Below are 144,179 nucleotides of genomic sequence, written 5' to 3'. Positions count from 1 at the left end.
CAAATTCAGCAAATGGTCTGACGTCCCCTATGTTCAGGCCCTTATGGCTCTCTCCCAAAATTTGGAGCTTCACAAAAATTGCTGCATGTGTCTGTCCTGATTCCTGGGGACAATGCCACACTCCAGTCCTCCAGCGCCCAGGGATCAACCAGATATTCTAGATGAACTCCTTCTCTCTCGGGCTCCTAACAGCAATAAGATCCCTTCTCTGTCCCCTTCATTGCCTCAACAATTAGGAAAAAATTTCAAGGGCTAAATGGGAGAAAAGAGATAAGAAAAAAGACAAAAGGCAAGCCAGATATATGGCCACTGCCACTGCTCATTCTGTGCCAAGACCAGAGGTGTGGCTCCAGAAATAATCCAAAGCCCACCAACCCTTTCACCACTGCCAAAACCTCCCCTACTTACCTTAAGAGACTTGTATCTTAAAAAACAAAACAAAACAAACAAACAAAAACCATTTTTCTGGCCTTTAAGTCATTCTAAGAGGAACTTACCTTTGAGATGCAAATGTTCTACCTAATATTCTCCAGGAACCCTTATCTCACCATCTTTTTAAAATGCAGATTTTGAGAAAGGGAGCAAGGCGCAGCCAACAAGAAGTGTCCTGCCCTTGGGGATTATTACAAAATTTAATATTCAATTACTACTAAAACACTCTAGCTTTGTTTCTAAAACTCAGAAATCTAAATATATTTCACAATCTTATGCAGAGTTAAAGTTGGTCAACTCCCTGTATCCAGTGCTTCTGGATTACCTTAGTGGATTTCTGCACTCTAAGGGTCTAATTGGTAAGCCTTTGGAAATTTATTGTAGAAAACAGAAATTATAGTTCAGGCCCCTACTGATACTACTAGGTGAGATCCCCTCACCTGGCCAATTAACACCTGCTCTAACCCTGGCCATAAACAGGAATTTTTCCCTAAAATTACTGAAGCTCAATCAGAGCAACAAGTTGTAACTTGAAGCAGTTAACCAGATATAGTTCTGTAGGAGAATTGTGATTATAATGTAACTCTAGAAATGGGAAGAAGCAGCAAGAGGGGATATTTTCCTGGACCATAACAGACTAGTCAGACAGGTGGTCCAGAGGACTTTTTGCTACTGTTAATATGGCCTAGTCCCATAATAACACATCGAGTGGCCTATCAACAAATCCTTACTTGACCTAGGAATGAGCATTCCTAGCACCATGGGATGAAATAGTCATGAAATGTCTTCTAAGCCATGGTCAAATTTATGATCAGAGGGCACTTGCCATCTGCCTCTACAAGGATTAAGTCACAAGCCACTCAAATCGCTGTCCTTCAGCACAGCCTGAAAGGAGCTCAGGGCAGAAATCAGGAATGAGGCACATGCTCTGGGGAAACTGGCGAAACAGGCCTTCAGGTATTTACATATTTTCAGGAGATTTTATGAACCCAAATTCTTGCATCTCCTCATATCTAGAAAAGCACTAAGCTCATTAATGGTAACACCTACTTTGGCCATTAAGGAAAGCTGTCTTATAAAACCACATGGCTTTGAACATCCCACCCAAGGGGACCCCTTCACAGTTATATGTACTGAGTGCTGCACTGACATCCCCAATGAGTCAGACATGTCGACGCTTACAGAAAAGTAGTCACTAAACAGGTCTCCGCCTGGTTCTCCAATGCCTTTCCCTAGATCCCTGAAGGGATAAGTTTCTTCTTTTCAGACATTCTCAAATGTCTTGTTTTTACTGGGTTTAACTCTTTGTCTTGGTATCCACCTACTTTGGGGTTGTATTCTTCTCTTACAAAACATGACTGTCTCTCTTTGAAGTTCAAGATCCGTGAACTTAGGAACAAATACACCCCTCCTACCAAGACTGCCACCATGAACCAAGCCAACACCCTGGTGATGCAGCCCTTGGACGCTGCTGGGGTCTCCCTCTGCTCCCACCTTTAAGGCTTCTGGGATGTCTGGGCCCCATAGCCCTGAACAGATTGGCACCATAGGCAGGGACAGAGTGACGCCCACAGTTCAGCAGAAAGTAGATATGGAAGATGAAACCTTTGCCCCTATTCCAAAGATTTGTCACTGCCAATCTGTTGTGGGGAATTGGGGGCCAAATGATGTCCTTACAAGTCCACTGACCCCCATTTCTGGTCTTTCAGGTATCTGCCTATGATCCTTCCACAGATAAAGTACATTCTTTACTGGGCATGTTTGCCCTAACAAACTAAAAGCTCTAGGTAATGCCTAATCTCACAATAGCTCAGGCTGGCTTGCTTGAGCCTACCTTATCAGAGTCATAAACCCCACTGCCCTTCACAGACCCTAAACCTCTTACCTCACCTACAACCAATCAGAGACTTCACACATGATCAGGCATCTTGTGACCCGACCTTATAAAAGGCCCTAACAACTGGCCCTGGGTGCTCACACAGGCACCTCTCATCTGTATGGCCCATACCCTAGTAAACTCCTTTTCAATTCTAAAACAAACAAACAAACAAACAAACAAAAAATCAGTCTGATCTAACAAAGATTGGCTTAAATACATTTTCAAAGGTAACATTATCAACATGGAACTTTTGCCTTTTGCCATGACATGAAATCTAGCTCTGCCTTAAGACACAAAGTGCTGACCACAGGTAGTAAAAATTAATCATAGCCTGTGACAGGTAACCTACCACATAGACAATAATTTTCCATATCAATGCTGTTTCATAACACTAACTTTATACAGACATCTTAAGCAACAATTAAGGATATATATTTCATTTATAAAGCAATGGCTTATGTGATCCTGATACAAATAACTCAAATGAACTGACAATTCTATAAACATACAATACCTACACGGCTAAGTTTGCACAAGTGCAGACAATAACAGCTACAAAATAACTCAGTCCTCTGCCTTCTGGGAGCAACTTTCTTTTGACATCAATTCAAAGCACTGAATCTCAATTTTAGAAACAAACATAAAAAACATATTACAGTCAAGAAAAATATGTAAATATATTGGGGAGTTATTTAATTAATGGCAAATTGTTCATTTTATAAAATCAGTCATTTATAAGGAATGTTTTATTTTTATTAGAAATTCTTGGAATAAAGAACTCTTTGAGGAAGTTTTTTAAGTGTATGCCTGAACCAAGAAAACACACAGGTAGAAATGTTGAAGTGGTACGGGTAAGTAGCACTTACAGAATGTTGCCTTAACACACTGGAAGTCAGCCTTAGTTAGCCACATTTCCATTACAATCACTGTCCTAATAGCTTTAGATGTCCAGGTACATTGCAGCTGGGGTCTCTGCTCAGGGTCTAACACGGATGCAACCAAGATATTGGCCTAGGCTGCATTCCCATCTGGGGCTCAGGGTCCTCTTCCAACTTCATTCAGGTTGTTGGCAGAACTTAGTCTCTTGCAGCTGTAGAACTGAAGTCCCCAAGGACTGATCTCAGCTTCTAGAGGCAGCCCTCAGGTTCTAGCCATGTGGCCCTGTCACAATAGGCAGCTTCTTTAAAGCCAGTAGGAGGCTCTCCCTCCAGTCTATTAGGAGAGTCTTATACAGCACAACCTACTTAAGGGGGTAACAGCCCATCATATTCACAGGTCCTGTCCACTCTCCAGGTGAGGGAGTCATGCAGGTCATGTACCCAAACGGGAGGAAATCTGGGGGCCGCCTTGAAATTCTGCCTACCCTACAATGGTTACAGGTTACAGGGATATTTTTAATACAATGTCAAATGCATGGCCTATTGCCCTTTGTGTATCACATGAATGCATAGAAGACAAGGCTTCTGACCTGAAGAACAGGAATTGAGTCTTTAATGAAAAGAAATATGAAGCAACTCAGGAAAAATAAACTAAGGCATAAAGCAGTTTAAACTAAAATTTAGCTGCAATATAAAAGCAGCTAAATATAAAAGGATAGATATTTTTTCTTGAAGTCAAGAGTTAGTGTTAAGATTTTTTTCTTAAAATCACTGTTTAAACAGTTGTGACAATATTTTTGAAGAAAAATTGCAATGTTATTTATTTTAAATATGCTGCACGACAATACAATAAACAGTCAATGTGGCATGCTATGTGACCCACCAGACGGGTAATCCAATCCAGACCATCTCCCCAGCTTCAGTTTCTTGTCTTCCAAAAAGACCTAAAACTGGTTGAAATGATCCGCAGGACTGCTGTTTTGACCTAAGCTGAAAAGTGCAATGCTAACACTTAATCCACTAACAACAGCTCAACTATCTTGAGTTAAATAACTTAATGTACCCGGTTAAATAATATTAAATAATTGTTCTACAAGTCTGATTTGTTTACTCTGTTCTACCTACTTCTTATTTTAAGGTGAAATATCAAAGGTTGTTACCCTCTTTCCTATATAAGCATAAAATATTTTTAATAAAAGCCTAAAGGTTAAAGATCATCTTGTCTAGTAAACAACACGGTAATCCCCTTCTGAATTACACAATCTTCTTAATGATCCAAATACTTTCTGGATAATTATGAATTTTCAATATTTAAAGGGTCTTTTTTTTCCTAAATTCTAGCTATGTGAGTGTTTTAAAGCATGATTTTCTTTAGCTGTCTTTTCCCATTTACTCTATTTTCTTAAACTATATTACCAAAATAGTTTTAAAGGCTTAAAGAAAGTCCGTATATGTAACAGTGTAGTGTTAGTGTATCAAACAGCTCCTGCTTTTATTGCAAAGAAAATTAAGACATCAAAATACAGAGTAATATAAAAACTTTAAAAACTGAACATCTGCACAAAACTTCCACTAGAAAGGATATAAAACAAAATATTAAATCTGTATGTATAATATAATGTGTTATGCTTCAGTTTCCATAGCAACTTCCTTTCATGGATGTTCACTATTCTACATGTATCACTCTATCAAGGTTACAGATGATTTTCACATTGCAAACCAGTAACACATTTTAGGCTTTATGTGATGTCACTTACCATCATTTGTCATGGTTGACCATTCACTAGAGCTTGAAACCCTTTCTTTGCTTGTCTGCCTGGACACTGGTAGAACAAATTGTTTTTCGTTTTGTTTTTCAACAGATTATTTAGCACCCTGGACAAAATCCTCTAAATGTTTTCCATGTCATTCAGAATAAAAGAATGAACCTACCAGCCCTCCATGGTCTGTGCCGCCCTCTTTCTCATCCCCCACTGCCTCCCCTCACTCACTCCCCTTCAGCCATGCACCTTGCTCCATATCAAGACCTTTGAAGTGGCTGTTTTCTCTGCCAAGATCTCTTCCCTCAGCTATCTCAATGACGTATGTTTAAAATTATTGCCAAATAGACATCGATGTATGTCTTTCTCTGAACAGTACCATGCATCATATTATTATGGCCACATGGCAACAATGACACTCTTATCAGAACAAAATACTTATTGTATCTTATAAATACTAATCCTAGAAAATTACTGGCATCAAAGACATATTTGGATACTCATCTGTTTAAAAGAAAATTCAGTGAGTTGCTAACAAGTCAAAACTGGAGAAGAAAACTTGCAGAGCTTTTAAATTTTATTTTACAAAATAAAAAAATCATGGGAATAGACCTTAAACAAAGACAGGAGAACATGTCTTTATATCATGCTGACTGCATGGTGCACTAAGCAAAGACTCTGGAGCAAATTTGACACCTAGAGCCACTTAGATCCAGCTGATTGACTGAAACATGAGTTCTGTGATGGCTTGTGCTAAATACAGTTGAGTTGATTAAAAGTCCTTAGTATAAAACAGAAGGTAACCCAAGGACTTTGGGAGATGAGACTATCAGGATAGAACTATAAAACAAACATATAGGAAGATCAGGAAAATAAATAGCTACAAAGGAGACTAAGAAGAAACAAAGTGACAGTGGCTGAAATCCATGATAACATGGTATCAAGGAAACCAAACTGGGAATTCTTTGAAAAGGAAGAAGTTTCAACTGTGTCGAATGAGATAAGAAATCATGTGGAATAACAACTGAAAAGTGATGCTAGACTTTCAAATTAGTAGGCCATTATGGCCTCAGCAGAAACAGTTTTGATGTGGATAAAGGCAAAGCAAAATTGATTGAAGACTTGCTGGGGTAAAAGTAGAGTAAAGTGGATAATGCTTTCAAACAGTTCCCATGAAGGAAAAAAAAAAAACAACTTTATTTAGGATTTAAAAAAATATTTTATGTATGTCTAAGTTAAATGTTTAAACATAGCCTGGATAAGTACTTTACATTAAATTTAACACATTCCCTAAATAGATAATATTTTATATGACACAGAGCCATAATAAATGTTTTAAAAAACGTTCTTGTATACAGAATTGTATTATGCATAATCCTTGACTTATGACAGACTCTTGCCACTGATCCATTCAGAATCTACTTTTAATTAGTCTGTTAGCTGGTTATTTTTAATAAAGTAATAAGCATCTATAAAGCCACAATTCAATACAAAAACTCAGATCTTGACAACAATTGACATCTACCCATATATACTCATCCAAATATAATCATCATCAAACATTTGGGTTCATAGTTCCTTTAATTTTCATATATGTATGTGTATGAATATATGTATATAATTTTATATGTAATATACATATATGCATTCCTTAAAAGTATGTATCTCTACATAATATATTTTTTAAACTTATTACTTTTCACTTTGCAAATAGAATGTTATACTCTGTAATGCTTTAGAAATTACTTAAATATTTTATTTGATATCTGAGTTATGGTTCATTCTTATTATTGAGTATAGCTTAATTCCTTAATTTTGCTGCTGTCTTAAAATATTTCATCTGTGACTACACCCCATCTTTTTATCCATTCTCGCATTGATGAACATGTGGGTTGTTTCCAAGTTTTATATAAGAGATGCTGTGTTTTCCGCATCCTCTTCAATGTTTGACATTCTCAGACTTTTTGATTTTTGCCAGCTAAGTGAATGTAAATCATGTGTTGGGCTTGATTTTACTAATTGCTAATAATGTTGGACAACTGTTAGATTTACTGATCTCATGTGTTTCCACTTCTTAGAAATATTTCTCATACCTTTCACTTTTCTTTTCTTATTAGTTTGTAAGAGTTCTTAATATATTCTTGATAATTTCTCTATTATATATATTGCAACCTACAGACATGCCAGTTTGTGTCTTGTATTTTCCCTTTTCAAGGGGTTTTTTTTTTTGATGGACAAAAGTTTTAAATTATTAACATATGATCAAAATTACCAGTTTTCTAATGTACTCAATAGTTTTTATGTCTTATTTAAATATTTTTCTATCACCAACTTTATGACTTTGATCTGTATGTATTGGTATAAGGTTCATAGTTTTGAGATTACTGCGTCTGTGATTATTTTGTATCCTGCAATTTTGCTGAATTCATCTATTAGTTCTTCATGTTTTTGCAGATTGTAGATTTCTTTGTTGTTGTTGTTGCTTTACTTAGACAACCATATCATCTGCAAATCTACAAGAACAAATATGCAAAATACAGTTCTATTTATTCTTTCCCTACCTGTGCTTTTTTTTCCCTTTTGTACTGCCTATTTCACTGGCTAGAACTTCTACTACTATGTTGAATAAAAGTGGTTTAAACAGACATCCTTGTCTTGTTCCAAGTTTTAAATGTTTGATAGAATTCTCCAGTGGGACTGGCTTGATCTGGAGATTTCTTTTTGGGGAGCTTTAAATTATGATTGAGTATATTTAATGGCTGCAGGACTATTCACATTGTCTGCTTCACCTTGGCTAGGCTTTGATAGCTTATATTTTTCAGGGAATTGGTCCTTTTCCTCTAAGTTCTTGAATTTATGAGTGTATTCCCTTATTATCATCTAATGGCTGCAGGATCTATAGTAATAACCCCCATGTCATTTCTGACCTACTTTATTTGCATCTTCTCTCTTTTTATCTTTGTCAGTCTTCCTCGAGGTTTATTGAATTTGTTGCTTTTCTCAGAGTCTGCTTTCTGTTTCATTGGTTTTTCTCTTTTGTTTTTCTATATTCAGTGTCAGTGATTTCTGCTCTTTTTAAAATTAGTTCCTTCCTTCTGCTTTCTTTGGTTTTGTTTTGCTCTTCTTTTTCTACTCTCTTTGGGTAAGAATCCAGATTATTGATGAGGCCTTTCTTCTTTTCTAACTTAACTCTTTAGTGCTATAAATTTTCCTCTCCATACAGCTTTAGCTCTATATTACATTTTTATTATATTTCATTTTCATCCAGTTCTATGTGCTTCTTATAATCTCCTTTGAGACTTCCTCTTGACCCAGTAAATATTTGGAAAAGTGTTATTTCATTTCCAACTCTACAGATATTTACCCATGGTCTTTTTGCTACGTATTTCTGCTTTAATTCCAATGTGGTCAGAGAATAAATCTGTGCTTTTTAACTTCCTACAACTTTTTGAGTCTTAAATTATCACAAATTGCAAGATTTCCTTCTTTTTAATGGCTGAATAATGTTTCATCGTATACACCACATTTTCTTTATCCATCCATCATTGATAAGCAGTTAGGTTGTTCATTAGTTAATTAGTTCTATGAACATGTTTGTAGATTCTTTCAGATTTACTACATAGACAATTATATCAACTGAGAATAGTGACAAGATTACCTCTTCCTTTCCAATCTGAATGTTTCTTTTTTTCTTAACTGAATGCACTGGCTATAACCTCCAATACAGTGTTGAATAGAAGTAGTAAGAACAGACAAACTTTGTTTATTCCTTATCTTTGCCAGAAATGATTCAATATTTTACCATTAAGTATAATGTTAGCTGTAAGTTTTTCATAATCTTTATCAGACTGAAGAAGTTCTGTTCAATTCCAAATTTTTATGTGCTTTACCAGGAATAGATGTTAAACTTCATCAAATACTTTTTCTGCATCTCTTGATACGATCATTTTTTTCCTCTTTTAGTCTGTTAATGTGGTGAATTACTTTAGCACAAACTAATCAAAACCTCAGGCTTGTCCTCAAACTGGAGTATTCCTTTTAGAGTCTTCAAAATTAAAAGTTATATAACTTTAGATTAAGATCTCCTTTCTCTGTACCATTTCCTCAGAGTTTAGAAACTTTTTTATAAGGTTTTTATTATACAAATAAAATACATATATGTATATATGTGTGTGTATGTATGTGTGTATATATATATATAGAGAGAGAGAGAGAAGCTTCTACTCCTTACTTTGGCCAACATAGATGATAATATCAACCCTGGTGTATTCCTGAGACACAAACATGACACTAATATTAATACTAACTGGGATGACAAGAACAAAAATTGTATCCGATCTCATAAAATTCAACTTCCCAAATGTAGGCTTTCCAAAGCACAAAAATGACAAGACGGGAAAAACAAGCTTATTCAAGCTTGAAACTCTACATTGGTTTTCATGTTGATGTCTTTGACATATATCACAAAAATATTAATTCATTTCATATTCATATAATTTGCTGCATTCTATTTTATTATTAAATGGTTATAATAGTGCTGGTTATGTCATTTGACCAGAACTTCTAGAAGTTTGATGTCTTTAATTCATATAAAGTAAGGAACTAGTGATTACTTAAATAAGGATTGGTAGACAAGAACTTCAAACACATATAGTTCAATAGTCACAGATTGGTCAGATATAATTGATTAAAATTTGAGTCATTGCTGTTAAAAATAAAGAAACCATAATTCATACTCTGATAATATAGATATCATTGATATTGCCCTAATTTGTTATATAAATGCTACTGCATCCTATAGCCTAGTTGGCAAAATCTTTATCTAGGTCTTGGTATTTTCATACCTAAACTTTTTTCATACTTAAACCTTCCTTGACTCTGTATATGGATGCATGTGCACACACACACACACACACACACACACACACACACACACACACATGCACATACTACATTTTGGGGTATTTCTCTTCAATTTCATATCTGATATATAACTCTATCTAATTACCACATTGATACATAACCCTGCTTAGGTATTTACATCCCTCATGCAACTTTATGCTGCTTATCTTTATGTTTCCAGTGTCTACCTTAGTGTCTGGTACACAACACTGAACAAATTCTTAGAGAATGAGAGAATCTTTCCCTTTTAAATTTTGTTTTTGTCTTTTTTAAATAACTGATGATCTCACCACCAGCAACTTACCACCTTGATGCAAAATGAATGCCTACTCTGACCCCTGAAAACTGCAGATCTTTTAGTCTTTTTTCACCCTATTCATATTAGCAAATACACTTTTTAGGTTAACAGTACTAACCACCACCTAGTGGCTAGGATAGGGAACTATATAATTCGATATATGTTACCCAGCACCTTTAAGGAATGTGGGAGGTCCAAATAATTGGAAATAGAGGTTTATCAATGACAGCAGGAGCGCCAAATAAACCCCAGCAGAATCTGATCTTGGTTCTGGATAGTCCTGGGTTTAGATCATTTAATCCTCTTTTAAGATGTTTGCTTACAACTGCAAGGGACCCAATAACCAGACGTTCCAGATTCAAGTCTCTTATCTCCCATTTACACTCTGAATGATCTTAGACAAATTATTTAACTTCCCTATGTCATAGTTTTGTCATCTATAAAACAGATAATAGTATCACTATATGAAGGTACTATCCACACCGAGGTTCTTGTGAGAAATAACTACAATAACTCATGTGAAGAAATTAGCACAGTATCTGGCACTTAAGTAGAACTCAGTAACTGAGTATGTTTCTATACTGACCTAGTTCATCTTCCTGGCTGGGTTTGAAACCACCTCTGATTATACTCATTATAGTCATGCAATTTTTCTCCAGTTCAGGTACTGGTTTCCATTTTCTTCCTTTGTCTGCACTGGTATCTGCTTCTGACCTACCCTGGCCCTGGTCCTTTGTAAGTCCAACTCATCATCTCTTCCCCACAGTCTACTTCTTTGCTGAGAAGATTTGTGTCTGCACTGATGTTCCTGTATTTTCATTTCTATGACAATAGAAATTATTTCATCTTGGATAATTTTCCCTTGACTATGAATAAACCACCTTGACCACTTTACCCCTTATTATAGATCTCTCATTGCATGCACTGTTTCTTCAGAAACAAAAAATCATCATCTCTTTCTCCCACTCTTTTTTTCTATTGTATTATCATGACTGATAATGTGGGTGAGGGTCTGTGGAACACTACAAGGAAAGAGAAAGTTTAAAAGTTTTAAAATAAGATTAAGCCTAAATTATGCGAATGCTATTAATCTTTGGAGACCTGGAAAATGCCCATAAATCCACCTAAAAACCTGCACAAACTTGCCATTTTCAAACTTTGCATCTGATTGAAGTATACTTTTCTTCAAGCACCAACCTATGAAGAAATATTTTTAAATGTTTCTTGTATAATTTTTTGTGAAAAGCTGAAAACATTTTCTGTAAACATTTATACTTCAAGCATATGTTTTATTTTATAAACTGGATATTTTTACCAATCCTGGAAACTTAACCAGCACCATAAATATTGTTATCATAGGATAATGTAGGCCAAATAAACTTATGGTACTTGATTCATTTCTAAGTTAGGAACTGAATACAAGAAGAACGAACATGATATCCAAGCTGAATTATTCTGCTTGGCATGTCCTCCTGTTATCTAAGTTATTGAGTAATTTGATCTTGGTTGGTTTCTTCCCCCGTCCCTGGTGAAACAACTATGCTTTGAAATTTAGAATAATCAGAACAGTACAACCAAATACTTTTCACTCCAATTCCACCAAATATATTCTAAATATATTATTTAGTGATGACAGTCTTTTGTTCCGCGGGCTGTTCGCAGTATGTTGGGCACTGGCAACACCACTCTTGGTGATACTATATGTGTCAGCAACAAGTCAGACTTGGGACTTTCCTGGTTTGTGACCCTCACTCAGGTAAGATAATTTGTTCTCAAACATTTGGACATAGGTGCAATGTCTCTCTTTTGATAACTGCAGCTATACAGATACAACATCTCCTTTAGTTGGTTCCATTCTCAAACTGGACCTTCTTCTACAAATCAGGTAAAAAGGTGAAAGAACAGATGCCAGTCCTATTTCCTTCTGATTTCGGTCTGTTGTGGTTTCCTGTCTTCCCTTGGATCTCTCAGAAAGTACTGACAAGTGATCCCAGAGAAGGCACAGAGCGATCAGCCAGAGGTCAGCTCAAACCTTCATGGATAAAACCTACCTACCTACAGTGCAGTCTTCTCAGCTTGTGGCTCTTACTTTTGAATAAAATTAGGAGTTTGAAATTTTTTATTTTGTGATTTTAGTTTGTGATTTCTTTTGTGACTTAGGTTGATTTATCCTGTGATTCTAGGTAAATCATTAAAATCATAAAAGGAAAGAAAATCTTCAATGCTGGAACTTGAATCCTTGCGTTATATACGATGGCTACTAGAAATGAGTTTAGTCACAAGATTTTGGGGATGTTAGATATTTTTTAAGTGTCAGAATTTTGCACCCAAGGTCTTATACTGTAGAAATGAAAGAAGGAAACTGACACTTTAATGACACCTCTGTTAACATCTATGGCAGGAGGTCTCTTCTGAGGTGCTTGTACTGAGTCCTTCAGGTTCTCCCAGGCTCTACTAATTCACTGCCTAGAATCTGAGGATTTTCTTTAACTGTTCTTCTTTCCTAAAATTATGAAAGGAAATGAGTTCATTTACCTGGAGAGCTCTCATTACTCTTGGAAAAAAAATTCCCATTAAATTTACACCTGCTTTAGAAATATTCAAATTCATGCTCTCATGACACACATGCATTCATTCAAAGCACTTTTCTTCTAAATGTCTGTCAAACTATCCAAGTTTTAAAAGTAGGCTGAGTCTCACTCACAAGGACGGAAATAACACAAAAACATGTGGTAGAACCAGACAACAATTATAAATCAACACAGATGTAAGAATAAGATAATATAAAACAGTGATCTGAACAGAATATTCCTTTTCAGAAAACAAACTATAGAAGAACAGTTAAGGGATATCCAGGTGAACATTGCACCATGTGAGAATTTAAGGACTCTGGAAAAGGAAATCTAAGAAAAAGAGGTCATGAATTGCATGACAGTGCAACTAGGGAGTGAAATACAAGACCAACATGTTATATGCAAGAAAAGAATGAAAAGTAGTTCAGGTAAGATTCCATTAACTAATATGGAATTCTTCAAAATCGAGTTCTTTAGAATAATTACCATTGGTTTCAGAGTAATTAGAGATGACTTCATTATAAATCAAGGGAGAAAATATTTCATTACTTGGAATGCTGTAGGCTACTCCGTACAATACCACATATAAAGAAATTTTAATCTGTTGACTGTTCTGAAAGGTTTTGGTAGGTGAGGGCTCTCTACTATGTTAAATCTAGTATCAAAAAATCCACTTAGACATGAATATATAATCCCGCAGATTAAATATTAAGACATGAAACTAAATGTAAGAGAAATATGTTAGGACATTGCGAAAGTTAAGGAAAGAAATAAGGCTTTTGGCCAATAAAGAGCAATAATCAATCAAACAAACAGAACTCCTACCAAGGTGGAGCACACTGCTATGACTTTTATGAGTGTGGTAATATTAATTGACTAACCTGACAAGAAATTTCTTCTAAACAATTGATGGAAAAATTACTTGGGATTCAAAAAGTTTTCCAGAACAGAAGCCATTAAAAACTGTTTCAGTAGGAAGTGATATAAACATCCGGAGGAGATAGTCTCCTTAGAGCTCAGGGAAAGGCAACATGTCATAGGAAGGGTCCCTAATTCTGGCTTTGATCCTTTGGATTTAAAGTGCCACTATTTAAAATAATAATTTCTCAAAGAAAGTTGTTACTCTCATGTTCCTTTTTGTAGAAGGCTTCTTTGAGGACACTCCATCCCCATCACGCCAACACCCTCACCACCCCAACACCTTAAAGAATCATTACTTCATCCTTGCTCCACCTTGAATCTATCTCTGCATAACATTGTTATACATTCTTACATATTAACAACTAACAAATAACACTTGGGGCCAATGTTTATTATATCCCTATTGCCTCACACAGTGCCTGACATCTAGTACGGATGTAAAAAAACTGTTAATAAAGAAAAGTAGAAGTTTAAAGTTTCCTTAGAAATTAATGTTCGCAGTTTCGATACAGTTTTTTATATTCTTTTGTAACATTTTGAACTTTTCCTTCTTATATGAAATAATTACCAATGGAAATAATTTTTATAGTTGCCTTTCCCACATATTAGTCTGCATGAGAGCCGTGATGCTATCTGTCTTGTTCATTGTGGTGAATCTCTAGTTACTAGGACAACTTAGTAGAAGCACAATAAATGAGTGAATGTATGAATAAAGGAATGAGTTAAAAGATGAACTCATATAATTTTCAACTACCTGCTAGTTTCTCTTAATTGATTCTGATATGTGTGTGTGTGTGTGTGTGTGTGTGTGTTTGTGCGTATGTATGTGTATGTAATAAATTATGTAGCTTGGGCTAATCACATAATTTGTAGAGCTCCACATAAAATGTAAATGTGAAGTCCTTTGTTCATAAAGCAGGAAAAATTCCATAAAATTAATAAACTATAAAGCTTTGTACTTTCTTTTGAGGTTTCTCTCTTAAAATTGTCATGGGGTTTTTATTTCCTCTTTAATGTCACTGCAAGAAAATTTTTAAATTAATTTATTATCATAAATGTTACTGTTAATTTTCTATTGTGCAATGCCAGTTTTAAAGGCAAATATAAAAAAATCTGACTCATGCAGAATTCTTGAAATTACAGTTTCTGTTTTGTAGCTTTTATACTCATACATACCTTGTTGTTGCTAGCACAAAGGATATTCTGCATAAAATCAACTCAACTTTTATTTCACTTCTTGATATGCACACTCTACCCACACTCTCTATTTGTGGCTTACTCATTAATAAGGAAGGACCGAAAGGAAAAGGAACTATAGGTTTCCTTATCTCTCCTTGTGCTTCTATAACACAGCAGCTTCCATAACATGCTCATCTTGTGTTTGCTTTGAGTCTTTCTGAACTCCAACATATTGTGAATCCAATGGAATTCTGCATAGATGGTACATCACAGAGGCTACAGGTAAATGGGATGGCAAGGAACAGTGGACACACTTATTACTCATCTTCTCTGCTTATGTGCATGCTCTATTAGCCCATCAAACTCCACTTATAAACACAAAGTTTTAAGATAAACTTAGTAAGAACTGAAGATGTGCAACAGAGCATTAAACCAAACACAGGGCATTTCTGAAGGCAAAGCTTCCAGTGACCTGCACAGGTCAAATATCCATGGAGCCAATCCTGGCTGGGACCCCGTGTCCTTTAGACAGCAACAACCCAACCATAAGAATAACTTAAGCGGTCAGATGCAGTTGGGCTATAAATGTCACTAGCATCAGAAGACAAGTGAGTTGAGTTTTGCTCTAAGTCAGAACTTAAAAATTTTGATGGTTGATTAGTTTGCGTCAAAAAATAATGTCATCTTTTAGACTGTGGAGAGGGGGTGTTAATAATCTCATAAATTTTAAACTTATACAGACGCCATTTGTGGGAATACAATCAGATAGAAGACTCTGTTACAGAGATATCTGAAGTAAAAAGTAGTTTTCAAGCTATGGGATGGTGCTCCATTAGTGGATCTTGAAATCAAATAACTGAGCTATAACCAGTATTTCTTAAAATAATGAAATAGACTAGACAAGAGTAGAAAAAGATCAGACAACTGCACATTTGGTAAATATATATATATATATATATATATATATGTATAATTTTATGAAACTTTTCATATATACATGTAATACATACATATACATGGATAAAAGTAACAGGGTGAAAAATAAGATGTATTTCTTACTGCAAGCCACCTTTAAAAAGCCATCGTCCTAAAAATCTCTGTACTTGGATGAAGTCTATGGTTTTTAAACTTGGGAATTATCTTTCCACGTTATTACAAAGTTGATTTCAGAAAAGGAAGAGCAAGTTCATATAAGACATCCTGAAAATGACTTTCTACAAAATGTTGCCATTCTAAGCTTAGATTTTGTAGATGATTATGTTCTCTAGGATTTGTAGAATAATATACCCAGCAATTCTAGCATTTGCAACATCCACCAAAGACTGGGCATTCGGAAGCAAAGAGAGAAAAAAAAAAAAAAAAACACATTTATTCACTTCCATTGTGTGATGTAATTCTCATAGTAATCTCTAAAATGAATATTGCCACCCTGTTTTATAAGTGAGGAAGATGAAACTCTGAGAATTTTAATAATTTTCCCAGTTATATAAATTATTAGAGGCAAAATGGGACTTGGAATCTAGGCTGTCTGCATCAAAGTCCAGCATTTAAGTCTCCTGAGGTGCTATAATCTTATAAAAAATATTGAAAAATTAAAATTAAAAAGGGAAATAATAAAACTTAGGCACAAAAATCAAGGTTTGATTGTGTTACAGTCTAGTGAAATATAATTTAATTTTGGACTCCATTTTCCCACTGAACCATACTGTAACTAATAGGTAATATTCTTTTGTGAATCAGAGCCTCAGCATTTGCGTTTTCTTGTGGTTACATTATAAGAAATAATGTGCAATGTTTTGATTTCTTTGTACCCACAATCTAAGCCATTCAAAAACAACAAAATTCCACAAAGGAGAAGGAAAAAATAAATCTTAGAGAATTTTGGAAAGAGCAGTGTCAACTTTTTATAGCAATCATAAGAAAATCATCTACATTCGTATCAAATATCAGGTTTCCAGCACAGGAAAAGAGAACTGCAGTACCTGCCATTTTAAATTACTCCCTGTCATGTTTTTATTCCTCCTCCTCCCCTGGGATGTTAACGTCTTGAAGAAATATGTGTGCACTCTGAAAATATTTCCTGAAGTCAGTGGATTCCATATGTTCCTAGGGAAACAAATTATTCACTCCGTGGGTCATTCCTGGTGACATTTAGATCTTCTAATCAGTACATTTAGGCCCTGTCTACTTTGTATGTTCAGTGCTCCCTTATGTAGACCTACATAGAACTCAAGAAATATTTTTGACTCAAACCTTCCCTTAACCTTAAAGAACACACATGAACATACAATGCAGTCTTTCATACATACTTCCACACACAAACACATATACAAAGATACACAAATATATATACTTTATCATTTCTATTCAATATTGGTTTATGAAAATTAAAACAGCTATTTCAAACTAAGTAAGTGATAGTCCCAAATGCAAAGGAAAAATTAGAAATGTGCAAGAAAATGTACTCAATACCTTTAGTTCATAAACAGAATTGATCATTGAGAGGAAGGCAAAAATAATACGTTATAAGAGATTATTTTTTGTTTCATTTGTGGGGGTTTTTGTTTTTTGGGTTCTTTTACAAAATAAAAATAAAAAATTGGAGTGTGACTTTTGCTTTCCTTTAAACCAAAAAAAAAAAAAAAAAGTGTTGTTCTTAAAATATTTTCCTTATTTGGTTTCAGGGCACTGCTGTCTTCCTGTTCTTGAAAGTGTATAATGATTCTTCTGTTTTCTGACTCTGCTTTGGAGCTTCCCCAAATTATTTCATTGCTCCTCTTCTTGGTTGCCCTTAGAAATTTCAATACTATCTCAGGCTTCAAGTGTCATCAATATGCTATAAACTCCCAAATATATATATCTTAGTCATCTAATATACATTTATTTGTTGATCACTTATCTGTCCCAGGAAATTGTGTTATTCAGTTGGGACAAAAACGTCATCACCATCTTGCAGCTTAAAGTCAAGTCTTGGAGCCATTTATTAATCTATAAATACCCCCTCCCCAAATAACAATATCAGGAAGGAAAAAAACAGGACAAAAAGTAAGAGAATAAAGTAGGCGAAGGGAAAGTCACTGAGGAAGTCACATTTAAGCTCAGACCTAAAGAATAAGAAATAGCCAGTCTAGCAAAGATCAAGGAGGAAATTTTCCGAGAGTTTCTGGCATGGAACCGCTCATATCCTGCTTTCTCCCTGAGCTCTGAACAAATGTTTCTTGTATATGAATGGATGATTCAATCAGTCAACCAATGAGTGGAAATCTCTGAGCTTCTGCCTAGTGATGAGAAATTTTTAAATGCCACCACTAAATTCATCTTAATAAAAATAGTACACACTTCTTCTTCATTTAGAATGTGTACTCTGCCTTTCAAAGGAGCTCTGAAGCTCCTTTTTGTTGAATACATCACATTGCAAAACTTGCCACTGGTTTCACTCAGTCTAAAACCAGTTCTTGATAAAGGGGATTTGGTAGAGGCCACATTTTTATATTAGGAAGTGTTGTTCTTGGGGAAGAGCATCAGAAAAGGAGAAAATAATACTCATCTTTCCTCCTCTTTACCTATTTATATAAACAGCCCACAGATTTATATTTCTGCCCATGCCTCTTCCCTGAAATACTCATCCATAGACTTATAAATCCAATTGCCTACTCAGTATTTCCACTTAGATGTCCAATTAACTTCCTGGACATACATACCCAAAATGAACCCCTGATATTCTCCCTTAAACCCTATTCCTCCTACAATCTTTATTATCTACGTTAATAATGACTCCATCCTTCCAGTAGCTCAAGACAGAAACTTTCTTGACCCTTCGTTCTTAACCTTTCTCTTTTCCTTATGTCCTACAGCCAATCTTCCAGAAAATCTTGTTGGCTCTGCCTTCCAAATAGATCTAGAATCTATTGTCCTAAATCAACATTGTCTGTCTCAGATTATTCCAAAATGTTCCTAAGGGGTTTCTGCTTTTACACTTGCTCCCCTTCAGTCCTTTCTCAAAAGAGTGGTCAGAGGAGTACTTTTTGCTCAACACTCTTCAATGGCACCATCTCACCTGGAGTTAAATCTGCTAATAAGCCCGATGTGACATACCCAGTTCCTGCTCATCTCTGATATTTACTCATCTCTGAGGACTTCCTCTCCACGCTCTCTCTTCTTACCACACCAACCTTTCCCATTGTTTCCTCAGCACTCTCATCAATGCTTTTAGAGTTGCTATTCCCAGAGCCTGGAAAAAATGTCCCCAGCTCCTCCCTTTTCCACCCTACCCCATGGTTAGCCCTTCATCTCCTTAATTAGTCCTCTTCTGATGATTCTGCTTAAAACTACAAACCCCTCCCTGCCTTACACTCCCTCGTCCCCCTACAATGCTTTATCACCAGAGCACTTTCCATGTTTAAAATGTTACATAATTAATTTTTTTTTTATTGTCTTCTCCACTAAATGTCAATTCTTTGAAGGAGAATTTTTTTCTGCCTTCACTGCTTTTCTACCAGTGACACACAGTAACATAAAAAACAAAAATATGAATGAACAAAATAAAAGGACAAATGAATACATGGAAAATGAATACTTATATGTTGAGAATTGGGCTGGAATAAAGGTGAGAGATCGGGTCAAAATTTGCAGATTAAAAAGAAACCCAACATCCTTTATGAACACTCAGAGAAAAGATGTCTGCTTCTAAAGGAACGGAATTGGAGATAAATAAGTTTAAATTGTGGATGTTGTGGGAGGAGAGAAGTGGGAGGCAAGATAAAGATGGTCTTTACTGTGGATGGGGTAAATAAAGGGGAAAGTGTATATTGTGTCTAATCTAGATATTTGATCTTTTGGAAATTGAGGGGTTTGCACTAAATTATTTCCAAACCCCTGGCCTAGAGTCCTAAGACTCTATAAAGAAAATAGGCAGATACTGCCAAGCATGGGGATAAAGATGCTTATTAAAAATCTGATACTGACAATGTCTCCAAATGTCCTGCTGCTACGGCACAAAGCAAATATGTTGAGTTAAATGGATGCTTGTTCATTTGTTTGTTTTGCTAAGGAAAGTGGGCAATTCACTCCACAAAGACAAATTTTGTCTCACAACTAAACTAATGAGAATTGGCTACATAGGTTTTTCTAATGAGGATCTATGGATAAGAGAGTAACATCTTAAACCATAATTTAATTGTATATATGTATACATATATACATATTTATAGAAATGTATACATACATACATTTCTATAAAATTGATTATTCTTTTATGGGCTCTCTCCAAATGCAAAGGGCACAAAATTACATGAATATATATTGTGCCCCACAGGATATATAGTAATATACCTTGCATGTCTCCTTTAAAACCAATCAAATCTTCAGGTTTTTCTACTCCATTACATCCCTACTTTAGCAACAAGATATTATGGCTTATCATCTTGACCATCTTAAACAAATACATCAGTCACAAGATTACCAAAAAGAAGAGTGGAGGTGAGCCACAAATTGATATTGCTTTCGGAGGGTTGAGATTCTGTCACAACTCTTTAAACATTTTTTCTTTTGAGCATTAAAATTAAATGCCCAGAAACCCAGCCTTTTCAGAAGTCACGTTTCTAAATTGATCATTACTTTTGCCTTCATCAACTAGAAGTGATTGCATTGTGTTCTTTTGTTCAGATTACTGACAACTGCTACATGTGAAAGCTCTCAACTACAAGACTTTTAATCTTTTTTTTTCAACTCTATTGAGAGAATAACTGACAAATAGAATTGTATGTATTTAAGGTGTAAAACAAGATAATTTAATATACATGTACACTGAGTAACGATCACCAATATCAATTTAATTAACACATGCATCACCTCACATAGTTAACTCTTTACATGTGGTGAGAATGCTTAGGATCTACTTTCAGCAAATTTCAAGTACACGATACTGTATTAACTATAATCAGCAGGCTATAAATTAAATCTCAGAACTTATTCATCTTATAATTGAAAGTTTGTACCCTTTGACCTACATCTCCATATATTTCCTCCTTTTCCAGACCCTGGCAACTACCATTCTACTCTTGGTTTTTATGAGATGGGCTTTTCTTTTCTTTATCCCACATTTAAATGATATCACACAGCATTTGTCCTTCTCTGTCTGGATTATTTCACTCAGCATAGTGCCCTGCAGTTTCATCCATGTTGTCGCAGACAGCAGGATTTCCTTGTTTTTTATGACAGATAATAATTCCATTGTATATATTTACATCACATTTGTTTTATTAATTCATCTTTGAGAGACACTTAGGTTGTCTACAAACCTTAGCTACTGTGAATAATGCTGTAATGAATGTAGGGGTATAGACATCTCTTCAAGATACTGATTTCATTTCCTTTGGATATATACTCAGGAGTAGAATTGCTGGATCATATAATACTTCTATTTTTAACTTTTTTAGGAGCTTACATACTGTTTTCCATAATAGCTGCACCGATTTATATTCCAACCAATAGCGCACATCATTGCCAACACTTATCTCTTGATTTCTTGATAATAGCCATTCTAATAGATATGAGATGATATCTCATGGTGGTTTTGATTTGAATTTCCCTGATAATTAGTGATGTTGAGCACCTTTTTATGTACCTAATGGCCATTTGAATGCCTTCTTTGAAAAAAATGTCTATTTAAGTCCTTTGTTCATTTTTCATTGATTTATTTGTTGTTTGTTTTGAGGTTTTGTGTTTGTTTGGTTTTTGCTATTGAATTATATGAGTTCCTTATATATTTTGGATATCAACCCCTTATCAGATATATAGTTTGCAAATACTTTTTCCCATTCCATAGATTTTCTTTTTATTTTATTGATTGTTTCCTTTGCTGTGCAGAAGCTTTTTAGTTGGTGTCATTCCACTAATATATATTTAGCTTTTGTTGCCTGTGCTTTTGACATCATATACAAAAAGATCATTTCCCAAGACCAATGTCAAGGAGCTTTTCCCCTATGTTTTCTCCTAGGAGGTTGGCAGTTTCAGGTCTTACATTTAAGTCTTTAATCCATTTCAAGTTCATTTTTGTGAGTGGTGGAAAATAGGTGCTCAGTTTCATTCTTCGTGGGGATATCAAGTTTTCCCAGCACTGTTTATTGAAGAACTATCCTTTCTCCATTGTGTGTTCATGGCACCCCTGGCAAAAATTAGCTGACTGTGTATATGCATGGATTTATTTCTGATTCTCTATTTTATTCCACTGGTCTATGTGTCTATTGTTATACTGATACCATACTGTCTTGGTTACTATAGCTTTGTAATATAGTTCGAGGTCAGGAAGTGATGCCTCCAGCTTTATTATTCTTTCTCAAAATTGTTGTAGTTATCTGGAATCTTCTGTGGCTCCATTTGAATTTTAGAATAGTTTTTTTTTTATGTTTCTGTAAAAAATGCCATTAGAATTTTGACAAGAATTGCACTGATTTTGTAGATTGATTTGTGTAGTATAAAACCTTTGATTTTCAGCAACCTAAATGTCCATTGACAGATGACTGGATAAAAAAGTTGTAATGTATATATATCACTTACACATAAAAAAGGATAAAATAATATCATTTGTAGCAACATGGATGGACCTGGAGATTGTCATACTAAGTGAAGTAAGCCAGAAAGAGAAAGAAAAATACCATATGAGATCACTTATATATGGAATCTACAAAAAAAAAAGAACAAATGAACTTATTTACAAAACAGAGATAGACTCACAGACTTAGAAAAGAAACCTAAGATTACTGGGGGGAAGGAAGGTAGAGAGGGATAAACCGGGAGTTCGAGATCTGCAGATACTAATTAGTGTATATAAAATGATAAACAACAAGTTTATACTGTACAGCAGAAGTGACTATATTCAATACCTTGTAAAGGCCTATAATGAAAAAATATAAAATGATATATATATATATATAGAGAGAGAGAGAGAGAGAGAGAGAGTCATATATATATGACTCTCTAAGCTGTACACCAGAAATTAATACATTGTAAACTGACTATGCTTCAATAAAAAAATAAATAAATTTTTAAAAAACCTTCAATCCTCTAATATAGTACATGTTAATTATTCACAGACTGTGTTTGTAAATTGTCCTACTCACTAACATTTATATATAATCCCAAAATCAATATCTGCATTGCTTTCCCTGTCATTCACAGATATGTACAGAGCAGTGAAAAATTTGAGTCCCTGGCTGGCACGTCTCCAGCTGAGGTTGGACAAGAATATGCTCTGCCTTCTGGTTTCAGCTCTCTTAGTGTAAGCAAGTGTCTATTTCGCCATCTATTTAATACCAAATTTTTTGCATTTTGTCTGTTTGGTTGGTGATTTTGCTATTGAAAATGTCCACTAAATGTAGTGTTGACATACCGTGTAGTCTTCCTAAGTGCGAGAAACTGATGTGCATTACAAATAAAATATGTACCCTGAATAAGCTGCATTCAGGCATGAGTTATCATGAGTTTAAGTGCCGTTGGCCTTGAATTCAATGTTATTCATCAATAACATATAATAAATAAGATATCTTTAAACAAGAAACAGGCACAAAACAGGGTTGTAGGAGCAATTTTCAGTATTCACTAATTCAGTGTTTGCAGTGACTTTCTAGGACATAACTACAACAAATAATTAGAATCATCTGTATAGAGTCAAAGTACGCAATACAAGCTTTGGAAGAGACTTTTGAATGTAAATCTTATACTCTTCCACTAGAGCTGGCTTGCTAAATATGGTCTATCTAAAAGATCACATAAAATAGCTACATGTCTCCATGCTTCTAATCATGGATGTTTCTAAAGAACCAAGTAGAACATGTATGGAACTCCTCCTTTGCTTTTGGACACTCCCCTCTATTGGACAGCATGACAGAGGGGCGATCTTTCTAAGCAAAAGTTGCAACCCTCTTTGGAAATTATGTCTTTAATTGAGAATAACAGTACCAAGCCACTGGTGAAAATATGTTACATTGAATTCTGCAGTCATTAGAGCTGCTAGTATAACCAAATTTTTGAAGAATTTTTTCAATTTGTTTTTATTGTCAGGGATTTTGGAAAGGGACCATGACTTGAATTCAGAAGACGTTTGACATCCTTCCTCTGCCACTTTCTAGCTGTAATTATTCTATGAATCTGAATTTCCTCATGCAAGATGGAGAAATATCTTCTTTCAGAGACCCTTATTAACATAAGAGGAAATTACGTGGAGAGCAATCTGCGATCTGTAAGGGTTATACAATCATGCCATATTTGATCTAATCTAATCTAATGAAATATATCATAGTTAATTGCAAAGGTCTTTCCTTTGTCTCCATCATTTTTAATTTGGCTGAAACATTTTACTCTGTTAATTAACTTCTTCCTGAAATGACCTTCCCTTGTTTTTTAAAAGACTGCATCATCTCATTTCTATTCCTTTCTTTCATCATGGTACTGTCTTGGTTTCCTCTGGAAGGATCATGATTTGAGGGAGGAGACAGGGGGAGAAGGGGAAGGAAGAAGGGAAGAAAAAGTTTCTGAGTCAGAAAACTCACTTTCAAATAAGGTTCCCCTGCTTGGTACAGGGACCTCCAGAAGTTATTTCTAACTTTCTTCAACTGTATATTTAAACTAAAAATATGTATCTTCTAGGATCCTTGTGAGTGTTAAATAGGCAGTAGAACTGATTATCCACATCCCCTATGAGATGTCTATGTTGAATGCCACTATGCCCTACATTCTGGTTTAACTCAGTCACCACTGGCAGGCCAGCCTCCCTGTGCATCAACAAGACATACCCCTGTTTGGATCTGTACATCATTTAATATAAGTCAAGCTTCCACATCTTGCCAACACTCAATTCTTGCACGGTGCCCCCTGTAACTCATGGTTTGTTGTCATCAATAAATCCAGTATCCTCAACTTCTTCTCCACCAGTTATCTTCATCATCAGATTCAGTGTACCTTGCATGTTCCTCGGTTGATGGCTTTTTCTTCCACTCACAGAGATGAGGCAGATATTCTCTCCACCCTTTATTGCCACTTCCAACTTCCAGAAGAAAGTTCTAGCTACTTCCAACTATCTGCTATCAGACTCTGATATGTGATAACTTCTCCTTATTGTAGATACCTATCATCCTCCAGGTTGTTCCCTCTCATTCACCGAATATTTTATCATCTTCATCACCTTTCTCTTCACTATAACCTTTGTATCATGTTACGTGATTTCAATACCTAGCCAACACTTGGTGACTTGGTTCATTGACCTCCTATTCATTCTATGCTGTTCCTGTACCATAATCTTGAATCAAGCTTAGCTATGCAAGGTTTCCCAAGTATGCCTCATGTTTTCCAGTCTCAGAATATTTATGTAAGCCCTTTTTTCTATTATGGAGCATCATCCTTTTTCATTTCTATCTAGCAAATTTCTACTCATCATTCATTGCCTACCCTTAATGACATTTTCCTCATGCAGCTTTTCTTGATCATTAAAGTTGGTTATGAATTCTCTTTTCTTAAATTCTTATGTCATCCTTATTAAAGTTACTAAAGTTAGTTTTTAATTATACTCTTTATCTCCCTATGTCTTATACAGATGTTTGTTTTATGGTAAGCCCTTAGAGGGCAGGAGATCCTTATTACCCACGATGGCATTACTTGGTGAATCTAAGACAGCCATTTTCCTAAGTATATGTTAAAGAACCTTTGTTTAATTGAAGAATTATAGCTTCTTCATGATAGTTAATAATTAAAATGTTTTTCATCTCAATAGACTGCTGGTTTCCATAAAGAATATAGAGTCAGGCAAAGGGCCAGAGTAGCATCTTTTTTGGATTCTAAATGCCTACAATAGTGTTTTTAAATTCAAGCAACTTTTGTGGAATGAATGAATTCTGTTCTGCTTTTGTAAGTCAGCATTTTCCTTATCCAAGGAAACAAGACAAATTCATGCAAGAGGCAAACAACTTGCAAACATCTTACAAGAAAGCAGTAAATGGTGGCAGTTCTCTAAAATGTAATTCAAAAACTTGCCCAGTCCTAAGAATCACTTGCAGAATATTGTGAAAAATAGAAATGCCAAAGCCTCATCCCAGACATCCTAATTAAAATCTCTGCAAGTGAAACCAACCATCCAAATAACTTACAATCTGGGGATGAGGCAATTTTAAAAGTCCCTCTTGTAGGAAACAAGGCTGAGAGCTGGTTCCATTTCTTATCAGTAGATATAACCTCCATATGCCATTCAAAGTAATTATATATTATATAGTTTAAAAAATCTGAGTGTTTGTAATCTATATATTGAATAAGCATTTAGGAAATATAATTGAGGCAAAATAATTGAATGAATCTGCTGGTCAGTGATAATTACAGGTAAATACTTTAAAGGTAGGTTATCTAATGTGGCTCTACTGCATTTAAAATAGATTTACACAATATTTATAAAAAAGACTTTGAGATATGAAAAAAAAATTTTCAACTTAGTGTTTTTCTGGAGATTTGTTGAATACAAAAAGACTAGGAAATGTTTGTATGCATTTGATATTGTCTGTTCTTGGCTTGTCATGTACAATTGTGTCATATGAGCAGATCCAAGCCAAGCAGAGATAATTTAGCAATGTAAAAGTAGCATGACAGCTAAGGAAGATTATTTAAGGTCACATAAGATAGCCAATTGGAATTTCTGTTTGTCATTCGTGGGGTTAATCACAGTGAATAACACTAGCTTTTATTTGGCTAATCCACATCTCCTCTATTTTCAGAGAAAACTGAGCACCACACCTTGTTCTCAGAAAAGATTTAATAACTGAGAACTAAAGTGAGATTGAAATGTCAAGTTGTATTTCACATATTAAAATTAAGATCATTAGATGAAGGGAAAAACACTGGACACTGAGCTAAGTTCTTGTGCTAATTCTATCACTGAATTGCTGTGGGGAAAATGGAAGTTGCTTTACATTCTGACAGTGTATTTTAATTTAAATAATAATTAATAATGATAATAAAGACAAGGGCAAAATCTTGCTTGTGTTAGACAGAGGAAACTCTGACCTTCAAAGACAGAAGTCATTCATTAAACAAAAATAATTTGAGCATCAAACCATCATAGTAGACACTCAGAATCCAAAAAAAAAAAAAAAAAAAAACCAAACTGCCATTCTAGCCCTTTGGGTTCATGGTCTAACAGAGAAGCCAGAGATATTAAGAGATAAATAATGAGTATATTTATTAAACATCTGTTGTGTAGTCATCTAATATAAGATGAGTTCTCCATGGGCTTTTGTACCCAAAAGAAACTTAAAGGAAGAGAGAAAACTTACCTGGGCTTGAGTAATAAATAGAAAGACAATGAGGCATCAGAAAGCATCTTAAGTAGTGTTCTGGAGTAATAAACACCGTATTTGCAATCACAAGACTTTGGGTCTATTGAGAGTCATGTGATTTTTGAATAAGCCTTTCTGAAACCCAGGTTTCTCATTTGAAAAATGGAGAAAATAATAATACCTACCTACCTCTTATGACAATAGGGCAGAGCAAATAAAATACTGCCTGCAGAAATGCTCTTGAAAATCAAAGAGCCATGAATATGCTTCAGGTGATTTTAGTTGGGAAAAAGATGTGAGTGGAAGACCCAGAGACCCCGTGAGCCTGGTGTATGGAAGAAGGAATGCTGACAGTAACTTGGTTGGAGTGGAAGACATTTATTGGGAGTAATATTAAGTCAAGTTAGATATAATTAGAGTCAAATAACCTTGCTTGCAATCTTGAAAAGCTGTTTGGAGTTATTTTAGTAGGCAATGTAAAAAAGCAGTCTCAGCTCTTATAGTTGAGGGGAAAGGGGGAAAATCAAAGCTGAATTTTTTTTTTGCCAAATCTATGCAGATGGATCAAAAGAGGAAGAACAGATCAAATGGTGAAAAATTGCAGCGTTTTAGAAATGATCTGATAGCAATCTGTGCAAGAATATTGTCTATGATAATGAAAAGGAAGGGCTGTGATGACAAAATTAACTTGGCAGAGCAGCTGACTTGTTGCTAAAGTGAGATATTCCAAAAGGATACCCAAGATTTTGCCTTGTTGTTAGGCCATGAATAGAAATGGAATATAGGAAAATAGAATTACTTTAAAAGTTTAAGGGAATAGGGGAATAGAGTGCTGAAGAGGCAGGGAACTGGCAAAATAATAGTTTGTTTTAATCACATTGAGATACTTTTTGAAAAATGAATGTAAAATTTGGGTAAAATAGAAATATTGAAGTTACGAGTATAAAGTTGATAATGGAAATGCTAAGAAATTTTATTTATATGTATGAGAGAGAAGGGGGCATAGGAGATGCCTATATAAAAGAAAGTCGGAGGATTCTTAAGAAATAAAGAATGATAAGGGACAATAAGTAAAGACTATGACTCAGTTATTTTAGCAATTAAAATTTTTTAATATTAAAATTATTAGAATATCAAAGATTAATAAAAAAGAGGTCTTTGAGTGCATCTTTAAAGGTATTGGGACAACAAATTGTAATGTTCAGTGTGTCTGCAGACAAAGGGGAAACAGGAAATTAAAGAAAGTTCCCAAGAGAGACTGAGAGATGAGATCAATTTTTTTGTTTAGAAATATAAACATTTCCTATTCCTTTTTCTCTTTCCTACTAAGTAATGCTCATTTTTTCACAGTGGGAGGGGGCACTGGAGGAAGAAAAACAACAGGCATTTAGCAGATTGGGGCAAATTTCCAATAGGCTTGAGGAGCATTGCTGATTGTGGAGGTCAGAAGACACAGGGAGCTGGGCAAGGTGGAACTCGGGACTCTTCCACAGAGGATCAGTATTTAAGTGGGAAGAGAACTAATATAGAAAGCTTATTAGACACCCAATATCATTCTAGCTGCTTTACGTATGTTTTAGTGAGCTAGAAAGTGCTATTCTCATTTTTTGAATAGCCTCACAGAAGTTCATTTGCCAAAAGTCAAATATCTAGTAAGCAGCAAATACAGGGATTTAAATGAGGATACGTCTGACTCCAAAGCCTATGATCTTTCTCTGTTCCACTCTTTATTTAACTATAAAATAAAATAAAATTATGAGGATAGATAATCTCTAAGACCCCTTCCAACTCTGTCTCTGCATCCCCATTGTAGAACCACTTCACTAGACAGCTAACTTTACTCTTTCACTGCTGGTAAAGCGGGATTTTAAAATGAGCCCTTTTGACTGATACTACAAGGATCTTCCTCAACTTGCATTTCTTTCATTGAAAAATGTATCCTTAATTTATTAAATAGGTCATAGTTAATTCTGAAAAAAAAAAACCTCCCTGTCAATTTTTGCCTATTCTTTGAAAAGTACTAGAGAAGTTAGATATTAAATGAGAAATGATACAGATGGTGATGAATATATGTTGGGAAATTTGGATGATGTCTTTTCCCCTTTTATTTACTCCAGAGGTGTAGCATAACCAAAGTATGCTTTAAGAATTCTGTATTCTGCAACAAAATTTAAAAAATGAATTATATCTACAAAATGATGGAGTTCAGATAAAATTGATAAGACTCAACCTTAATCCTTTCATTCTATAGATGACATAACCAAGGTAGAGAAACAGTAAGGCAAGAGAGTGTTCAGTAAATACATGGGTTTTGGAATAAGACTGGCAAGTCTGAATCTTGGTTTTTAACAGCAATGATTCCTAGGTCTGATCCTCGGTCTGATTCTCGGTCTGATTCTCTAATTCTCAATCAACTCATTTGTAAAATGAGAATAATTATAGTACCTAGCTGGTAGAATAGTTGAAATGATTAAATAATTTAATGTTTGTGAAGCACTTACCATAGTGTCTCACCCAGAGCAACCACTGAGTAAAAATCATTGTTATCACTCCTGTCATCTTCATCATCAGCAATGTTGACAGCAGCAGCAGCCTTGCTATTCAGGGCTAATCAGAGGCAAAACTTGAACCCAGATCTCATGAGTCTTATCTCACTATTCTTTCAATTTAATTGCAAGATAGTCCACAGAATTTTAAGTAAATAATATTGAACAGGATTGATAAAAAAAAAAATCTTCCTCTTGAGTACATCTCTTAACACTGGAAATTCTGTTTCAGCAAACATCTCCATCCATGTACCTTCCACAGCCCTACCCTTGCCACACTCAATTAGGATAACTGTCCTGATTTAAAAAAGCAATAATAACTCCTCATCACAAATGCAAATAGCAGTACCACAGAGCTGAGACAATGAGATACACAATCAGTTGAGGACAAATTGAAGTTGACATTTTTCATCAGTCTGTCTGTCTGTGGCACAACTATTTTCTAATCCTCCTACATTTTTCAGATGCTAATAATAGTAACTCCCATTTGCATAGTGTTATACAGGTTTTTTTAGCAAATTTCCTCACTCAGATCTTCCCATTTGATTCTCATGCATTGCTCTGCAGTAGAAAGAAAAGGTATTATTACCTCATTTAATAGGAGAGGGCAGTGAAGCTAAGGAGTGACTTGCTTAAGGCAACCCAGTTGATAAGCAGCTAAGCCCACACTCAAACTCAGAAATTCTAACCCCAATACATGCTTCCTGATACAAAAAGCACTCTCCCTTGAACTTGATTTCTTAGGTATACAGACAATTATTTACAGGACTGTCAAAAAGTGACTTTTATTTTCAGACCAGGTTCAAATACAAAAGAGTTACCAAGTAAAGTCTTAGAGTAACTGAAAGGCACTAGCATCTTATGAAGTAAGTTAGTCTTAATCAGACAGAAATATCAGTCTGCCTTTCTGAAGAATTAGTAGTTGTACTGCTGCCAGAGAGAATTAGAAACCTGTGGAGATAGAGACTGAGAATCTTTCTTTAAGGCCTGGAAGCACACACAGTAAACTTTCCAGTGAAAAAAAGAAACCCAACAGAGCAAGCAAGCAAGCAATGGTCATCTTTCTAAGTTGTTATCAAGACTCCTGTGCAACATCTGATTCTGCAATCTGTCATTGCCCAAAGCCAAGAAATAAGGAGACAGTGGGAGTCAAGTCCTTGGTAGAAAGCAGTGGAGTTGTTGGGGGCTTTGTTCCCTTTCTTCTGCCAAATGGGAAGGGACTCTGGCAGCAACACTTTGAATAAATCATGAAAACAGTTATAAGGGCCAAGAAATTACTTCATGAGGGAGAGGGAGGGAGCAAAGAGGAGGAGGCACTGGATCCCTGGAGCAATCAATTGGTGCTGTGGCATGAGATTTGATTACCTTTATCTGATTTTTAGAACTTCAAATGCTATTGGTCACAAAATATCCTGCATTTTTAAGATCTCCAACTCACTTTTTAACCTGGTGACCTCTCTCTACATACTGGTTGTGAGTTCAGTTTCTTCTAAGTAATTCGGTATGCATTACCTCCACAATCCTGAGAGTATTATCTTGTCTTTTGTTAAGTAGCATTGGCTTTCATTTTTTATTCTTCAATTCTAATTCATTTTTCAATAGCAAGTTAAAATAATCACAGCGGGTTATAGAGGAAAAATGTTGAGTTTAATACAGGGAGACTTGAACTGAGATCCTGGCTTTGTCATTAATTGTATGATTGTATCAAGCTTAATTGTAGCAAGCTATTTTTACCCTCTAGGAGCTGTTTCCGCTTTCATTGAGAAAAAAATGTTTATTTCTAATTTCTAAGGCTTTACTATATTCTATAATTCTATAAATTTCCAACTTCCAAACAATCCACAGGAATCCCCATGTCACCAAACTCCGAGGTAGTGTTTCTAAGTACAATACACTCTCCTCTCACTCTGATAGGAGGGTAAAAAATCTAGCCTACAGCACATGTAGCTAAGGCATGTTTTATTCCAAAATATTTGCAGCCAGGTAAATTAAATAAACAGACACGAAGCAGTTAAAATTTTATGTATTTGTTCATATCTTGTTTTAATTCACAACCCAAAATATATACATATATAAAAAACATAAAAAATTAAAACATCAAAAAATTAAAACAAGGAAATTGCATATCGAATAGAAGACCATAAGAGTAGGTAGAACAAAGACGTGTATAGATTGATAAGGTCCTCTGCTGTTATTAACATCTTCACTTCGGTCCTCACATTATGTTTTCTGCATGCCTAATGATCATAAACTTTTGTATAGGGTAGTGTATTTATACTTATTGTTTTCAAAGTCACTTATTTTCAAATGTTTGTGATCTTTTCTTACAAAATATCTATCTCATTCAGGAAAAGCCCTGTCACATACTGTCTTTCTTAGGTCCAAGATCATATTTGAAGCACTCAGGACTGGGCAGTTGTACATGTCTACTTAAATAGGTTTTAAATCCAAGGTCTGGATCTTTACTGAAATGGTTTTCAAGCTGTGCCATCCAGGTACATACAGCTATTTGATTATTTTGACTGCACCGTCCACCCAGAAGATACAAATTAAGTAAAAGCTTGATGGCCATCTGGTGGGAATCTTATAGAGAATGTTCATGTTTGGGGCAGAATCTGGCTTCCTTTCATCAAAGCTGGTGAAAACTGGGTATGGACTTCAACCCTGTGGACCAGTTCTCAGGAATGAGACAGAATCCAGGAGGCCTGGCTGGATCAGATTTGTTTTGCAGAGCACTGGACAGCAGATACAAGCCAAGGAGCAAGCACTAGCATTATCACAGGGATTACCAGTCACTATCAGAGGAATATTATTAAACAGAAGATCCAAGAAACACATATAAAGACACAGACAGGAAGTTAAGGAAGAACCCAGGAGCTAAAGAGATCATGAGCAAGTCAGAAATCAGAGTGGATGGTGGCATGTAGTGAAATGTTTATGATATTGCTATCTTGGCCATGGATAAATGAAGTCAGGCTGCCAGGACCTTTTTTCTTTTTTCTTTTCTTTTTTTGATATTGAATGAATGCAGATTAGTCAGCTTAAAGGAGCATCAGACTGAATGTATACCACCACAGCTATCCAGGAGAGAAGACAAAAATGTCAGACCCTCTTTAGAAGTTCTAGACCCTCTGAGGCCACCTTAACACCATTGCTTTGGTGAGTAAACATAATACGCTTCTCAGGTAACTCAGTAATTTAAGCGTAGGATATCCAGAGGAGTGGCACATTTTTGTCAAATTTTGTTTTAGGAGACGATTCTTCAAGGGCCTCTTCCATTTTTCCACATCTTGTGAGCAGAGGCACTTTCTATCATCCTATCTTTTCAAAGATGTTTGTAAAATAATGAGCCTTGGAAGATAAAGACAGCGTTACACACAAAGCAAAGGGCAGATTTGACTAGTGTTTTGTATAATAAAAAAGTATATTCATTTTCAGAGTAAAGGGCAGGAATGGTTACTGTCCATTGTAAAAAATTCAGGTTTCCTAATTTCAAGACCCCCTCTTTTTTAATACAAGCCACTGCATGGATGGGCATTACCTAATCTTTGCATTGTCTTATGAGAGCTGAGGAATAGGGGAACAGCCCAAGAAAATACTAATACTCTGGCAATTGCTATTACTGATAATAAGGTCCTTTGTTTCTGAAGCAGGACTCTTGTATCTTCTGCCAATATCTTTGAAACTGTGGCAGGCTGACTTGTTAGCTGGCAAATTGAATAAAGATTATTTTAAAATAACTTACTTGTATGTGGAACCTCAAAAGCCCCAGAATTGCCAAAGCAATTTTGAGGAAAAAGAACAAAGCTGGAGGCATAAACCTTTCAGACTTCAGGCATTATTACAAAGTTACACTAATCAAAACAATGGGGTGTTGCCACTAAAACAGACATGGAAAAGAACAGAGAGCCCAGAAATAAACCCACACACCTCCAGTCAATTAATCTTCAACAAGGGAAGCAAGAATACACAAGAAGAAAAGACAATTTCTTCAGCAAGTGGTATTGGGAAAGCTGGACAGTCACATGAAAACCAATGAAGTTAGAACACTCCCTCACACCATACACAAAACATAAGCCCAAATGCATTAAATATAAGAATGACCCATAAAACTAGAAGAGAACATAGGCAAAATATTCTCTGACATAAATCATAGTAATTTTGTCTTAGATCAGTCTCCCAAGCCTAAAGAAATAAAAGCAAAAATAAATGAATAAGACCTAATCAAACTTATAAGCTTTTGCACAGCAAAGGAAACCATAAACAAAATAAACAGACAACATATAGACTAGGAGAAAATGTTTGCAAATGATGTGACTGACAAGGACTTAATTTTCAAAATATACAGAAAGTCCATACAACTCAATATCAAAAAAACAAAACAAAACAAAACAAACAACTCAATCAAAAAATGGCCAGAAGATTAAATAAATATTTCTCTGAAGAAGAAGACATACAGATGGTCAACAGACACACGAAAAGATGCTCCACATCTCTAACTATCAGAGAAATGCAAATCAAAACTACAACGAGGCATCACCTCACACTGTTCAGAATGACTGTCATCAAAAATGTACAAATAATAAGTGCTGGAGAGGGTGTGGAGAGAAGGGAACCCTCCTACACTGTTGGTAAGAATGTAAATTAGTGCAGTCACTATAGAAAACAGTATGGAGATTCCTTAAAAAACTAAAAATAGAGTTGCCATATGATCCAGCAATCCCACTCCTGGGCATATATTCGGAAAAGATGAAAACTCTCATTCAAAAAGATACATGCACATCAGTGTTCATAACAGCACTATTTACAATAACCAGAACCTGGAAGCAACCTAAAAGTCCACTGACAGACGAATGGATAAAGAAAATTCTGTGTATAAAGCATCGAAAATATCAGTTTTGTATAACTTTACTTCAGAAGCCTATGCATACCCAGTAAAACTAAACCCATTCGAACCTAAAGATACATTGAGGACATTATCTCTACCCTAGACAAGATTCCTGCTTAGGTGATGAAACTTAGATTTAGAAATTCAGTGAATTTTCTCCTTTGATGTTGAATTTTACCTCAGTCATCCTTGATCTCTACTCCTCTTTGTACTGAGTTGTGTCTGTAGAGTCTGCAGCACGTTCGCAAGTCTCAAGTGGTAATCCTTCAGAACGGAATTGTATCAACCCACTGCTTTTCAGTTACCACATCTGCATTTATTTGTCCAGGCCAGTACTGTTAAGTTCTTCATTAAAACCTCAAGAAAATGTGAACCATGTATACATGGTCCTCTTTACAGAGGGCCCTGGGAATTTTTTTTTAATTCATTTTTTAATATTATCATCATTATATCTAGACTGGGGTAGTCATTCTGGAATATAGTTTGAGAAAGATGCAAACAGAGAGGATAAACAGTCATAATATAAAAATATGAAGAAAAAAAAATACAACTTGAGGTCCTGCAATGACTGTCAGGCAAAAAGGTCAGTCAATTAGAGAAAAGTCCATAATGGGAGGAAACAGATAAAGGAACAGAGGTGACGGAGCTCGTGTTAGCCTGAGGCAAACACGATAGTGTAACCCAAGCTTAGATTATTCTGTTTTATCAATTTATTGCCCCGAACTATCCCATCAATACACATGCACCACCCTATTCACTTCAGCAAATCTTGCCAGCACCCAGTAAGTTTCAGTTTAAAAACATTACAAAAATGTTTACATTCAGCAGAGAAATCTGAGAATTTTCATCAGGATATACAAAAATTGAGTCTAGAAGTCTGTGGTCTAACAAATCCTACTCAAAAGCAAAGGCATTATCGCTAAAAAGGCTGTTGACTAAAAGACAAAAGGGCTGAGAAAGTTTCCAAGACGCTGGGAAATTTTGCACCCACCCCATCTAATCTGTGCTAAGAATCAAGTTATCTGTCTGGCCACATCAAATTGGCCAAGACCAAATTTATGTGATTCCTCGACTTGATGTCATAAAAAAGAGGACTTGTTTACCTCAATTACTGCACATTGGAATTCATGGTTTTGAGTTTTTTTCAGGAATGCATGATAGAGCCTTGAGTAAGCAGGATTCTTATTTCTATCAATGGAAGTTTGAATATATATATTTTAAACTGTAATTTTCCTTTTAGGTTATGATTTTTCACTCTCTGCTATTTAAGAATAAAAGTCATTGATCACCTACTGTATTTAAAGCATTTCACTCAGCACAAAGTACCAAACGATGAATAAAACAAAATCCTCTCCCTAAAGGAACTTAAAGTGGGCAGTTATCTTTGGAAACAGACCATCATAGAAACAAACACATACTGCATGCCAACAAAAATATTTAGGTTGTTAGTTGGTTTAACTTGCCATGTTTATTAAGTGATTTCACCTATCAGAATAAAAAACATTTTATAAATATATATATATATATAATTGTTATATACTTTAGCAAAGTTGAAAGAGAAGCAAAATTATAAATGGCTAGGCTCGTTCTTGTCATTCATTTAAATTAAATTGTAAGGTACTAGAAATAGAAAAACTACCCTGGATTTTAAAAATAACAACAATAATACCTTGTGGTTCTTCTATAACCACTGTCGTCCCCATCCTCCAGTCAAGCATGCAGCACTTCAACTTGGTCACTCTTTCCTTCCCGCATAAAGGAGCAGCTAAGTCATTCTTACCTTACTGTGAATTCATTCACCATCATGAGGTTTGCATTTTTTAAAAGACGAGTCCAGGACACAAATGAACTTATTTACAAAACAATGACAGACTCACAGACAAAAAAAACAAACTTATGGTTACCAGAGGGAAAGGGGATGGGAAGGATAACTTGGGAGTTGGGAATTTGCAGATACTAACTATGTATAAAACAGATAAACAACAAGGTCCTACTGTATGGCATGGGGAACTATATCCAATACCTTATAATGGCCTATAATAAAAAAGAATATGAAAAAGAATATATATTATATATATTTATGTATAAATGAATCACTATGCTATACACCAGAAATTAACACTATGCTTCAATTTGTTTAAAAAAAAATGAAATCAAGGAAAGTTCAGACAGCATGGCCAGGATAGAGACGATATAGGTATTGAAGACCCATCATACAGCCATCAAACATCTGATTTATTTATTGTTGGGGTTTATCCTTTCAACAGCCACCTCTGCTGTTGGACACAGGATAATTATTACATTGACATGTCAGGCTATAGACAAACTGCAACTGAGGAATCTGTATCAGATTTGTATAGGAGATATGGACAAAAATTGGAAGGTCATATCCTAGAATGTAGCATTATCCTCTTGCCTTTTTCTGCAGACAGTAAAGCCACCTTACGTGTATTCATACACACAATGCACTTAGTATCTAGAGCAGCCCTAGAGGAGAAGAGAATAAGTAAAAGAAATCCAAATACAAGCATCTAATTTTCACCATTCAATGCAACTCTTACCTACTCTAAACTTACTTTACAAAAGACACCCAATTTCAACCAAATTCAGGTCTCTGGGCCCTTTGCTTATCTTTTCTCTCCTAGAATATTAACTACCTCTCTCCTTACCTCCAACATACATTGTTTCAGTTGCTTCTGGACACAGCCCATACGCCCATAGCCTCACACTTTTGTTATGTTTTCGCCTGTTCACAGTCCCTGGTCCTTTCGTGACACTTATCTAGAACAATTCCAAACTTGTATCAAGGCAATAAATTCACCTACTTACTTCTTAACACCTAGGAAATAAGGGGGAAAAATCACTTATTGTGAAAATTGCGGCCTCTACAATTTCTGATCTCTGGCCTCAGCAGGGCTACGATGTTTCACTTAACCCTGGTCTTTGCCCCTCCCTCCTGGTTGCTCAAGTTAGCCATTCCAAATTTTCACGTCTTTCCTTAGCCTCTATGTTCTGTCCCACTTGCCACAGCACAAGCAAATGATTTCTTCCTAACTGCCTCCCTACCTTGTTCTTAATTGCACTTTCACAGTGAGCTTCCTGAAATTTGACCCTTCCCTCCGTTTGCTTTGTTACTGTTCTGAGGAAATCAGTGAGCATTTCTTCCCTGGACTATTACAACTTTCTAAATGCTCTCCTGCCACAGTCCTGCTTCCTCAATCATCTTCCCCATCTCGTACAACATATCTTCACTCTAGTAACTCCCAAACCCATATCTCCTCTCCTACTGACCTCCTAAAGTGCAGATCCGTAGTTACAACCACTTTTGAGTATCTCCAAGTGGACGTTCAGCAGACTTCATATGCCTAACATGTCCAAAACCAAAATTGTTAATTCCTGTCCTGCAACCTACTCTCCCCTGCACGAAAGTATTGAATTAATAGTGCCTGTTACTCATTGTAAGGCCTCTCCTTTTATTCACCACTCTCCCCCAGACATCGCATATAACCAACTGCTAAGCATTGTTATTGTACCTCTCAAATATCTCTTGACTCTATCTTCTTCTTCGTAATCCTTTTACTAATGTTCAAGTCTTTGTCAGTTTGGATTAGAATCATGAATGTATCCTACTAACTATTCTTGCTTCCTCAACCTCTCTCCCCATCAATGCATCTGCTATGGTGATACCAAAGGAATATTTCTAAAATATATAGGTAACTCAGTATGAAAAGGCTGGAAGTCTCTGATAAATCATCTCAGTGTTCACTATCTAAAAGAAATGAAAAGATGACCTACACTTTCATTAAGAGTATTAAGACTGACAGTGAACAAACACCAGAATTTAGGACCTACCATCTGTCGAGTCATCTAGTAGGTGCTTTAGATAGGAAGCTTGTTCTTCATAACTCATTGGATCAGAAATGCCCTGTCCAGTGGGAATACCTACATATCCCTAGTGGCAAGTGCAGGTTTTTGAAGCAGGCAGGGGGCTTCTTCCCACTTTTACTTCCCAACCCACCACTGGGACTTCCTTTTCTACATCTGGTCTAATCCTGCAAACTCTAGGAAACTGAGTAAGGAATAGTGTGGGCACAGTAGTAATGGCACATTTATTTCTAGAATGTATACTTCTTACAAGTGAGTCATCACAGATACAGGTAGAGACAAGATTTGTGGAAGCAAAGTATGTTGAAGATTGTAGTTTTTAATGAACTTCTGTGCTCAAAATGACACATAGCAGCAGTGGACTGTAAAAGTAGATCAAATCTTAGACAGTAACACTAGATAAACAGTTGCAGAGAGAAGAACTGGGAAAGAACTCTCTGTACCAACCAGCCATTATGGTCAGAAGTCTGAGAAGTAGAGTTAACTATCACTAAAGTAAACAGATTCTGAAGCCAAAGGGCAATGCACACACTCAGTGTGTTGGCAAACACCAAGAGTAAATAAATAGAAAAATAAAACAAAAATAAAGAAAGAAAGCTGGACTTCTGAAACAAAAATTTTAAAGTAATGGCAACTTGAGAGAAGTTACATCAAATTTAAGGTCCAATGAAAGAAAGAAAACTTCAAAAGAATAAATTCAAATGTATATATTTGGTATTTTTTAAAATTTTGTTTACTTTTAATTTTTTTATTTATTGTTAAATTTTATTTTGGGGGGAGGTAAGTAGGTTTATTTATTTACTATTTTCATTTTTAATGGAGGTACTGAGGATTGAACCCAAGACCCTGTGCATGCTAGGCACACACTCTACCACAGAGTTATACCCTTCCCCCTTGGTATTTTAATTAAGACACAAGAAGTTAGAACATTTATGAAATGGAAGAGAAAGCCCTAAGAGTGAGATGAAAAACCAGCAGAATCACAGAAACAAGGATATATGTAAGATAAGAAGGGACTGCTTTCTTAAGCTAAAATGCAATAACGGAATTAAAATCCACTCTGGAATATATAAGTGATGGTATTAACACTGGGAATCAAATCAGTGATGTAGTGGACATGCTTGGAGTATTCTCACAAAATACTGTGAAAAAAGAAAAAGCTAAATGGGGGATATGTAGGCACAATAACTAACATCTAAATATGCAGCAATAGCTAACACAGAGAACATTTCAAAGCACTTTACATGCATTCCACCGACTCAATTCTCTCTACAATCCATCCCCATACTTAGAGATTTAGAAATAAAGGGGGAAAAAATAACTAGCCCAAAGTCACACATCACAAAGTTAGTAGGGAGAGACTTACAACTGAGGCCATTCAACGTCAAAGTCTGCTGTCTATTAGTCAGTATGCTATCATATCCCTCAAAAAGAATGTCTAGGAAAAAAACAGTCACATAAAAAAGAGAACTTAACTGACAAGGGATTTGAAAAGCTACATTATGAATTTATTATCCATAAAGATAAACATAACCTAAACAAAACATTTACATGATGACTATGAAGAAATTGAATAGCTGACATAAATTTTTTTCTATAATAATACTTGAAAAATAAGATTGAGAGAAAACTTTTTGTCCCAATAATTTAATATTCAGCCAAATTAGTATTCATCTGGGAAGGCAACTGAAGATATTCAAAGACTCACAAACATACCTCCCTTGCAACACTTATGAAAAAACATAGACATGCTCAAGAAACGTTTGCATTATACAGTTAAGTGGAAAAAGCAGATATAAAACAACAGGTATTATTTAAGTCATTTTTTGAAAATAAGTATATCTTTACAAATATATTCATTGAAAATGTTTTAAAAGTTATATAGCAAAATGTTAACATGTATGAAAGGATTTTGGGTTTTTTTTTTTTTCTCATGTGAATTTCCGCATTTGTAGTATGTAATTGCTTGCATCATAGAAGAATAATAAAAGTTAAAATAAAAATGTTTCTGGGAACTAAGAAATGAATCAAAATTAGGAACTTCATAGGCAATCATAATACTTAAAAAGATGGTAAGTACTAAACTCTATTAAGCAAGAAATAAAATTGAAATACTCACTAGATAATAAAACCTAATGAGAAACCACAAAAAAGTATTTGCTAACAATAATCTTATATAAAAGTCAATATTAAAAAAAAATACTCACTACCTCAATAACAGGAAGCTGCTGAAGAGAGTAAAATATTCCCATAGCTCATAGCACTTGTGGACCCAAAAGCTATCATAAAAAAAAGAATAAAAACAACCACTTTTAGAAGAAGAAATTTTAGTGGCTGGGAAACATGGAAAGCTATTTGTCTTCTTTAATTAAGGAAATATAAATTAAAACAACAATGAAATTTTTTTTCACATATGGGCTTGGTGTAAAGATTTATATTACCCAGTGTTGTTGAGTTTGAAAATTGGTGGAATTGATCACAGTAAAAATGTGTGCAGATGATGGGAGACCCCAGATTTTGGAGTTACTAGTAAAATTTACAATGTGCATAACATTCATCCCCAGCAAGCTCACTCAATACTTCTGTAACCCAGAGAAATATTTCAACATGGGCACACAGCACATAGAAGCACCTGCAAAATATTTATTATAGCATTATTTGTAACAGCAAAAAATTGGAATCATGTAAACCTAAGTCAAAAGGGAATGGGTTAAATCTTTATAGTACATTCATACTATGGAATACTGTGTTTAAAAGAAAGATACAGAACACTATGTCCTGGCAGAAAACAATGTCCAAAATTCATAGTTTCATGAAGAAATCAAATCTCAGGATACCATATACAAGATTATTCCATTTATTACAAAACACCACAGAACAAAAAATATATATACTACCATCTGTCCTAAATATATGAAAATGTCTATTAAAAATCTGGAAAACTGGAGAAAGAAGGGGAATTCTTTTTTAATTCCTATATTTTTATAATTCTATATGGGATTTATTTTAAAATAATTATGTCTGTCAAAACCAAGGTTTCCTCAAAAACAGAGGTTAAGTTAAAGGTTAAATCTTAATGCCTCACTTGGGGGAACAGTGCAATCAATGGCTGCAAGGATGAATGAGAGACACCAGAAAATGAGGCAGGGAAGCAAGGAATCAAAAACAACATGGGGCCCAGAAACTGACATATTGTAACTGACTATACTTCAGTTAAAAAAAAAAAAGAAAAGTGGGGCCATAATGGAGTGGGCTCAGCTTCATAGGAAACCATAGCCAGGGACATATCCTGGCAGGCCACAGAGAACATCCATCTGCATGTTGGAACAGTTGGGGATGGGACAGGGACTGAAATGGAGAATCAACTCTCTCTCATCTCCTAGTCCTCACTGGTCAACTTTTCCCTCACAAGTTAACTCCCCTGTACTTTGGCTTGCATTGGTCATCACATCTGAATATCCTTGGGTGGGAAAGGCATATCTTGTGCCCAACGTTCAGTGCTCATCTGAATGCAGAACCACTGGGAAGAGACAAAACTGTCATGTACTTAGTTGAGCTGAGCCTGGTTTCGATGCTGCTGTAGATCTCCCTTCATCAGGTGCAATAAAACCAGACATCTTGCCAAGGGAATCTGAGCCAGCAAGTATATTTGGGAATGAAGTGACTCCATGGTTATGGTGGCCAAAGATCTCCACTGAGCAAATGGCCAAGATCCCAAGAAGTAGATGGCACTAAATGAATGTAGAAAGATGTGTGACTGTTTAGTTCTAGCACAGGTTTAGTAAGTTATGTAAATATACCAATTATAGAATTAAAAATGAATAACTATCACAGTGGCACTATTTACAATAGCCAAGACATGAAAGCAACCTGAACATCTATTAACAGATGACTGGATAAAGAAGTTATATATATTAAATGTGTATATATATATATATATATATATATATATATATATATATATATATATATATATACACACACACACACACACATACATACACACAATGGAATACTACTCAGCCATAAAAAGAATGAAATAATGCCATGAATGGACCTGGAGATTATTATCCTAAGTGAAGTAAGTCAAAAAGAGAAAAATACCATATGATATCACTTATATGTGGAATCTAAAAAAATGACACAGATGAACTTGTTTACAAAACAGGAACAGACTCACAGACATAGAGAACAAACTTATGGTTACCAGAAGGGAAAAGGGGTGGGGAGGGATAAATTGGGAGTTCAGGATTTGCAGATACAAACTACTATATATAAAAATAAACAACCAGTTTCTATTGTATAGAACAGGGAACTATATTCAATGTCTTACAGTAACCTCAATGAAAAAAATATGAAAAGGAATATATGTATGTATATTTATCACTGAATTATTAAATGCTGTACACCAGAAATTGACACAACATTGTAAATTGGCTATACTTTGGTTAAAAATGGTTAATAAAAAATGAATGACTAAACAAAAGTTATTAATATATTTTTAACTTAAACATAAGGGAAACTAAGAAATTAAGGTTTTGTGTTTTTTTTAAACTAAGGTGTTTTTGAAAGTGTTTTAATTCTTCTAGTTAACCAGTAGTGGAATTAAAAATGGGATGCTTTATATATACATTCATTTGTTTTCATATTCTTTTTCATTAAAGCTTATTATAAGATACTGAATATATTAAAAAAAAAAAGTGGGATGCTTACTTTACAAATTCCTAGACAAATAAAAACCAAGATACTATTCATCAATAGTTAAAGGAGACTCCAAGGAAACACAAAAATCAGAAAGCATTAAACAAAATACTAAAAAGGAAAGATCATGCATTTAAAGTATGTTATTAGAAGACAAGGGTATATAGTATTATAGCAAACAAACAAGTCAATATCCAAATATTTATTGGCAAAACACTCCTTATCAGTTCTGAGACCTCTCAGTGCACAAACTAAGATATTAACTCCATTTAATGTAAACATCTCCAGCTGTCAAAAGAAAATGAGCCCATAAAAGCATAGATGAATATAGATGAATATTCTTAAGAGTCTGTGCATACAATCTAATGGCCAGAGCTGAGTGATTTGGAAGTTTGACTCTAAAAGCTTCATTTAATCATTTTTAATGGAATTTACCTCATCCATAGCAGTCAAAAATATGGCTCTATTTCCTTGTTTTCTAATATGAAAAATAAGCTACCATTTTTTTTTAAATCATGGAAATTACAGTGACATTGAGATTTTTTGGTAGGGTGAGGAGAGGAAATGTGAAGGAAGAGTATGAATCCTTATGCTTAAGGAGAAGTTCTTTTGAGAGATTTACTTCTCTATGTGTTTTGCATTTTTTAAAAAATCTTGGCACAAAACTGAACAAAAGTATAAAGGCAACAAGATAAATCCACTAGTAATAATTCAGATAAGACTTTTGAGAGTTTATTATGATTAAGACAAGTTCCTTATTCCTGTGCCTCTGCCCCAGTGTAGCTTTTTTTCTACAAACTTTTATACATTTTTCTGCATTATTGTACATAAAACTTAATCTTTTATTCGTCTCTAGTTTAAAGATCTTTAGTGGATTTTTCAAAGCCATATCTAAATGTTTGAGATAATTATTGCACTACAGAAATTTACATATGCCTTCAAAGTCTTTATCATTTATCCTTTAGAAGTTTTGCAGTTAAAAGGTATTTATTTAATATTTTTCTGTTCCATTATTTTTATTCTCGATAAACTGTACCCGGAAACATATAAAACATGAAGAATAAAACCACACATCCAGGATAAAGGCAGCAAAGGTTGCCAGAAAACTTTTCATGACTATTAGTTGCACACAGGTTACTATGAAGACTCCTTTTCTGGTACTAATTTTTTTTTTTCCCCAAGGAATGATCTTGGCACTGGCTTCATATATCTTTGTAGATAAATGCATTAGCTATAATGTGTTCAGTCCTAGATTCTAAACATTTTTATGGCATGTGTCTTTATTCCAAGATATTCAAGCACTAACTTTATCAGTTATTCATTTTAGGAGCTTTGAAAAGGATCTGACTTCAGTACACATAAACACACATAAACACACCAGTGTGTCAGTGAAACCATACTTTCCAGCCATTAAAAGAAAAAGAAACAAAGAAAGAAGAAAAAAAGGAAGGAAGGAAGGAAAGAAGGAAGGAAGGAAAAAAGGAAGGAAGGGAGGTGATGACACAGTCCAAAATCCCGAAATATTGAGAGTAGGTCACTTCTATGATAATAGCATAAAATTTATGCCCACTTTATTAATTTTGGCAATATATATAGATATATCTATATTAAACTTTACCACCACACATATCAATACCAATAGCATAAGGTGCCAGCCGGAAATCCAAGTCAGCTCTGAAGCCAAAAGAAAAGAATGGTATTAATCACATTATGTGGGCAGACAGCCACCTGCTCCTTAGTAGAGTCACAATGGCTTTAATTCTCAAAATATTCCTCTATCATTTAAAGGCATGCCTCAGAGGAATCATCAAAGAAGATACAAAAACTAAGACTAAAATCACAGATATTTGTTATCTCTGTAATGAAATTCTGTTCAGAGTTTTAATGTAAGAGATCAAAATGTTTTGTTTTGTCATATCAATAGTTTATTTTATATGAAAACATCTTCATTCTACAATGAAGACCTAGAAATTAAGCTGGAAGGTAAGTTATTAGAAAGCCTCTGTAGTCTATGTTAGATATTACACACTCCCCACTGCTCGGCTTTATGGAACTCCAAAAAAAAGAAAAGAAAGAAAGAAAGGAAAGAAAGAAAGAAAGGAAAGAAAGAAAGAGAGAAAGAAAGAAAGAGAGAAAGAAAGAGAGAAAGAAAGAAAGAGAGAAAGAAAGAGAGAAAGAGAAAGAAAGAAAGAAAGAAAGAAAGAAAGAAAGAAAGAAAGAAAGAAAGAAAGAAAGAAAGAAAGAAAGAAAGAAAGAAAGAAAGAAAGAAAGAAAGAAAGAAAGAAGGAAAGAAAGAAAGGAAGGAAGGAAGGAAGGAAGGAAGGAAGGAAGGAAGGAAGGGAGGAAGGAAGGAAGGAAGGAAAGAAGGAAGGAAGGAAAGAAGGAAGAAAGGAAGGAAGGAAGAAAGGAAGGAAGGAAGAAAGGAAGGAAGGAAGGAAGAAACAGCTGAACCAAACATAAATCTAAGGGACAGAACTAAAATACAGACTGCCATGAACTCCTACCAGAGCTCACGCTTGCAAACGCTTTATTCCTAAACTGGCTTTCTATCAGGTCTTTAACAATCTTTTTGACATTTCCAACTCTGTGATTGGTCAATGACCCTACTCTATACATTACCATTAAGGTAAGATACAATTTTCAGATGTATTTTTAAATGGAGATAACGTTTCCTTACTCCAGTCATCACATCAGTCCAAAGGAGCCACAAAGGGTGCGGTGGGTGGAATTAAGCAGCCTAGATAAGAGGTCTGCCTTCGGCTGAGTTGAGAGCTGAGGAGGCCACACCTAAGTGGGAGAGATTCAACAACAGGCAGAAGGAAGGACACTCTGCCCACACCCACTGGTAAAGCCATATACATTCAGGGCATGATAATATGAAGGACACGATGCTGTACCAGGCCCTCCTGTTCAAAAATCTCAACCCTGCCACTTAACACTTTATCATCAGGGACTTATGCCTTTGCAATTACTGAGGGAGGGGATCCCACAGTGTAAGCTGATATCCAAGAGGGATGAAATGGCAGCCACTTGAAGAAAGAACTACAGAAAAGCTAAAATAAAGGATGAAAAGTTTGTGATGTAAAAGGCCACTGAGAGGGTGGGTAATTGTAAGTTAAAAAAAAAAAATTCCACGTATGTTACTCTTTTCCCTGGATAAAAATTCCATACCGTGGTTGAGGAAAGGGAGCAGTAAGAATCAAAGCAAATAAAATACATATGAAGCACCTAGCATATAAATGCCTTGTTGTAGCTGCAGGCTGTAAGAAACAAAATGTAGAAATCAAAGTAAGAAGATAAGCAGGAGGCATAATAACAGAAATCAAAGTTACAGTAATTTGCAACTGTGATGCAAAATCTTAATATACATTTTGTACTAAATGTGAGCATTTCTAATTCCACGTCTGGCTCTATATGGAGATTCGACTATGTTGTGACATGGAAATAAACTGGTACTTGATGAGGAAGATGCTGGCCACTTCTTATCACCAAGGGCTCCATCTACAGTAAATTAACTGTGTGAAAATGTTATGCAGATCTCAGAAAACATTCACTCAAACTCTGCTTTGAGTAGATACCAACTTACAGTTGCCAGAGAATAAATGTATGATTTCTTCTAAATAAATACATAAAATACATAAAAGAAAAATAAATACAAAATAATTTTTCCTCCCCCAATTCCTAAAGAGAAAGTTTCCTAAAACTATTTCCTCACAAATACAGGAGGTGTCTCAGCATTCAAGTATGAAAAAAGTCTAAAGAATTGCAATTAGGGATACTAAAACAGACTCCATGTCTTCTTAAATAAGGTTTCAAAAACTAGGTGTTCTTTTTGCAATAGCATCCTTTTACTCATTCTGTCATCAAAAGTTTGTTGAGCATCTCCAAATGAGCAAGCCACATTGCATAAAATGAAAATGTAAGCAGATCACTTGATCCCTACATTTAAGGAGTTTGAGGATTTGTTGAAGAGATTAACACGGGTCCAAAAGATAACTATAAGGCAAGGCAGAAAATAAAAATGCTGAAAGAAAAATGAAAGCAAAGTGCCAGGAAAGTTCAGAGGAAGCAGAAATCATTCCCATAATGCTGGGAGATATTTTTCATGGGGAACATACCAGCTGAGTAGGGCCCTGAAGAACATGTAGGATTTTTACAATTGCAGATAGCGGCTGAAGGAATTCCAAATGAAAGAAATAGTGTGAAAAAGAAGCAAATATGAAAAAGTCCAAGAAGTGTTTGGGGGAAGAACACATAGTCCAGTTGTGTATGTTTAGTAATGGTATAAATATATCAAGAACAAAATGCTAGTCCTGCACAATTTTTCTAGAGGCTCCTGGCTCATACGCAGATTTGCAAGGCATGCTCTTACACAAACAATGAACTGTCTTCTGTTGAAATAATATCATAAAATTTAGATCTGGGCCTTTCTAACTCAACCTTCTGTTTTAGCAGAATTGAAAATCTGAGTTTCAAAGAAGATAAATGGCATTTCCAAGTTCATACAACTAATTAATGGCAGTTTGGAGACCCATAGTGGAGTTTATTATTCTGGTCTGGAAGGAAGGATTTTCCCTGTACATAAATACTCTCTTCCTCCACACCTCATTTCCCCACTGATGCCAAGATAGGCATTGTTTCACAGGCTGACCCATGCAGTCTATGACCAAGGGACAGGGTTTTTTTCTCTGTAAGATGCTAATTGAGTCATACAATGAGCCAAACTCTACCTTGGCCTCATTGGCTCCAGGTTCTCACTAACTCCTGGACTGGACTCTTATTAACTAAGAGGGTCAGACAACCTTGTCACCAAGAAAAGGAATTTCTAAAAAAGAACCAATAGCTGTTGAAATACATGAAACATAACTTTCTTAGTTTTGACTCCCTCTAGAGTATGTTGGAGGAAAAGACTTGATCCAGTGAATTCTTTTTCAATACACATTTTAAAACATGGAAAGTTCTTGATACAGTTCTTAGGGGAAATCCCCTCCCCCACAAAATCTACACGCTTTCTTAAAAAAAAAAAAAAAGCCAAAACAATTCAGTCATCTCTAATGGATAGAACTAAAATGATTCTGGCTGAGTAAACTACTGATTTATATCTCTAACTCATTCACCTGCTGGTACCAGGACTAGAGATCTCCAAAGTCATCATTAAATACTGGCTCTATGATTTAAAGTATGAAAATTCCAAATTCACAGTAATTGCTTTCGTGTGAGGCAGCTAGTGTTTTGTTTTGTTTTTTAATGAGCTAGCATTTAATAAATGCTGTCAAATAAACCTATCATGAAGCCTTTATTTCTACAGCTTAAAGTTCACTAACCAAATTCAAATGAGATTCAGCTTTTTCACATGTGTAACGAACATACATTCATTTGTAAATGTGCAAATGTTAAGGGTTCCTTTATGACAAAATATACATGTATCAGTTCCATGTTGCAAAAAGGGAAATCAGGGACTTGCTTAATTCTCCAAAAATCTTAACACTTGAATACATTTAAGAGACTTCTTTCACCTGTTTTGTATTTTCAGTCTCAGGTAGGCTTATTCAAAATATAAATTTTGTCAAGGTCACTGAAATATTATCGTACATCAATAACAAAAGAAATATTTATGAAAACCCTCAAAGGACTAATTCCCATGCTAGGATAATCAAATTACACCTAATCATTTTTATTCTTTCTGGCAGGAAATCTACATAAAGTGCATGTATATATACTTTATAAATATATATGTATAGAGATATAGTTATGAGTATAGATATACATTTTAGTGAGTTCTGTTTAATGAGTTTCTGCTATTCTAGGTTCGTAGACCCTATTAAAGTGTTATGTTACTATCCACCACCCCAACATTTAAATAGTGTATTTAAAGAGACCTGAAAACAGTATGAGAGAAGAAACCACAAAATCTTAATTTGAAAATACCTTAACCCTCATCCGAATTTATGCAGGAATTCTGCTCTGCAGGAAAACACATTCCATCTTGGGCAGCTCTCATGGTCCAAAATGACCCTTGATGTCATTCCCTCTCAAAAATGCTCCTCCCAATAACGAAATCTCTCATTAGGCCTCGGGTCCCCAGCTATTAGTTGATTAGTAAAGTACTTTGGCGTGTCTACTCATATTAATAATTAACTTGATTGATTCATATACATTAAAGGGGCAGAGGAAAGTCATGCTGGTGAGAACCTGTAACAGGTTGGTTATTTATTTGAACACTACGGTATGTTAAGAGTTCATTTTGACTTCCTTGAATACTACATAGCAAGATAATTGCTCACTTTCTGCAGAATTGAGGAAAAAACTCATTTTTCACAAGTTGCAAAATGTAGTGACTAATCCTTATTATATTGTATTACACAGTTGTGTGATGGCTCCTGATGTCAACAGACCACTTCCCATTCCACAGACTGGACTCACTTGACTTTCTGTTTATTTAAGTGACACTTTTGTTTGAAACTCTGGGTGCTTCTTATCCCTTTGAGTCACACACTGCGTCTGGGAGCCTCTGCTCTGACACTTTTAGCACCTCATTAATTACTAACTGTAGCAAAGTCCTGCTGTTTTGCAACTCCTCTGCCTTTGTTGGGAAATCACAACCCCTTGCTAGAATGAGAAGGTAGACAATAGGTATTTGCCAAATGTCCAGTTTGGAAGCATCTTACAAAGGCTAATTATCTTAAGGTCTTGTGATTTCCCTAGATATTCAAACTAGGTAAGATAACTCATTGTGTCTCTGAAGTACCTTTAAACTTAAATCCAGGAAGTATTTGCATTCAAATAACTAATATTAAGAGAAGTTAAACGATTGTTAAAGCTGTAAGTGAGAAAAAGTCTCTCGTTCCCAGAGGCACCTTTTAGCACAGTGCCCACAGGCATAGCCGCACTCCCCCCTTCTTTAGCACTTACATCTGAATCTCCCATTTGGCTTTCAGTATGTGCTCTGCTTCATTGTTATTTATTTTTATGCATAGAAGTTCTGACCCCACTCCCTCAAAAAACTTTAAGCCCTTCAGAGGCAAGGATTGTATCTTTCTAATACTTTGTAATATTCTGTAGCACCTAGCAGAGCACTCCACACATTTCTCTCTGTAGATATTTAAAATAGACAATATTTTCCTACTACAAAATACAACAAATAAAAATCTCAATTATTCTACAAATCAATGCAAAGTCTTAAAGACCAGGTCTTGAATGATAACTAACAGTTTTATGGAGAATTAATCTGTCAAGATGCCTGAACAGACGCAATAAGAGTCATCCACGGTAGTTATTAGAAATGTGTTGTTGCCCTTTGTGTCACATTTACCAACAAAAAGACTACACGTCCTTGAAATCAGTATTCTCAGTTCGGGGTGTTAAGTAAAAGAAATCCAAAGGACAGTTTCCCAAGGTCCTGAAGAATATCTACTCGTTTCCTTCATAATGAACCATAAGACTCTCAGTCATGTTAACCACTCTGGTTTGCTCTCTCTCTTCCCCTAAATACTATGGTTATCTTCTCTGAAATGTGCCCTTTCAGCACCACCCCTTTCCCAAACAAAGAGATTTAGAGTTGTTGAAAATCATTCACTGACCTGGATGCAGCAATGGCTGTTGATACAGATAAGGGGGTGCAGGCTGATTTGAGCCCCTCTCACCTCCTGCTTAGATCTTATCAGATATTTTGGAACATACATCTCATCCCACATTCTCTACTTTCCATGTTACCTCCCTGCTTTGTGAGTCTATTCCCTCTCGTCATCCGGTAAAAGGATATAGAGGCACTGACTAGAACCTCCTGGGAATTGTTTAAATCATACAGATGCCCAGTTGCCAGTGATTCTGGTTTACCTGTGTTGAAATAGAGGCCAGTCATCAGTGCTTTTAAAAAACTCTCTCACGTGATTATATTGTTAAGCACCTTCTCAAACTTTAATGTGCAAGTAAATCACCCAGGAAAATGGTTGAAATGACTCAGTAGATCAGTTCAGGGTGGGGCCTGAGATTCTGCATTTCTAAGAAGGTCATCTCTGGAGTGCTGCTTTGTGGACCACATGTGAGTAGCAAGGCCTGTTAAACTGACAGGTTTGGGAATGGAGCCAGAGCTAGAGCTAGCACTCCCCCACCCGCCTTCCCTTTTCCTCTCCAGCTACCCGCCCCCCCCCCACATTACTTATATATTTTAGATTCCAGTGCTGAGTAAGACTAATAGCCTAGAGGAAGAAATTGAAGAAAACCTGCCAACCCGCCTCGATGGAAGAACAATTAGGTCAGTGAATGCAAAAGCATACTCTATGGTGCCTTGTGTGGACTCTGGAATCACCTGTGCATCCGCTCCTTCAGAACCTGAACGTTCTGAAGGAGCAGACGCACAGAGTGGGCCCTTCAATAAGTCTCCAGGGAGAGAGGGGAAGGTTTGAGCCTAAGTCTTTCCTTTGAACAGTAAGACCGTCAACACCTCAGCTGCCCTTTCCCTGTGTCTTCATCAGACTAGCTTCAAAATCTGGTTTAACACCCACGTATTCAAAGATAGATATTTTCACTGAACTGACCTAGTTCTGCTGACTTCTCTGTAGTGTAAAGAGTAACCTTTTTCTAAGGATAAGGATGTATATATAGCATAACATTTTCATTGCTGATATATTTCTTTATGTCTTCTTCATAACTAAAGTATGAGCTCCTAGAGATCTGTGTCCGTCATTTCTTTGGTGTAAGTCTCACAACAGTTAATAAATTTATGCTTATTGCCCACATGGTGGACATTCAACATTCTCACTAATCAGCAGTCTGGAAGCAGGATCCAAGTAATTTTTATACATTAAAGTAATTTGAAAATAAATGAATAAACTTCAGCAGTACAAGTATAGAGTAATATATGGAATAAACACATTGGCTTTAATTGAAGAGGTTACAATTGTTTTCCTTATGTACAATTAAATTGAAAATCAGGCCACTCACGTAGCAAATTCATATTGGAATTCTCTATTATAAAAATAAATATGGGCTTCGGTTAAGAAGTAAATACAGAAATACTAGCTCTTCCTTCTATTATATTCAGAATTCACCTGACCCTAGACTTTGCAAATACAAGTAAATGAAAGTCTATGAAGAATTATTAAAAGGACCAGAATTAAAGTGTTGAACCCAAGGAAATGGATAAATTCATAATTAGTTTAAACTGTATGAAGAGTTCATGCTTTGTAAATGGTAATGAGGATCAAGGACAATGCCCAAAGAAGGTAGTAAAAGAATGTTGAATGAATGTGAGTGGATGAAAGAAGGAACTAGTGAATGAATGTGCTGTTCTCAGATGCCATTGATGTGAAACAAAAGGGTATGGATTTCCAAAGTAGCATGAGTGATGAAACAGTGATGTCAGAAATATCCTAGTAATGAGAGGGACTGGGCTGTAGTCTCAGCTTTCTAATATGACCTTGGGTAGGTCGTGTAATCTTTCAGGTCTCAGCTTCCTCATATACAAAATAAAATATGTACTAGGTGATCTCTAAGAGTCCTTTCAGTTCTAGAATCCCATGAATCTATCAAGTGAAATTAAACTAAAGCTTTCATTAAGAATCAGAAGATTTTTACCAGTTTCTAGACAAAGATTCTAGTTTGCTTTTGAAATTTCAATTCAGTATAGAAAATTTATGTTGGCATACCTTGCGTTAGAGGGAAATAAAATTTGTTCTGTACTTTTTAAAACTTGCAAAGAAGGTTGAAAATTCCTCCCCCGAAGGTCCTTAAAAACAGTACAGAATTTTGTGTCTCATGGATGCTTTAAATGTTCTCTTATCTCAGGTTCAAGTGGCAAACAGGTTCCCCTGTGGTATTCCAGCTCCCATCACAGCATAGAGCTCTGTATGTAAAGCATCCTGAAGCCCATTAGGACTAGGTGTTCCAAAGTGCCACAATCACATCAATAACGTGCCCTTCAGAGGCAGGGAACTGTAGCGCCAGACTGAAACATATGCCAAGTATGAAAAATTAGATTAACTTCCTAACCCTTCAAGTTCTTTAAAATATTTACATTTCAACTTAATATTAAAAGTAATCATTCTTGAATGATGGATGTAATGAAATAAAAGAATTCATTCTTGTATTTAACTTTTAAATACCAATTAATTCAGCAATAACAAAAATATCTTATTCCAGGGGATTTTGTTGTACTATCTTTCAGTCAGTCTTGCCCATTATGAGTAAGAACCTATTGACTCTTACCCTGTAAATTATCCATTATTACTATTTTGATGGAAATTGTCTACTTTCATTCTCTTTTTTACTCCCCTTCTGCATACGTATCTTGATTTACATATGCTAGGACCTATGCTGACCGAAGGAATCAGAATCTGACTTAAGGGAAATCTCGGTAGCACAATAACTAAAAAGTTGTGTTTCTCCCTCATGCTATATGCCCAACATAGTCATCAGGGGGTAGGCAGTGAGAGAGGGCTGTTCACCGTAGTCCCATGGGGCCCTAGTCTGATGAAGGCTTCATTTCGTCACGTGCTTTCATGATCATTACAGCACTAGAAAGAGAGTATGGTAAACCTGACCCTGGCTTTTACAGCTTTTAGTGACTCAGTGTCACTTCTGCTCTCATTTCTTTCAAATTATACATGCTATGCCTAATTTTAAAGGGAATTTGTAGAACAGGAATATGAAATTTCTACCTGTGTCCAGAGAGCATAGCAAAGACAGACTATTTGCTGAACAATCTCAAGGTGACCACATGAAGCCATGCCTGGGCTGGCATTAACAGGGAAACCAACTTTGGTCACTTTGAACCCATAGCTGAGTACTGTACAAGACGTCTCCAGTCCCCAGGTAGCCCTGCCCTTGAACTATTATACTCAGTCCCATGAGCATAGACAGGCATTCTAGCTCATCCTCTGACCTTTGATTATAAATTCCTTACGGACATTTTACACAAGGCCCTAGAGATCCGTAACAATTCTACCCCTCCTATATGAAAAGGGACATGAATGGATGCCTCTCAAGAGGAGAGTAGACTACAGCTTCTCTGTCCTTCTCTTCCACTGCCTTTCCTCCAGTTCCAGAAGGGCTCTCCACATCCTCTTCCTTTTGACAAGGAAATCTTTAGTGATGATACTATGACTTTCAGTAAAACTCTATATTTGAATCTCCAACTTTGCTTGTATATAAATATATAGGAAAGTTTTAAAGTTTAGAAATCTCTTGTCTCTCAAAAATTCCATGGTGAGATGAATATTACTGGGGATCCAAGAAAGGGGACATTGAGACTCAAAGCAGAACAATGTAACTGTGGTCTAGGTGACATCTGCCCTTACCCACAAATAACAAGTGGCCTTGATTCAACAGTAGCTGTAGGGCAATATAACTTTCAGAGAATGAGAGATTCATCTGATTAAAGCTTTTTCAAAACTGTTATCTTCAAATTAAGCTATGTAGAATATTAAACTTCAGGGCAATAAATTAAAATGTTTTTCATTAGCTGGGGGAGTCTTTATGAAAAACGTAATATGAGTTCTCATATACAATTAGATATATCTATGCTGTCACTGATGTTTCCCCAGGTGAAGCATTTAGCAGTCAGTCATATCAGGTCATATCTTTCATACATTTCTCACTAACAAGCTTCAGTTTGATAACTATTAATTTTTAAAAGAAAATGGGTAAAGAGTAAAAATGGCATAATACATTTTGCCTCACTTTTTTGTGTTCAAGAGCATATATTCATCTACTTTCAATCTTCAGTGTACTTTCTGGATAATTTTTCTTCTTTATTATGTCATAGGACATGCCCACTTTCAGATAAAGCTATGTCAGGGAATTTCAAATTATTTTCAGAACAATCCATTGTGTAATCTCTGCCAGAATCTCCTCCTATGTTAAGGGGGTTGCAATAAGCTGCCTAATTTAAATTTTTATTAATGCTTCATCAAGTCATCCATAGAAAATTCAGTTCATTCTTGAAACACTCACACCTCCCTTTCTGCTGCTGCTTTTTCTTGCAGCTTTTGTTTCTGCCCTTACTTTTGTACTCCCCATAGTCACTGATTGGATACAATTCTCTCACATACTCACATTTCATAATGCCCTTGAGAGTTTGGACATTCTCCATTTGCCACGAGTTAGAGGTCTGTTAAGGAAAAAAAAAAATCTAATTAAAATAATTTACTCATTCTTAACTTTCTTGGGGGTATCTACATTTAAAATAAATTTTTAACTATGATGAGTTCAAGTAGTATAACAATGATGTGAACAATTTCAGCAATGAGAATAGGCAGATGAAAAAAATACAGTCACATACACACATAGAGAAAAAAGTAAAGCAAGTTATACATATAAATATAATGACTTGGGGGACACATCATCAAGTTATTATTTATCTATTGGAAGCCAAGCTGGCCTTGAATTTCTAACTGTTGTATTGTGCATCTTTAATAAAAACATGAAATACACCACATTTTACACAATTTACAATGTTACCCCCAAAACGTATTAATTCTTATGGCTACAAACAGTGAAAATTCACCACAAAGTCATGCAAAATCAATGAGCCATTGTTAAGAAAGTCAGAGAATCAATGAACACTGAGGGAGTAAATCCATTAGTTTACTTGCCTTCTTTCCGAAATGCTGAAGGTAAATCTATTTGGTAGGACAAAATGGTTGTATCTATTAACTCTTAGAATTATGGAATTTAATAAGAGAGTGGTTCACCTGATTATATTCCTTAGTGTTTTTATGCACTAAAATGATAAGTCCTTCTCTCCATCTTAGTAGGCAAAAGGAAGGCCTCCCAGGAACAAGGCATGTACAGAGTGGCCCTTTTTAATGAGGAGCCCTCTATGTTGTAGTCACAAATCTTAAGTAATGCTTATCTTAGCCTTGAGACAAGAGAGAACAGAAGGAAAATAACAGGCTGAAGTTACCTCTCTCTAAGGGAAAGCCTATGACTTCCCCTAAGACTAGAAAGCCCCAACATTTTTTCTCTGTGAGTTCAAAACAATAATAGCTCTCTACTTATGGACTTAAATTTGTCCCCAAAGTGTCCTGGAACTTTGTACTGGTTTGATATTCTGAGGCTTCAAGTCTAGAATTTAAACTCAGTCCACAGCAAGAACCAAACCAGAACCAGAATACCCTTTACAGACTGAGTACATGGTAAACCTCAGTTTTGCTTTCCTGTTTCAACTCAGTGTCAGTTTCTGACCCCCCAAAGGGTTCAAAAGCTTGACTTTAGACAGAGGCCAATAACAGTTCCTTAGCTCTGCAATGGATTAAAATCAGCCAATGATGCTTTGTAGCTCCTCATATCAAAAGAGGGAGTCCACTGGGTAAACCTTGACCTACAGAAGGTAGTGGAAATGACACTGGAGGACTTCCAGAGGGCCTTACAGCTTCCCGTTTCACGCATCTAGAATCCAGAGTGCTTCATGAGCTTTTCAGAGGATGAAAAATTACCCAGGAAGAGAGGCCTAACTTCTCTGCTGTCTCGGTTGAGCCCAGGCCCAGTGAGCTGAAAGCTGAATATAGCACATGAGTGAGGCATACGAGTATATGAGGGAGACCAGCAGGAGACCCAGTCAACCCACAAAATTATGGGAAGCCATATGTAGTTGACATTTTAAACCACTGAGTTTAGGGGTGGTTTGTTATACAGAAATATGTAACAAAAGCAAGCTCCCTGGGAGGAAAATCTTTTCTTTCCCTCCATCGTCTTGCAGACGACTTCTCACTAAGACCTATAAATATAGAATACCACCTGCAAACTGGAAAAAGTCAAAGGCAGGCCAGCCTCCAACTGTCAGAACCACCACAAAGCCAGAAACTTTTCTATTCCTCGTACTGGCTTGAAATTCCCTACCTCTGAGGCTTTCCCCAAAGGCCAATGTAAAGTCAAAATATGTTTCTAGAAAGAAAGATTTACATGGGGGAAGAGAATGAGGATTGTGTGGAGAAGAGGGGAGCTTGGCAGTGGGCAGGAGAATGAGAGCAGCCAGACACCTTTGAGGGCGGACCTTCCTTTCTTCGCTGGTTACTCTAAATATACTCAAACACCTGTAAGAAACTGGAGGAATGAAATGTCATTTTTCTCACAGAAGAGGAATTCATCCACCCACAGTGTAGCTACAGTAAACCGGTCAAATCATTAACCTACAAAGACCCCCACATAGGTATCAGCCATTAACAACACTCCCACATAGTCAGTATGGAGCCACGCTGAATTGCTGGAGGAGGAGGAGGCCTGATACCACTCCAGGAGTATGGCTACCTCCCCAGCAAGCAGGCAGCCAACCTTGACCACCGACCTTCACAAAATGAGATAGGAGAACAGCTTATCCTTCCACCTCTGAGTTAGGGCCAGTCTAAGCAAGAGAAGGAATCCTTCCTTATCTGCATTAAGACTCATCATTAGTCCTTTAAATGCTGCACATCTTGGATGCAAAGTTTATCGACCCCGACCCTTCCCTAAAGCATTGTTCCCCTTTCCTCTTCCCACAGCAGACCCCCAGCCCTTATCACCAGCGTGTGTCTCCTGGAAGCTTTAATGGCTTATGTGGCTGTCTCCCTCACTGAGGGTGTGCCACTTGAGGGCAAGACTCTAGTCTTCATGGTTTTGTGTTTCTAGAGCCTAGCATGGTGTTTGCCACATGCTCAGTGAATGCTGAAATAAGGGGTCACGAGCTGACCAAAAGTAGCTACCCAAATGCATCAGCAGTAACATACGTAAACCATGGCTGGTAGGTAAATATCCAGATGGAGAGAAGTTGTTTTTGTTTTGGTTTGGTTCGGCTTGGTTTGCTTTTTTAATAGAGCTTCTCTGATAAGACGTTTCCTTAAAGCTTGCTGTGGAACAGGCCCTTACGTGCATCTACGTGCCATTTTATTTCTGTCATGAACCATAACATTGTTTTTAGCACGAGCACCTATACAACCTATAAAGTCATCCTTTCCATGTTCCTGTCGTAAAGGTTGTGCATAAACCCCTGCTTCTTTGTCTCGCCTGAAGTCACTCATAGTAGGCGCCATCAACATACATCTGTGGGATGAACGGATGACTGATTTACCTCAGCTGCCACCCTTCCCTACCCTTTCCAATAAAGTTCCCTTGCTCCCTTATGGATTGTGCAAGACTGGTTTTAAACCTAGCAGGAAAAACAAGTAAATAAAAAGTGACTTATACACATCAGTCTTAAAACCAATATTATCCTTTGCTGCTGCTGTATCCTGACTGCCTTGCTCCTTCTCTTCCTGCTCATCACCTGGTTTCTGATACCTGGCTATGATTTTGAACACAAACTTTGCTTTGCTCCTTGCCATTCTGATTCCAGTTTTTCACTCTGGTTGAGCCCACGACCTTTCTCTGAGGGCCACTGTGTGCCTGCTTCTGTACTTGAGAAGACTTCCTGGCTTGTAAGCCTGCAGTCTTTCCTGATTCTCTCCCCTTCACCCAACTCAGTTTTAATCTGAGTGCATTCTTCTGGAAAGGCCAGGTGACATGGTAGAGAAAGCACTAGCTTTAAATCAGACAATCTGGTTTCAAGTCCCAGCTCTGACACTTATGTGTCACTTAGGGACCCCACAAGAACTTTTGGAAGGTACTTTTACAAAAGGGCTATTTATAGTTAGCACAAAGTGAAGTGAAGCAATAGGAGATGTTAAGGCCCCCCAGGAACTAGCCATTCCCACTCCTAGGTAAAGAGGCAGGGAGAGTAAACGGTGTTACTGAAAACTGGTTGAGAGCCAGAGCCATAGAAAAGAGGCTGCTTGACAGAGCTCTGGCCACCCCTAGGGATGCAGCCACTTCCAGAAGGAGGCCGAAGCAAGGAGGGAGCAGAATCACTCCTTCCTCCCAAGCTCCGATCTCCTGCTGGTGCCCCCACTGACTGAACTCAAACAGGAACCAGAGTAAGAAAGCTCTGGTGATTAGTCCATAGAAATCAACATCCTGAAAGTCAGGGAGGGCAGAGAAAATAGATGTTTGGGTCATATAAAATATTACCAGATTTAACATAAATATAATATAAAACAACTAGAATAGTTTCTATATAAATTTAGGCCAGTGACTTTATCTTTCTGGCTTACGTGGTTTTATCTATGAAACAATGTGTTTTGAGGCTATTTCAAGATAACACCTGATAGAGCAACTGCAAAAAATTTGCTCATCAAAACTATCCCTCATGTAGCCTTGCCCACGACATCTTGTAGGACTTGCATGGCTTTGGTAGTAATCCCTCAACAGAAAGCTGTGACCTCAGCCACTCAAGCTTCACTGCTGACTTTCTGAAGAGTCTCCTGGGACAAAAGACACAGATATCAGTCGTCATCCAAAGATAGGAGTAGGGAAAAGAAAGGAGTAACACAGAATAAAAAGGACAGTCCGCACTCAGTGAAATCCATGTTCTTTCCTCATCTATGATTCGTAAAAACAAAGGGAGAGTGAGTCTAATCTCCATAGGTGCAAAAGCTCCTTTTCCCTAATCTCTCTGGGCATCTGTCCAGAATCCGAGATTTAAAATTTGTCCTCCTTGTCCCCAGGTCTAGAGACATCTAAATAGATTAAACTAGTCCCGGATCTATTTTGCTAGGCCAGCATCATCTAGGATTCTTGTAAGAGTCTAGGCATTTCCAGAAAATCAACGAGTTTGCAGGCAGATTTCTAAATCTGGACCTATTCAGTTAAACACAATTCCGTTAAGTGAAAGCTGTGATGTCACAAAACTAGAAATAGCTTTGACATTTGCAATTACAAGTCTGTCTTTCTTTTTTGGATATATTGCCATTATTTTCTGAGCTAAAAGGGGCTTTAGAAATGATTTAGTTGAATTCCCTCATTTTTCAGATAAAGAAACCTGAAATACACATCAAACTGAGAACAAGGACACACCTTGATCCCAAGATTTCTAGTCTCCTTCTTACCACGACACACAGCCTCTTTATATCTAAGCTCTATAATCAAACAAAATTTTCTGAGGTAGTGAATTATTTATGTTAGGTACAACTGGATATTCACTTTTTAAATGAGCCCCGCAAGGAACTGATTTGTGAAAGAGAGGAAATTTTAAAAATAGGCACACCAGACAGTGCTCACCACAATTTTACAAGTGTCCCATAACTTCATCTGGGAGGAAGAACATTCTTTCTTGTTGACAGAAAGTCATTAATCATGGGTCTTGATTTTCTCATTTTCTTAATGCTATATAACCAGTAAATCACTTTTAAATGGTTATAATAATTATATCTCCTTTATTTCTCTCTCTAAAAATAGAAGTTTCCTTCATCTACTCATTTTAATGACTTTTAAAGGCTCCTGTCTGTTCCCTATTTCAGGGATGACTTCTAGCTGCATCAGTTACACAGACCCCGCCCGCAGTACCCTGCTCGACTTACTCACTCAGATGCCTCCAGATCTGAGTAACTGGAGAGCTGAGCATTTTCAGGATCTGCATGTTAGCTCTGTGGTATAATGACTGATGTCAGCCCGAACTCTGCCAAACATCTCTCATCACTGCTAGTTATGTCCCATTCCAAACTATGGGGCTTGCTCTCTCTTTCTGGAGCACACCCCCTTTCACATATTTGCAGTATGGATTCAACAATATGACAATCATTTTCTTTCCTTAAAGTGCCACTGTTGCAAGGGACAAAAATAACTTGTTACTGTTGTCACTGCCTGGTGTGGGAAGCAGAAAAGGAGAGATGAGAAGTTGCAGTAACCAGTCTGGATGTGTTTAATCCTCTATCTTTGTCCAAAACTATTCTATTCTCCTGGCCCAGCTCTCTTAAACTCCTGGTTATCTAAATTCCCTGGGACTTTAATGTTTTCTGGAGGGAAAATAGCAAGCAAATGTTGACTTCTATACTGAGCTTTAGGCCTGGGCCCTGGAATCCATTGGCAGCCACAGGCTTCTGTGAGTGTTGTTTTCTTAATTAAAAAAAGAAAGAAAAGAGAAGAAAAGGTACTATGTTGCACAAAATAGGCCATGGCAACCTTTCCATAAGCTGCTAGGGTAGTTGAGGGGACATAAGACTCAGCCAAGCAAGTAAGCACACATTTAATAGTCTGGTAACATGGATCAGGAAAAAGTTATTCTAAAGCACAGCGTCAAGAGAGAAAGAATACCCTGGCCGTTTATTTAATGTTTTCCTTATGTTTCCTCCAAGCAGCACTTACTCCTTGATGAGACTTTCCTGCCCACTGCATCTAGTACTTCTTTTCTGGGATGGCCCAAGAACTGCAGCTTCTCACTGTGTTTGTTTATTTATTTACACGGCCATTCCTGTTCTCATCCAAACTAACATATGTCTGCACGACACACAGTGAAAAGTAAATGTCTTTCTTCGTGTTTATTTCCCTGAACTTGTTCACCAAATTGCTTTTTTTACATCCCCTTTTGCAATCTCATCCCATCCGGCTCAAGTATCTCGGATTAGAAAGGCCGTCTCTGGAGTCCTTTTCAAAGGGAGCCTCCCACAGCCTTTAAATCCCCCACGTTTTATGGTGCAGATATTCAGGATCTGAGGTATTAAGTAAGAAGGAAAGCAAAGCTGACTGAGACGGGCACAGAAAAATAGAGTAGCCTCTTTTTTGGATAATCATTATTGGAATTGTCCTGTTATCTGCAAGTTTTCTGGTTCAAAGTAATAAACTCAGTCATTTGCAACTGGACATTATGCAACAGATACAGGAAGGGTGTGTGTGTGTGATGCACGGAAAATACAGTTCCACCACAGAAAGAGACATGTTGCAAATGGGAATTTTTAAATAAGCCCCAAATCATAAGCTTGATGGATTGTTGTCTTCCCCATAATATAAAATCTTAAAAAAAAAAAAAAACAACTATTCCTACCTTCAAAATTCCAATACATGTATGCAAACTAATAAACAATATTTAATCAAGGATTCATGGAAAGGCTAGTCTCTCAGATTCTAATTTTTAACACTTTAGAAGAATGCCTATTTCATGTTCCTTTTCTTTTGCTTCCAGGTCATTTCATCTCCTCAACCTCACTTCTGAGCTCTATAACAACTACCCCCATCTACGTCTTCACAGACACACAACAGTTTGAAGCTTTGCAAGCCTATAAAATGGGATGGATAGAAGCAATAACCTTTTTTCCCCTCCTCTCATTTATCAACATACAAATGGAAGGCAATCCAGTAATAGGGATGACAAATGGATGCAAGAGAGAGAAGCACAAACCTTACTTGTTTTCCTGCAATGCTTTATTTAGCCCATTTTCTAAACTTAAATTATTTGAGCATAAGAATTAGCAAAGTGTCTTTGAATTAGGGACTTTTTCAAAGTGACATCTTAGAAGTTTGGGGTTGTGTAAAACTGTAATGCTACAAAGTCCTTGAGACAGTCTGTTAAACACAACACATAGGACAGATTTACATTCAAATCATTTGGGGAGCTTGTGACTTCCAACTAAATATTTCTCCAGTAACTGCTGGAAGCTCTTAGACTTGTGCTACTGGAAAGAGGGGTGTGAAGCTTACCACTGACTAATAACAGCCCCAGTGTACACCGCTCAGGAGTGCCGGCCCTCGACTTTCCCACCCTTGGGTGGGCCTATGAACCTTCTGTTCCGCTGTCACGGACCCCTACCTGCCCTGGGGACAGAAGGCAGTAGTGGACCCTCTCTCTCTCCCCCAGGACCGAGGGAAATCTTTCCAAACGTTCCCAGTCCTCCAGATGAGAAACCAAATTGCACAACAGATCTTCTGGAGAAGATTGAGAGAGAGAGTGAGAGAGAGCTGCGCCCGAGCGCGGGCAAGCTGACTGTGGAGGGAACTGGGGGGAGGAGGAATCTTCCAGAGCCTCAGCAAAGACTCGGTTTGGAAGAAAGTCGCAGCACAACTGAATATCCAAAAGTACTGTCCTGAGCGCACACACCTCTTCTGAGTCCAGCCTCCTTAGGGCAGATAACCGGCTGCCGAGTTGACCACCAGCGCCCACTGAACTTCGTCCGGACCACCAGCCCGGCGACAAACTGTAGCTACTTTTATTGGAAAAAAAGAAAGAAAAGGGGGAAAGCAACAGTATAAGGGGTCAAGGAAACTAGGAAGGTGTCCACAGCCAGAAACTCTCCAGCCTTCTGCCAAGGGGGCGAGGAGCGAGCTGCCTTGGGGCCAGTGTTTGCGCCCCAGCGCTGGGAGTGGAAGCGCGAGGGACCGAGGACGCGCAGCCCCCGGGAGCCGAGTGCATCCAGCGTGCGGAGGCTGAGACTGCCGGACAAGGAGGTGGGGAGGGGTCTCGCGCCCGCTGGACCTTCGACCTCAACACTCCCAGTGGGAGCGCTCCCACCTCTCCCCGCGAGAGCTACCCTTCTGAGGAACTCTTCTGGGCAAGCATTGCCTCCCTCCCTCCTCCCCCCACCCCACCCCCCGGCTCCTGTTCTCCCGCCTTCTTCGCAGTGTCCAGAGATGCTCCGCCGCAGACCCGGGACCCCTTAGGCGCCTCTTCCCGTCCCTCTGCCAAATCGCAACGCCTGTACTTTTCCAGCTCCCTCTTTCTCTCTTGAAATTGAAAGTTATTGAGGTCGCTCAGGGTTGTTGCTCCAGCAGTTTCCTTCCCCGCCCCCGAGCTCCCCCCGCCCCCCGCAGCTACCCCCTCCCCCTCCCTCGCCCCGTCCCTCCCTCCCTCCCTCCCTCCACCACTGGAGCGACTCCTGCTCGTGAACAGCAGAAGCAGCTCGGGGTCTCTCCGCCGCCCCTTGGCCATGGCCGCAGTGCCGACGGCGCCCGCTCCCCTCCGCTCCCGGGGCCCCCTCCGCTGCCGCCGCAGCCGCCGCAACCTCTAAGCCCAAGGGGCCGCCGCCGTCGCCACCGCCCGCCTGGATCCCGCCCGCGGCCGCCGCCGCCGCGCACCATGCTACCTGCGGCCGCCCTGGCGAGGCCGCTGGCTGCTGCTGAAACCCTCACTTGCGGCATTGACAGCTACCCTGCCGGAGCTCAGGGCTCGGACAATTTGAAAGTACAATAATTGATTTCCCTGACCATCCGACCCGCTTCGTTTGCCATCCCAGCACGCTATCGGATCTGAGTGGAGAAGTTGTCCGCTGCTTGGGTTTTTCTCTTGCTCTCTCTATACGCCTAACACCTACGTATATTTCTAAAACATTCAATATTAATTAACAATCAAAAGAAAAAAGGAGAAAAAGAAGGGAAACATTACTGGGTTACTATGCACTTGCGACTGATTTCTTGGTTTTTTATCATTTTGAACTTTATGGAATACATCGGCAGCCAAAACGCCTCCCGGGGAAGGCGCCAGCGAAGAAGTAAGTGCAGGGTTTTTTACGCGTTTGCTCCCTCCCGCCGCGTTCACCTGTCGGGTCGCTTTGCCTGTAGTGAGTCGGCTCCCAGCGGCAGCGGTCCTCCCGCCCAGCTCCCCACGCCTCCGAGAGGAGGTAACAGTTTAGGCTCTGGTGTTGACTGAGTCTTTCACGCCTTCCTCTCCGCGCCCCTCTCTTCCCCCGTATCCTCATGGGTGCCAGAGTCCCGCGGACCAGACGCTGATGTGTCCCCCCGTCTCCTCATAACTTCAGGTTCTCTGGAAAGTTCGGTCCTTCATTAGACTAGCTCTGGGGATTTATGCTCTCCTTCTGAGACCTGGACGGGGGTCTCGGAGCCCCAGGCATCCCAGACGCCCGGCCAGCAGGATACCCCTAACCACTGAGTTATCGCTGGGGTAGGCGCGGCAGCGGCGCGGTCTCACCTTGAGTCGCCGCCTCGCGTGGGGAGACCTTGTTGGGTCCTCCCGGCGCTCGGGTCGCGAAGAGCTCTCCCGCCACTCGGGAAGAGCCGGCGAGCGCCTGCGCAGCCGCTGCCCCCAGCCACGAGCGGAACAGCAGGGTACGCGGGGCCCCCGGGGTTCGCGTGCCTGCGCGCTGGCGGAGCCGCTCGCCGTCCCACTCCGGGGGGTGTGAGGGCTGCGAACCCGCCGCTGGGAGCCGGAGGTGCCGGGTTTCCAGTTACAATGTTGCCTGTTACGCGTGAGCGCTTTTACCGTCTCAGGCCCCTTCAAGTGAGTCCCCTGAGGCAGACATACTGAGGGTGGGGTTCCCCTAAAGACTCAGGCTCTCCTCCTCGCTGCCCTTTATCCTGACTCCAGTTGGAAGGTTGGCTTGTGAAGGCTTCTTAAGACAGCGCCCTGGCTGGGATGAAAAAGGAAACCCCAGGGCACCCTCAACCAGGGTCGGTCTGTTTCAAGGCGGCGTGTTCCAGAAATGTGAAGACAGACGCGAGAAAAGCACCGCTCCTTGCTCCCAGGTAGCCCCGCGGGCTGGCCACCCTGGCTTCTGTACCCGCGCTGGGGAGTCGCTTCACAAATAGAGCGGGAGAGGGGGCGACCCTGGCTCCAGCGTGGGGCGCGCTTGCTGGTGGGGACTGCGCGGGAGAAATCTTCCCAGGGCACAGAAAGCGATACTATTGCCTTGGCTACTTTGGCCCTCTGCTACCCGGGATCCAATGACACTTGGCGGCACCTGGTCCCGCAAGCAGAGCAGGCTCCGAGCGCTGGCCCGCGAAGTCACTCTGGGAGAGCACAGGTACAACGCGGAGGACAGCACAGGCTTGTGTGAGATGCAGATTTAGTAATCGCTTCTGCGCCGCTGTCTGTGCCCTGTCCCTGGACGTGAGGGTCCCCTGAAAGCTTCCTTTGTGCCGCTCGCCTCGGGCAAACAAGGTTTGATTCACCTGAAAATTGCTTTTAAAAAACATAGCTGGGCCAAAGCGCCAGGGGCTCCCGCCCAGCTTCAACGCCTAGGATCGCGTAGCAGGGGGCAAGAGGGCCTAATCTAAACACGTCAGGGCATCCGATTTATAATTCTTGACCTCTGAATGGTTGTATTCTTTCTGCCTCTTCTACCCAACCTTTCACTCTAGCCTTGCGGCTGCCTCACACAATAAGCAGCCTGGGGTTCGAGCCTTGCTCTGGTTCCTGGCTGTCCCCACCTTCTCTCTTCGCAGGGTCCAGCGAGGGGAACTGAACCTCAGGTCAGTGGGGAGAGGGATGCTGGACACAAGTGCAGCAGCCTCCTGCCCTGCATCTCTCTTCCAGCCGATACCCACCCGGCGCCTATGGCCCACTCCCCTCTTCACCCCACAGACTCCTGGTCCAAGAGCCACACAGTTGCTGGAGAGGGTCAGGGTCCTAAAGTGTTAGTGTTAGAGTTGTCTGTGATTGCAGTTTGGGGGCCCCTGTTTCTGATGGAAGACACAGGAGAGAAAGCTGACCATCGATTCGTTTCCATTTCCCCCAGCAAGAACAGCGGTGCGGGAAGCTGCCGGCTGATGCTGCCCCAAGTCTTCTGGGAGCAGAGGGGAAAGGCGCACCTCTAGGCTGGGGACTCGAGAGGATTTTCAGAGTCCAAAGTCGAACTGCTTCGACCCGCCTTAATAGTCTCAAGGCCAAGTCAAAGGCGCCCTCTTGTGTAGCCGGGATGAGAGAGGGAGTGGGTGGAATTGGGTTGAAATTCCGATTGTTCTGTGGGGGTGGGGCTGGGAGAGAGCTCCCCTAGCAGACGATGCTCCTTGCTCCTCGCACTTCAGTCTGCATTTGCGCCTGGGGTTTGCTGATGCAATCCTGGGAAAGGGGCGACCCCTTGCGTCCTCCGAGGAGACAGGCGAGACTCTCTCGGCAGGTGCAGCATGGGTTTTTTGGAGAATGAGGAAGGGCTGTAGGGTAAGGAGAGAGCTTTGTTAAAGGTCCAGAAATTGAAGGTCAGATTGCATGTGCACATACTCGTTTCTTTGGAAATCTCTGGGGAAAAAAAAGTTTTCTCAAATAGGGAGTAGGGAAAAGTCGTTTAAGTGGAAAATAAGGTAGTAGTCAAAGGTATTCTATAAAGAAGTGGTCTTTCCTATTTTTTCTTCAAGAGACAGCTGAAGTATTTTAAGAGTATACCTTTTGGCCTATAGTTAAATAGCTTCGCTTTCCTAAACTTTTAAAAATCTTAGCTAATGATAGAAAAGTGAGAAGTAAGAACAGTTTTTCAAAGTTTTCACCAGTCTCTTGAATGTTGTAGTAGAAAAGTTTGCAAAAAAAAAAAAAAGAATTCACTTGCAGTGTTAAATATTATCAAGTCCATTGCTAATCCTTAGATAAAGTAGATAAAGCTCTATCAAGATTGTCCTGTTTCCCTCAAAGCAACTGAGATATACCACTTATCTCTATTTTGCTGCAAAGTAGTGATCTTGTTTTCTCTTATAAAAGAAAAAAAAACATTTTAAACTGGAGTTTTGTATATTTTAAAATATGTTTCGAGTTATGGATAAGTAAATATCCAAATAACTTTTTAAACTATCTGTATTCATATACAGCTCCTAGAGATGACTACATTGAATTTATTCAAGATAAAAATGAAATGCAATCCTCATTTAAAAATCCTCAACCACAAATGTTTTCAGAGGTAAATCCTCAACCACAAATGTTTTCCAAGGATGTTAAATCAAGAACCCTGAACCCAGTTTTAACTCATTTCCAGCTCAACCTTTGCACCTTGGTGCAGTCAGCTTCTGATTTCTAGCTTATTGGCTAATAAAATTAAAGGTTATATTTGCCATAATACTAATGACGACCGTACCCTACAACTGCACCACACTTTCACTTGAATTATTCGCTTGGGTCCCTTCATAGCCACTTGAAGTATAGAGGCAGTTATTAATATTCCCATTTTACAGAGAAAGAACCCAAGAAACAGAGGCTAAGTAACCTGTACAAAGCCAAACAGCAAATAAATGGAACTTGTCTCCTGCTGTTTATGCTATATGCTGATCCTTGTCAAAGAGAAGATGTCAGGTATGTTAAATAATAAATCTGATGATCTCCAGACCATCATTCATTCTATGTTTGAAGAATAAGCTGCTCTGGTTGACTGGGAATTTTTGAACTGACATATATGTATTATACATTAATGACCAATGTCAAAGAGTTAAATACCTGATAGTAATAGTGAAGCTTGCTAAGTATAATACGATTTTATTTGGTAATTAAGAAGACATTGTACGGTCATATTATGCAAGAAGACTATTAGAAACATCGGGTGCCACTGTAGTATCCTTTTTACTTGACACCATCTATTAATTGGTTTTTAATTGCTTAGGTTCCAGATAAATACAAGTTTTGAAAAGGCATTGCATGCATAATAATTACCAAGCACTCATTGCACAGTCAAAGAACTTTTGAAAATCCTTCATAAAGATGTTTGAAATAAAGGAGTAAGAACACAAGGGAAATCATTTTCATGGTGATAAAATGAAAACTGATTTATGGAATATACTGGTCATTACTCATAACACTTTCAGATGTTAAGCCATTCTTCGAGATTCTGATACATGCTTGATGATTGTATCACTAACCTAGAAAATAACAGGTTAACTATAAGACAGAAAAATCTTTCATTCTACTATGCTTTTCATAATATTATTTTTGAATGAAAGTATGGTTTAGCTATTGCCTACAATGTATTTCTCCACTTGTCTACTTTTGTCACCATTCTACCTTATTTTTGAGAGAAACATTGTTTAATAGTTGGAGGCAGGAGTAATATTTGCTAAAGTATGTTCTGCAACATATCATGTGATATCTGTATGAATCAAAGCCCCAAATTCAAACTCTTAGGCAGTTATGATGACTTCTAAATATAAGTAGAAAACACTTATTTTTGTGAATTCTAATTTAGTCATCATTACACTATCAAAATTATTTCTTAAAGTATCTTTGTTATACTATTTTAATTCTTTGTTTATTACTTCAAAAGAAAGATTTTACTAAAAACTTAAGAATGCTGATTTTTGAATATTATCTTTTTAGTCCCAAGTTATTCTGTGTAAAGTAACTGAGAATATAATCGGCTTAAAACTGATTTAATGTCATTACTGCAATATTTTTAACACTTGAAATATGAATAATACTTCAACTTATAAATAGATATGTTTTGTTAAATCCTTTCTCCATTAAATAGTTCCTGGAATTTAATACTCTACAAATTAGGTCCCCAGAAAGTGATAAATAGAAAATTACAGCATGTAGTTAAATTTGATTTTCAAGTTATTACGGAGAAACTCTTGCCACACTACTGAGCGAATTTATTAGTCATCTGATCGTTTTAGACTATTTTAATCTGGGCAGAGATCTCCAGATTGCTACTGAATGTCTCAAATATTTTCTAGCTAAATGGTTAATTTTTTTTTTTTTAATGCAACAGTTCTTTTGAATTCTGTGTATTTTTGATAGACTATGCTGTGGAGTTCTCAGAGCGCTGTGTAGAGTTAAGACCACATGATCCCTCTGCAATTGTAAGAATGAACTATCAAAAAATAAAACTGTTCTACATACAGCAATTTATAAATCATCTTTCCCCCTTTATCTCTATCCAAATGTTTCATTTTGGATGTCGTCCTAACCTCTCTGCCCACTTCCTCACTGTTCACTCTCCCCAGCCCCCAAAACATCCTTTTCCAAGTAGTGAATTCTTGAAATGCCATCAGAGTGGGTATTATGTTTCATGAAATGTAAGAATCAACTTTGGTTACCATTAGGAAAACATCATTCAGTTCTGAGAGCATGGTAAGGATCATGTAAGACAGTGTGTTGAAATTATGTTTTACTTGGTTAGGACTATTTCTTCTCTGAACAGTGCATTGCACACTGGCATTCTCTTTTGAGAATGACCATTTGAAAAAGTGTTGCATCATAAATTATATAGATATTTATTGTCTTGCCTTCGATTTTGAGGAAAAATGTGGATTGCTTTCTTGATTGTGACTTTTTTCTTTAGGCTTAAATGATTTAATTATCTTAAAATTTAGCATTGGTTGGCCAACCTAATAAATTTGAAATGCTTTGCAGTTATACATTAACAAAATATGTGAAGTATACAATATGCATCTGTAAAAGATGCTGCTAATTTTTTCTGTTTATTGAATTCTGTCCATCAGATCTTTCCATTCAGGAATATTACTAGCATTCTGATTAAAGTACTTATCCAGCAATGCTCAAAAGAATGGAAAGTTCCATTCTCAAGCATTGTGGGGGTGCTGAAAATGCCACTGAGTGCTAAGAAATCCCATTTTCTGCTCCAAAGATTTTTCACAAAATGAAACTTTTAAGCAAAATATCTGAATTTTTTTCTTACATACAGCAAGTTTGAATAATTTCAAAAACTCATGTTAAAAAACATGGTTGCAGGTGCCTCTTATCTGATAAGAGCATTTCTGCCTTATTTATAATCTTGGCAAGGGACCTAATTACTATCTGCTGTCACTAAAATTCCTTTGGAAGTTTTTTAGAGAAAACTCCGTGGTACTAAAGGATATGATTGCCCAATTAAGTACATATTTAATAGCCGTGAACTGTCTTTATGGTTTATGCTTTATGCAAGTCTTAAAAACACTACCTTATTAGGGTTCCATCTGACCTTCAAGAATTGAAGAATAGCAGCAAATGTCATAAATTCATGGTAGAGACTGAGACTTAAGAAGTCACTGAGGGAGAATTCCCAGTGTATGATGGGAACAGTATATGAGGAAGTGTACCTGAGCTCCAGATTCAGCACTGCTACTAATATGTGAATAACCCAAGCAAGGCCCTTTGCCACACTAAGCCACATTTCCTCATCTGTGAAGTGACGTGATTGGTCAAAAATTTAGATCTAAGTGATTCTTACAGTCTCTTCAACTTTCAATCTTTTGGTGTAAGACCCTTCTGAACTTAGTTGTTTTATTCAACTAAATTTAATGGATGAAGATTAAGAATAAAAACAAGTGTAAGTATTCATATAGTATAAGTAAATTCATCCTATACAGATTAATGAATTGTTTGTCAAAGTAGAGACTGAATTAATTATGATATTCCCCACCCTTCACAATTTCTAGTGCCTGAAAATTATAGCCATAGAATCAATCCGCATACTCCATCTTCAGCAGGTCCATTTTGTCCTTGGGCTTAGAGTCACGGAGAGCTGGTTTGGAATCCCACCTAGAGAGATGCTTCAGAACCCCCTACCAGGACAGGGTTCCAGAAGTGGCCTGTGCTGGGATGGAAGCGGCAGTTACAATGACTCAGGGTTAAGGTTATAAGGCCCTGTGCTCTGACTGTGACTGATTGAGCAGGAGAGTGCATATGAAGGGAAAAGAGGAAGAGGGCCATATTTAGCGCTAAACTTTGCAGTATAAGGACTCAAGTCTAGGTGAATGGAAAGACAATAGAGATTTAAAAAAAAAAAAACAGGAAAGTAAGAGAGGCACATTTGATAGGAAACATATTTTTCTTTTGAGCTGTCTTTACTTCGAGGGCCAGCAGGGCATTTAGTAACTCTGAATCAAAGTTTCAGAGAGTTTCAGGGGCTGAAGATAAGTATTTTGGAGTCGCTCACAGAAAGGGGGATAGTTGAATGCTCGAGAAAAAAATCTAGCGGCGCCTTGCTTATTATTAGTAAAATGTTTGCAGCGTTGAGACTCACTCTTATTGGTATGACCAAAATAAGATTAATTACATTAAGGTACTTCGTCCACTTCAAAGCATCTAATATATTATTCTCAACTGTGGTTTCTCATTTTTATAGCCCTCTTTGTATTACGTAAGAGAACAGTCACCGATATCAGGAGGGGCAATATCAAATTGCCAAATCTTCCAATAGAAGATCATTCTTGGAAGTCTCATCCCCCGTTGAACTGTATTATTTTGCCACAGATCTTAGGAGACTTGAAAAACTTCATAGTAATGAAAGTTAAGTTTCCCTTAAGGTGCAAAAATGATTTTTTTTGTCTCACTCCACTTGGATATTGCTTCTACACATAGCGCTCTACTTTGAAGCAGATTTCTTGACAAAACGTGCTCTCTTAAAAGAAGAAAATCTCAGGGTGGGATGAAACCTGAAGGAATTCAGTCCATCTCTGCCATACGTGGACTACTTTTGCAACATCCTCACCGAGTAATTGTCTAGCCTCGGTAACAGCCAGATTCCGTGACCTCTCTTTCTTCTCCTAACCAAGCTGGGCCTTCTGTATCAGGAAGCAGGTTATTTCCCAGTGTGTCTATTCTCCTACCTCTGGGCACTTGGCATGGGCATGGGGTCAGATTTAGTTACCCTAAACCATCTTTCTAAAATGAATACACAATAATTCAGTGCACTATATTCACTCCCAAAAATTGTCCTCAGAAAACTAGCTGGTAAGCATATTTATAATTATACCCCAATACAAAGCACATTCCTGAGAGTAAGTGGTAAAGCGGCCCCCATTTTATAACCACATAACACAAACCACCACCACACAATATAAAATAGCAGAATTTGTGAACTGCTTATTTTAGAACACTGTTTTCTTAACATATGCTTGATAAGCTGGTAAGGGAAGGGGCAGCTAGTTTCTCATTGTCATGTTCCCTCGTACAGTGGGGGGACCTCACATATGTGAACACGGTCATCTTGACAAAGACTGTCATATAAGAAGAGGAGGTATCAGTCACATTTAGATAATAAGAAAGAGGTAGGATGTTATGCCGAAGTGTGTGTAAATACCTCGTGGAAAACTATAGCTTCATAGTTCTCGGGGCCGCTGTTACAGTCACATACATTCTATCTTAATATACATTTATATTTATTTGTTACAGTGAGTGTTGTGATGATTATTATTTAAATAGCTGCCATGTTCTAATCACCTGCAAGTGCCAGACTCTGTATGTGATGTTTTTGCAAATACCATCTCACTTTGTCCTCACACTTACCATAAAAGGCAGGTGCCAGTAGTCCCATGTCTGTCACTTGCCATCATGCAGTGAAGATGTGGTGGACCTGGGATTCCAGCCCAGGGCTGACTCCAAAGTCCATGTCCTTCCTTGATTTTTTTCATGTCACCTTAATTCTTGGGATTGGTACTTGAAGCTCGTGGAGGTATTTTCTCAAACCCCACCCTACTTTTTTTCTTTCCTTTACTCTCTTTGCTCATAATCACTTCCTCCTCATTTAACAAACCACAAGTCTTCAAGCATTTACTCTAGAAGTTGCTTCTGATGTTCCAACACTCTCTTCCGCATCTCTTTCTTTTCTCTGTCTTTTTTCCTCTCTTCCTTAAACCTGCCCTATTGATGGTTTTTAAACATGAAAAGTTGCTGATCTTTTTTTTTCATTAGAAACAATCAAATAGCACATTTTACATGAAATTCTCTAAGATCATTCTTCCCATCTACACCATGCAGTTCCAAGAGAGGATTAACTAAGGCATGAGAATGTGGGCAAAGTCTATAATTTTGCAGTTATATATTGAAATCCTTCTATGTAATTTACAACCACAATAGACATTTCACTGGCTAGTTTTTGTTATCCAGAAAGTTATCTTTATAGTGCTTCTAAAATCTGTTATTTATATTACTTTTACCATGAGCATTAACAGTATCCTACACTCTGAATTCTTGCTTTCTGGGCCTGGGGACAGTGATTCTCAACTCTAATTTCAAATTAGAATCCCTGGGGCTCTTAAAAAGAAATACCAGACTCCACCCTAGACCAAATGGAACAATCTCTAGGGATGGGGCCTGGACATGTGCATTTTCAAAAGTAGTCCTGATGATTCTAAGGTGCAGCCAAGGCTGAGAAGTACTGTTGGACTCTTAATTCAAGGATAACTCTTACAGCTGAGCAGCTGTGGGAAACAATACTAGTTTCATGAGAGTTAGACAAAGTAGACGTGTGTGGAGTGCGGTAAGAGGTGAGACATGTGTCATCAGCACAGATAGCAGTTTAAAATATAAAGCAGTCTTGTAGTGCCAGACTGTTTATCAGTAGGGTGCCCTTTAACTCACGGCACTGACTAGAGCAGACAGGACCATCTGATAAAGAACTGTCTCAGCCAAAGAGCCTAAGAAGAGATAGCAAAGGGCACACAGTAGGATATAATGGTGATTTAACAGATACTGCTGCTGGCTTCACAGATAAGAAGAGGGCTGTCAGAAGAGAGGCGCAGTCGCGAGTAAGGGTGCCTTGCTGAGGAACTATACCATGGGTGAGTGAGGCAGTAAATAGGATAGAAGATCAGCCATACCAAAACATTTTTTCCAAAGCTACTTAGTAATAAACAACTTCTCTATGTCTTACCAGATGATTGGATGTGCCCTTGAGTCCTCTTTGTTTTCAAGAAAAACGAAATGGTTAGAAAATGGCCTCTAAAAAGAAATAAACATCCTTTTCTTTTATAGTTTCTAAAATTCCTGACTAACTTTAGAGTGACTACTGGTGATCAGTAAAAGTACTATAAATGGCCTAGTTTTAACTCTATCATAATAGGTTAAGTTTCGCAGTAGGTTGTTTATTCTTGAGCTTACTGTTTTTGCTTCTCTTCTAATGTGCTCTTCTTGAAGTGGTTATCTTCGTTAAATCTTGTTTATTATTCTTTTCTAGTCCATGAGCGATTTTCAAACCTTGCCATAAACCAGGGAAAACTCCGTGTAAAAGTGAGGTGGAAGTCTGGGCTTCCTGTCAGACTTAATTCTGCTTATTAAGGGGGCTCCTTGGGAGCGTTTGAGTTCTAGTGATTCACTAGGCCAAATCCCAATAACCACAGTTGCCAAAAGTAATTAGACTGAGGAAAGCCAGGCTTTTGGGGGAGAAGGGTCATCACAGCTTGCTTGAGCCATTGCTCCGTGGTCAATCCTAGTTACTTGTCCCTAGGGATTGGGAGCAATCGCAAGTTACAGAGAGCAGGAAATCCACCAGAAAACAATGCTTTTCCACCAATTTTTTTTTCCTCAATAGGATATTCACGCTAAGCTTACAAGAGATGGAAATATGCTGCTGGTGTACGAGCACAGTTCAAATCCCCAACATCTTATAAACCACCTTCTCTGCCTGCACGAGGGCAAACACACACACACACACAGAGCTCCTGCTGTCATCACTGCAAGTTCTCCTCCTCCCTTCCTGAGTAGATAAAGAGAACCCAAGGAATTTAGTCTGAGTCTTTGTACAAGAGGTGTCTGATTAGGATGGGAAGGGAAGGGAACTTTGTAAACATCCTAAGGTCAATTCAGACATAATAGTACCAAAGTAACATTTGGAAATAAGAAAATAGTAGTACATGACACCAGGACAGGAGCTCAAAAACCTCTAGAGCTAGGAGAAGGCCAAGAGCAAACTTAGGGTTTCCTTTACTGAAAACGATGCCATTTTGAAATGCAGTGCTGTAAAATAGTTAAGTCAGTATTATCAAGAACTAAGTCATGCTCTTATTTTTAAGCTTTCAATATATTAGAAATTAGAAGACCACTAAAGCTTTCTACAAGAAAATATTCAGGTGGCACAAATATATCCATGCTTAATAACCTCAGTGAATGTTCACCTTTGAAACTCTTGACATTGCCTCAAATACCCAGAAAAGATACTCTGTCACCTCATGTGCTGGATCTTTAATTGAACAAAGACACAGAGTTCCTACTGATCACTGTCCTTAATGTGGTAAGTTTCACATTCTTTTATGATTCAGAATGACATCAGTATATTTCAGTACTCCTTTGACCTTAGACTTTAGATTCTTATGACTTTAGACTGTCTTTGTTTAAACATGTGAATGGGTGATATTCCTTATTTTAAATCCACAGAAAGGCAGGCAGGCAGATTTTTTTTTTTTTTGGCCAGCCTTCTCCGGCAACTGGAAATCTCCAGGTAACACTGGGCAAATAAACCCTGACCTTGTGCCCTGTGTTGTACACCCAAGAGTTATAATGACCTGCTGTCAGTATAATATTACCAATTTAGTGGATTCATATATTTGATTTTCTTTGGTCTTAAATTTGATCATGAGCTGATTTAAGAATAGGAGAATCCTAATTTTTGGAAACTTAGTAGCAAAACCTTGACTTGCAGTTTACCTGTGTCACTACCTTTTGATGGCATGTGGTATCTGCCATGAAATAGAGAAGATGTGGACAAATGCTGCTTGACTACAAACTAAATGAGCACATACTGAGCCACTGAATATTTGTTTCTTAAAGAATTCAGTATTGTTTTCCAATTTATGACCAATTTGTTGATCTAAATTTAAAAGGACTCTCATTACTGTCTGGTATATAAGAAAAAAAAGCCCAAAGAGAGTATCCTTAGCCCCTCTGACCCCAATTCACACACTCATTTCATACCATCCTCAAGATACTGACTCTGAGCCCCCTCTACAAAGACTAACTTAATTTAAAAGGGGCAGTCTCTCCTAGAGCGTATTTCTAAGTCATCCATCCAACACTCCAGTTCTGTCCGGAGCTTGATGGAAATCTGAGCTTTGAACATAGATCAGTGGGATTCCCTTGGAAGGCAGTGAGACTTGCAGGTTCATGCCGATGCATACTTGGCCCTAGTACAGTCAATAGCCTATGCCATTCTACCCAGCACGGAGCCTCCAGGACGCAGCCCTGATGCACGTGTGTTTTTAGACTTTAGAGCACTGTGTGCCCATATCGCAAAGCTTCATTTCTAATAGAATAAGGGAGATTTCCAGCAAGAGGAGCGCCAGACCATCTCAGGCTACTTCTACCACTTTCAGCAGCCATGGGGACACCTCACTGACATTCTAGGCATTCATTATAAACTGTTTGCCTCTGAGGGTAGTGTATTGCCCACATTATGTATGGAGAGTTTACAATCCCAGAAACCTTTGTGTATTAGTTTAAAAAAAAAAAAAAAACACCTTTATTGTGGTATGGTTCCTGTACAGTAAACTACACATATTTCACATGTACAATTTGATGAATTTTGATAGATGTGTACACCCACGAAACCACCACCACCATCAAGGCAGCTAACATTTCCATCACTCCCCAGGAGGTGCAATTTTCAAATTCCCAATTTATCCCTTCCCACCCCTTTTACCCCTGGGTAACCACTTTGTTCTCTGTATGAGTCTGTTTCTGTAGTTTTTTTTCTAACCAAACTATTTAATTTACAGACTTTGGGGCAGAAGTACTATCGTTTGTGAGATAAGAACACGTTTCAAGTGAAAACTGCCAAGATTTTCCAGGGCAGGATATTTCCTCTACCCTTTCTAGCCCAAACTTACTTCCTCATCCACTCCTCAAATTCCAAACCACTGCTGAGATGAGTTGAGCGGTCTTAATTTTAGAATCTTCCAAAGGAAAAAACAAACACACAGACAGCCGAGTTAATTTATAAAACACTGCTGCTGCGTTTATCTTGGCAGATTTCACTCTCTCCTGTCTAACTCTTACTGGCTGGCTCGCTCTCTCAGCAACTCATGGAAGGAACAAGTCATTTCTATATATTAAGCACCTTGAGGACCGTCGCATAGAACAAGTTTGGTGTTCCTTCACACTTCTTGTTCAAGATACAGTTTCTTTGCTGGGTCTCTGAAACCTAAACCATCCCTTTATTTGAAACCTGAAGCAAATGGAGAGCCCTTTTTACAAGAGCAATAAACGAAAGTGGCTGTTCAGATACTTTACTTGAATTGGTCTACACACTGAAGTACCTTTTTGTTAATACAAACCCTTCATATTGTAGCAAGCAGCTCCCTGAAAATCTAGGGCTGCTTGAAATTATACAGCCAGGGACCAGGAATCTCTCCTCCCCCACACACCAGCCCCCCTGCTCCTGGGAGTATGCCAGCAATTTTGCAGGATTCATTCTGACAACTGTTCTGGTGTAAATATTTAGAGAAATCCTTTCCATTAGAGATGAAACAAAGTGTAAGTAACTGTTCCTAAATGATAGATCTTATTCGTGTTTGCAACAGCAGGCCTTATGCTATCTGATGCACAGATTCCAACACTGTACGCTGGAGAAATGACCAAGGGAAAAAGAATCAAGACAGGAATCAGACTGAACTCTGTAACCTGAACTGCAAAATATTATTTTAAGTTATCACTAGAGAGATGATATGGTTTAATGTGCACAAAACGTAGGGGAAATGAGTTAGTTTAAACTGAAAATAAGAAAAATTGGCTACTGGTGTTTTAAGGGTTTAATTTAAAAAAAAAAAAAAGCGAGGGGCAATTACAGATTTTTCTTTCTTTCACCCTGCCAGTTCAAATGCAGTTCTTAGCTGTTTCTCCATATTCCCGCCAAAATGAAGTAGTACATCTGAGACCCTTTCTGATGTAAGTTTGGGTTTCTATGTTATTATTCAAGAACTATTAAAAGGGATGCTGGCTAGGCGCTAATGCGTCTATCAAATATCACTTGTTAAAATAGGGCGGTACCCTAGCCTCGAGGGATGGAAGCTCACCAGTGTTCCACTTCTGTGCTTTCCTGTTCGCATGGCATTTTCAAGTGTTTTTACATACTAGGGGACTACACAGCTAAGTAATATAAAGCATCAGAGGCTTCATGGACCGAATTTCAAATTAATCTGACAGTATTAATGATTACCGTGATGCTTAACTAGGAAGGTAGTCCATCCTTTACACTAGTCATTGTTTTCTCCTTCCCTTGGTGATTTAAGGCCCACACTAAAATATAAAGGCCATGAGTTTTAATTCAGTTTCTTTATTGGTAAGTCACAATATAAGATTTCTCTTTAGTATATGTAATTTTTTTCTTCTTTCCAGGAGTAGGATTTTTCTTTTTACCCAACATTAGTAGGACTTTTTTTCTGCTGGCAAGCCCTTGAGAAGAAAGATGCCGTGTAAATAATGTTAAAATGTCTACCATGGGATTTTACTTCTCCTTGGTTTGCTTCTAACGTGTAATGACAATCATTCACTGTTGACTGAGTCTCCAGTTGAATCCCACTTGAATCCTGTATTTGTTGTTGATTTAACAAAAAAAATAATAAAAAGAAATTTAAGGGAGAAGCAATGTGTGCTTCATAAACTTCATCATGGAAGAGTAACATGTTTGTCATTGCCTTTTTAGAATCTTGATTTTTGCGAGTTTGGACTACAGTTAGAGAAATGCCACATTAGAGGGCAGGTGGACTGATTTCTAATTAGCACTCTGCTGTATAGTTAGGCAAATCGTTTAGTCTGTGATTCAGTTGCATCCACTGTAAAATGGGACTCTTCATCTTTCATTTGTTTGAAAGCAGGAAACTGATCTCGAAGTCCCTCCACCAGTAAGCTCAAAGAGCTTTCCCTTTTCCCTTTTGTAGCCTGCTCTAACCTTAGACAGCTGTCTGTCAGAACTTTAAAAACGTGGAGCTAGGGCTTGAATTCAAAAATGTAAGTTTCTCTTTGTACTTTCACAGATTTTTCAAGACCATATTTTTAAAAAGCTAACAAACAAGAAAGAAGTTCTCTTGAGGGAAAGCTGTGGAGAAAAAATGAAATTATACTTAGCCCTGATTAAAACAGCATAAATTCACTCATTCAGCAGGTATTTACTGAACATTAAGAATGTGCTGGGATTACAAAAGTGACCAAAACACACATGAAACCTACACTTGTAACATGTCACAGTGGTCAAGGAAAGGAAACATGAAATCAGAATTAAACAATATTTGGCTTAAGATAAATGAGAATTGTTAGACATTCTTTCTAAGCTGTGTAACTTTTCTTTTTAAGGATTGTTTATATAGATCTGGAAATTAGTTTACAAACAAGCCTCATGAACACCCAGATTTTTCTCTGGAAAACAAGGATACTAGACATCATGTGGGGATGAAGCAGGAAGGTAGAAGAAAGATCAGCTGAAAACATTTGGAATTTATTGGGCCTCCCAGCATTTTCTTGTTTGAGAATTTATGACCAATGAATAGGAGTCATCATTTATCATGACGTTTGTGACAATCATAGGAAGTTTGCTATGTACACTATAAACGTCGTTGGCATTGTTGGGTAAAGCTTGTAATGGAGTGGCGTGGTTTGCCTGAGCGAATTTCCATTTTTGGCACTGAATAATTTCTATAGTTGAACTTTCACACTAGTTCATTAACTGGAATTACTTCTACCAAACAAACATTAAAATATTTTATGTTTAAAATAGTCCATTTTTTTTCCTCTCTCAGAGGCATTTTTCAAACCTTTTATGGTAACCCCTTGACCACTCTTTGGAACATACAATCCAATCTACTTAAAGCACTAGTTTAGCAAATGCATGTCAGAAAGTTATTTGAATGTCTTATGTAAGTCTGTTAGTGACCTTTCCTAACATCAGTTGATAGCTTTAAATATGTCAGTTGCCAGAATGGAGTCTTGCAAATAACATGATTCAGTTCTTCTCCATATGTTATCACTAACTTGTGAAGGATTTCGAGTAAAGAGGTAACTATCAGGTACAGTTACAGTGTTACCTCATGTAACCCTCATAACAACCTCATGATACATCGTTAACTAGTTTAGAAATAAAGAGGTTCAAAACAATTAAGAAACAGATCAAAATGATGTAGTCAGAAAGGGCATAACCAAGCGCATACCCAGGTCTTCTGACCTCAAGCACAGCTTTCCCCTTTACACTCTGCTTTTCGTTAAGCAGGTTAAAGGAAAAGGCCAGAGGAGGTTTAAATGAGGGAAGTTCTATTTCTGCAACTGATACAGAACTGCTAATGCCTCCTTATACAGAAAGTGAGGCTGAGAGAGAGTAAACTGGCTTAATTGACAGAAGCAGTTACTTGGGAAGTAGAATGAGAAGCTTTAAATTGTTTTTTAAAGCAGGGGCCTGAAAAGATCGAAACTACTGTTCTTAAAAGTTCATTCTGCTTGCTCAAAGGGAGCAGAAGTGATGGTAGGAAATGGGAGGATGTGAGCGCTGTTCCTTGAGGAGGCAGAAAACATAGGAAAGGGTGACTGGGGATGGGAGTGAGGAAGGTGCCTAGACATCTGGCTCTGGCAAGCAGATGATATCGTTTACTGAGATAGAAAACAATAAAGAAAGAGTCTGTCTGGATTAGGTGTACAAGTTCTAATAGCTAGGAAGATTGGGAGGAATAATATATGCAGCATAATTCTCTCAGGATACTTAAGAGGAAGAAGAGCAGCCAGAGAAGTAAGTGACTTGACTGTAGTCACTTTGCATTGAAACCAAGAGGAGAAACAATGCCGGTGTCCATTCCGTACCAGCAAACGCCACAGGGCAAGTGGTTCCAAGGGCTGACGTTCCAGAGAAGCACTCTGTGGGTCGTCTGGCAATCTGATTTTTTATTTGTTTAATTAATGGTCATTTCAAAGAGAATTGTCTGTTCATTGGATGTTTATTTCACTCTGTTTATTTCCTTATTTCATGAGATTGAAACCTTAAAAAGTTCCTATACCTTGTTGCCCTCATCTAACTGGACTCAAAATAGGGCATAATTAAAAAAAAAAAACACACACACACAGTTATACGTACTGTCGTCAGAACAGTTGTCTGTTTTTTCATCCAATGTATTCTTATTCTATTCCTGGGATTAGTTACGTTCAAATCTGGCCCTGAATTGGTTAAGTACCATCATGCCCGTTATTAACAATGGTGTATCAATGTAATTTTGTACAGCTCATAAACACGTTCTTATCTTTGTCTTATTTGATCTTTTCAGTACTCCTGTGGAATGAGCAGATCAGGGTTGACCATTCTTATTTTACAGCTGAAGCTCAAAGATATTAAGTGACTTGTATAGTATCATTAAGGTAGGAAGTGTCAGAACTCAGTCTCAAATTTCTTTGTTTTACTCCAGGTCCACAGCCTTTCCTGCATTGCCAGAACCCTCATTTATCTCCTGTGAAGTTCCCACTATCAGTATAATTTCTTTGGGTTTGCAATAAGGGCATGTAAATTAGGGGAAATCGTTGTTATGGATGAGATTATTCTTATTGGCTGACGAGGTTAATTGGTGGTTCTTTCCCATTTGAATACCCGTGTGTGAGCTCATCCTGGAAGGTGGGGTGGAGGGAACTTCCAAGGAAAGAGGATGCCAAATAAGCTATTTTAAAGACTGAACAAAAATGCTTTTAAATCTAAGAATAAAATTCTAAGCCCATGGCTCCCCTGATCGTCCTTATAAGCTAAAAGAAAAGTCCTTACAAGGTAAGAGAAACTAAAAAGACTCACAGTGATGCATTATTTTATAAAATTATTAAGAAAAAAACCTTCCCACTTTGCTAGTTCACTGTCTATAAGCATTTATTTATTGTTGGGTATAGAGTAATGAATTAAGATCTTGAACTTAGCCTACTGATTAAAATTTATCAGAAAACCTTGGTGATCCAGTGCCCAAAGTAACATGCCTGTAGGGAGTATGATGGAAAATTAACCATGTTGGATCTCTTTTTGTTACTGAAGATTTTTGGCTCTGTAGACTCAATGGAGAGTGATCAATGCACCACTGGAATACGTGTTTCATCCTGGGGGGAAAATGGAAAATCAGAGGAATAACGGTCAGGTGTTTCTGCTCTTACTCTGGGCAATATTCATGACTAACTTTCCAGGACCTGTCTCCACAATGACTAATCACACAGAAATGAACATCAGGGAATGATCTCAAACACTGGAAAATGTGATAAGATATTGGTACTGTAAGAAATTACACCTAGCTTCAGCATTACAGTTCTCTCTGGTTTTGAACAACTCTTAGATTCCATACCTAACTTTGTGTGTGCCCAGATGTGGTGCTGGGCTACAAGCATCCCCCCAGCTTCATTTTCTGAGCCCCTATAATGCATGAACAACTTTTCCTAAAGCCCCATCACCTTCCAAAACCATGATGTGTCCTTACTATCATCATGGTCAATTCCCTGTCCTGCTATTCATACTCCTTATGTTTAGTTTTAACTTTTTCTCCCATCTATTTTCCATAAACTTTACATTCCAGTCAAACAAACAAACAAACAAAACCCTGAAGATTGCCACTAATGCTAGGTGATCCTTGTCAAGTTACCAAAACTCCATTACCTCAGCTTTTGGTTTTGGGGTTTTTTTTTTTTTTAAAATAAAATGAAGGTGTTTATTTATTCTTTATGGTTTATGATGAACCTGTTAATGTGCCTATGTGTTCAGGATACAAAGGGGAAGAAGACAAGTCCAAGCTTCAGGACCTCAAAATAAAGCAGTCATTTTACCTGCTTTTCTCCCTCCCTCAGTCACCTGTCCTTCTACTCGGATGTCTGACTCCCCTTATCTCAGTTAACTGTATCATCTTACGTCTGGTCACCCAAGGTAGAAACCCCCCCAAATCAACATTTATTACTGCTTCATTTGCCCACTGAAAATTGATTGTCAAATTCTGTCAATCCTGCCCAGGCTTCTTTGAAAACAACTTTAAAATCCAGGTTCTCTTCTTGCATCCCGTTAATGTGCTTCTAATTCACCTAACAGCAAAGCTAGCTGTAAAGCACAATGTCCTACTAACTCTCAATGTTCAGTGTCTCCTCCTCAGTGGTTCTTTCTTTCACCATCAGAAAAGATTTGCTTAAAACCAAATTAGATCATGTCACTGATTTGTCCATAAACAGTTCCTCCAAATTACATGTAAGATTAAATGCAAACTCCTACCGCGTTTCTTCTTATTTCTCAAAATCCAGTTCAAATGTCAGGTCTCCCAAGTAGGTGCTTTCAGGTGGTTAGTCGTTCCCTTTCTGCCTGGCCTGGTACACAGTGTTTACCATGCTGGCTTGACCTTGTTTATGGTCTCTTACCATAGTTGGAGCTCCTAGATCTCATTCATCTTTCTATCTGAAGCATCAAGCATTGTTTGACAAACTGCTGTAAGGAAAACAGAACACAGATTGGCAGTGCTCTGTGGTAATAGAACTTTCTGAAAGACAGATTTACATTCACTATGGGGAGATGTTTTAAGATGTTCAATATGAGGAGATGCTGTAAAATAATTATATTGGCTGCCCCCGGATATCTTAAGATTTATTTTTCTAGACATGATTAAGTGTTCTGGGGAAGCTGTTTGAACTAAATCCCTCTAAAGTTCCAAAGGTTTATGATTCTATCAGCTGGAAGCTAGTTAACTGTGAGGACGTGAGTGTTCTCATCTGAAATTTAAGAGCAAAGGAAGAGCTCTAAGATCCCTTAAAATTCCACAGTTTTATATTCACCATCCTCCCAAATATTCTTTCTGTATTCCTACATAAACATGCTTGTTCGTAACATTCCCTCTCTTTCCATTTGTCTAAGTTATTTTCCCTCATGTCCCATAACTATTCTTAATTGCTCTCAGTAGTCTTCAGATAACTCAGCCATTGGTCATTGCTCCTACCTTTTAATTTCGGTAGCACTAAATTTCTAAACTAGGTATGTATAGCCCTTGGACACTAAAAAGACTATTTTACTAACTGTATTGTAGACTTCTTGAGTCAGGGACCATGTTTTGTCTCTCAGTCCCTAGTAGAGTATCTCCACTAATCACTGAACAAATACTTGGTTGTGAAGATGGCAGTGACGTGATATTGAATGTGTGATGTTTGTATGACCTGCATCACATTCACCTGGGGTGCTTCTTATAAACGCATCTGCCTAGGCTCACCTCTTTATTTCTGGATCAAAATTTTTTGGAGTGAAACCTGAGCATCTGCATACCTGACAAACACTCCAGGTCATTTCCACATACAGTAGAGATTTCCAGCCACTGGCATGGACCTGCAGGCTGTCTGTGCCATTCTGGTACCATCTCTATGGCATGCCTTGCCTCTTTTGATCTGTTTAAGCAGGTTCTTGTCTTCAGTGGGTTGCTAGAGTCCCAGAGGACTTCCTGCTCAGAATGTGGTGTGAGGCCACCATTGATACTCCTTTACAAGCTGTCTCTGTGGTTCCTTAAAAAGTAGCCCCTCCCTGGGTCTGTTAGTAAATCCTTGGTTCTCCGAATTTCTTCTGTCTCCTTGCTTGGAGGTTTTTAATGAGCGATTATTGACTAAAGCTTCCAGCTGCCTTGAATAAGAGTGGAAATAGTATAAGGATCTGGTTAACGCTTCTTGGGTAAAACAGAATGTCTTACACTCGCTGACATGTAACGAGTGACTTCAGAGTGCTAGGTACCTACGTATGATCTCACTCAGTCCCCCCAGTGTCATCGAGTGGATGTTCCCATGTTATGAATGAGGAAGCATAGGCTCAAAGAGGTTAAGCAACTATTGTCTAAATAAATAATCAGACTGTGAATCGTTGACACAGATAATTGGTTTTATTCATCTTTGGATGCCCACCAAGCAGCACAGTGCCTGGTTGGTTAGAAAACATAATTGTTTAAACGAACAGCTGGATGAAGAGGTACCTCCTGGTTATTCAGCTAGTACATGTCAGAACTCTGGACGGGTCCAAAGCCAGTTCTCCACCGCCCGGTTCCTGTGCTCCTCTAGCAAGTATGTAAGGCCCATTTCTGAACGAGGTGGTGATGCAGTGAGCCATGCATCTAAGTACAAAAATGCATCACACTCACAAAGGTGCATGTCAGGACCTTCTGTTCTGTCAGCAATTTTGTGAATCTAGGAGAAAAATCTACTTATTTTTTTCCTGCTCAGGATTTTAGATGTGACACATAACACTGAGGTTATTTAATAGAATACCCACTATTTGCACATCTTCTTGTGCCTGTTAAAATACCACAAATCCCTTGCCTGCTGTTTGCTTATGCTAAGACTTCAGCCATCAGATATGCTGCTTTAGTTTGCTATGTGGCAAGAAGATCCAAGTTTACTCATAATAACAAAGTGGAGTTTGTTTTAAGCACAAACTGAAGTTTGTTTCATTCAAGAATGCAAACTTCGTAGTTATGGAATCACACCCATTGCAGATTCATTACCATGAAACTATCACATTTTCTGTTTATGTTGATTTCTAATTAATTCTCTCCTAAAAAAAAAAAAAAAAGGAATGGTTCTTCCAGCCAGCCCAGAGCACATAATGATTCCCACTGTTGGATGAACACTGTTGGATCTGTCTCATGAAAAACGCTGTTATTACCACCCACTAACTCATCAACAGGTCCTGGCTCTCTACAGGATCCGGGTCTCTGTTACCCCATCCACGCCCTCTTGTCCTCTATTCACCTCCACTTGGGAACATGGCCACTTGGAGAAGGGGAAGCTCTCCCTCCCTTAGCAACTACTGGAGATGCTGATTCAGTACCTTGCATTTTACACCCGTAGCAGAGTGCATCAACTTTATGAGATTTTCTACTTGTAGACAGAAAAAAGAAACATGATTTTTGCTTCTACAAATGTTTTTTGTTGCAGTCTCAACAGTAGTATCAACTATAGCTATCTGGTAGCTCACAGGAAAATTAATACAGTTTTCACTACTTTTGAAGAATCAACCTTGGAATTTAGCCCTTAGGTTGTTAACTCATTTAATGGGAAAAAAAAAAGAGCATAATATTGAGATTTTAAAAGGAAGATTATATTAGAAATGAAAACTACAGGGTTGTTGCTCTACATTATTTAGACCGTATCAATGTGTCACTAATGGCAAGAATTTAGAAAAACAGTAAGTTTGCCAAATGTTTTACTTTTATTCTTTTTTATTTGTTCTTATAACGTCTTATAGATTTCATAACTTTCCTGTTTCTTCTCACCACCACCAATGGCTCCCAACACCCACAGTCCTGTAAAAGATCATGAAAAGTTAAAATCCCAAAGCAATTAAAATTACTGCTAGAGGAAGATGGGAGGAACAAAGGAGGAACAATATGTTCCCAAGAGCAAAATACATGTAGATCAATGCACAGTATCATCAAGGATTAGAATCTGAATATAAATTCCCAAGTTGTGGCTAGTTAGAACATTATCCTCTAATATAAAATTTATTAAGAAAACATGTTTTTGTGGGGTATAGCTCAAGTGATAGAGCACATGTACAAGGTCCTGGGTTCAATCCCCAGTACCTCCTCTAAAAAAAACCAAGAAATTACTAATACCTAATTACCTACCCCCACTCCCAAGAAGAAAACATGTTTTCATGGAATACAAGATGCTGGTTGTTTTCCATCACTCATAAAACTAGCAAAAATCAAAGTGAATAACTAAATCAGGCAAAATGTGTTCTTTCCTCTCCTTCTTTCAATATCTGCTTAGCAGTGCAGAGTCTAAAGGCACTTGGTAGATAGTCCCAGCTATTTGCTTTGGCCACAAAGGTCTGTAGGATATAGCTCTAACCTGCTTCTCTAACCTCATCTCTTACCACTCACAGTGCTGCAGCTTTATTCGTCCCCCCATGTGATGTTCCTCATGCCCAGTACCTTCCTACAGCCTTGAAATCTTTGCACCAGCTGCTGCTCCACCTGGAGTCCTCTCCCTCAGGAGAGTGTGGCTGAGTCCTCCTCATTCTCCAGGTCTCAGCTAAAGGATAAACCTCTGAAAGGGGCCTTTCCTGACCACCATATTTCAAGTAGCTCCCCAGAGATATTCTCTGCCTTACCTATCTGTTTATTTCCTTCACAACACTCATCACAATCTTTAACCATTTCATTTTTGATTCACTTCCTTATTAACTGATTAACATCGTGAGATTGGGAACCAGATGTCTTATTCACCCTTATGTTTTCTGCACATGTGTAGTGCTGGGCACATAGTGAGTTATCAGAAATTTTTGTTAAAACCTTTAGTAGTCTCAACTATATATATTATATATATATATATATGTATATGTATATGTATACACACACACACACACACACACACACGATACAACCCATTTTCATCTTTCACTTCTAGTTCTGATTCTATAGCTTGTGGATAGGCAAAGCACAGCCATTGGCCACCAAGTTGGCATCTAGTTCTGAATAATCATTATATCTTAGATTTCGGGAATTCTATATCTGCCATCATTTGCTAGCCATATTCTTAATATTTTGAGCTGGCTTGATTTTAGTGGAAAGTCTAGCTAATTGCTACTTAATGTTAGGTCTGTTTTATTGCTGTGGTTTTATTTTAAAGTATTTATAGAATATAAATATTAGACTCCCTTCAGGAAATTATTATTCAGTAAGAGAAAGAGAAAGACTTTCCAAGTTTTCAAAGAAATAGTTTCCATTAAAAACAGTATGTTTCCCCACATAATAATGGTGGAGCCCTAACTGGGCAGTATTCAGCAGCTGGTGAATACATTCCTCTCTGAGACTGTTAGGAATTTTGTGAACCCATTGGTCTGGGCACAAACTTTCAAAGTTTTGGAAGTTGATTCACTGGCACAAAAAATGCAACAGACTCTATTATCTTAACTACTTCAAGTCAATTAATGTCTGTGCTATTGATTTTGATTAAAGATCAGATAGAAATGTGTGGGTGCCATGTGTCTAATATACACACACACACACACAAACATGTGTACATATGTATATTTAAATAGCATAGGTGACAGAATGGCTGTTATTAAAAAGCCCATGAACGATAAGTGCTAGAAAGGGTTATAGCAAAAAGGGAACCCTCCTACACTGTTGGTGAGAATGTAGTTGGGTGCAGCCATTATGGAAAATAGTATGGAGATTCCTCAAAAAACTAAAAATAGACTTACCATATGATCCAGCTATCTCACTCCTGGGCATATATCCAGCGGGAACTCCAATTTGAAAAAATATATGGACTCCAGAATTCATAACAGCAGTATGTACAATAGCCAAGACATAGAAGCAACCTAAATGTCCATCGACAGATGACTGGACAAAGAAGATATGGTATATTTATACAATGGAATACTACTGAACCATAAAAAACAATAAAATAATGCCTTTTGCAGCAACGTGGATGGACCTAGAGATCATCATTCTAAGTGGTGTAAACCAGAAAGAGAAAGAAAAATACCATATGATATCACTCATACGTGGAATCTGAAAAAAAAAGAAAAAAAGAGGACATTAATGAACTCATTGACAAAACAGAAACAGACTTGTAGACATAGTAAACAATCTTATGGTTACCAGGAGAAAAGGGGTGGGAAGGGATAAATTTGAGAGTTTGAGATTTGCAAATGTTAGCCACTATATATAAAAATAGATTTAAAAATTTCTTCTGTAAAGCACAGGAAACTATACTCAATGTCTTATAATAATCTTTAATGAAAAAGAATATGAAAATGAATATACGTATATATATTCATGACTGAGACATTGTGCTATACACCATCAATTAACACATTGTAACTGACTATACTTCAATTAAAAAATAAATTAAGCAAATAAATAAATGCATAGCATAGGTGAATTTTAATTCATTTAGTGATTAAAACATTGGTATATGAAAGCATTAAAATCATCAGAAGTTACACAGTATTTCAGAAACAGCGAAGTCTATATTTGTATATATATAAACATATGGCTCTTTCAGCAAATTATTTGTCAAAAATAATAATGGAGGACTATGATAGACTTCTATTCACCCAGGTACATTGCTTAAAAAATGTAAAGGAGTGTTGTATACCAATAAGTGATTATATTTATTCACACAGCTTTTGATATTTTGCTTCTATACCTAATACTCCCAAGTTGCTCAAATGGTTCTAAAGATACAGTCATTGTCAGTGCTGCCCTGGAAGCTTTAACTTATGAATGAATAAGAAACATTGACTCTTAACATTTTCTGTGGTTGATTCAATAGAATTTGAAAGGGACTGCCAAGTTATTCAAATTTTTAACATTAGATTTTTCTTAAAGCGAATATTGCCAAACATTCCAGAGGAAACATGAAACATCTTCTTCTATAACCAAAACATTACATTAACTTAAAAATGATTCTATAACAAAAATCTACTCCCAAGATATGATAGAAATGTACTGTCCTAACTTAGGCAAGGAAAAAACCTACATTTTCTCTAGTTGAATGGATAACTAAAGTAAATGGCGCCTAGAAAAGCTTTCATTATTTTATTTTGAATGATTTATTTCATAATTAAGCATCCTCAAAATGTATGTGATATGAAACTGATTTCTTTACCAGATGTTCATAGGCACAGTTCACTTAAAATCAGTTATTATACATTGTGTTAAATATTTACTGCTTTGACATCTTTATTATTTAAAAAAAAAACAAAAATAAATGGCTTATCTTTTCTATTTATTGCCTTCATCCATTCAATAATCAAAAACTCTTTATTGAGAATCTATTCAATAAGCTGCTACCCTGTGTAGAAGCTGAGAATTATCAAGAAAACTATGAAGAAATTCTCAAGACCAATTAGGCTTCTGCCTTCAAGAGGCTTCCAGTCAATGTGAACATCCTTGTAAAAAGAGAGGAGATAGCAGAAAGGATATTTGTAAAATAACTTTGTAGAATTCCATTGGTCTCTTCTCCTTACCCTGTCTCCCAAGGCCACTACACAGAGAGAAGCATACAGTGAATTTTGGGGAGACAAGAATTCTTTAGGGAGAATCGGTATGTTTCATTGGTTAAAAATACATTTTATCAAATTTGTTAACGTATTTACCTTTCGATTATCTGAATTATAAAATCAATGTTACTTTCATGGGCTTAGCACTTCCTTTGAACTTAGTCAAACTTGTTTTAAACCTAAAGTCTGCTAAATTTTGTACTTCTGGAAATTCTCTAACCACAAATAACCAACCATCAGAGGTAACTGCCAGCTGCAGTAATGGATTTCTTCTGCATAGTAATTTACAATAGATGTTGGTATTTGCAGTTGGGCTTTAAGAAAGGCATTAAGGTAAGACAAATCCTTGAAGCTAAACTTAAGTTGTTACAGAAACAGAACTTAGATTCCAATGCTGCAGTTGGTTTGGTATAGCATAAACACTGAAAATAACAAAGGTTGTGTATTTACTAGACCCTCTAGTACCATTTAAAACTCTGTGTTCTGGATGTTTTATCAAAAAATTGAAGTAACTCTCATGACAGTAGTCTTTAGGAATGGTTGCATGTTACACAAGATCATCAAACAAAAAAATAGTGGGAAGACTTGTTTAATAGCTGAAGAAATAGAAGTCACATAGGGAGTGTTACAGTTCAGACACTAAAAATTGGGTTAAGTTATGCATTAAGGTATACTCTTTTCATACTTAACTTTCATATACAAGTTAAGAAACATACTTCCCCCTTTCCCAATTTTAGGGAAAGACATACATATTTTACCATGTACTTGACACATTTGTAATCAGAAGGTCCCAGTTTAAATTTCTTATTAATTCTGGCCATTTTTCCACTCACATTTACCCATGTTGCACATCTAAAATTTACTCATATACATAAAGAGATTAGTACCAGATATCAAAGATCTAGGTTCTAACTTTTGATCTAAACTCACTGTTTGTCCAGTAGTTTATAGCATTTCTTTGAGTCTTGGTTTGGGGTTCCAGAATAAGTAATTGTGATAGTTTCTACCCTTACTAACAGCAGTCACTACAGTTAATTTAGCTTTCTATGAAATGCATGCTTCAAAAGCAAAAGTGGTACGGAAATACAAAGTATTACTCAAATAAGCTGATGATACACCTTTTTCTCTTCCTAATCTGGACTACTATCCCTTCTGGCATTCTTCAGCTCCTCCCCCTTTCAAGATGTTTTCTCTAATTAAGGGACTCTCATGTACATCTCTGGCAACCATCACCATATTAAGCTCCATCTACTAACCATCAATTTTTTGATATTTCATAAAGTATGCAAAATCAATGACCCCAAGCCATGTTTAATTTTTAGATCTTCTTATTCTCTGTACTTTGCCCCAACCCTCCAACTGCAGACTTTTCTTCAGCCATCCCTCTCCTTTCTATTCTCTGACTAGAACTCAGAACACACCTCAAATTCTCTTACTCGTTCAATTCACATTCTGTTGGTCAGCATGTTTGATTGATGCTGTCTCCTAAGCATTGGATGATGCATCCCTTCCTTACCACATGACACTGCCTCTGCTATATTTTAAGCCATCATCAGTCTCTTTACCTTGATCACTGCATTCATCTTCTCCTAATTTCTGTGCCTGCAATGCTGCCAGGTAAATTGCCTTTCTAATACAAATATGATCATGTCACTCACGAGCTTGAAGTCCTCCAGATCTACAGAACAGTTTCCTTGGCAGAGCCCACAACGTGTTCCATAGTTTAGATCTACCCTGTGCTTTCAGCTTTCTTGATGTCTCATATCTCCATTAACATCTACTTAAGCATCAGTCACGTGGACCTCGTGCCAGGCTCCTTCTGGGTACAGGTAGTTGTGTTCCCTCCTCTAGCTCTGCCATAGCCGCTTACATACTGATAACTTCAACACATCTTCTAAGATTAAGTTCAAATGTTAGCTATTCTGTGAAACCTCCCCGCCACCCACACCTCCACTGTTCATATAAAATTATAGTACAAAAACATTGTTTGAAAAAAAAAGTGATTCAGAAATAGAAAATAAAGTTATTAATTATTAGAGTGGAAAAAAAGAAGTAGCATGACAAAGTAGAAGTCTATTTTCTGTTTTAGAATCGTAAGATTTTAAGGCTGAAAGGACTGTTACAGTCAATCCAGAACAAAGTTTTCTGTGGTTTCCATATAAAAAGTAAAAACTCTTGCCTTAAGATGAAGTTTGGGAAATCTGTATCTAGTTGTGTAACACTAGCTGCCTAATTTGGATGATCCTTATACAGCATTTAAGAAAGCGAACACCACACCACTCAACTGAAAAAAACATCTAGGATCACGGAATCTGAGCTTCATAGTCTCGATTCTTCTTGCTTCACCCAGCATAATACTTAAACCTTCCTGAAGAGACAAAGTTTGCCATATTTGTACCAGCCCATATTCAAAATACTGATTAAAGGCAAACAGGAATTTTCTTTGCCAGTGAGGACCATATGTCTTCTTTACTTTTTCAAAACCTATTTTGTTAAAAGCTTTTGTCTAAAATGGCAAAATATGAAAAAAAATCAAGCAAAAAGAATGATTGTACTATAGTGTACGAGTTGACTGTGCTATAGTTCATCAGTAAAAATTTTAAAGAGGGACTTGAGCAACATACTTTGGCATATCTCATAATCTGGGGGGAAACTGTTACCAGTCATGGGACCCACCAGACCCCTCTCTTGGAGACGTTTACAAACATTCAACCCCCAATTTTTAAAATAAAATTTATTTTAAGGTGTATCAGTTTTTGAGGCCCTGAACATGTGAATCATGTTTCTTTTCATAACTAATCTTATTTAAAGTTATAACTAACAAAAATTTCAAGGGGCTTAAAACTACAATTGTGTTTCCTTTGAGCAACTGCATTTCAGAGATAAAGATAGACTGGTGTGGACCAATCCAGTCCATCTTAATTTAAATTCAGAGTCACTTTCTACCCTGAGCTTGGAGTGATTTACTTTCAAATTGAGGTCTACCTTTCCATAGACAGTTCTTATGAAAATGTTTTACAGGTCTTTACACCTCTCGCTTTTTGAAATGGGTCAGTTAAATTCTGAACACATGGGGCGCTCTTCACCCCTTTCTTTTTTAGAGTCTTTCCCCTCTTAAAAGATGTACACATTTTCTGCAAGTCTCCGGTGCTGGACTTACTGGCAAGAAAAATGACCCTGTTACTTGGAAGGCAGTATTCACTGACAAGTCCCCCAGGTCCTATAATGTCTAAACCTCCTGTGCCACTTTATATGTCCGCCCCGCCCCACAGAGGCGCATGTACAGGAAAAGCAGACTTCCCTTCCCCCACACATTTCCTCAGCTTATTTACAAAACGTCTTGGAATGAGAATGAGCTGCTTGTGGTTCCTGTGGCTGATTCAGGGATGGTTTCCTCTAAGCAGAGGATGCTGGTCAACCAAGTGACCTCTCTGCAGCTAACCCGTGCACCCCTGTGGTAAGGCTCATTGGGATTATGGGGACCACTTCTAGCTGAGTCTGGTGGGATTCATTTTTGCAGTAGAGAACTTAGCAATAATCAAACATCCCTGTGAAGACAGGCTTAATAATAGCAAGGTCTCTTCCATCACCGACGGAAGTCAGAAATACACAGGGATGCACTTGCACTCTTGGGCATCAACCTTGCTGCTCATAAGGGTCAGGATCATTCCTTTCTGGATTTCTGAAGGGACAATAAAGCTATCAATATTGTAATGGAATAGAGAAGACATTAAGAGAAGAACTCCTCCTCAACACCAGATAAGCGAGAAACACACCTCAGTCAGCAGCTCTCTGTCAGCTCTCACGTAGGTGTCCACGACCAGTTGGTAGTCGTCAAAAGGGTTTGTTAAAGTTGTGAAGCTCCCAAGTAAGCATGAATCTTCCAAATGTTTGTTTATATTTGCTCAAATATGCTAATGAGTAGTCTCACCACACACATTGGTGACTCTTAGAAACCTTGAAATTCTTAGGAATATCTGTAATAGTAGCCCTTAGTATGGACTGGTCACTTCCTCACCAAATATACACTTCACTTAAGTAAATGAAAGATGAGGGCATAGAAACTATAAGGCCTCTCTCCTAAATGATCAAATGTTGAATATAACTTATTATAAATAGTATCACAAATACTCACATGTGATCTAAACTGCTAGTAAGATAAACCTCACATTTTCACCATCATATCCATTTAAACTGAAAAATATTAAACTCATGATGGAAGAAATATTTCAGGAGAGAGTTAGCAGAGAGGGAAGGTGCTGAATAGCTACATGGTTGCAGAATTAATTCGCATTGGATCAAAGAGTAAAATTCTCTAATAGACCACAGTTGAAAAACAAATATCCTGGAACATACTGTCCTTACTCAAATTAAGCCCCAGTCTATGTTGTCACCTTTGCTTGAAGAAATTAGAGACATGAGCTTATCATCCACCACATAAGTGAAAAGCAAAACTAATGTGTATTGATATCAGCGAACAAGCACAAAATATCCAGTCTCTAATCTGCCAAGGTGATAGTTCAGTGAGGATATTTCTGCTGGGTATATACTATCTATAAATATTTTGAGGCAATATATTCTTATTTTTCAAATGCTCACATTTTAAGAACTTTGGAATTAAAACCAATGTATGTATGTATTAAAGGGAAATTCCAGATCACTGAAAAGCGAGGGAAGGATTCCTAGCCTATTCACCCATTGCCACCAAATTGAAAGCGAATGAAAGAAAATGTATGTCCTGCCCAGAGAATGTCACTGAACTTCTACACTGGTGATTTAACCTTTGTTTTTGTCTTTCTACATTTGTCCCCCTAGTGCATCCTAACGTCAGTCAAGGCTGCCAAGGAGGCTGTGCAACGTGTTCAGATTACAATGGGTGTTTGTCATGTAAGCCCAAACTATTTTTTGTTCTGGAAAGAATTGGCATGAAGCAGATCGGAGTGTGTCTCTCTTCGTGTCCAAGTGGATATTATGGAACTCGATATCCAGATATAAATAAGTGTACAAGTAAGTGCCTACACAAAATTGTGTTTTTATCTCATCCTTGGGTACTTTCCAGATTTGAAATGGCCTCTAGTGTATTTGTGATATTCAGTGTTAAGTAAATAATAATATTTATCTGATAATTAGGTTAAAGCAGACTTGGACTTCATCTCTAGGGCAGGAAAATTTTTACCACTGAAGAAAAACACTCCAGTTCTGAGGAGCATTTTTTTTTTCATTGTAAAAACAAAACCCGAGAACATGGCTATTATTTATTGAACCTGTAGAAAAGCGCTGCAGGAACCAGTGCCACCCGAGTCCCCACCACCATCACGGAATGCAAGCGTGCAGTGACTTAGGAAGCACGTCAGCTGCTTCTGCTCCAAGGACTCCCGTCCAGCAGCTGAAACACTTACTGATCACTTGGAAATAAATGTTGAAAACGCCCTCATATCACTTCTCACCTGGACCCTGCAAGTCTTCTTTCCACACTGCAGACCCAGTAACCTTTCAAAATGTAAATTAGAAAATGTCACTCCTCTATCACACACCACATCTAGCCCTGCCTTCCTCTCCAAACTCGCCTCCTGCGGCTGGCCCTCGACCACTTTGCACGAACCTCACTGGCCTTCTTGCAGGATCTTCCCACCTCAGGGCTTTTGCAATGACTGTTCTAGGCTCACCATCCTGGCAGTTTGGGAAGCTCTTTGCTTGGCTGGCTCTCTCCTTTCATTCTAGATTCTGTGCATATGTCGCCTTCTCAGAGAGGCATTATACCTCTTATCCAAAATCATCAACCCCTTCCCCTTATCAGTCATTTTTCCTCCCTTTTTCCTACCTTTTGTTTTTGTTGTCATTTTTTTTCCAGAGTACTTATCACCCTGGAATCACACTGCCTGTTTCAAAAAACCACGCTGCTCTGTGTCCTGAGCCAATTACATAATTTTTCTGAGCATCAGTTTCCTTATCTGTAAAATGGAAGTCATAATATGGGCTACTGCATTGGGTTATTGTATGGTTTAAATGTCTTAATATTGTAAAATACTTGCAGCAGAGTCTGACTTATCGTAATCACCATATAAGGGTGAGCCATCATTATTGTCCATTGTTATCTCTCCTCCTAGAATGCAAGCTTTGTGAAGGATGGACCTTCTCTCTCTGCTGTCAACCTATACTTAGAAGAGTGCTTAGCACAGAATGGGCAATCAAATATTTGTTGAATGAACAAATAGGCCTCAAGAGCAGCACAAAGGCAACATCCTAGCCCATTTCATTAAAGTTCTAATGAAACATTTTCACTGTCATTTAATATAAATAGACACTTGGTCTTATAAATATTCTTGTCAAAAATTTTTTCATGAGGCAATAAGTACAATCGTTTTGAAATCAAAACCTGATGTACATCCACTAAACAACGATGGAGGAATCATATAATTTGGCAAATAATTTTGAGCCCTAAATGTGTGTTTGACACAAAAGTTGCATGTGCCTGTGTCGTAAGCATACAGAACTGCACCAACAATCGTTAAGTGAAAGTAATGAAAGCATGTTTCTGTTTTCTTTTTTCGTTTTCAGAATGCAAAGCTGACTGTGATACCTGTTTCAACAAAAATTTCTGCACAAAGTGTAAAAGTGGATTTTACTTACACCTCGGAAAGTGCCTTGACAATTGCCCGGAAGGGTTGGAAGCCAATAACCACACCATGGAGTGCGTCAGTATTGGTGAGGAGGAGCGCTAAGGCTTAGGAGGGATGGGAAACACCTGAGATGATAATGTCAGTCTCCGTGGGAGTGATGCTCCAAGCCCCATCTCACAGACACCGGAGGGACTGCCTCTAACAGGCTCTCTCCCCTTCTTCACGAAGATGCCATCTTAATGAGCCTTACTCAATATGTGTAACAGTAAATTCAACACCCTGTGGGTGCACCATTATTTCTTAGGGACTGTCGATAACTGTTTCAACTATTCTGATCCTGATAGATTTATTTCTTTTCATTAGTTAATGAAATTTTATGTATAGTAATTTATAGCTGTACCTACATATTTAATCTTGAACTACATTTCCACCTTAGGTTAAAGTTCCCGCCTAGGTCTAATGTCAACCAGTGATTTTCCAAAAGGAGGAAACATATTCTCTGAATACATCCCATTACTACTTAGTAGATGGATCAAAGACTCAGAGAACTGGATCTGATATGGTTAAAAAAAAAAATCTCAGTTTTCTTCTCTCACACTGCTTTGCTGAAATACCCTGCTTGCCCAGGTTTTCAGAAACAAGGAGAGGATTTTGGACTTACTCAAACTGACAGAAGGACACAGTCCCAGGATCTGATTTATTGCAGGCTGAGTTTCCTGGAGGAGAGGTTCCTCAGACAAGTTGTTTGTCTAAATAACGGATCACTGTCAGGCTATATTTTTCCTCTTTTAAATGGTATGCAGCTACCACAGCTACGAGTTTGATGAACAGTTGGGGAGCAGATGCTAAACCAAATGGGGAGGCAACACACTAAATCTCAGAATCCCCTGGGCAAGAGCTGCAAGAACCTTTGATGCTGCACTGATGTTGGCACATGAACACAAATGTCCCCTTGATTCGGTGCAAGATAGTGTCCAGGACACCCCTAGGGTCCCCACAGACAGACCCACTAGAATCTACAGAACTGGAGTAATAACTCCGAAGGGGAGGTTTAACCACTTCACGTCCACATGAGACTCTTATTTCTAAACAAAGTTTTTGCGGGAATGAAACAAATAGATGATATTTTAAAGATAATTTCAGAAGCATCTGGAAAGCTTTCCTGAAACAGTTCACGGCTCAATTTGGTTCAGTCTTTTTTTTTTTTTTTCCTCTATTCACTAAAAACACAGGAAAATAACTTAGCAAACAGGGTAAAAGGTGCACGAGAAAGCACTTGAAGTTCATCTCTCTGTAGATCCTGAGGGCTGACGATTAGAGGTAATAGGTTCCAAACTGTGGAGAATATAGGAAACAGTTCTGTGGAATATGCAAGGACAGACATTCAGGATGAGCTGCAGAGAGTTTGTGGTATCGTCCCACCCGGGAAAGGGACAAATGTTCAGATTTTCTCAGTTGTTAAAAGTCTTCAGAGGCCATTTATCTTAAATGTGTTCGTGCTTTCCTGTCAGAAAGAGCATTTAACACCTGGAGCTGCTGGAACAGCTATTCAAGCTTACCGGTAATTCATACTACTGTTCAGACAAAGACTATTTTGTAACACAATCAAATTTAATAAATTTATATATTTTAGAATAGGGGTTAGCAATCTAAAAGCCAGTTAGTGAATCTGGCTCACAGAACGGAGAGGTATATATGACCTAGGACATAGGAACAGGCAAATCGGCAGCTTTAGTTCCGGGCTGGCTCTTGTTGCTTTCTCTGTAAGAGGTGCCTGCCGAGCATGGTGTGGGCCGTGCCCATGGGCTTGCCTCAGAATTTTATGAAAGATGATGACCTGCTTGATTATCACCAAGGAGCATTAAAGCCTATTCCTTTAACGAGGACCCAGAGAGCGGAAACGGTGATCCCAAGGACACAGTGTTATTGTGTTGTGCTATTGTCAGTGCTATAATTAGTACCTCAACCCTAGCTCTCTAGGGCAGAGGTTGAAGAAGATGACTCTCTTTTTGCTAAAATCTATCCTGTATGACTTGCTTCTTACTCAGATTTTAAATTGAGAGAACGTGTCATAAACAGAGAAGACACCCCCCTCACACAGAGCTAGGGTAAAAGGCTTAGGTCACTACATATCCACTCCCCATGCTTTGCAGGTCGAATTAAGCATTAATGGCAGTGGAATCCAGTTTTATAGGAGAACACATTTTCTTCCACTTTGTGCTCCAGATATTTGCTTCCTTTCTACACTGTCATTCTGTCATCCTCATTGCTCTTCTTGGAGAGCTGGCCTTGCTCAAGTAGTCACAGAGGGAAGATACCAAGCTCCAAACAGTGAGCAGCGAATTAGACAGCCCTGCAATGGTTCTCTCTGGAACCATGCATTCAGTCAGCAAGGATGAGAACACACAAATCGTGTTGGGGTGAGACCACTACTGGCGGAAGAGCCAATTCAAATTTTCTCCCCGTTCAAGAATCCCTTTTACAGCATTCCAGGCTGATGATCAGCCACAGCATGAACACTTCCAGGGACAAGGAGCTAATTACATTTTTGAGACACTTGTTTCATTAGTGAACAGTTAAACATTTCCAATGTTAAGATTGTTCTTAATACAACAGATAGAAGAAATACAGAAGTTGAACAGTTCTAGTTTTTCTTAATTACTTCTTAACAAAGGGTGTTCCAGTTCTACATTGTTCATTTAATGACAATTTTATATGACTTTAATCATCCTTTTCTGTTGTCTTTGCAGAATTTCCTTTTTTTTTCCCCAGAAATATGTTTTGGACACTAACATTAAAGGTTCACAAAAGACTCTAGTCTTTTGCAAAGAAAAATTCTCCTCCTTTCAGGGCTTTTAAACTGCCCCATCTTATTAGAGCTCTTGATTATCTGCACTCATTAGTTCTGAATATTTTTCCATCTTCTTCTTCTTCAATGGAATAATCTAAGATTGTCATTAAAATTTCATTTTTTAGAACTATTCATCCTCTGACTAAAGACTCATAGCTACCTAGGTTGTAATTTGTAAGATCTGTTTTTCTGAAGCCTAGCTTAGACATAAAACATTTGCCTAGACCACCTTTGCGCTTACGAAAAAGAACCAACGTTTTGGTCATTTCTACATCATATAATTTTTCTAATTTAGTTCTCATATTTCTGGCTTTAAATGAATCCTGGACAGAGTTACAGCTTACAAATTTGGATTTTTATTTTTCCATTTGCTTTCTTGGAAGTGTTTTTAATTGTATGTGCTCAAGATCGCCTGCTTTTTAATGACTAATATTTATCGGGATCAGAGATATGACCTTAACTAGCAAGGGATTATATCATTAAGTGACTTGATTTCCCTACTCTTTAACCAAAATTATAATGGTATAATTGAGCATGAAGACTCTTTTTGAAAGTGGTTCAGTAAAGTTCATGTAAGTTCATAGAAACTTATACTCATTCATCTAATCATTTCCATTTAACTCTGTTTTGCATTCAGATACCTGAAAGCGACTGAAAAAAATATGTGAAAATAATGTACGATGAATAATTTTAAACTTCAGAAACGTTTAGATTATATTTCTTAAGCTTGTATGAAAAATAGTATTCTGCTCTAAAATAAGGATTCTTTAAATCAGAAGGCAGTAAGAAAGGTTACTGGAAATTTGTTTTGTGGAAAGAGAGTCATATCATATGAAAGAATTACTATTGCAAGCTGTTCCAGTTGTTGTTAAGTTAGGAAGTTCTATGAACACAAATATAAGATGTTTATTTTTGTGATAAGCACAAAAATCTAAGACCTTGGAAAACCAAGATTGAAAAAAAAAAAGAGAGAGAGAGAGATTAATACATACAGAAAAAGGGGAAAATCTACAAAAGCAGCTTTAGAAAAGGTACATCAGTTGATCCTAGAAATCAGTCAGGTCAGGTGAATTTTAGAAGCAGTTTATCAGCTGAAATTGACCCGGAATTCACTTAACCTAGATGCTGCTATGGCTGATCCACACCCATTAATTAAGGATAATACTTCAGTACTCAACAGCATGTGAAATAGAAAAGGCAGTGAATTGGAGGCCAAGGACCTGGATTCATATTTTGCTTAACCATTCTCTAGCACAGAAGTTCTCAAAGTGCGTTCTCAGTACCTGCAAATCAGCATCACATGTATTATTAGAAATGCAAGTTCCCAGGCCCCAGCCCAGACAACTGGATCAGAAGCTCTGGGTGGGGAGGGGTCCAGCATTCTTTGTTTTAGCAAGCCCTCCCTGCAGGTGATTCTGTTGCGTGCTAAACTCTGAGAAACAATTTTCTAGTATGTAATAATGACTAATCTGTCAAGTTACGGTCAGGATCAATCAGTAATTGTAGCACTGCTCTAGCAATAGTAAAGCAGTGGTCTGGTCAGTTGTGAGTAATTATATAAGTGCCTAGATTAATCGAACTACAGTGGAAAGTATGAGTACTAAGTACTGAGAATATGAGTACTAAAAAGTGGAAAACATTGTATTCCTACCTCTCCCTTTCTCTTTGTTTTATCTTTAAGTCGTCTTGCCCAGCTTTGTTCTGCAGGATTTCTGCTCAGAACTGGGGCAAGTATTGATGGAAGCAAGTCTTTTTGTTTGTTTAACAATTGTGAAACTATGTGTGAGCAAACTGAGGCTGTTCCTGGCGTTCTGTTTCAGTGCACTGTGAGGCCAGTGAATGGAGTCCTTGGAGTCCGTGCACGAAGAAAGGAAAAACGTGTGGCTTCAAAAGAGGGACTGAAACACGGGTCCGAGAAATAATACAGCATCCGTCAGCAAAGGGTAACCTGTGTCCCCCCACCAGTGAGACAAGGAAGTGTACAGTGCAAAGGAAGAAGTGTCAGAAGGGAGAAAGAGGTACAGTCGTACTGACAACATGTGCTTGTTTGCCCCTTTGTGATTTGATGCAAATTTCACTTTATTTCTTAGGAAACATTATCACTCATATCTAAAAACCTTAAAATGTGTACCAGACAAAGAATAAGTTGGCTGCAAATTATAGAATATTGAGGTGGTCATTTTAAAAACTGGAGTTTGATACGAGGACTTTAAACTACACAGAAGTGTGCTAATTGAATTCCGGTGAGAGGGGATGCGTTATAGGTGTTCATGCCTGTATCTTCCTTTGGGGTCATTATCTTTCCTATTATCCACCTTCCCAGTGCCTAGAAAACTTACAGGAAGCCTCATGAACACAAAGTCTAATAGCATTTGGTGCACGACTGTGATGAATGTCAGCCATCAACTGATCCCTTTCCTTATTGCCTACAAACCAAAGCCGTACCATGAGGTTTAAGCTTTTGTAGCTAAACATGTCTTAAATGTTACATAGGATTTTTAAAATATTTAAAATGGATGTATGTCTTTAATACTGACTTTATAGTTGAAGAGAATGATCAAGACTATGTTTTATAAGTATAATACAAGCATTAATGACATTTTATCCCCAGATTTTTTTTCACAGTACATTAACTTTATATATTAGTTTACAGAGCCTAAAAGATCAATATTAAAATAACTCTGTGTCAGGGCTTGTTCTGAAGTCTTATGAGTGTCAAGGGAAAATATACTATTTAACATGATGATTTAAGGTGATGAAACTTTTATTTAGAAGATTTGCAGTTGTTGACTTTTAAAACATAATTTTTTTATATTTCTCACTAATGCCTTCAGCACCTCTGCCTACAAACATGTAGCTTTATATAACTATTGGCAGCCATTGGGTGAGCCTATAAATGATCTTCTCAACTAATTGCAGCTTGAAAGGAGTTTGGCTGAACTTATAGTTGAACTTCCTTTGCTTATTTCATTCATTAGGTTCATTCGACATCATTTTACTGATTTTTTTCTTTATGGACACACGTATTGCTAAGCGCTGGAGATTTACAACTCAATAGGGCACGATCTCTATCCTGAAGGTACACTCAGGGTCCAGTGGAAGGTTGAGATGTTTAAACACATAATCACAACATCACAGAGTAAGGAAGATGGTAGGTGTGTGAAATATTTCAGTGGAGGGTGCTGTGCAAACTTGAACTTCGCTCATACAAGAAAGAACTTAGGTTACCCGTACTTTGCAGAGCGCCTTCACTGTACCAAAAGAATTGACCATCATCAAGATGGATCCAGCCTGTTGTTGCCGTTAGTAATAAAGTAGTTAATGTGACAAACTTCTTGAAGACATGAGTTATTTTAAAGAGAACTTCAAGCTTTTGTAAATTTGTAAGAGGTTTTGATTAAAATTAGGTTTAAGGAATGAAAGTTGGCTAGTGAAAAAGGTCTTCCTGGCATTTGTTACCAATTAATTTAAAACATCTTAGATTTTAAAAGTTGGATTTGGAAATCAAATATTTCATCACTCTACTTGTTGGTAAGCTCCACAGCCGTACGTTTACTTATGTTTACTAAATTTTCCTGAAATTTAATGACTTACAGGTGGTCTTTGCTCTTATTATTCTTCCCACAAAAGATTCTACATGACTAATCAGTATTCAGTATACTTTGCTTTTAAGTGAAGAAAATCTCATCCAATTGAAAAATTAAATTATGATGCTAATTACATTTTATTTCTTTTATTTGAGCATGCGGGCTTTTAATATATTTTGCTAGCACTTGACTTAAACATTAACATTGAAAATGCAGGTTTTTAAAATTAGCAACCCACAAACAAGATAAATAACGCTACAAGGAATTTAAAATAGTAACCTGAACATTAGTTTGACCTAAGAGTCGCTTTCTGGTCGTTAGTCTTCCCCTCTGAGTAGGATACAGTGACATTTTACATTTGCAAAGAGAACTTTATACAACTAGAAAAATGTGGGTGCTCTATTCTTTTTTCAAATTTGATAATCCATAGACTACCAAGTAGGAAATACGGATGACATTTATAATTAAATTCAAGATCTAGTTCCATTTTTATTTGATCTTCATTCATCTTTTGATATGTCTGTCACAAGTTTTTTCTCAGGTAGCCTAGGAATGTAAAACAGGAAGGAAGCTGCTCCTCCATTCCTTACTTCTCTAACCTATTAGTTTTCTTACCCTCTCGTAATGGTAACTCAACGTCACATATCCTATCTGAACATGAAGAAGCCAAATAGGAAAGTGATTATGACTTCTGGACATGCCACTCTATCAAATGTCACATCAAAATAATAGCACCACCAGGAGTCTTCTTGTGTATACTGTACATCTCAGAGCCACACCACAGAGTGACAAGCACAAAAAAGTGATACAGACATGAAATAGCTATTACTTGAATTGTACCTAACTGCTTATAGATTCATAAAATAACTCTTTTAGGTTCATGGCTTGAGCATTTCCAGATGAGGAAGCTAAAAGATAAGGTTTCTTAAAACAAAATGTAGCCTGAAAATCTTGAATTTAAACTTACATCTATCATCCCTGCCTACGAGGTTAACAATAGACAGAGGTAGATAACTCATGTTTGGAAAAGGTATGGAGCATGTGTTCAGGATTTTTTCTGCTGTGTTGTAATTGCCAAAGGCAAGGTCTCCGGGGAAGAATGATAAGATCCAGAAATGACTTTCCAACATGTACACAAAGAAGAAGCTAAATAGGAGGAACTAGTTTTTAGTAACAGAATGGATCATTCTAGTTGTGAGATGCATGTTAATATAGATGAAATTTTCATATATGTATGAAAATTGGTTGCAAAGTCTTACACATACACACATTTTTCTTTACTGATATTCTTAGAATAGTTATGTAAGTTAATCTGAGGATATAAATGTAGTGTCTGTAACCCCAAATCAAAATTTCATCTCATATACTGTTTGTTTGCACATTTGGGATTATTTCCCTTTACCTGACATGCTTCCTTTTGATCAGCCTTAACTTCTTCATCAATTATGAGCTTCAATAAGAAGTTATTACCATTGCAGTAGTTTCTAGTTTGAGCTTATCCCAACTAAATTATGTATCTGAAATGTCAAAGGTAGATAACATGTGTTTTAAGAAATTCTAAAGGCTAACATATATATTAGTATCACATGCATTAAACAATATATTGAAATAGAAGTCAACAACGAGAAAAAGCACTTTCAATGCCACCTTAATTGATTAACTCCTTTGATATATTGGATGTAACCCTCTTAGATAAGAGGAAGTGAAACAGGACAGGGAAATATGTATGTGTCCACCTTTGATGCAAAAGAGTGATTTTTTGTTTGTGTGGTGCGGGGGTGCAGAGGAAGGAAGATCGCCAAACATGTTTCTCATTCATTTGTACATTCCTTTATTTAATTGAAGAGAATTTCCTATAGATACTGGGTTTTTGAGGCAATTCACAAAGAATGAAAATTTTTTTCCTTTGATGAATTGCACGAAGAAGATTCTGATTAATTACATGTAGTGCATAATCTTGGGATAGAAAAGAGAGAGAACATAGTCATGGAAAAAATGGGGCAGGGTCTACTTTCTTGGTGTAAAGAAGAACTAGCATCCTTCCTAGCAGAAAAAGAGAAAAGAGTCCATTAAAATATAAATAAGTAAAATGTCCACAGACATTTCCAGGGAAGAAAAATTTGTGGAAACTATTGCATATTTTGGACATACTGTAGGTCTCTTTAGGTGCCTTCCCAAAACTAAAAACAAAGTCATAAAAGTTTATTAGGTTTTACACAGAGGAAAAGTGTTATATGTTAACTCATAAATTGCTATTAATCTTATCTTCAAATACCAGTGTTATAAATGTGCATTATATTTATCATGAACACTCTATTTTAACTTACTGCAAAATCAGTTTTAAAAAATGAGTCTGCTTTGTTCCCAGGTTTGTTCCTCTGTCTTTCAGTTTACTTCTTAAAAATCTTTATAACATCTATTCCAGTGATGAATAGTTGAGTTTTCTACAGGAAGGATTCATATTAAATATTCATTCAAATTCAAAACAAGTCATTTAGCCAAGATTTTTAGAACAGTTCTCAAAATCCAAATAGAAGGTTTCATTAGCTCAAAATTGTAGGATGCCAACTGGCTTAGAGCATTTCGATGATGTTCTCTCACCACCTTCACCTCATGGAGGAAGACCAGCTGGCCTACGGACACTCATCCTGTTTAAGCACTGGAGGATGGACGCTTTCTGCTCTTTCCCTACAGCCAATCAGTATACTAGGCCCTTTGATATAGGTCAGAGAAAACTCGACCAAGTACAGAACTGAGGTAATAATGGCATTCAAAACTATGATTTTCAGTCAGGCATGATTTTGCCTCCAGGGCACACTTCTGATTATCACACTTGGAGGAGGGGGATGCTACAGGCATCTGGTGGGTAGAGGCCAGAGATGCTGTTAAACATTCTACGATGCACAGGACAGCTCCACACAAAATTATCTGCCAGGAATGCCAAGGATGAGAGACCCTGGTATTAACAATCTCTCTTTGTTATCCTTATTTGGGGACTAGTCAGTCCTTACCCAAATAGGTCTTTTTGTTTAGATTCTGAGAAGGACCAGTGAAAATATTTCATTGCCACCAATGGAAACCTGCACATGGTGCAAACCTTTGGTAGCAAGGACAAAATGGTAGAACAGAGGGGAAATTTCTGCCCCTAATCAAAGCAAAGGTAATAATCAATTTTATCAAAAAATTAATATGCTTTTCATTTAAAATATTCCAGTACCACACGAAAATATTTAGATATGTTTAAAACCTCTAAGAAAGCTAGTCTATTGCAAATGAATAATGCCTTTCATGCTGAGAGATGTTCCTTAATATTAATGTATGGACTTTCCCTTAACTGGCTAAACCCAGTTTTTCATTTAATGCTTGCAGTGGAGAAGCTACCATTTGTTTAATCACTGTTCAGCTTTCCCTTCCCCAAGACTAAGTATGTGGCTATAGCCATCTCTTGTTTTTTAATACTCTCCTATCTTTTAGGTTGAACCATATGAAACTGACATTTTTATTGATTATAAGTGGTCAAAAGTTAGCAGTTTCATATGGTTCAATTTAGTACTTCAAAATTTTATCTCTCTGAATTTTGTAAATACTGGAACCAGACCTAGAGTACCATTGTTACTGATCCAAAGATTACAGTTTTCATATACCACAACCCAATTTGAATATTAGGCTTTTAATGTTAATACAGGTATGCTATTCATTTTGAAGTATGTAGGCACTACTAATCTCTAAAGACCCCCCCCATAAAAATATTTTTCATTTTCAGGTCCTTTTCAGTCATGTTCACTCATGGCCTCTGCACTGATTTATTTTATTATGTGTTTTCTCCTTCGCTATATTACTCAAATCTTACTCCTTTTTCTTTCTCACCAATTCCAACTTAATCCTTGAAGCATCAAATCAGCTTGCAAATTCCATGGCTAGGTATCCGAATTTATTATCCATATAGTTAAAAGAATGTTATCGCCCCTGTGACAGGCCCCAGCTTCCCTCATTGATTCCTCTGACACTGACATTACAGTGGTGGGATCTTTGCAAGAATTCTCTATTGCCCTCGTCTGTGGGTTGACGACCATGGCAAGATAGGCACAATTTACTCCCCTCTGTAATAATGGTGCTGAAGGATCACATCCGGCACCTAGATAGATTTCGAAAAAAGTGGAATGACAGTTACTAGGTTTCTTGCTTCGAACATATTTTGCAATTCCATTGTATGTTCTTAAACTTCTCAGTGTTAATGGAAAAGCTCTGTGGAAAATAAGAAGCCTTTTACTTCGTGTTTTGCAATCCTAGGTACTATACCATTTTTTAAATAATTCAATCAGAAGTTATTATCTCTTTATAATTAATACCAAGTTCATACAATTTCATTTTTGTAGGCTCTCTAAGGTTTTGGGGATATGTATAGTGGTCAAAATTCATGGTGGACGTTATTCACAATGGGAAATACTTAAGTGTTACTCTTATCCGTGCAGTCCCTTTCTTGCTATGGTGGTAGAAAAATCATTTTTAGGCTTATCTGCTGTGTTGGTATGTATACTGCAGGATCCTTATTCTAAAACAATCTTTATGTTAATTGTCCTTGCAAATGCGTACATTTTCTGAGATTTCTTTTTTGTGATGTTTATAAATACCAAACGTTTCTTGACCCATTGGCACATGTAACATAACACACACTGGTCAGGATACTGAATAGAGTAGTAGTTGTAGAATATAAAGTATTCCTCAGCTCCTAACCAAACAATGATCTTGCCATGGTTTAGATCCGGTGCATTAGGGTGAAGCTTTTTTGGTTAGCTTTTGCTGCATAAGAAATAACCCCAAAATATACAGGCTTAAAACGACCAGCATTTATTTATCAATAAATATGGGTGGACAGTATGGGCTGGGATCCTCTGTGCAGTTATAGCTGGCTCACTAACACAGCTGACTGGTTGAAGATTGAGGAAATTGGGTTGCTTCTATCATCATTGAGGTGCCTAGGGGTTCTACAAGGTTCTAAGAGGGAGAAAAGCAGTTCCTCTTGAGGCTAGGCTTCGAACTGGCACAATGTTACTTTTACTGCATTCTCTTGGCCTATGCAATTTATAAGGCCAGCCCTGATTCAAGAGTTAAAGAAACAGATTTCAGCATTTGAGGGGAGAAACCACGAAGTTACTCTGCAAGGTGGCATGCATGTGCAGGATGAGAGGAGAGTTGTAACCATCTTTGCAGCCTACCACAGAGGTCTTTCTCTTGTTTGCAGTTAGATAAGTGTGATTGCACATTCATTCAACAGTTTCTTCTCATCTAAAGTAGTGTCTCTTTCTTTCTGAAAACATACTCAATGATTGATACCGGAGATGTTGTGTAGGAGATTATTTCCATTGAACTTTCTAATTTGTAATGGGCAGACTAGGAAGAATAAATAAAAGGCCAGGCCAAGATACCTTCATACACTCAACACATATTTATTAAAGCATCAGCTATGTGCTAGGCTAGGTGCTGAGGATCTAGCACTGAACAAGAAGGACAGAGGTCCCTGCCATCATGAATTTCTTACCCTAGATACTGGCATCATGGTTTATATTGGTTCACCAAGTGAAGACCATCAATGAACAGCTCGCTTGTAGCATATCCTGTGCGGACAATTCTCATCGTTGCAATTTGTTCTGTTCAGTAGCTGCAGTTTCTTTAGAGTTTGCTAACACATTTACACAAGCACTTGTTTACGCTGGCCGGAATGAAATATCTCTGCCTACTTTTTGTGTTGTTCCCCAGGCAAATATATGCTTCTGTGACCACCATGTTGATGTGCTAATATGTGTTTGTAAGATGGCTAAGTAGGGTTAAAGGTACAGCTTGTGGCTGTGGAACAGAGCTGAGTTAACGGGCCCTTTGGAGAAATGACCCTGAGACCTTGGCTTCATGTGCAGCCTGTTCTAGCCAGCTGAGATCCCTGCCAATTAGGAGGGTTCCCTAGAGAGAGGCTTCGGAGAGCATCAGCATAAATTTAAATTCTGGACCCCCAAGTATAGTTTCCAAAAGGGCCTTCTTGTCCTTTGCTAATTACAGAGTAAACATTTCTCCAGCAAAAAGACACTTCCTCCTTTCATGCTCCTGTCCTCCTTCCTACCTCCCTAATACAGTCACTCCTTGAAACTGCTCATGTTGCTGACACCTCTTTGGCAGAGAAGACACCCCACATTTGAAGGCACAAAAGAATTATTCTTTCCATAGATCATTATCTTGTTCTCTTTTTATCTACTCCAGTAACTTCTTCATAGAAGTGTTACAGACTAACTTTGTAGATGGTTAGAACCAGACAGAAAGGACCGGTTACCTCGTCCACAGGCCTCCCAAGAGGTGTGACCAAGCAAATGCGACCAGGTCACAATTCAGTTCCCTGACCTCATTAGAACAGAAACATTCTCAAACTTGTTTACCTGAAAACCATATCCTTTTTAGTGTCATGAAAGGGAAAGCCACTCGAATGGTTTAGTTTTTACACATCGCTGTCAAAACAGACCCCAGGTAGAATGTGGTGCATTTTTGTACTGACGGACGAATCCAAGCATAAAGTTTCTAGCACAGTGGCTGGCACCAGTGGGCTATTATTACTAACATGGACAAAATGGGTGTAAATGGGAAATTCTTCAAAATCTCTTATTTCACTAAGTATCTGCTCTCTTCCACATGTGCTTCTCTTAGCGTTTAATTTTCAATTCAGTTCCTTTTACTTTCTGTTTAAAGCATCCCATTTCTCATGTCCTAAATTGGAAATGTTTTTCTATAATTTTTCTTTCTGTTTTTCAGTTTCTCTAAAAAACTTATTTGCAAATACATGTAATTATTGCTTTAAGAGAAAAGCAATATCCCAACATTTATCCTTCATAGATAGTCCTCTTCTACCAAGCTCACTGTTACCTGCTGTGTGTTCATCAGGACATTTGAAAATGACAGATTTCAGATCACCTTAAGCAAAAGGAAAGCCATTGGCTGAAGGCACCACTTGCTCTAAGTGCTCAAGCACTACCATTGGCTCCATCTTCTCTTGTCTCTCTTTTCTGCTGTTTCAACTCATCCTGCCTCTGTTTCTGTTTGTTCATTGGCTTTGTTCTCTCCTGCGGCAGTGAGTCTGTCTCCACTTAGAGGGAAAGCTGGCTCTGGCTGTCTGTATCCACATTGCTCTCAATCCAAAAGGATAGTGCTCTCTCTTTTTCAGTGTCCATTCATCCAGTCTCATGAAAGACTCAAATTGGCCCTTCTTGGCTCGTATGTCTGCCTTTGAGCCAATCACAGTAGCAGGGAAAATAGAGTTCTGTGACTGGTCTGCCTAAGCCACATGCCCACCGTTGGAGCCAAGGGACACGTGGGCCATTTTGAGTGGCAGTTCTATGTAGAATTAAGAGTGCTAGGCTGACAAAACAACAGGTGCAAATGATCCCCTTCCAATAAAAAAAAAAAGAAAGAAAGAAAAGCTCAAGACTTAGAAGCTTGTACTCTTCTATAGGGTACTCTCTGTCCAATATTATTGGTGGAAAAAGACATTTAGGTGAAAAAGTGGAAACAAAATTTTATTCCATCTGTTTCAGACTAGAGAAGCATGTCCAGCATAATACTAATAATATTTTAATTTAACTGATTTTTTTTTCTGATTTCTCTAGTTTGCTAGAAACATTTTTATGTGAGTAAACTGGCTCTGAAATGACTAGAAAAAGAATCCACTACTCATATGAAAGGTTCCTGGGGCTGATTTGTGCAAGCTTAAGTAAAGACATGTCCATTTCCATTTCTAGCTGCTGACTGTTCTGTGTGAAATGTACCAGTGTGGGTAATGACCTTTTGCTTGATTATGCACCAGGCCACTGGAACTTTAAAATTAACTCAAACCTAATTACTGAACTCTTGTGTTTATACTGTGTTGTGTATACACCACTCGGTCATAACTCTAGCCTCTGTGAGCCCAAGCTGCCGTAATTGAAAAATACATCTTGTAAAGACTTGTTTTGTTTATTTGTTGTTTCTGCTGGAAAAGCCTGCTTTTCTTATTTTTGCAAGAGATCAGGTTTAGGAAATAATATATGAACCGAGTCCAATTATGTTTTATGTCTTAATGCAAAACATGTACATTTTTAAATGAGATACTCCTTTTGCTCCTGCATTACGTGAAGTCTAATGTCTGGAAGCACAATGCCACTTATTTCTCTCTGATGTTTTCAGTAACATCTCATTTTAGGCAAGGAAATATCAACATACTGAATTCACACTTGGTAAATATGAATAATTACTAATTCCAAAAATAAGAGTCATAGAAATGTATGCATACTTGGGATCAGCAGTTAATATCTAACTAATTACAACCTAGGAACAAAAATTATTATCCAAATTGACAGGAATAGTTACCTAGTTTTCCATAATGTAATTAGTAGAATGCTAATTAGATAGCTAATTATTTTTATGGAATATGGACATATGAAATAGTGAAATATTCCTCAGAATAATAAATAAAAACTGTAAACATTTGATATTATGTTTCTCTGGTTTCCAACCAACACCAAAATTATAAAGAAATTTTGTTTTGTTTCACATTGGTTTGTTTCAATAGCTAAGATGCAATGTGCTAAAGTATTTGTTGGGCAAACTTGTGGTGGATTCACACTTGTCCAGTTTTTTAAATTTTGTTTTGAAATGTGAAGGAGAAGGGAGTTTTTATATCTAATGTCTCTCTCTTAGCCCTATGGCTTCCAACCATGTTTTATGTCCTCTGTGCCCCTTCTCCTGCTTTGTGTCCTGCCTTTTTACCCTTTCCTTCCATTCCTGCAGTTTTCCTCAATTTTCAAAAGATTACCTGTTCATAGAATTGTTGTTTCTCCTTGTGTTCACAATCTTCAAAATAGTTTAATATTTGTAGTGTTAAGCCTCATTAAGTAAAAGAGTGCTAAACCAGTCTGAAAACCAGAACCATCTCAGTTTGACTCCAGATTTGCTGTTATTTTTTTCTATCCTTAATTTTCACAAAAGCATTATTTTTAATATCAGTAATGAAATGCATGATGTGGTATGGATGGATTCCATAATGGCATGCCACCAATAGACCATCATGGTATTCGTGGAGAGCAAATTTTTTTCCTCTTTTTTGCTCTTAGTACTAAAGTAAAGATCTGTCATGTCACTTTCTGTCAGAGGTTAAAGAGGTGACACATCATAGTATTTAGAACACAAACTCTGGGACCAGAGTACCTGTCTTCAAATCTTAATTGTGTTTTTAACTAGCTCTATGATTTTTTTTAAAATATTACTTAGTCTTTGTATATCCTATCTTCGTCATCTGTAAAATGGGGATGATAACAGTACTGACCTCACAGAGCTGTAGTGAAGGAGTAATGGAGCAAGGAGTTAATGTGTGTATAAAACTCTTAAGACTTGTATCTGGCACCTGGTAAGTGCTAAATACTCATGAAATCCAGTAGAAAATGGAGTTCCAAACATTGGGTGGAAAAAATAGGAGATGTGCCCATTTTAAATATTAATGTATTCTACCAGATTACTTTTCAAAAATGTTTCAATAGTTCACATTTGCAGTGTTTCAGAAATGCCTGTTTCCTTATATCACTGCTAAAACTGGATGTTATCAGTCCTTTGAACACTTACCAATCTGATGGACTAACAATGGTATCCTTTTGTTTTTGCTATTGGCATTTTTCTGGCTACTGGTAAGACTAATCATGTAAAATGGTAGAGCTACTATGGAAAATAGCATGGTGGTTCTGCAAAAAAATTAAAAATAAAATCACCATATGATCCACCAATTCCACATCTAGGTATATACCCAACATAATTGAAAGCAGGGACTCAAAGAGATATTTGTATACCCATGTTTATAGTATCATTATTCACAATAGCCAAAAAGTGGAAGCAACACAAATGTCCATCAACAGATGAATGGATAACAAAATGTGGTGTATGTACATACAGTGGAATATTATTCAGCCTTAAAAAAGAAGGAAATTCTGTCACATACAACAACATGAATGAACCTTAAGTAATGGTAAGTGAAATAAGGCTGTCACAAAAAGACAAATACTGTATGATTCCACTTATGTGAGGTACTCAAAGTAGTCAAATTTATAGACACAGAAAGTAGAATGGTGGTTGCCAGGGGCCATGGGGAGGGGAAAATGGGAATTATTATTTAATGGATTCAGAGTTACCGTTTGGCAAAAGGAAAAGATTTCCGGAGACGAACGGCGCTGATGTTTGTACAATAATGTGAATATACTTAATGCAACTGATCTGTGCATTTAAACATGGTTAAGATGGTGAGTTTTATGTTATGTGCATTTTACTACAATTTAAAGTAACAGAAAAGAATATAGAAGTGCTTGTATTGAAGTAAGGGCTAACCGCCCAGTAGCCCTGTGCTAGGGTACTTTATTTGAAACCATTAAGCAAGATGGTTAATAAAATCTTTTATGTTTTTTCAATTAGACTAAGGTAAAACTGAATTTGACATGTCTACGAACCCTTTACTACAGTAAAGTGCAGTATTGTTTTCTGTAGAAAATTGCTTAAATCTCAGAAAGGATAAATATGTCAGTGTGCCCCCCAAAGAACTATACAGAAGTGATGTCAGATGTCTTAGTGTGTATTATACTGTTAGCTGGAGGATGCTAAGGGTGATAAGAAATAAGTAGCTACGAACACCAGCTCTCTTGGGAGATACTAATATGCTGGGCTTTGTATTTGTCTGTTTCTTGGCTTTCTCCTCAAATTTGTATTCTCTTATACTAATTTATAGAAGTGTCACTTCCACATTTGCCATCAGAAGCAGCAAAACTATGGAAAATATATGAAATTTTTAATGTTCCTAACGCATACAGTATACACATAACTTTTAACTTGTAATAACTTGCAAGTAACTTTTAACTTGCACGGCACCGTATCATTTTGAACAACATCCTTTCTTGTTATTTGTCCTACCTAATCCCCTGGTGCAATGCTTTTTTTGGGACTTTGGTCATTTATCTCTCCCTTTCTGATTGCTAAACACATAATCTAAAACACTAGGTTGCAAACCAGCCTTAAATTGGCTAGAGGCTTAGGACAACCACTCTGAACACTTTTTATGTAAACTCTAAGGAGGTCAGAATTAGAGGAATTTCAGCTGCTGGACTTGGATCCCATGAGCCACTGACCATTTATAATTAATATTAATAAATGGCAGATGACAGATGTTTATTGCTTAACTAAAACCGTGTGTGTAGTACTAAATTAGAAAAAATAAGTTAAAGACCCAAAGGACTTGAATATATATATGTATTTGGAATACTGAAAAGAATAAAACTACTAACACATGATCCCGAATCTTCTAACTGCAAAAACCTAAAGTTCCAGAGGAAATATAAAAACTATTTTTAATTCATCATATTAAACATTGGATTGCCATGAAACTCTTTTCCTTTAAACTAAAAGACCTATTTCACAAGCCTACATTTCTCTGGAAGGGAGGCTTATGAGTCCTTAATATGCCCTTACCTATTGATCCTGTAATCAAAAACCAAATTGTTCAACATGTACATCTTTTATAATCAAAATTTGTTTTAAAAAATGCAAATTCTGAGTTGGTTTAAATCCTGATATTCCGTGGAGCCCCACTAAATAGTATAACAACTAGAAGGGAATTTAATCAACCCTGGAACTAAGGAGTTAGGCTAGGAGCAGTTCAGTTACCCAGTTATGTTATTCTGGGAACCTGACAAGATGGTTAAAATAGAGATGAGACTTCTAGATATTAAAGAAAAAGTAAAAATGGGTTTTCAGAGGAATTATAATGGGTCCAAGATCACCTTACAAAAAGCCAAAAGGCAATGAAATAATTTGCTCGGGTTGCCTATCCTTACTCATATCCAGTGGCATGGATTTTTTCTAATTGGGCTGTGATTTAACAATACGATTTGTCTAAATCTTGGCATAATTATTTCATGTAGCTCCTTAAATATTCCAGGCATCTCTGCATTGTTGTTATCAACTCCATTTTTAAAATGGGGAAATTGAGGCTTCGAATGTGAGTAGTTGCCTTAAAATCACACACAGGAAACAGCAGACGCAGGACTCAAATCCAGACCTGACTCCAAGTCCAGTGAGATTTCAAGCAACTGAGTCTGAAAAACATTTGTAACGACCTTAAGAGTGTTAGCTAGTAAATAAATGAATCAGGACTAGAACCTGGATCTTTCGTCTGTTAATCCAACTGTCTTCCTATGCTGCCTCTTTCAACATTTTTGCCGCAGGTTCAAAATGACCATTTATTTCTATTTTTCTGAACTTTTCTAATTATATACACCAGACATGTGGTTGGCATTAGCCATTATTTCTTATTCTTGTCATTTTGTTGCTGATAAAATCGAGAACCTTCTATTTCTACCATGAAATCTGCTAAATCTTTCATTCTGTTTTACAATCATTCTGTTGTTCAAAGAACAAACCTGAACTTAATGAGCAAATTGGCCTTTTGCCTCAAATCACACTGCTGTTTTAAAGCCAAATGGTTTTTTCACAAATTGCTAACATCGTATTCAAATGGAGTAAACGGTTATGTTAGCAGCATCACACTGTCTAAACAAAGACACAGTCAGTCAAGAGAGTCAGTGACCTTCAGGCTCTAAACGCCTTATGCAATTTTCACAGGGTCATGTTTAAATATGGAACCCAATAAAGATTCTTGTTTGGCTTTTTAAAAGGTTATGAAAATTAATACCCCATCCAACTACTATAAAATAACAATGAAGACATATAATGAAGTTCACTAAAAAAATGTATTTCAAAGGTTCAGATTTTCAACTCAATTTACAAAGTATATATTCTCTCCTAAGTGTCGTGTGAGTCAGTGGATATGCCAGACGTGGAGCAAAGTTCCCAGCCCAGGAGGCTTCCAAGCCTGAAGCAAGCTGTAAGAGGATAGAGTTCCAAGAGAGAACACAATGTGCATGTACGAATAAAGCAGATGCAGCATGACTTTTGGTTTGTTCTTTGGGAACTCACGACTATATGGAAAAATCACATGCTGCTCTCAATTGCTGTAGACATCTGCTGAAGGCACGTGAGACTGAGTCTAGGGCGATGGTGCAAAATTCCTCCTAGGATATACTAGCTTATCTTTGAAAACAAGGGAAACTGTTAACAGAATAAAAGTTTCATTATAGCATTATAAATGTATAGCATGCTCATCCAAGTAGGCAAAGAGAGTACAGGAAGCTATTTGCAGAAAGATGGGAGCATGTATTTCCTCTAATAGTATTATTAGATATCTATTTACAGACTTTAGTTTGGGCTGTCAAAGACCAGCCCATTTCTAATGGTGTGCGTGTTTGTAATACCTTGCTCTTGGCAAAAGCTTAACAATTTTAAGAGGCTTTTAAATATTTTTTAAACATGAAATTGAGCTCACAAAGTAAGCTTAATGGCAAGTTAGTCAGAAACACATGGATATGTTTCCTTTAAATTATATACAGATTTTCAGAATTAAGATGTGGTAAAAATTTACCAGTGATCTATTAAGCCTTCTGAAGCACTTGAAACATAATTAGAGATTTTCAAATTCAAGGATGGACTAATGGAAATAAGAACAAATTGGTGGTTGCCATTTGGCATGGCCTGTGTGTTTTTACAAACACTTCATTTAGGCTCATTTTTTCAATAGTGGATATGCTCCCATCAGGAAAAGACCAAGAGGTGTGAAGAAAGCGAAAGAAACATGGAATGTTAAGAAATCAAAGTAATAGCCATATTAGGAAACTGCTTCTATGCTGAATTTTATTTTGTTGCTGCTGTCCTGTGGGAAGATGTGGACCATGGCTTCATAAGTCAACCTAAGGGGAGGGTTGAATGCCTGTTTAGCTTGCATAAGGTTCTGGGTTCAATCCCTAGTACCTCTGTATAAATAAATAAATAAACCTAATTACCCGCCTCTTCCCTAAAAAATAAAAAAAATAAACAAGTCGACCTCACTGCCACCATATTCTCTGGAGCCGTTAGAATGTAACTGCTCTTATTTAATTCTCTTCAAAGTTTAAGTATGCGTATGCTACACAGTAATTAAAAATAGTATGTATGGAGTCAGAGAATTGGAAACACAGTCACCAACACATTTTTCTTTAACAAAGCCTATTTTATGATCTGTTTGTATTTATTCTCAGTCGTATAACAGATTTCCATTGAAGTACTCAATTAAATTTTCCTAGGCCAGCTTGCGAGGATGTCTGATAGAAATAGTGTTTAGATTTACAGAGACACTTTCTACCCTTGGGCAGCTTTATCTTAACTTTTTAAACTAGCAGTGGAATCATATGAGTAAGGAAGTCTTTCATCTGTATCCCTGACTTTAGGCACAAATACATGAACATTTATTCAATTTTAAAACTTCTTTAGTGAATAGATTTTGTAGCACATTTCAATACAAAAAGAAGTGATTTTTCTCAGCTTATTGAAAACACTTATTGCTCACCTCACTCTCTTTACATTCTATAATTCATTTGACCTCTAACATTTATTTTTTCCTGGTATGTGTTATTCGTTGATTTGTAGTTTTATCCCTGTAATTGACACTTTGTGTCCCTTCTCTTGGGTATACCCATTTGTTTAGCTTCGTTCATCTGTCTAATTTAGAAAACAGAGTTCCTTTACTGAAGACAAAGCCCCAAAGCACAGTATTTAGTTTTTGTTGAAGTCGGGGGGGTGCATCTTGCTGAATATTGAAAACTCAGAAAATCCCCAAAAAGAGCCTTGCTGGTGTGAATCACAGAACATATTTGAAAGACATGCAATTGAAAAACTTTCTTCAATTACATATGGTTAATCTATTGCTGTCAAGGGAAAATTGGTTAGATGGCTGTTTCAGTTATCAAATAATACTTCCTGGTAACATTGATTTTTTTTTTCATAAATAATATAAAGGGCTGGAAAACTTTGTGCTTTTTGATAATTTAAATGCCTCTAAAAACAACTGTTTGTTCCAATATTAATTTGCATAACAAGTCCTATTTCTCCCTGACAATATTGCAAAGGTCAATTTTAGCACATTTATGATAGCTTCATTCTAAATCATAGATCCCAAACTCATGGACTTGAGCTGTTCTTTTTTATTACTTAGCCTGATTTTTGTATTGCCATACTAGTCTCAGTCTGAAAACCAGTCAGAATAGATCTGGTATCAAACCTATTCTTAAATACGGTATTCTTTAAAACTGGCTCACCAAATTTTCTCATACTGGTGAGTGAGGACACTTTATATTGAATGAGGGTATTAGCTATTATTAGTTATATTGTCTCCAAGACTCATCTTAATTGTTTTTTGTTATAAGCAGTGTGTATTTATCATCAAAAAATCATTATTTTAAAACACTTATAAAGTGGCCATTTGAAAATGATATGCTGTTGAATGCTTTGTAATGTTAAACAGATGCAGACATAAAGACAAAAGCAAATTCCTGAGTATTTTTGCAGCCATGAAACCACCATAAAAAGAGGTTTGTGACCCCCATGTTACCTTAACATTGTCTTCGGCATTTCATATTTAATTACAGTAGATTACTCACCAATATAATAAATACAGATTTATGAGATACTTTAATGTTCTTAAAGCAAATGAAAACCACCCAAGAGGAACCTCACCAACCCTGAGGTTGTCCAGATTGCATTGGCTAAGATTAAGTGGAAGATCATTCATCTCCAAGGGTCATGCAATTAATCTCAGAGTGGGAGTTAAAGCAATGACTAAGCAGAAAAAGCAGCCGAAGTACAAGCCTGTAACAAAAGGAATTGGAGTTCCAATGTTGGGGAACTTGTTATTTCCTTTTTTTGTGTGAGTAGACCTAAAGGCTCACTCCTTACTATCAGCTTCTTTGGGTCCTAATATCCCACTTGTTTTAGGTCAGCTATTTTTCATGACTATTCTTGTTATGGTCAAACAGATGGAAGGAATAAGCCTTTAAAAGAGTACAATGTGTCTTAATGTCTAAGAAGGAAAAAAATATAGTACTTTATCTTAGGAGTCACCAGAAAGTAATTTAGGATGAATTTATGATAATCCAGGGTTTGGACAATGAAAAACCTCAAGACACATGTAAAGAAGAAATATTGTACTCTAGGGTTTACATATTTATTTAATTTCAAATAAAGATCAGAGTTCATCTTCATTTAACTCAGGTGACACCTGTTACAACATATGAATTCCTTGTAGCTGAATTACTATACTCTTGATAATCCCTGTGATTCTCTGTGGCAGCAAATTTTTATTTCCAATAAGCACGACCTGTTCCCCACCCCCACCATGCCTCCACTCTCCTAAGATTCTCAAACCTTACATTTTGAGCCAAGACTCTTTTTGAACTTACTCTTTCCTTAATGGTAGAGCCTTCCTCTAACTGGGGAGAATTCTGACCCGAGATTGGCCTGCCTTTGGGGTTTTTAATGTGATGTGCCACGGCTGATGGTTCGTGAAAGGACTGCTAAGTCTGTTGCTCACGTCAGTGTTCCCACTGGATATTTTGCTCATTCTTTGGGAATTTAGAAGAATAACAAATAACCAACAAATCATCAAAAACTATAACATGTTACCCAATTCTTGGGAATAAGCCAATGAGACTAAAAATCTGCTTAAATAGCACAAATGTGAATTTCCAGTCTTTCAGGCTACCAAATTGTACCAAACGCTTATCGATGACAATTCCACATCTTAGCTGTACAGAAGAGACACATTCATCCAGCAGCTGTCAACTGTGAGGTTCCACCTCCTTCTTAAACCCAGCTGGCCATCCAGCAGATAGGAGCTACGTGTTCACCCAGAGACAGCAGAGGGTTTGTGCCCTGCCAAAAAGAGGACATGGATACAAATGTAATCTGGAATCAGTCTGAAGTAGGCACCAAATGTTCCATGCCATTAATAAGTTCTGGTCTCAAGAACTTAACTCTATATTCTATTAGAATTTTCAATATAGTGTGAACATGGTATTTCACAAACTGTAAGAATGAATAGCCAGAGCTGGGTGAAAATCTAAAATGGTAAACAGGAACTGAAAAGAAGTTTTTAAAAAATGTAAATTTAAAAGATTTGCATCTACTTTCTCTTTTTAATAACTTGAGTAAAAAAAATGAAAAGACAAAGGGAGAAAGGACTTACTAGAAGCCAAACGTTTTACAAATGTGTTTGTTTTTCCTCAAAAGTCAATTATTTAATGGTTGTGCAGGGAAGGGAGTCAGGGAGAGCCAAATAGTGGTCTTAAAGTTTTATTTTTGTTATTGGGGTTTTGCTGGGTTTTTTCAATGATAGGATAGAATAATACATTTTATTTCACTAGCATTAGTCTCATAATGTGGGATATAGTCATTTGACTTGTTTCTGAAATACAAACGAAGTATAAAATGAGCCTGGTATTCATAAAACATTAATAAGTATTTACTTAGCTACTCTTCTAGGGCTGTACATCCTATGAGAGAGTCTACAGTTATCTTGAATCCAAATATTAAAATATTAACGATTCTATTTCACCACGTAGATTTTTAAATGTAGACTATATTATAGTTGACAAATGGAGACATTTTATAGAATATGCGTTGGACAATGCTACAAAAATCTCTTTGAAATTCTTTAAGATATAAACACATGCTTCTTAGTTACTAAACTCATAACAAAATATAGGTCTTAAGGCAGCTTTAATTTGAGCCCTATTTTTTCAGATAATTATAAAAATGAAAGATAAGTAATATGATTAAATTTGGGGCAACTTAATTTTTAGGTACCCCTTCAAAGATGTTCCTAAAATGATTGAAAATTTGATAAATAAAATATATTCTCTATGCTACAAATATGCTCAATCGTAAGGCAGAATAAATAGTAGAATATCCATTTCCTATGAATTTTCAAAGAAAGACATGCTGGGCTAAGGGTCAACATCAACATGATACAGCATTTATTGCCTTGAGTTACATATTTTATATATATATATAGACACACACACACACACACACACATATATATATAAAATCTTAGGTATTTTATGTTTTGTGAACTTTCATAAATCAATAAAATACGTGCATATACAAAATACATATTGTTCTAGATTTCAACTAGATTTTTTCATATTATACTTTAAAAGTATGAAAATATTGCTGAGAAGGGAACATCTGTGTCTTTTCACATATAACTTTTCTTGATTATTTCTAGGAAAGCAGACTAAACATGCAGTTCTGACATAACGCAGCATCCCATTTTGATTTCTGGTTAGCTCAGAAGTCTTCGCTGGCTGAAAAAAGCCTCTGAAAAGGGCAAAACTTTCTGACCTCAGGAGGTTCTGATAGAGAGAACTGAAGCAAGGAACACTGTGAGTACAGACAACATTGAAATAAATTCCCCAAAGTTCTGTAGCCACATTGGTGTGGGCGCATGGAGGAAGGCATAATTTCATTCTTAAAGAATCTCCCTGTTTTCACATTCTTTCATTTCTCTTAAAGCTGATCTTGCAGATGATACACTCCAGATGAATTTCTGCTTAATAGGAATCCTCGTTCACAAATTGACACTGAAAACATATCCACCGTATATGCAAAAATAAGATGGGGAAGGCCTGTCTTGTTTCACAATTTGTCCTATAATGAATCACAACATTTTTACTTGCAAAAAGCAAATTTTGGGTTCTCATAAGAATTAGATCAATATTCGAGGTATGAACTTCTTTAAAAAAAATTAGTATTTCTGACACTTGGCTGCTTTTGATCTATTATTTTGCACTTGGTCATCAGTAAATTCAGTTTACCCAAATTTCTAGGAATAAAGCTGCCAGAAAGGAATTTAATGTTGTAACAGTCTGCGTAGAAAGTTAGATGCTGTTCAGAACCTAGGTGATCCATTCAGGTTACTGAGAGCATTTGAATAGTGGGATAGTGGTCTTCCAAACTGTTTTGGGCATTTATTTATGAACTGTAATATAAGAAAACCGTTACAAAGTTTGGGCTTATATTAGTTTTCTACTGCTGCCATAAATTACCAAAAATTACCCAAAATAGTATCTTAAACAACACAAATTTATCATCTTACAGTTCTGTGTGTCAGAAGACCAACACAGGCCTAATCAGGTTAAAATCAGGGTGTTGGTAGAGCTATGTTTCTTTCTGGAGGCTCTAGAGGAGAATTCACTTCCTTGCCTTTTCCAGCTTATAGAGGCTGCCCACATTCCTTGGCTCATGGCCCCTTCCTCCATCTTCAAAGCCACAAATGGCAGGTTGAGCCTTTTTCACAAAGCATCTCTCTGACCCTCTCTTCTGCCTCTTCTTCCTTTTAAGTTCTTTTAAGGACTCATGAAATTAGATTGGGTGCACCCAGATAATCCCAGGTATTCTACCCCTCTCAAAGTCAGCTGATCAGCAATTTTAATTCCATCTGCAATATTAATTCCTGTTTACCACGTAAAGTACCATATTTGTAGGTTTTAGCTTTAGGACATGACATCTTTGGGAAGCTATTTTCTGCCTACCACAGGGCTGTTCCAGTTACACTTCTTAGAAATTTAAACAGCCCCCAATTTACATAATATTCACTTAAATAAACCCTAGGTAAAACCTTAGGTCCTTACCAAGCCAAGGACCAAACATCAACTGGCATTGCTCCTTTTTATGAAGTAAACACTCACAGCGATGTTTTCCTCCAAAAAAATAACCTGTTTATGGATTCAGCTAAGTCTGCCCAGTTCTTTCACTACTCTATGTGTCCCCTCTGATTCTCCTTCATTGATTTAAAAAGGAAAGTTAATCCTTCTCATAAACAGACTGCAGAAAATATGACTAAATCCATCATCCCTAACTCATTATGCATGTGCTATGCATATTAATCGGGGGACAAACTGAAGCCTAGAATATTGGAAGCTGGATGCGATGGTACTGGGAGTAAGCCTTGTGTCCTCACTGCTCCCAGCTGGGGTGATGCAACGACACCATGTCTCATATAGAACAATTTTATTTACTGGATCACATCATCATCAAAAGCAAAGATTCCTTTACTAAAAAGAACATAAAGAAACTGACAAAGCAATACAATGGTGACAAAGGCACAGTCAGTCTAGTAAGTAACTTGATGTCCTATTAGAAAACTTGTTTTTATGAATAGAGTTGCCGTTTAACTCTCATTGTTTAAGCCTAGTGGTGTCACCACTTGTCTCACTTTGCACAATTCTGGCGTTGAAGGCTCTATTCATCCTTTCATTGGACTTCATGTATTGAGTGACTACTGTATGCCAGGAACTATGCTAGATGCCAGAAGTGAAAATGACTGGGAAGAGACACAAGTCTGTATGAGACTTATTTGAGAGTTTGTGATCTCATGTGAGAGTTGACTGCAAACAAATAGTGACAAAATAGACAGATGGGTATGGTGTTCTGGAAGCAGAGGAGGTAGTGTTAACTGGCTCTTGAAGAACAAGTAGAATTTTTCCAGCTAAAGAAGCTTTCTGTTCAGGAGCAGCATCTAAGGCACAAGATCAAGAAAGAGTGTGATGTGATCAAATAATCATGAGACATATGGTGTTTTCCAAGTACTCATATATCATTTGTCCCTCACACGTACCCCAAATAGTAAGAATAGTAGGAATTATCTGTTCTAGTTTATAAATGAGGCAACTGAAGCACAGAAAGCGCTTCCCTTAAGGTCACGTTGCTGTGAAGTAATATAGCCGTGTCTCTAATGCACATTGTCTGACACCCATTTCAGATGTTTGACATTTAATTTAATGCCACACATATTTTTAAGCACATATTTTTTTTAAAATGAGGTCTTCAGAGTTTAAGTAACATCCCCCAAGGATAGACAATGACTAAATGGTTTGGCAGAGAGTCAGACTCAGATCTGTCTAACTTCAAAGTCCAAGGTCACAGCAGCTTTACTTTACTGCATCCTTACTCACCTGCTGGAAAATAACTGGAGAAGGCTTCATGGAGAAAGCAGGCTTTGAAATGTATCCTGAAGGATGTATATAGGCAAGGAGTGATTTTCAAAACGCTTAACAGCTAGTACAGCAAAATATGTTAATATATTAATCCATGCACGATCCATGTTAAATATATTCACATGCATAAAGAATACAGCTGCCTATTATGTGTTGTAAGCAGTAGTGAAAATCATCTATTAAACTTGGCAATCTCTGAAATACTTGTTGATTTTTGGAAATCACTGGTATTGTTTTCTGTTGGGACAGACTCTTAGACCCACATCCAGACCTGTTCATACCTAGGGAAGGCTGCCCAGGAGACAGCCTTTTGTGCTTCACAGCTCAAGACCTCTGCAGCTAAGAAAAGTACCAACAGAGTTGGCAGGGCCCAAAAACTTACGTGATTAAAGGTGGCCAAGGTGTAATAATGGAGAAGAAAGAATTCTGCTTCCCACCCAGCCCACCGCCGCAACCCCCAGCACAACAGAGAGATAAATCTGTGGATCTCACTTCTGCCTTCTTGAAATACTTTTGCTCCCCAGTATTTTAACTATCTCTTGATCACTACCCTTTCCTTAAAAATTCCCTGTTGATATAAATAAGGGAAGGGTATATACAATCATTGGTCACGTACCACTTTCTACCTTCATATGGTCTTCAGGGACACGGGAAGATTGTGCACATTATTTAGAAGATAAAAACCCAAAACATGGGATATTAAAAAAAATTTTTAACATTTTTCTATCTCATTTGGCCTTTTTATATCCAAGATCATCTTACTTGATTCTTAAATACTCAATTAAACAATAAATATTCATTTTCATGGAGATTGAGTAAGACAGGGTCCATTCCTTCAGTAATTGTCGCAATTTCTTTCATTTTGAGCACATTTGCTTAAGTCTTTCCTAGGATTTTCTCTCACTCATTACACGTGCCATTTGCTTTATTAGTTGAGTTACATGTGCCATTTGCTGCCTTTGCTACACCCTCTTAAATTGAAAGTTTCATCATGTTACCCAATGGCCCTTTTTTGGTGGAATTCCACTGAACGCAAAATTTAATGGATTACAACAAAAGCCACAGTCATTCAAAACTTAAGGGGAAATCAAGCTTCAGAGACTGTGTGGTACCACTTCAAAGCCCCAAGATTGGGCCAAGATGAGCCAGGGTCATATTTCATCATTTTAAAAGAAGACTACATTCCAGTCTCCACCAAATAAAGCATCATTTATGCCTGCTATAGAAGATAATTTAAGGAAGAAAAGGTTATTTTGTTGTCTTCCAAGCTTTCATAATCATCCAAGCCCCTTCCTCTCCTCCTGCATTTCCCCTGTCTGTCCCTCTCCCCTACCATCTCTTATTCTCCAGTCTCAAAAAAATTTTGTTAGGCCACCGTTTCCCAGTTTGGGGCTGAGAGGTGGTCCACATTCCCAGCCTCAGTGAAACTTCAGAGCCTTCAAATCCCTAAAACGGTTTTAGAATTTAAGTTCCTCCCCACAGTAGAAGAGAGTGGGATCCTCTGTAACCTCTCTGTTGCAACCTGGATTTCCAAGGTCTTAGCCTTAGGGTTACTCTAGCTATTTATCATTGCTTGGGTCTCATGACAAGTCAAAATTATTTCCCTGCGACCATGACGTAGCTCTGTGGAGTGCGTTGTAGTCACTTGAAGCCAATATTATAACAGAAGTGGCTAACTGGCAGAGGACTCCTTAATAAGAAATGGCATTCATTAAGACAAGGTGTTCAAAATACTGGGTAAACACAGCATTCTTGTATATCTGAGAATAGCACCAAAAGCATCTCTCTCTATGCCTGTCCTTCCCCAGCTCTCCCCCAAATAGAATGACAAGCATTAAATCAAGAAAAAAAGAGCATTATTCATCTTTTCATTTAATTTTTTCAATAAATATTTATTGAGTCGCTACTGTGTACAGGCTTGTGCTAAAGAGAAAGGCAAAGCTACCACGTTCTCTGGAGCAATGGTGGCAGTGCTTACCTGTGTACCATATGCCTCCAAATTCTCTGTGCACAAAATATGCAAATGAATCAGGAAGCCTCTGCTAAAAGCCCCAGCAGTACCCCCCCCCACCTGAAGTAACCTTTCCTGTGTGTTTTCTATTTAAATATTTTTAAAGGGAATCAAAATGAAAGTCGAGTTTCTACAAAGATAAGTTAATCATGTTTGCAGTTATCACCACATTGTTCTTCCTATTTTTAGAAAAAAAAAAAGAAACATAATTCAGTATCACCATGACATATTGCAAAACGACGTAGAAATAGAGATCAAAATTCATGAGATAATATATATAATATACCCTTAGGGACCCAATCAAATCAATGGAAGGAAATGAGCTAATTAGTAGCAAAGAAAGAAGAGGGAAATTGGGCTTCTAACGATAACGTCAGTGTTACGAGGGAAAGTCCACGTGAAGAAAGTTGAGTATCCGAAGAGCAAAAGTAACTCTTTAAATTCTTCTACATTAATCAGATGCTTGTTAGAGCACCATGTTCTATTTTTCCCACAACATTTTGAAAGTTTGCGAAACAAAAAAGAAAGAGTGCCCGTTAATTTAACTAAAGTTAATTTAACATATAGAAAATATGTTTGATAAGAAAAAGTTAAAAGTCATATAATCTGGCAGTCTCCTAATTTTAAAGGTTCAGGTTTCTGAAGGATTCTTGTAATAGGCAAAATCTCTCAGACTTACTGAAAATAAAACTGGAAAACAGGCTCTCTTTCTTTGAATTGATATTTTTAAATCCACCAGAAAAATAGAACTTGGCATCTGTGGTGGAAAGGGACCTATAAATAAATATGTGCATATATATTTATATACATACACAGACATATGCACACATTTGTTGCACATGTGTCTGCCCTCTTAACTCTTCTCCCTACCCTAACACGCATCAATACAATGAAAAAGGAAGTACAGTGAAACTTGTAAAATGAAGTATTGTAAAATATTACTAATCTTGCTTAACTATAGGGCAGATGTTGCTAGATTAGTGAACACTCAACTGCCAAAAATTTTGAAAGAAATTAAATCAGTTGTGTTCCATTCAAGTAGGTATAACTACTATTGAACTGTTATTGAATTAATAAAATTGTAATAATTACAAGGAGCTATCTTGTTGGTTATGCAAATGCATGTGAAAAGTATTTCTAATTAAGAACAAATACTTGCACCAACAGAGTAAGATGAAAAGTACTTCAAACAGCTGGTATTATCTGCCGTAGGTAAAATGTGCCCCTTGTGATCTTATTTACTTTACTTAGCCTCCACTATACTAAAATTGTAAAAAACTAAATTTTTTTACACATTTATTTATTATAGATTTTAATATAGTGGAGGCTAAGTGGGGTTTTCTATGTTTTCCAAACTAGTTAAGAAATCAATGGTTTGAGATACTCTGTAACAAAAAAAGAAGAAAGGAAATACTGAAGCAAAGTTGAAAACATTTGAGAATGTACAGAAGGTGCATTTAAAAATTAGCTTCCCATAGGTAACTAATAAATAGCTGAAAATACTAAATTATAGCTATAAAAGGGTGTGACATCTTTACTAACAATACTGTGTAGCACATGCTAAATAAGAGACTTGGTAGTTGTTTTTCCTCCAGTGATGTTCCGGATTAGAGTTACATTTTTTCCCCCATAGAGCAATAATGATTTTCAAAGAAAAGAAAGAGTGGGCTATGGTAGAATGAGAATTAGACAGCAGAGTCAACTAGTGCATAAAATGATGAAAGAGATTAGAATAATATCAACATCTCTTGTGTAATCAATCACTGCGAGTGTGTCAGCAAGTATGAGGCCATCTCCTCCTGTCAATACAGCCGAGTCGACAATTTGGGTAAGGGAGGAAGTCCTGCATAGTCAAACATGCCTATCAACACTTCTTTTTTTGTCTCAGAAGAACAAAATTCTGAGACCAGTTCTTTGAGCGAATGGAAATTTATCCAAATGAAAATCAAATGATAAATGCCAAGAGAATATTCTTTCTTTGGAATTCTTTCAGTTCTTCAATTTAACCAGCTGGAATGAATTTTCAAGTAGCATTCTGCTCAAGCTTTTGAAACGAAGGACTTTCTTGTTAATTGGGAAGCTATATTTCATCAAAGATGAAGACAGTGCTCTTGGGTTAGTGATTCTTTGGAAAAAAAAAAAAAAAGAAGAGAAAAAGAACCATTTGGTGGATATTTACCATAAGTAGATTTCAGAACCTGTATTTCAAGTATGAAAGACTAAACTGTAAGCCTACACAGCTAACTAAAGAAAAATGGGAAAATTCAAATACCAGTGCTATTTTAAGCTCTACATAAAGACTTGCCATCATTGTGTTCTCTCATGAGAGGAATATGTAAGGGTCAAAAAAGTTTTAAAATATTGATTATTAATCTTCAGAATCAAATATTGATATAACTGAGGCTTCTGGTTTTCTAAGGTAAATAAATTGGGTAAGTCAGAAAATTTAAGCATTCTTTATTGTTACTTTAATATGTATTATTGGGGCTAGAGTAGAGTGATTGTCAACTCAGAAAGATTTAGCAGGAAAATGAAAATTTGCCAAGAAGAAACATTTTAAAGACTCAGATTTTCAAAGCAATCTACACATAGGCAGTACTCTCAGCTTACTGTTGATTAGTGATACAGTAAATAAAGTTGCTACAGTTAAAACTTAAATTGACACAAAATTAGGCAAACTGTCACAAAGAATGTGAAATGTTTTTTTTAAATTAATTATAATGAAGTATTGAAGAAATAGTTTTTCCACACTTCTTAAAGGGATCACTCAATAGATGGTCTGAATGACAACTGTGTGTTCTGCTTTAAAATAATTTTGTGGTAAACCATTTTTGTAATACTATTTTATATAGACTCATCCATGTTCTGTACCTTGCTATATGAGATGGGAGTTGATAGCAGCAGCCAACATGAGTTGGGGATAGGCAGTGAGGAGGGAGACAAGGTAAAGAATGAGTGTTACAACAAAAATAAACACAATTCATCTTTGAGATAGTCATTAATATTTTGAGAAGACTTGTCTCAACTGAAAATTTCAGGGAGGACACTTGGCAATACTACTAGGCAAGCTTTATCAGTTTTTGAAATAGTGGAGTCAGCCACATGACTGTCTACATTTCTGAAGATAAGCAATATACACATATCCCCATAAATTCATAAAGTGTGTGAGACAATCAAAATATCAATCCAAAATAACAATAAGAAAATTTGTGAAGACCTATTCAATTCACAAGGCAAGTACTTGATTTGGGAAAAGAAAGTTCCTTGTGCTAAGGCATATTACAGAAATATAAATTCTAAAAAGCCATAATTATTGATATTTATGATGTCTGCTATAAAGTGAAATTATAATAGGACTGCATTCAAACCTCAGAGTCATTTTTTTCTTAAGAGAGTAGTAATAGTCGTTTCACAAACTAGTCATGAGTTTCATGGCAAAAGTAATAAACAAAATTTGACTGATTTAATAGGTGAAACTTATCAACACACCTTTTGACAGCAAGTGAAAGTAATAATAAGTTTACATGCTTATCCAATAGACAAAATTATATAAGACCCAAGATCTAGTTCAAAACGCACTGTGCAAACATGCTTAGGTCAATAAATTTCCAACAAGTAAATTGTATGTGATTTAGTTTCCAAGAATTCTGTAATCTAACCTAATGTGCTAGATAGAATTTCAAAGTCAAGTTAAGAAATTTTACACTGAGAAAAATAACAACACTGAAATTACTAATTTCAAATGAACTTTCAAACAAAAGGTAGTGATTCAAGAGAAATAAACCCACATAAAAGAATACTAAAGTTAGAATAGTCATGTAAAATAAATTGTGAGGCCCTACTGTATTTTTAAAATATTATAATGTGGAAATACAGGATACCCTTTACTTTTATGATGAGTAAATTGTAAATATTGTGAAGAGTCATACATTTTTGAGTACTTTTTTCTCCTTGCACTTTTAACTGTTCTTTTAATACTGACGACTTACAACAGAAAGGCATCGCACTATGCAATATCCAGTATCTTTAACAGTTCCATTTGAACTCTAGCTAACGCCCCTTTTGAATGCAAGACGTCCAGGGTAGGGTTCTGAGCAGCTGCAGCTCTGAGATGGAATGAAGTTACCTCGGATGAAAGGCCCCTGGAAAGTTCTGTCAGGACATGGGGCCAAAATTCAAATTTTCAGATCCTGACTCTTCAGTGAGTAATGAAATTATTTAAACAATGAAGGGAAAAACTCTGTAGAGGTCTGTTGACAACGCCCAATTCATAAGGAAAGTATTTGAGTTGGGAATAGAAAGTTCATTATGCGAAGGTATATTATAGAAATATAGATTCTAGAAAGTTATAATTATTGATATTAATGATGTCTGCTATGAAATGAAATGATTTATAATGGGACTGCATTGAAACCTTAGTGGAGTTTTGAAATTTAAATTCATACAGCTTTTCTTTCTCTTTTTTTAATATTAAATGGAACAAAATATAAAAATCTCTGCTAATTTTATTAGGATTTCAAAAGTGTCACAGTGGTAGTTTTAAAGTTTATAAGTTATATATGAATGATAAAATATATAAGTAATTTCCAAATTACATGTATATTGTAACCTACCTTGACATGGTTGGGAGAGGAGTGGAAATAATGAAACCAAAATAGATTTGTAGCAGTAAAACAGAAGGGTGTAGCGCATGCGGTAACTGGATGGTACTGACACAAAACACCTACTCCAAAGTGCTGTTAGTTCCTGATGAGCACCTTGCTGTTCAGAAATTGACATTTCAAGAGGTTAAGTATGTTCTAAACCCTCATTTTTACAAAGCCTCTCCGGTTTAATATGTTAGTTCACACCCAGACACTTTCTTTTCGTTATTTATTCAATAGTTGAAGTGTGAAATCAAACAAGAATACAAAGATGCAGACACACTGTCCTCCCTTGAGACATAATGTGGAGGCAGAAGAGCACAGTGGTTAAGAGCCCTCGTTTTCCTCATCTGCTCTTACTTAGAAGTATGCCTGTCACATGGAAGTGTTCATTAAATTTTAGTTATCTATCATGACTTTTACTACTTTTAGAAACTCTCAACGCAAGTCATCTTCACCTTAATTATTCCAGCAGGACTTACTGGGAGTTTAACGAGCAATGAGAGGAGAAACATACATAATCCAACCTAGGAAAAGATTCGAAGAGTAAGTTTTCCCTGAAGGGGTGACGCATGAGCAGAGACTGAAACACTTAAGTCTGAGTTAGAGCAAAGGATACTAGAGAATGCATTCTAGGAAAATGCATCAAATATGTGGGATCTGTAAAAACTGTGGGTTGTGGTGAGTGAAGTGCAGAGGTGACTAGGAGAAGGACTGGTATGAGGTCTCCAAAGTGGATGATTAAGCAGGGACCAGGTCACAAAGAACAAAGGACCCTGGGTACCATGGTAAGAAGCTTAGGTTTACCTCCTTTGACCTCCTAAAATTTACACTCAGTGTCTTACTGTCAAGACACTCTTGTTTCAGAATCCCCAAAAGAATGGCACAAACTGATTAATATCTCTTATATTAGCCCTTTTCAATTGGTGGCAAAATGTTATTTCAATCTTATTATCTTTGCAAAAATGGTCATTTCCCAAATTGTGGCATTTAGTACAGCATGTAATGATACGTCAAATTATTTTTCAGGGAATAATTGCTCAGAAGCATCTTGGAAGTTAAACAGAAGTACAGGTGAACTAATTCATGTATTAAACTACAGTTGACCCTTGAGCAACCTCAGGGGAATTAATCCGAATAGAATTTATAGTCACCCTCCATATCCAGGGTTCCTCCACATCTGGGGACTTAACCAGAAACTGTGTAGCACTGTAGCGTTTACTATTGAAAAACTATCCATGTATAAGTGTATCTGTGCAGGTCAAATCCATGTTGTTCAAGGATCAACTGTACAGAGTAGATAAATCAAGTAGCTTAATTTCCATTTTGAGAAATAGTGTGCCTATTTACTGAAAAAGAAAAAAAAAACAAGTTATTCATTCTTCCATATTTTCACTGTATTGAAAATAAATTCCTAGGTTAAAATGATAGCAAATAAATAAGTATTTCTATTTTATTAAAAGCAAACAAACAAAAAAGTTTGAATGCACTTCTAAAGTCAATTCTACTTCTGAAAAATGTAGCTGAGAAAGAACGTGGCCTTGCTGACTTTCAGTTGTGTTCTTCACCACTGGGTCACGCTGTCCTGTGTCTACGTAGCCCACAATTCAAAGACTTTTAAATATGTTTTTACATAATAAATCGTATTTGCTGAAAAAGTTATACTGTAGCAATTTCCCCCTCCTTTGTAAAATTTCTTCAGTGATAACGTAACAAAAAGGGAAAAAAAGTTGGAATTTCCATTCTTTATATGTAAAAATCAAGTCTAACTCTAGATCCAAAAATTATCAGATTAATCCCATTTTCACACCATTTTATTTGTTTGGTTGGTTTTTTTGAAGGTTTAAAGCCGTGGCTTTCCAATTGAATTTCCTTCCACATCCAATAAAGGGGAAAGACCTAGTAATAAATTCTGTACTTTTAATAGGATATTTATCTAATTGGTTTGAATCATAGATTCAGTGATATTTAGTCTTCAGTTTAGAGTGTTAAGATACCTTTTTAGCTTTTCGAGAAAACTTTGTCTTGGAACTGGAACTACTTAAAGCTCAATAGCTCCCCTTAGTGGTATTCTGCAAGAAATTCACCAAGAAGCAGCTTTTATAATATACACAGGTATTTCTAAACATTCAGAAAACTGAACAGATATTCATAATTTGAGTAATTCTCAATAAAATAAATTCTACTTGTGATCTAAGGAGAATAGCCCTTTTATTAATAGCCCTATTACATTTAAAAGGGTGATTGAGCATTTTCTGTAGTTTTTATTTTTACTTGGATCTTAAATATGTAATACATAATTTTGGAAATATAATTCAGGTTCATTTTCTTTTCTATTTGTTCTTTTTAATATATTTATTCTTTTCAGTACATATTTCTATTTGAGCATATTTTAAAAAGACAATCTGTAACCCATTTTTGTTTTATATCTGTGTCTATTCCAAAAATGTACCTAATCAGAAAACTTGCCTTAAAAATTAGTAGGTACAGGAAGTTAAAGAACATATTTGATATCCATTAGGAAAAAAATATAAGAAATTAAAAGATAAATCACATAACATGAAATAAACTTTTGAGAGTATATGTTTAAGGAAATTGGATCTTCTGTTGATCTACAGCTGTGGTTATTAAATGTGGCTGCACATAAGAATAAGCTGGGAGAGAAATGTTATCAACTCTGGGTTCCTGAGCCCATCATAAGAATTTCTGAATCATAATCTCTGGAAGTAGCACCTAGAAATCTATTTTTCAAAGTCATCTGCACTTGGAAATCTGCTCTGCAGAAGGCTCTAGGAAGTGTTTGTATAAATGACTATATATTATTGTATGAATGGAAAATAATTTCAGAATCTCAAAAACGTCAATCACCTATTCAATTACGTGATACTGATTTGCAACAAAATCCTAAATAATATGCAGTTATATGGTCTGCACAGAGATTTTTAGCTGCTCTTTTAAAAGTTTGTCTCAAAAATATGCCTATACTCACTTTATGGATTTGTATTACTTACAGAAGTGTTTCTGAAATAGGAGATAAGGTCACATGTTAGAATATCCTGCTGGCCTTTCCCAACTAGTCACAGAAACATCCAAACTCAACCCTGCTCTCAGATTCTGATGCTTGCCCTTCAGCTTTCTGTACCATGGTCCACAGGACAAATTCCCAAAATGGCAATCAAGTCCTGTCTATCATTCCAGCTTCTCCGGGTCATATCCTATATATAGGCTCTGATCAAACCAAGGAAGTCTACTTCAGTTCCCCAGATTCGCCATGTCCTTGCGTGCCTTCATGCCACTGACATATTGTTCACTGCCCGCTGTGCCCTTTTCCCCTCATCAGCCTGGCAAACTCTCACTCATTCTTTAAAGCTCAGCTCAAACATCACTGCATCTGGGGATTCTTTTTTGATCTCCATCAGCAGAGTTCAATGCTTTCCTTGCTCTGCGATCAATAGATCTTGTGCATGCTTCTATTTTTGCATTAACGTGTGACTATATTTATTGTGTCTGTTTCCGTATCTCACTTGTATCCCCAGGTTTTAGTACACTCTTTGGCACGGGGTAGAGGCTTAATTCATGTTTGTGCAATGACTTAATAACATTAGCTTTCATTCTCTCGTGATTAATGCGTGCCATGCACTATGCTAAGTGCTTTACAAGCATCTTGTGCAACCCTTAAAAAGTTTAGCAAGTAATAACAATTATCCACATTTTAAATATCAGACAGTTAACAGTTAACCCCAAGAGATATCGACAACTTGCCAAAAGTCACACAACTATGTGGCAGACCTAGAATTTGAACAGAAAAACATGGCGTTTTTCTGACTCTAAAGACAGTGTTCTTAAACATTATATTTCCATGCAAGGGCTCAGATTGAACATGAGTGTTAATAGCAATTTCTTTTTGATGGCTTTTATCCAAACACCACCTACACAGCTGGAACATCGACGTAAGATGAACATTGTTTCAGTCACTAGAACATTCTACAACCCAATTCTCACACATGTGTATGCATTCACATAAATAATCAATGAATGACAAAACACAAACATAGATTGTGATAACCGGAATGGTTAGTTTGCAATATGACCCCAAAAATGTATACAAATGACTACTGACCACATCAGTGAAAAGTCACCAGGATAGAAAAAGGAATCCCCTTTAATGAAAACCTTAAAAATTTCCCAAATCGCATGTGATTTTTTAATGGACTAGAGCCACTCTTCCGCATTTCTACTTCTTGGACAAGAGGAAAATATATTATTTATGCACAAGGGTAGTTAGCATTTCCAACCACTAACACATGGCCTGTAAAAAATAATAATCCCGCTTTTCTGTTGTGCAATAGCTCTCTGTTGGGCAACAACGATGTACAACGCGTTAGTTTCCTGTTGCTTCAGTAGAGCCTCCCCTTTCACTCACAACCCAGACTAAATAGTTATTCCTTGGATAATAAAGCTATAATACTGAGTTGCAAGCTACTTCCAAAAGTGTTTCTGCCTGGATTAAGAAATAATCATATCAGTTTGCTAATAAGCAGAAATGCAGAGTAAGTAAGCATGCTGTCACGTGTAGCTAGAAGACATATAAATCAATCTGTGATCAAGAAAGAAACAATATACTTTTATGTGTCCAAAACATTGTGGTCGGGGTCACAGCTGTAAGATGTTGGACCATCATCAAGAGAACAATGTCAAACACTGAACTTCTGGGTAATTTCCATAAAAATAAGACTTTGTTTGGGGTCAATAGTTTTTATGGAACTTTGGAATGATTTTCACTGACAGTATTTTTAGAGTTGAACTTGAACACCTCCAAAATGTTCCTCAAAATGGAAATATTATGTAATCTAACCTTTGCAGCCATGTCCTTCTGAAAATCAAGCACAAGCCACGAAAACCAGCATTTCTCTCTTTCAAGTTGTGCAGATTTATGAAAATTAAATTACGGTACATATTTAAGAAGGAAAATTAACTCTTTGGTTTTTTCCTGTTTGGTTACTAATTTCACATCAGCACTTCAAATGTGTAAAGCCAGCATGAAAAAACAAAACCTTAATTTCTTCCATAGAAATTTTATCAATCCAGCAATATTCTTTTCAGTGAAAAGAATAGTGGACTTGGTGAACCAGTGGACAACTAGCCAGCCCTAGACATAATAGGCAACTCTAGTATTTTTTGTTCATCTCTACATACCCAAAATAATTTGACTGATATTTGCTTTATGGTGGTCTGAATTCTCATTTTTGCTAACTGTCCTTTTAGGGTCCAGAATTTAGAGATGTGTTATGTTGAGCCCAACAAGGCAAGTTTTCATAAAGTAATTGAAAGGCTTTGCAAATATAGTCTCAGATAAAGCTAGCTGTGGTATAAAATCCAAGGAGACTGTTGGCCGAGTATATGTGTGCGGTATTAATAAGATTGGTTCCTAGAATTCCGTAACCAGAGCTCAAGAAAAGGAAAGCCAAACCACTGAATTCAATATTTGCAGCCTATTTCAGGATGTGAAAATATTTTGGTTCTCTCAGGCAAATAATTTCTCCAAAATACTTTTGTCCAAAGTGACTTTTTGTAGACAGAAACTAATTTCAGATTTTACATGGTTCAGTATGCAGGGATATGCCCTATCAGAGTCTGTCCCACATCAAGGAATAGTTAATTCCTAGTTTTCACTTACTATGATATTAAGTTAAATCAGTAATTTCTCACTGGGATATGTGTATTAATGGATGTTACTAAAACCATGTGCTCAGAAATTATTTTATGCTGTAGATTGTACATGTTAAATATTAACATGATAATAAATATCTAGTCATTTCACTAATTTGAATTTTTTTTTTAATTCATCTAATTTGGTGCCAGACCCATGCACTTTGATCAAACTATTCTCTTCTTCTAAAACTGTTAATAGTTCCCCCAGGCCAATAGAATAAAATTCATTTCTTCACCCTGGCTCCAGTCTATCTTGCAATATCCTTTCCTGCAACAAAACCTTTAAAGTCGTGCTGATTTCACTTTTTAAAATGCCTCAAAGTGTGAATCTGAACAAATCTATGCTTCAAACCCAGATCAAGGTCAAGGTCCTCCATGGAATCCAGTGTATTCCAGTATCTACTCATTTGTTGATAGAGACAGAGTTCCTGCCCTTGTAGCTTATACCATAGGGTTATTGGTAAGTTACAGTCACTCCTAGCCCTGCATATAGAGAATCTGTAATGGAAATTAATTTCAACATAAAATAAAAATATAATTATTCTGGTATTCCTCATGACCCTTTATTTGCAAATTTGTTATGCAAATCGATTCTCTTCTAGTAGATGGCATGTAGATATACTGGCAGAGTGCAAATATGTAGCAGCTACTTGGAAAATTCTGAATACAAAATAGTGCCTTGTATAGGAGCCAGATAACATATACACATTAATAAATGTCTTAGATGGCAAGAAATCAATTCACAAATTTCTATTAACTATCCATAAGTAGCTACCATGTGAAATAATTACCAAACTTACAGCAAAAGAACCCTCCAGAATTCAGAACTATCATTATTAATTGCTTCATTATACTTTGTGTTTCATGTTTACATTGCTTGAAATATAGCACAGCCTTCATAAAGAGAAGTTGAATGAGTGATTTAAAGTGTAGATATTTGGTATCTCTGGGCATGTTATGCAACCTGAGAGAAATTCAGCTGGTTTTTTAAAACTTAGAATAACCAAGTAGAACATGATTGAATGTTTTTTTTTTAAAGATGAACCCTTTCATTTCAGGGAAAAAAGGAAGGGAGAGAAAAAGAAAAAAACTTAAAGAAGAAAGTAAGGATGCAATACCTGAGAACAAAGGTCTGGAGCCCAGCAGAGAAGCTCCAGAACAACGAGAAAACAAAGACAAACAGCAGCAGAAGAAGCGAAAGACGCAAGATAAACAACAGAAATCGGTATCACTCAGCACTGTACACTAGAGGGTCCCAGGAGATTGTCGTAAACTCGTGATGCTGCTATCTCAACCAGATGCCTAGGACAGGTGCTCTAGACATTAGGACCACAGACGGACAACGTGTCAGTTACCGCCCAGTCTAAACAACATTCCAGATAGTTGCTATATTCTTCATACAAGCATAGTTAACAGCAGAGCCGAAAGTTCAAAGAAGGGATGTTTTTGAATGGTTATCTTACGTGCTTCTGTTCATTTTTAAGAGATGAGAAATTGTGTACATAATTATCAATAGGCGATAAGATGTAACAACATAATGGTGACATCTGGAGAAGCAACATCTTTTCCTTTTTTTCAAGCTATTGTTTTAAGAAGCAAATGATCATTCTGCATATTCAAAGATGCAGTATCCCTTCTAAAGAAATAGGAGATCAGAGGAGGAAAACATCTTTCATAAGACAGTGTTGTTTTGTCCAGGAAATCTAGAGAGTGCTCACATATTAGGGCCTGGCATTTGGAATCATAGGAATTATCACCACAGAAACAACTGTTATAAGCTTGGTTCTATTGCCCTCATTTGTCCTTCTGCAAGAAGCGTGAGAGTGCATATATTTACAGAGATAAATATACTGTACGGGATTGGAGAAAGGCAAAATGTGGAAGCAACCATAGAGTTGGAGATGACTTGTGTGCTTTACAAAACTGTGACGGGTTGTGATTACCTGGAACAGGTCTCCGATCTATGTCAGCTCTGTGTGTTCAGCCTCTGCTACCCCTTGGGTTGTATAAGTCTGTAAACGTGTACCTGTAACTTACTTCCAAAAACAAAATCATGCTTATTAGAAGGAAATTCTGATTTCATAGAAAACAAAAACTAGAGCAAGGAAAATATAACATGTTTGCAAAGTCATGTGTTTTCTTTCTCTCTCGACGAGGGGAAAAACAATCCTATTACCTGCTTGACGGTCCACCTGGAACGAAAAGGGGTGCTACTTTCTAACAAAGTGTATCTAATAGGGGAGAAAGCCACCACAATAAATATATTTGTTGATAGTTTTTCAAGTCTTGTTCATTTTGTTTTATTGTTTGTTTCGTTGGAAAATTGTTACTTCTTGAGATTCCTGAATTAGGAAAGAGGATTTTGTATCCTATGTAATTCAGAACATAGTACGTTTCTCAGTGTTGGCTTTTGGAATCCACCTTTACCTGAGCCGATGGAGATGTATTTATAAGGTGTTAGGAGCCATTTATTCAACTTTCTTCTTATTTTAATTAACAAAATTCTACTTACAGATCCAGGGGCCTCCCTAAATGATTTCACTACTCCCCTTTCTTTGCTTAGAAATTAACATCTTTTTTGTATGTTGGTTCTTTCTGCATCTTGAACATTTGGCCTTTTCTTCTCCATATTTTCTCAGTCTGTGGATCTCTTTGGGGGATTGAAGTCACCCTAGCTGGAGGCCTCACCAGTGTTTTGCAGAGGACACAGCCAGCCCAGGGCAAAGGAGGCATATGCCCCAGAATCTCATGACCCACTTTAACCTTCCTGTTGTAATAGAAGGACACACAGCTACTCTGTCCGCCATGCTTCCTAGCCTCTAAAGATCACTGCTTTCTGAAGAACTGGCAATGAGTCTGGCTTCTGGCTGCCTACGTGTGGTCACTCTTCCTCCACCAACTGTAATGTTCGTGTGGACTGTTTGGCTTAATTCTCTTTTCCTCTTCCAAGATATAAAGTTTTTGAATGATGTGTTTCTGTTTCTTACTCTGGTGTTTTCTTTCCTTGTCCACATGAGATGTGGTTCATCTGACTAGATCTATTCCCAGTGTATAAAAATAATTCTATCTTCAGCTACAATTTATGTCACCAGGACAAACAAACCTTTTCCTACAGAGCTACATTAGGTGGAACTATATGCCTATCTTCTAGAGCTTTTAGTGGTTTCAGTCACCATCTTTGTCCTCAATCTTATCTAGTCAAGCATATGTGGCCAAATTATTTTTGTGTATTTTCCATGTTGATCCTTGTCTTCATTCTTTCAACAAGTAACTACTGGGAAGGTCTATACCTGCATGTGCAGTGCTGGAAAAAAGTTTAAATAAATCAGGACAGAACAGTTGTGGCAATTGAATATCATGTCTTCCCATGTGTTTTGACTCAAGACTTATACCCTGTGGTCCTCCAGACAATGGCAGTTAATCTAAATATTTGATGCAGCATGTAAATATAAGAAATATTACAAAGGAAAAAGAAATGAAAATTAGCATTAATATTCACACATTATGTGCAATATAAATGAAGACAAAAATAACATCAATTTTTAACTGCAATCGTCAATACACATGTGATAAATCTTTAGGCACATGGAATCATCATTATCTTCAAACTAGCAACCTACTCAACTTTGACCAAAATCTTGCATTTAACTTCTGATAAAATTCCTGTAATACTCACAGAAGGTATTAACTTCCTGCTCTGATTCTGTCTCTAAGATCTGGTAAACTGTTGATAGTAAGGGATGGCTGGTAAATTTTTGATACAAAGGAAACCGAGGGGCTGCAGCAACATAAATCTGCCTATGTCTGATCCACAAGCCTGCTCCCATCTCCAAATTCTGCTTTATAATAGAGAGGACGTCTCTCTTCTACAGCCACCCCTAGGTGTTAACCACCGGCAAATTACTTAACTGCTCTGGGTCCCAATTTCTTATGTCAGCATGGAAGAGGTGGGCTAGAGATGACCACTGGCAGGGTAGCATGTGACCTTTTTGTTAGTTCAGGTGATTATCCTAATGAGCTCTCATGAGTGACAGTGTCCTTTAGGTTTCCCAACCCTGCTTTCCCAAAAAGTGGAAATGTACAGGCTCTTAGATGAGAATTCAAATATTCACCACTCAATATAATAATTACTCTGCATATAAATATCAGTAAAAATAACAACTAATTCCAAAGTCACACATATATATCAATTTTATGTCTTAATTAATATGTGATATTATCCTTATAAGTGCACACGTAATAATTTCAAAGAATAAGTATATATGTGAGAATCATGGAAATGAAATGAGTAATAGGAACCAAAATGTAAATGCCCGTTTGTCTTAGATCTTCTGAAAACTAAGAAATTACTTATTCTTTAAAGTATACCTTTTCTATAAATGGGCTTAAAGACACTCCATTTTTCCCGTGGACATATTTTAGTAGCAGAGGAACTGACTGGACTCTTTCTTGGTTCGACTGCAGCTATTTCTGGGCAAATTGGTGGGGGACAAGACCTCTTTCTAAGGCTGACTTGTTACTTCTTGTAACGCAGAGTTCATCTGGTTCATCCTCCACTGAGCGAACAAGGTTGCGTAAAGCTGGTGGTTGGATCAACTGGGACTTTTCTTGTTGTAAGCAACAACATTACATCTCACCTAGTAGATGTATTATCATTTTAAAATCATATTTCTATTTCTAGATTTATTAGAAAAAAGAAACCAAAAAATGATATGTACCTCCTTTGTGCTAGCCACTTACCCTTTGACTAAGTTACATAATGTAATTATCCCAAAAGCCTTCTGAGTGGGTTATTGATAGATATCCTTGTTTTAAAAATGAGGAATGTGAGGCACAGAGAAGCACCCAAACTCACACAACCAGCAACCATGAGTCACTTCAGCTCTGCCCATGCTCCTCCCCCACCTCATACATCTTAAAATCTTATTTATTATTAGTTCCAAGAATGTCCATGAACACAGTATGGAAGGATGTTCTTGTAATCTGAACTGGTACCTCTAAAGAAGAAGCTGACAGATCAAATCACAGAGGCCTTAACCCAGGATAAGATTCAACTCTGAATCTGAGCTCAGAGTGACTTTGTATATGAGTGTGTGAGTGTTTCTGAGTCTGTGTATCTGTACATGGGCTTCAGAGTGTGGGCTGGCTAGTGGTAGAATTGATGGGAGGAGGCAAGTGTGCTCAGAGGGAACAGGAAAAATGAGAAAAAGATCAGCGTTCAGACAGGAAGGAAATAGCAAGTATGACTCCTTGGGAAAGCCCTGCATTGCTGTGGCCCTTGATGAGTGTGGAGTGACTCAGTTCAGTTCTCTTTCAGTGTAAGCAGGATACTGGCCAGCTCTACCATCTTTTCCCTGAGTCCTTGTTCAGAGTTAAAATGATACAGGAAGAAACATCAACAGGTCTTTTTCACTATTGGAACTGCCAGAATAACTTCCTTCAGCTAATGCCTCACTTTCTCCCAGCCACTTCGGACATTCAGTATCAGTATTTTGTGACACATCTTTTCTTGCCCATCCTGTCTCTCAAGTAATTCAGAAAGTAGCATATCCATCATAAAAACAGGTTTTTAAAAGTGAAGGAAAGAAGGGGGAGGCTATAGCTCAGTGGTAGAGTGCTTACTTAGCATGAACATGGTCCTGGGTTCAATCCCCTGTACTGCCATTAAATAAATAAATAAATAAGCTTAATACCCCCCCTAAAATAAAATTAAATATATTTTTTAAAATGAATGAATGAAAGAAGGAAGGGATAAACGGATGGAGGGAAGGAAAGAGGGAGGCAAAAAATAGTAACCACAACTTTGTTTATAGTCATTAAGAGTTGTAAGAACCTTAACTAATAAGAATATTCCATTAGCTGGAAAATCGGCAACATGGTAGTTTCAGAAGACAGAAGTATGTGACCATAAAATAATCTGATATATAAACTGAAAAAATATCTCACACTTGTATCTACAGTTGCATGCAATGAAAAATAGTGTTCAAAATGATGTTGAGATAATCTAAGATATTGAATTATCTACTGAAGATTAAGTTTTACTTTTGGAAATAGAAAATTAGCAAATACATATCAGGAAGGTGAATAATAACTTTAATTACAAACGGCTTCTGGCTAATCAGGGTTTAACTGATGTACTAGCTTTTGTACTATTAACATCAGTTACTATTTTAGTTACCGCTATCAAATTTCCATCACAAATAAGATTTTAAGCAAGAGATAGATTTTTTCAAAGAACTTAACAACTCATTAAAAAGTTTACAGAGGCACCCAACTTTATAACAAAATTTGAGATAATACCATACATTTATAAGGGCTTCGAAATTGTAAAGCACAATAAATACATAAGCTACTATTGTTACTAGCCAGTCAGTACCTACAGCAAACAACTGTAGATTGCTTTTTCTTTCTCCACTCCTCACACTGTTGACCTCATGGGAGACTTTATTCTTAGAGGAAATTATTTATATTCCTCCCAGGAAAAGGTTAATAAAAGCATTATTCCTGATTTGGTCCCATATTTGAGACTGCAACACGCAGCCTTTCCTCTGACATACTTTTCTATAGCAGCTGTCATTGGAACTACGTCAAAAGTGGGGCAGGAGGCATCACTCCACTTTGTAAATTTTATGGGGCCCAAACACAATAACATAAGCTACCACTAAATCTTGATTTTATACCAGACAATTTTGAGTCAGTTGATGCTACTTCTGTCCCCAGACTAATCACACTCTTTATGGGTCCCAACCTCTCACAAGGTTCTTCAATAGCTCAGTCAACCATGTAGCAACGACAGTCTCAAGGAAAATAAAGTAAAAGAAGAAAATAAAAGAAAACTTATGATCCCCAAAGAATGGGGTTCCTTACTTTCATCCTTGCAGCTACTCACTGACAACCATGTACTGCCTCATTGCCTCTCCTTCAGAATGTTATGCCAAAAAAAAAAAAAAAAAAAAGCCACATTCCTAGCCTTGGGGCACGGGACCCTCGGATCTCCATGATGGCAATGTCCATCACCCTGGCCTGGAGCCTCTTTCTTTGCTTGGGTACTGTATTTTGTTTGGTTATGTTTTTATGTTTGGCTATGTTTTTTTGTTTGGCTAGTCTGAAAAGGAAAAAGAAAAAACCTAAAGATTTAAAAATTACTCTAAAAATAAGTTAGAGAAGAAATAGTTTAGTAAGTTCCCCTACTCAATATAAAACTAAAGAAAGACATTAGCTTACACTTCTTAAAGCAGGAATTTAATAAAATCAAAACAAAAGGAAACTCAAAAAATAAAATAAAAACATTTGGTATTTAACATCCAAGAGATTTTCTTCATGTGGTAACTATTTAGAAGCAGGTCCTATTTATCACTACATTTGCCCCTAGTGATCTTTTTCCCATAGTAAGAAATGGTTATGACTCATTTTAGGAACACATCAAATGCTACAGGAAAACAGATTATTGTTTTATCCAAACCAGCAGTGA

At 37.1% G+C, this 144,179-nt stretch overlaps 1 protein-coding gene across 1 annotated transcript; it reads left to right on the top strand.

Annotated features, from left to right (window-relative positions):
* The first annotated feature begins 64,001 nt into the window (after positions 1-64,001).
* On the top strand, positions 64,002-138,985 carry RSPO3 (R-spondin 3). Its single transcript, XM_010988614.3, has 5 exons — positions 64,002-64,419; positions 95,131-95,322; positions 96,874-97,020; positions 101,607-101,804; positions 137,767-138,985. The coding sequence occupies exons 1-5, from the start codon at positions 64,323-64,325 to the stop codon at positions 137,955-137,957; spliced, it is 825 nt and encodes a 274-aa protein (XP_010986916.1). The 5' UTR covers positions 64,002-64,322; the 3' UTR covers positions 137,958-138,985.
* The last annotated feature ends 5,194 nt before the right edge of the window (positions 138,986-144,179 follow it).

The sequence above is a fragment of the Camelus dromedarius genome, chromosome 6, assembly GCF_036321535.1.
Source record: "Camelus dromedarius isolate mCamDro1 chromosome 6, mCamDro1.pat, whole genome shotgun sequence".
Taxonomy (NCBI): Eukaryota; Metazoa; Chordata; class Mammalia; order Artiodactyla; family Camelidae; genus Camelus; species Camelus dromedarius.
Note: the sequence above shows the minus strand (reverse complement) of the source record. Positions and strands in the feature narration are given on the sequence as shown.

Coding starts and splice junctions, on each gene's coding strand:
- RSPO3 (XM_010988614.3), top strand. CDS start 64,323: ATGCACTTGCGACTGATTTCTTGGTTTTTTATCATTTTGAACTTTATG. Junction 64,420..95,130: donor GGGAAGGCGCCAGCGAAGAA/GTAAGTGCAGGG, acceptor TTGTCCCCCTAG/TGCATCCTAACGTCAGTCAA. Junction 97,021..101,606: donor CATGGAGTGCGTCAGTATTG/GTGAGGAGGAGC, acceptor GTTCTGTTTCAG/TGCACTGTGAGGCCAGTGAA.